This window comes from Liolophura sinensis, chromosome 6 (assembly GCF_032854445.1).
Source record: "Liolophura sinensis isolate JHLJ2023 chromosome 6, CUHK_Ljap_v2, whole genome shotgun sequence".
In the NCBI taxonomy this organism is placed as follows: Eukaryota; Metazoa; Mollusca; class Polyplacophora; order Chitonida; family Chitonidae; genus Liolophura; species Liolophura sinensis.
The window spans coordinates 33,039,138-33,163,478 of NC_088300.1; the positions used below are offsets into that span (position 1 = coordinate 33,039,138).

Genomic DNA, 124,341 nt, shown 5'->3' on the forward strand with positions numbered 1-124,341 from the left:
GTGGTGAAGAAAATAGAACAACAATATTTTGTTGTCCTGCACACTTCCTCACATATGAGGACAATTGCACCACCCGTCCCATTCACGTCACAGTTAATGTATAGAAAAGTTATAATGATGGCAATAGTTATAGCCATGATCTAGGAAAGTAGCCAAGGTTTGTGATAAGCATCAATTGACTTCTCACGAACACAAAACTTTTGTGGACAATAACTCTATATTTTACAGTGGTGGGACGCTTCGGGGTAAGACCATCACTGTGTTATGGCGACTCACCCGTGATAAAGATAAACTGTCACCCATAACAGCCTTAACTCCGATTTTCAGTATCTTGCCACGCAAACATGTCATCAAATTAGTGCTAAATCAGGTGGACAGGATGTGGTGGATCCTGTCATACTATAGCCTACTGAATGAATTCCAAGAGACTATAAAACTACTGGTGTTAATCATGCTGACAGTGATATCGCAGCTTTCGCCTCAATGGCGTATACACATCTGTACAAATACCTGACACACTTCAGACTTTTTAAAGGCCAGTATAATCTGTCCGAATAAGCAGCATCTCCACCGGCTAAGGGGGTTATACTAATATGTACTCATATGGTCAGTGGTCTCCAAATATTGGCTATGGGCACTTTTGATGTAAATGTTGAAAAGGAGCAGAAATAATATTTATGTAGAGACACTTAACAGAGGGAATATGAAAATACTTACCAGCGAACATCTTATAGGTTGATTTAACATTTGTGTATTTAATGTGAGGGATCGAGATTGTTATATTCCGTCCATTGTACATATCACAAGGAAAGGTTGTAGCTGGGACTAATATAACTGTTATATTAGTCCCAGGTTGTAGGCATACACAATGTACCATTTCGTTACATACCAAACTATGAACTGTGAACTGATATGGCTATATACTTTCATTAACGAGACGAACTGTTGTGCAGGGAGGTTTTGAGGCTCGCACATCATAATTATATATGAAAGTTTGCAGCTTTTAGAAGACTCATATCGCGTTCCAGGAATGACTATTTTCCTGAAAATGTACAATATATTTGTAACCTATTTCTTATATCATATAGAACATATAGAAGTTGAAAAGTGTGTAGGTTCTCTTCGGTATCTCTTCGCAAGTCAATCTAATGATTTCTTCATTTTTTCTTCTGTCTAAGATTTTATCTCTCTATTTGTTTTTTTTTTTTGTGTGTGTGTGTTTTTTTTTTCGATTGTGTGTGCGAGCATATGTCCTTTTCATATGACAGCATTCAAGTTTATAGGTGGAGGAAACTGAACTGAGTTCAAGAGAAGCACCACGCCTGGTCAAGTATAGCTGGAAGACCTCATTTACCTGCAGGAGCACAGCCTTTCTACATTTAGGTGGGTCTAGTCTGGGTGCTCAGGCGTTGAATTAGATCGCTAAGTCGGATATAGGAACAGTGGCAATCAGTGCGGAATTGTAACACATATTTTGATTATGGACAACCTATATCCTAGCAACCGGAATACACAACTGGAATACTGATTTCCCTCAATCGCCTAGAACATTCCTTGCCTCTTTCCAACATCTTTGAAAACTCTTTACTACTTCTCTTTGCATAATTCCGTCCTAATTTCGTACTTTATGTACTTTTCCAGTTCTTTGTGGTTTGTGTTAAACGTCGTTTTCGGAATTGACCTTGCCATTATTAACCTGGAACGTCCATATGACTTGACGGCTGGTATACGAATGTCTGTTTCGACACATAGATGTATGAATCACTTAGCCAGAAAACAGGGCAGGAAAAAAATAGCATTCTTTTTTTTTCTTTATCACTTGCTCTATGTTGACTCATGTTTGGGGTTTTGTAAGCGTATGCGTGCCCTTCCGTATATATACAAATCTGAAGTAATGTTCTTGTCGATTTAGGTAGATGTTTCTGTTATTTGGCAACATTTCAAGGGTGGTTAAAATCAATGAGACTAAAGCACTTTCGGGAATGTGTGCCTAAACCATAGTTGGCTCTGAAACAATGGGTTAATGATATCAAAATGATATGGTTTGTTGTTTCTCTTGCCACCCATCTTGCAGTTTATCACGAACATGATTATTTATCATATCTGTTTAAAAACTATATGGTGTCAAAATGTCAGTAGACAGGTTAGACACACGTGTTCACACATACGCACATACCAACAGGGAATAGTGCGTCATTATGGCCTGATCTGTCAACAGGATCGGCTCTCTGGAAGGCTTTCAGCACGAAGGGAGAAGTCAGGCAATAGTCACAATGGCCTCACGGATGAAGGGTTTTTTTCTTCAAAGAAAATACAGTACTTCTAACGAAATGTGGCAAGAGACATTTTACTTTATGAAATCCAATCCCAGCTGTAGTGTGCTTCAAAATAGCGACACTGGGCCAGAAATAAAACAATGTCCACAGGAACCAAATGGGCATATAACGTGTGAACTATATGATATTAACGTATGTGACATGTTACGAATGGTTGCCAGCTGTTCTTACACGTTATTTGTCGAATACATTCCGAATATATATGCATTCAGTACTATGGTATATGGTACTCTATAATATGTGTTCTTGAAGGAATGTAAGTTCAGGTCTATTTTGGGGAATCATACCAGCTTTTGATGACGTGTGTTTGGTGGCGGCAGTTTTATTCCGTTGACGTGTCACACCCAAAACAACCCGCACATACCATCCAGTTTGAAAACCGCCGCGCTGATGGAGTACTGCTCATGTTTCATGCCAGTTCAACTTTTAACGGGAAAATGCATACTTTTTCGATCTTTCAGTCTAATTTAACCTGACATAAAGTCATATATTAAAGCTTCAACATTCTTTGATTCAGTATGGGACCTATAGCATAGATTTCCAAGACGTGACAGTTTTGCTGGCAATCCTAGGCATATTTTTACTGCACGTACACATCATTGGTTCCCTTTCCCACGCACGATTGTTGACCAGCCAAAGCTCTCGGAGCATCCTTGATATATAACTGTGCCTGTAGCTGTGATTTCTGGAAGAAATTCTTTTCGTGCTCTGAAGTTTACACTGTTTTAAGCTCAACGTCATTTTTCAAATACTCTTCGCTTGTCGTGTATATATCATTCATTGTTGGCGCATTATTCAATTAAATGAACAATGGTTTTACAAAGCGATCGTAGCGTTAACTGTATATAGGCCTTAGCTGTTCTATAGATCGACTTTATATCATTTCATATTTCATTTAATGAGCAATGTTTCTGTAAAGTTTCTTGTTGCGTTTCCTATATGAACCTGCCATTACGACCATTATTATATAGGCATATTACTGATTCCATGGTAGTTATATGCAGATGTGGTTACCATGGATCTCGCCTTTCTTGAGAACTAACGAATCTTTAAACCTTCTATTATTGATCTTGGATTTGTTTTCTATCTTTATACTTTGAAAGAAAACTTTTTGTTGTGGCGTTAAAATGCAGCAGCCCTGTAGATTTCAAATTCTGAATAAAATCATTTTGGTTGAATGGGTGTTCAGATGTTGGTGTCCATCTTGCTTGGACATTGATAAATGCCCTTTCTATAACATGTGGAGGAAATCTCTCACCCCTGGCACGTGTGAGACCTTCAGGAATTTTGGGCGCAGGGTTTTGGAATCTGGGTTCTACATCCTGATCTTGGACCCAGAAACTTTTAGTTTTTGGGCTGATAACTTGCTGTGTGGACAGCAAATGGAAACCCTAGAGTCTCGTGTTATTGTCTTAAGTTGGACCCCGAACCTTGTAGTACAGAGCTGGTAGTGTGCGGTATGAACACCAAACCTAAATTGAACAGCCGGACAGGAAAATCTACGGTCTGGGATGCCTTCCTTGTTTGGGACACATGACCTTGTGGTTTACATAGTTTGAACAAAGGATGAAACCTAGTCGTTGAGTATTAGAGTGATCTTGATTAGTGAAATAAGCCGATGTCATCAAACCCGGCCTTGAACAGGTACTTGGTAGATTTCCCACTCTCGCTGTATATTGTCACTTTGTGACATTTAGCAGTCGACGACCCTTGGTTTCCACCAAAATGGTGTAAATCTGTACTCCACACATATGAGAAAACTCCTATGGAACATTTAAAACACTTTCAACAAACTTCGAAAGTCATATTTCGTAGTATATATGCATAATTGAAAAATTCTTGAAGGTAAGCAACAGTCAAATAAATCAATGCACAAATAAACCCAAGCAACTACAGTGGTAAATTCATGAATAGCTTGTGACAGTCGTAGTATGGTCTCTCCCTCTAAATAGTCTCACTCAAGTGTTTGTGTGATAAATAAAAAATTGCTTTCTGATAAAATTCAACGGTATATTCAAGTATCCTGTGGTCTGTATATACAGTTATACAACTCTTTACGTTAGCATACACTGTCTAACACGGACGTTGGGCCATTACAACGAAGTCGTGATATGGTTGTCTGCTGAATAGAAATACTGAGTGCCTGGCAGTAAACCTACAGATTGTAATCCACGGGACAATGTCATATACACCCTATACTTATGGCTTTATAACAATATTGTATATCTCTCATACACTAGGATAACGAGTACCACAATTCTTCCCACACGCCGAAGGCAAATATTTGTCTTGGGCGACACGTTAAATCTAAGTACTAAAGCTTTTCATGAAAAGCGAAAAGGCAATTCGGAGTAACTGTATACACATATAAATACGTACATACACACGCACATATATGTGTTGACCATTGTTCAAGCAGAATACCCGTTTCTACAATGTCGATATTTACTGGCTCATTCATATATATGTATTGTATAGACACTTAAAACTTTACATTTAAACCAACCTATTATTAATTGTATAAATAGAGAACCAAAGTATTGCTTCATAATAGCATTTAACCCTTCTGCGTGATAAATATAGTCCCTGGACTATAGGCTTTACGTGTTATGATTTATGAAGGTGTGAGCTAACCTTTCTTCAAACAGTGTTGGAACTATATAACTGTTTCTTATGAAAACAACAAAAAAAGTTTTTGGTGTCACCCAGGTTTGATACCAGACTTAAAGGCGGACGCTCTAACCATATTAGGCCACCAAAGCGGTGTATATACGGCTTACCGTGAAACTTCATATGACATTACATAGCAGACGATAACCAACATTATAAAACCACTTTATTTGGTAATACTGATTCTTTCGCGAATACGACACTGATATTTTACATGTATTTTCAATTTTTGACATATAAGACGTAAAACCCAAGCATGCATACATTTTTTGAAGTACTTTTGAAGTAACAAACCAGAAATTCCAGCCCCCACTTGTTACAATGGTGTTTGTAATAAGTCTATAAGCATTACTGCTATACTATACGCTGTTTATAGCAACAGATGTTCCGGATACTAGGATATATTTTTAGACCTTTACGTTGAATTATGAATGAATCGCGTGATAAACGTCCATCAGTTATAACGCCTTTTTCGAACACCACCGCTCTGTAATCAAAGTCTCAACACTTGTTTACGACGCCATAAATAGTCCCGGCTAACCCACTGATACCGGCGTTTCAAGAGGCGATTTCCCCGACCCCTTCCGTTCCTCCCCCGCTCCGAATGCCCGAATGAGGTATTTGGGTCCCCCCGGGGGTCACGAAAGGTCAACTGGTCCGTATCCTAGAGACAGCTTTGATCTAGACTATACCAGTTTAATCTGTTAAATGTAAAGTATACTTTAGCCATATTTGTAGTCTCAGTTATTACGTTTTAGGACAAGAATTACTGCTTTTAACGACGTGTAGTGGCACATTGCCAGCGCAACCTTCTGCTTGTGCAATATGACTTTGCAAACATTTTAGCCTGTTCAAAATATAAGATCTAACAAAATGTGCACCGTATACCGCTCTAATACAAGGTGAAATTCTGTCCCTTTGATCAGGAAAGTTAAATTTCATTTTAATTGTCAATTCGTTTTTTTATGGGACTTGTCAGTTATCAGATGATAAAGGAGTTAATTCTGAAAAATGTTTGCTTTCCGTATCTGTACAATCTTATTATACGGTTAGTTGTGTACGAGTAAGCCGTATGTTGCACCAAAAGTCATGTAACTCTGTTTAATTTTAAACAAAACTATTGGGTCTCAACTCGTATGTAATTTGAATCGTGCACATGAATTGTGTGTTGGTGTATTTACTTTTGTAGGACATATATGTTCTTGTTCTTCCCCATCACGACAAACAATCGATTAGAAATTCAGAGGCTCAATTAGTTAACAAATCAGACACGCTTGTCTACAAGCTTACAAGTTTTGTCCATGTTTCAACATTGATGATATACGCTATACGTGTAGTCTTGCGCGGAAGGCCGCGTACACTTTGCCTTCTGGATTTATGCTGGTAAAGTAAGGTAGGCACATCTAGAAGTAGCTTCTTAATCTCTAAATCACGAATTCAACTTAAGCTTTCTTTATGTGCACATATATATGCAAGTATATTCTGTACAACGCATAGACTCGAAGCAAGGAAGGAAAATTCTCCTTTAAGAGCCAGCTATAGGATTAAACAGTTAGGGTTATCTTCAGGAGCTAAGTCCTCTGACTACAGATATATGCTTGTCAAATCTTCTCAAAACCGCCACTTTGTTTGCGTAATCCCCGGGGTCAGCCGGGGTCGAGGGGCCATTCCGAGTGTTTAATGGTGAAATATGAGAACTTCTCGTTATTATGAATTACAAAGTGGTGTCAGGCTTATGTCAACCCTGGCACAGGTGAGTTTGTTCATTGGGACGTCAAACTGGCTTGTAGTCTTACAATGCCTCTATATGAACAGGCTATACGCTTCGTATTTAGGTGCGCTGAGTTACTTCAGTATTCCTTTATACTTCATAAGCAAACCATAAATACATGTTAACCTATTTTATCAAAAAAAAAAAAAATAAAAAAAATGGACAAATCGTGACTTTTTAATTCCACCTTTGATAAACACAAAAAGAACCCGTGAAACAAAATAGTACATACCAGTCGAGCATATTAGAAGTATATGTCGATTTGTGATTGAGGTATTTTAATTATAGAGCCCGCTAAAAGTGACCTAGTTCCATGACGAATGATTATTGGAACAGGTGCTTGAAAGAAGTCGTTGTTTTCAAAGAGGGCTACCAGAAAATCCTGTTTTACACAAGGAGAATTGACCCACACACCTTAACCTGGGAGTAAATATATACATATATGTATGAAGCTATGTAACATGCACACGACAAAATGTACATATTACTACATTCATCTGACTGAGGATGTTATTCTCTGTATAAAAGTGTAACTGTACCATTATTTATTTATTTATTTATTTCCTTGGTGTTTTACGCCGTCCTCAAGAATATTTCACTTAAACGACGGCGGCCAGCATTATGGTGGCAGGAAACCGGGCAGAGAACTGTACCATTTAAAAGTCTTCTAAATGAATCACATATTAAAGCTCCAAACTATAAAACCAATATCACGCTGGCTTCCTCTCCGGTCGTACATGGTAAGACCTCCCTGCTACCTGCTGATGGTCGTGGGTTTTTCATCTGTTCTCCTGGCTGTTTATGATGACTCACAAGAACTTTCTCCTAATGATAGACTCAACTTTATTAACTACTAAATGGTGCTTCTAAACTGAAACTCTTTTTAGGTAGGATAAACCAGTTTACATCCACAGTTTTATAAGTTTCATTTGCTGACCATTTAATTGTCGAGTATATTGTTTCAGGTGTCAAAAATCATGATTTTGTTAACACACACTGTCTTAGTTGTGACGAACTGGGGATGGACATGAGTTTCCCTTGGACCCTGTCCGCGCATTCCTCAAACCATAAGGGTGGTCACGGTCGGATAAATGAAATATTCTGGCGTGTGACGTAAAACACCAATCAACAGAATAAATAAATCTGAGATGTGAAGAGATATTTTGAAAGCCTAAATTCATACCCAAACTACAACTGTTTTCCAAGTATAATAATAATAATAATAATAATAATAATAATAATAATAATAATAATAATAATAATAATAATATAAGTTTGAGAATCATAGTTTTCTTCGTGACGTTTCTGTCGACGATTTGATTTCCAGGGAGAATTTTGAAAAGCCTTTTTATTAGCAAACATAGTTGACATTCTGTTTTGCACGTAGATTGTCTCAATTGTGAGGAACCACTTTGCGTGGAAGCATAACACTGCTGACTATGTGTTTTCCAGGCTCATTGTCTTAACACACATCTTTTACAGGAATTTTAAATATGAAAAGGTATTCTGAAACAATAATTCTATAAGCAAATACCGGTGACCATTTCCAGGCACATTATTTCATTTGTGAAAAAACAATATATTGGAACCATAATTTCATTAGTGAACACATGTCTTTTCCAGGTATATCAAGTATGAAGCATACTTTGTTTTCGAGGTACATTGCCTCAGTTGTAAAGACACCTTATTAGAAGAAACTTCCATTAGTCAACGCTGTTGACCATGCAAGTAGACTTATATTGTCTGAAGAGTTAGTCATCATTTTTTTAAACTGATAATTATATAAGCAAAGACTGCTGACAATTTAGTTTAGGCACACTGTCTCAAGAGGAAAGAACCATTTGTTGTCATATATTTTTACAATCACACATTATGTGAAACCCCATGCTATAATTCAGTGAAATCAGGCAGTGTCGAATTATTTTGGGTTCGAGTTCTGTGGATTGAGACATAGAAAGTATGTGTTAAAGTATCTGATTCCGTAACATCAACTGTTTGGTGGTGCTCTATGTGTGTGTGTGTGTGTGTGTGTGTGTGTGTGTGTGTGTGTGTGTGTGTGTGTGTGTGTGTGATTGGGGGAGGAGGGGGGTGTACATGGAACCGCTATCTCATGTCTCTATACAAACCCCTCAAAAACGCTTATATTCCATGTGTTCATTCCAAACATAACCTGATATATACATGTATACACTGAACGATACATCCTCAATGTTTATATAACCGGAGTAATCTTGAAAAACCGCGGAGGTTGATTAGAGTTATGACACTAATAGTGCTATTAGTGTGCCAGAAAGTTCGCCATTTTTCCTCTATTATGTGTCTATTCTAAACACGCAAATAGGTTCGATACTTTGCACTAAGCTCACGAGCTTTCCACCCATCACAGCATTTATCACGCATGCAATTTGTCGATAAAAACTTTGTACATGCTTAAAACGTGGGAATGAGCAGGAACGTGAACATCCATGGGTCTGTGAAGCTACAATATAGGACAAGCATGGATTACGCAACGTACTGTTACTGTCAGATATATACCTGCCCGTGTCCTTATATGTATATATACACCCATATAAGCCCTCTACACAATGCTTATGCATGCAAGCAGATGATTTGCACTGATTAGACCCCATACCTGTGTAACGTTCTACATTTACTTGGGCGATATTTTGCCAGAATAGATGTGGTCGGTCCATTCCAGTGAAATGCCATTGTATTTTCTTTCCAAACAACATGGTTTTTTTGTACAAAAGCCTGAACCGTTTTCTGGTAGAAAGTCGAAATCTGTTACTGAATAGGCTTTGTATAGAACATATGCGTAGACAGTAGCACCTGCCCATAATAAAAAGGTTAGCTATCCAGAAGCGAAACCAAAGAACTGACGGAATTATGTGACTGTGATGTGTATATTTACACTGTTGAATGTGTAGGTATGGAGAAGGGTCATCAGTAGTTAGGTTCTATATTTGCATCACCTCAGGTAAGAGCGGTGTACGATATCTGACAGGGAAGTCAGTGATGGTCATCAGCAAAGGTGATTCATGACCAGATGTGGACAGGTAATGACCGTGGTGCTAAGCTCTTCACGCCTTTTAATAACATCGCCTCTAATTCCGTCTGCCTCCCGGACATAACTGTTCATTGACTGTCCTCTCTCTGGTTGATGTTTTTATGCCCATGTTAATACACTAACGCGTTAATCGGGGCGGGTACGTTTCGAAGCCGTGGATACATCTCAAACGGCGTGGTGAGAAGACGTTTAATTATACACCTTTCAAGTACGATGACACGGCTTTTATTTATGTCTGGTCCTGTTTCACCGTATATCACCTCTGGTCGCTAAACCCTGGAGGATGTTCCTGGACAAATGAAAAAATTATCGCACGGCCAGAGAAAATAGCCACTGGAGACGTGTATGAAATACAGAGATGTGTGAGTGTATGTAAAGCCACGAGTAACAGCCCCTGGGGACACACCAGCGGGCTCTGACTTACGACCTTATCAATGGAATGAACCCACAAGTGTGTACAAACCCCTTAGACTGCCGTGTTTGCCCCACTCCACACGTACAACATTCCTCCCCTTAAAACACAGGTGGAATTCCACACGAGAGTCTTTAGAGTAAAGTCATTCATACACCTGTGCGGTAAGACGCAGGGAGTGGTGAGCTCTGCGGGAAGCAATGTGTGATCCGCAATAGCCCAACAGTGTCCGCCTCAGAGGCAAAGATTACTCTTTCTGAGGTGGCGTATATATAAGCAGATTTCCGCTAAAGAAACATCTATCTATTACTGACTGACAAAAAACCAACTGAAGCGCTTTTATAGAATGTATTATTTTTCATCTGGAATAACATCAAAATTAATTAGTTTGGATATTGCGATGTTTTTGACTTACCATATGCATGACTAATGTACATAAACATACACAGTCACATACAAAAGAAAAGGAACACGTATTACAGAGAGCATGCTTTGTCACGAATCCAAGGAAACGTCAACAGTTGCAAACAATTTGTTTTGAAGTCCTTAAAGTGTTTCCAGACCTAGATTCGTCGAGCATTTTCAGGAGGCCTATATTCCTTTTTAAATTATCAGTAGCTGAAGACTTATTGAACAAGAAAGACCAACAGTAAAGAATGGAGAAGATTATTGTAGATTATCGCTACAGTACAAGTCGTACTTGGAGGGATGGAGGGACCTGACAAAATCAGCGTTAGCTGGAATCGTACAACGGATATTTGATGTAACGTTTTTTTTATGCATATGCTTTTGACGTAAATCTGTTTGGCGCAAGCAGGGCAAATGTGCAGTTTTAGAATCTGTGCACAGATTTCGTTACCACGAAACGGCTTATTTAACTCATCACAGTCGCCGTAATTCTATGATGCATGCATCCCTTTCATTTCCATAAACGGGGTTATAAATAAAAAGTTACCCAGAAATTGGACACTGATCGTCCATACGAAACGGTATGAACACACCTATACGGATATTAATCACTGTATTTACCGTGATAGTTACCTCTGCTCTATAATTACCGAATGTAACTCCCCATAATTATACCATCATACAGACTTTAATATACACCCACGCCATTAACTTCACCATAAAAGCGTATATTTTTTGCTGGTTGCATCATCAGTTTAGCGTCAAATAAGATATAATTATAGAGTACATGGTACACCCAGTCTAACACATTAACAGCGATGGTGTACAATCAGCGGTTAGAAATGCGGCTGATAAGGAATAATGTGGTAGCGCACTCTGATCACAGAATACCAGTTCCTTTTGCTTAGAAGCCATGTGAATGTCGGTTGACTATACTGTTCTCGATTCAGGCACTCTCTCTCAAAGCAACTGTGAACAAAAATATACAAAATGTGTACCATAGACACACATTAATTGGAACAAATTTAGCACAGGAACATTAATGTGTACCTTGCATACAATTCCTCTCTATGTACCTTGGTACACATTTAAATGTGTACCTAACAGCAATATACATAGTAAACTATGCACAAAACTTTTTGAGAGCACATGGTGATTTAAAGTAGCAAAACATCTACCTTGTTTGAAGTGTTTTCTTTTTGTTAATTCTTTTTTAAATTGCACTAAAATTATGGTCATGCTAATACATCGCAGGGACACTGCATGGAACTGTCCACCGGCCATACATTATTGCACTCTCTGTTACATCGATGCTGACTGCTGGACTATTGAAGGTATATATACTATAATTATATAGAATTATAAATCGATAATAAGGGGTTTATAAATGCCGAAACCTTTACCGTGTGTTAAGGTTTTGAAAAGTGGATAACACAGGAATCAGTTTATATGGATGTAGAATGTAATATCTTCCGTCCTCATGGCGAATACGCCGTCATATGTCGCTTCCCTGGTAATTGCTTCTGTAAGTCTCTCGCTTTGACATTCCCCGACAAGCCGGTCGTCTGTACTTACGTCATATGCCGATGAACTACCGTATTTACCAATGGCTCGGAGTATTTACCTTATCTTGCCGGATTGACAAGAAGTGGCGACGTCATGTGTTTAACCAGAAACGACCGCAAATGAGCGATGTCTTGTATATATACAGCCATCCGCAGTTCACTCTCACCCGCCGACAAAACCTAACCATGCAGTCACCAGAAACCTTCAATATTTGCCTTGGCTTTTTTGTTGCAATGTACGCAAATGGTAAACCGTATTTAATCTATTGACTCTCATTAGAAGGCTTATTTGATCTGGCATGAAAGATAACCGATTCTTTGCGGGGTCATTCGAGTGGGTATGTTTATAGACTGTCAGATGTAAAATTCCGCCCATACATACATACATACAATTTGTCTGAATGCAACGAATGGAATATGTACGTGTGTATGAGCTGTTCAGGTCTGCACAATACAAGAAGTATAAATGTAAAAGTTCACAACAAAATGGGAGAGTGCAAGAAAGGAATTTGACCAGGATAATAAGTGGATTACACTGAAATATGAATTCCATGTTACTTAATTACAGAATTCCTAGGAATTTTGAGCCATAAAAATGTTCCGGTATAGTCAGTATGAGGTTGCTCATAGCCGTCAGAATAAATGTAAAATTGGGAATGATGACACTGACGATTTGTCTTACAGAAAGCATGTACAAAGATAAATTTGTCCTGCCAGCATTATTTCTTACAAATGGTTATTTCTTTAAATTCTTGCATGGATTTACGTCCCGATTGCTTCTGGAAATAAGCCATGGGCCTTATAATAAATAATAATCCTAAAGAAAAAAATGTTGTAAAGAATCGGAATGAATCTGAGCAAACTATAATGTACTTTACCTTGCTACAGTATATCAGAATACAGGCTCTTCTTAGTTGTGTGCTATGGGAGACTTGGTAAATGTGACATTGCACTGATTCCTCGGATGTGTTTGCAACAAAGGAACCGCAAGACTTCAACAATGTGCAATTTAAATGGCAGGATATGCAGCGAAGAACATTCTCTTTAGAGCACTGGCTCGAAATTCTACACATGCCAGCAGCGTCCCTGACATCACTCACATAAAAGCATGCACTGCCGTCTTAGAGAGAAAAAAACGCGCGCACGGGCTACGATGTGTAGAGAAGCTGGTCATGCTCCCGGCACACGAACACTGCCTCGCCATCTGAACAGACAGTCACTCCTCTCTCAGACGGATTAATTAATGTCATTTTCAGTAAACACCGAACTTGTCGAAGAGGAAATTAAATGTTTGTCGAAGAGCGAGGTGTACTTTGCCTGGTTCTTACTTCTAACCTGATCTCCAGTGACACTTACTTACAGACGGCTATTCAACCTTTCACTGGTGTCAGTGTATACCCTTCGCACCACTCCACGTACATAGGACACGACAAACACGAACTGAAGACGCGCCTAATTCGATCAGAAATGAAGCAATTCCACAGCGATTGTGCAGATGATCACCCTCCTTAACACTATAGTAGATAATTAACGGAATTCTCAGATGGGATTTCAGTACCGGAGATGTACCGCAACTGATACCTCCTTACAACTTATCAATGCAATTAAGCAAGGCGTGGACATTTTCTGTACCATGCCAGAACCTCTTTATGGTTGTATATATAAGAGATATTCTCCCTGCAGAAACACTATAGAATGATGTTGATCTAAGCACTTGTCTATAAGCATGTTTCAAGAAACACATTTGTTCGCACAACATGGGTAATTAACATATATAAGCCTGATGATGGAGAAAGAAATACGAAATTTGTTTTTACAAAGCTGGTCAGAAAAAAAAGTCACAAAAACTGGATTTTCTAAACATATTGCATGGGTGTTAATTTTCTCTTCAACATTGGTGGTTAACTTGCATGTCAGTATACTGGTAGAAAACATGGACGTGGCCTCTAACCAATGTTTGACTAGGCAAGCGGCCCTATATATGACCGCTTATTCTTTATTTATTTGATTGGTGTTTTACGCTGTACTCAAGAACATTTCAGTTATACGACGGCGGACAACATTATGGTGGGACGAAACAAGGCAGAGCCCGGGGAAATCCAACGACCATCCGCAGGTTGCTGGAACAAACCCGGGTCGTCTCATACCAAAGACTTTAAAAATGGTACTGGTTGCTGCCTCACTTGGCGCAGAGCAAGGAAACAGGAATGGTTGGTCCGGTGCTATTACAAAGTGACTGGGCGAGGTGTCCTATCTGGTGTCTTCTGGAGCGATACTTCAGTGGCGGCAGCACTTTAGTGACATGGACTCGCCCTGCAACAAGAAAACACACACCTAAAGACTCTTCGTCGTCATATGACTGAAAAATTGTTAAACCCCAAGCATACATAAATGCATACATATATAATTCTGGCGTTTGTAAATTTCAACATATACGGCAATGGAGAAAATAATGTAGGCCTAAGTACATTCGCCTGCATTGCATGGACAGTTTGCACTTCAGCGCAATAAATAAACATAGACAGATTGTTGGTATTGTCGTATTATTTATGGTGACAAAATGTTTGATGAAGAACTAAATACTCCGACAGATATGTTAGTATACACTTTAAAACCAGCCAAGGTGTCTTTTCCGAAATGACAATGGCGTCACCAAGATGTCGCGAGATAACGAGAGAACAAGTTACGAGTGTCCCGGATGTATTGTAAGATGACAGTTGTGGCAGCCTCGCTGAGGTATCAACTGTCAGGCACAGATACCCAAACACTACAGACCTGACAATGAATAATATCTGGATATGATATATGTTCATCTTTAAAACACTGTAGGGGGCTTCAAACACGTTATACCGAAGTCGGCGTTTGTTCATAATAGTTGAAATAAAGTTGAAACCAAGGGCATTTCGGATGACTAGGTCACATTTTTCACTTAAATATGTAAGCCTAAATTAGTGTTATAGTCAAATACCCAGACCCTTGTTACATCCCCTGTTTGACAACAACATAATTACCATGTCAATCAGGGTCAAGCGTCTGGATTATTATCCATTTTCGTTTTATGTATCTACATGAGGTTGGTCGAAACTGTCCATTGTATTGCATAAGGGCCAGGATTTTGCCTCTGCCTGAGGTTGGTCGAAACTGTCCATTGTATTGCATAACGGCCAGGATTTTGTCTCTGCCTGAGGTTGGTCGAAACTGTCCATTGTATTGCATAAGGGCCAGGATTTTGCCTCTGCCTGAGGTTGGTCGAAACTGTCCATTGTATTGCATAAGGGCCAGGATTTTACCTCTGCCTGAGGTTGGTCGAAACTGTCCATTGTATTGCATAAGAACCAGGATTTTGTCTCTGCCTGAGGTTGGTCGAAACTGTCCATTGTATTGCATAAGGGCCAGGATTTTGCCTCTGCCTGAGGTTGGTCGAAGTTGTCCATTGTATTGCATAAGGGCCAGGATTTTGCCTCTGCCTGAGGTTGGTCGAAACTGTCCATTGTATTGCATAACGGCCAGGATTTTGTCTGCCTGAGGTTGGTCGAAACTGTCCATTGTATTGCATAAGGGCCAGGATTTTGCCTCTGCCTGAGGTTGGTCGAAACTGTCCATTGTATTGCATAAGGGCCAGGATTTTGCCTCTGCCTGAGGTTGGTCGAAACTGTCCATTGTATTGCATAAGGGCCAGGATTTTGTCTCTGCCTGAGGTTGGTCGAAACTGTCCATTGTATTGCATAAGGGCCAGGATTTTGTCTCTGCCTGAGGTTGGTCGAAGTTGTCCATTGTATTGCATAAGGGCCAGGATTTTGCCTCTGCCTGAGGTTGGTCGAAACTGTCCTTTGTATTGCATAAGGGCCAGGATTTTGTCTCTGCCTGAGGTTGGTCGAAACTGTCCTTTGTATTGCATAAGGGCCAGGATTTTGTCTCTGCCTGAGGCTGGTCGAAACTGTCCATTGTATTGCATAAGGGCCAGGATTTTGCCTCTGCCTGAGGTTGGTCGAAACTGTCCATTGTATTGCATAAAGGTCAGGATTTTGTCTCTGCCTGAGGTTGGTCGAAACTGTCCATTGTATTGCATAAGGGCCAGGATTTTGCCTCTGCCTGAGATTGGTCGAAACTGTCCATTGTATTGCATAAGGGCCAGGATTTTGCCTCTGCCTGAGGTTGGTCGAAACTGTCCATTGTATTGCATAAGGGCCAGGATTTTGCCTCTGCCTGAGGTTGGTCGAAACTGTCCATTGTATTGCATAAGGGCCAGGATTTTGTCTCTGCCTGAGGTTGGTCGAAACTGTCCATTGTATTGCATAAGGGCCAGGATTTTGCCTCTGCCTGAGGTTGGTCGAAACTGTCCATTGTATTGCATAAGGGCCAGGATTTTGCCTCTGCCTGGGGTTGGTCGAAACTGTCCATTGTATTGCATAAGGGCCAGGATTTTGCCTCTGCCTGAGGTTGGTCGAAACTGTCCATTGTATTGCATAAGGGCCAGGATTTTGCCTCTGCCTGAGGTTGGTCGAAACTGTCCATTGTATTGCATAAGGGCCAGGATTTTGCCTCTGCCTGAGGTTGGTCGAAACTGTCCATTGTATTGCATAAGGGCCAGGATTTTGTCTCTGCCTGAGGTTGGTCGAAGTTGTCCATTGTATTGCATAAGGGCCAGGATTTTGTCACTGCCTGAGGTTGGTCGAAACTGTCCTTTGTATTGCATAAGGGCCAGGATTTTGTCACTGCTGGAGGTTGGTCGAAACTGTCCTTTGTATTGCATAAGGGCCAGGATTTTGTCTCTGCCTGAGGCTGGTCGAAACTGTCCATTGTATTGCATAAGGGCCAGGATTTTGCCTCTGCCTGAGGTTGGTCGAAACTGTCCATTGTATTGCATAAAGGTCAGGATTTTGTCTCTGCCTGAGGTTGGTCGAAACTGTCCATTGTATTGCATAAGGGTCAGGATTTTGCCTCTGCCTGAGATTGGTCGAAACTGTCCTTTGTATTGCATAAGGGCCAGGATTTTGTCTCTGCCTGAGGTTGGTCGAAACTGTCCATTGTATTACATAAGGGCCAGGATTTTGCCTCTGCCTGAGGTTGGTCGAAACTGTCCATTGTATTGTATAAGGGCCAGGATTTTGCCTCTGCCTGAGGTTGCTCGATACTGTCCATTGTATTACATAAGGGCCAGGATTTTGCCTCTGCCTGAGGTTGGTCGAAACTGTCCATTTTATTGCATAAGGGCCAGGATTTTGTCTCTGCCTGAGGTTGGTCGAAACTGTCCATTGTATTGCATAAGGGCCAGGATTTTGTCTCTGCCTGAGGTTGGTCGAAACTGTCCATTGTATTGCATAAGAACCAGGATTTTGTCTCTGCCTGAGGTTGGTCGAAGTTGTCCATTGTATTGCATAAGGGCCAGGATTTTGCCTCTGCCTGAGGTTGGTCGAAACTGTCCATTGTATTGCATAAGGGCCAGGATTTTGTCTCTGCCTGAGGTTGGTCGAAACTGTCCTTTGTATTGCATAACGGCCAGGATTTTGCCTCTGCCTGAGGTTGGTCGAAACTGTCCATTGTATTGCATAAGGGCCAGGATTTTGTCACTGCCTGAGGTTGGTCGAAACTGTCCATTGTATTGCATAAGGGCCAGGATTTTGCCTCTGCCTGAGGTTGGTCGAAACTGTCCATTGTATTGCATAAAGGTCAGGATTTTGTCTCTGTCTGAGGTTGGTCGAAACTGTCCATTGTATTGCATAAAGGCCAGGATTTTGTCTCTGCCTGAGGTTGGTCGAAGTTGTCCATTGTATTGCATAAGGGCCAGGATTTAAATTACATATGAAGGGATTAATAAAAAACATAACATTTACCCTGGGCGTTGGTCTTCAACAAACTTATACCGCTTTTCATTTGCCAACTGCCATTTTCTGAGATTCCATCAACCACGGCTTACTCTTAGAAACGCACATTTTAAACGGAAGAGTGACATCAAGGGAATTCGGTGCGGCTCTATTGAGAAGAGGTCGTATTTCAGCGGTTACGTGTGACAATTTGCCAGGTATCACACTGTCGTCGCTGCTTTGGTTTTACTATCTATACTGTACTTCAATATCACTGTATTCTTGCATAAACCAGGATTCTGCTGGTGGACCAAGCATCCCCGAGGCCTGGTCCATTTCCATTGTTTTGATGTGATATGTATTAAATGTGACGACAACAAAGCATTTTGGGTAATTTAATACCAGTGACGTCTAATAAATAGCAACTGTATCATCACAGCATTTTTTTTTTACCTATTTCTGCTATTTTATAAACGTGTACATAATGTGTTTTATAAACAGGCGGAATAAAACCCTGACTCAGGTAAATTTACAAGGGGACGGATTTCACCTTTAACATTTGTGACCATTTGCCAACTCTTTGTGTTTAAAACGACACAATATCCTTTACTGAGGATGTCTCATCTATTTCCGCGTGTTCATTTTTTCCCTGTTGCTCTTGTTTAAAGCAGTACAATCGATTTTCCCCCCACATATATACAACGACGATCGGTCTTAAGAGAGCAGCAAAGCGGAGTAAACCACCAGCGTTTGGCAAGCTATCTATGGACTTTCCAACTTTCAAGCTCAATGTGTACCATTCGTGTAAGATCACTGTAAACATACGGACGCTGTCAACCATCTTATTTAAACACATAGGCATTGCAAACACTGGCTACAGTGCTGTTTCAACGATTCCCTGCCAAGGATGGGATTGAACCCAGACTTCTTGTATATTAGCGAATGAAACATTAGTATTTTAACCACTCGGTCATGTGCGACCCGTCGACTAATTCCATAATATATAACTTCAGCAGTTCGCCAAACCGATGTATTTTATTTAATAAGAGTCAGGATTTTAAATCTTAATGGATGAAAAAAATCAAAAAGTTTATCCTCGGCTATCCAGGTAATTTTAGAAAATTAATATCTGTCTTAAAGCTTGATCTTCAGCGAGCTTATGCCGCTTTAACTGTGAAACTTGCCATCAGTTATTTTGTGAGTCACACCTAACCACCGCTTACTCCTAAAAAAGTACCTTTCAAAAAGGAGCCTGACCTCAAGGGAGGTAATTCGGTGCGGGCATATTGAAATTTACTGGACCGAATCTCGCCATGCAGGTAGGCCTACCTGATGAACCTCCTGGCTTAAAGCCACGACCAAGCAAACTGAAACGAGACTTGGATTCGAGCCTACGACCATTTTGTTTATAATGGCTAATACAGAGGCCATGATAGTACACTGTGCAGATATCGTTCTGAATGAGGATGCTGTGACGACTTAAATCTATACACTGTCAACAGCACGAAATTTCAAGCAAGCCTAGGTGAATATTGTACAGATAAATCACAATATCTCTATATTTATGCAGATAATGATCTTAAAAAAGCTGCTTTTCCCTGGGGGGAGGAGAAATTCTCCGAGGTTAACTTCAGTTGTGACTTCTTTCCTGACAAAAAGTAGACCAGAAGGCAAACGGAGGAGTGTAAAAGGTCGTCACGTGACTGGCCTACACTCGTTCCGTCGGAAACGCCGCGCATTTTTATTAGCGACTGGTGAATCGTGTTAATTCAGAAGACCGTCTCCTATATTTACATCTCTATACAAACATAATTTGTTCGTTCGCATCCGCTACCGTCTTTGTTAAAGGCATTAAATCAAAACTAGACATATGCCAAGAGACGTGTATGAGTCTCCTCGGAAGCAAAAAATAAAGAAGAGGCCATATTTCAGTCTGGGCGAGTCAGCTAAGCGGAGTCTGGAAGCGGGATAATCAGCTAATTCTTTCTGTATAATACATGAAAACAATTTGTCACCGAGGGTTGAATTTGCAAGGACCTGCAAAAACTGCTGGCTCTCCGCGTGGACGATGAATTTCGTCGGCCAGGTATATTATAGTCAGAACAGTGTATGCGACACTGTCCAGTCAGAGTGCGCGCCGAGTCCCTCAGGCACAGATAGACAGACGTTTCAGATGGACGAATAACTAACTCGGACAGACAGGCTAATCTTACCGGCATGAAATAAGCTTACATTCAAATGTTTTTGGTGTTTAATATACATGATAACCCGGTCTTAACGGCACCAAGTTATCAGGATGGTCAAGATTTGTGTATATTTTTTGTCCAGTAATTTCTGATTAAAGCGCATGCCTTTTTTTTACGTCTGCAGTCTGATTTTCCCCGATGGACGCCAACTATAACTTTAAAGAACATATGCAAGGGGACACTTTGACTGTGTGGACAGTCTTACTTATAGGCATGACATTGATCAGAAGATTGTATTTTGATACAGTTTTAAATAAAGTGCATAGCGGTTTTCAGTTCGAAGGATACACCTATGCCCACTAACAAATCACGATTTGTTTGCTTGCTTACCTTCATTTCATCGGTACTAGCGACTGGTTGGCCCGTATCAGTATAATGGCTCGGGTGGGGCGGCTTACATTCCTTCGGTAAGTCGTCTCAGTGAAGCAGCACTAGACAAAAGAGCGGTGGAAATCCGTCCTGCTACAAGGAAGCACATTACACATACATGCACCCTAAGGATTCATTCGTCGTCATATGACTGAAAAATTGTTGAATACGACGTTAAACCCCAAGCACTCACTCACTGACTCACTCGGTATTAGCTGTGCTATTTCAGCATTATGTAAATAGGCTGATCCATTTTATCTGCATTCTACTCATGATGTATAGGATACTGATCCAGTATAAATCCATATATAAGAAAAGTCTTGGAGAAAGCATCAAACATAAAAAAAAACATAGAAAAAAAGGCTAATACAAAACTAGAAAAAATAGAAATTGTCCAATTCAAAATCAGAAACTATGTCTATTATAAATTATTTAATACCAAATCAGTGAGTACTCGTCTATTACGTAATCAAAGCGAAATAGGTTAATACAAAATCTTCCTCTCACCATACTGCTGGCCGCCTTTGTATAAGTAAAACATTCTTGAGTACGGCGTAAAGCGCTAATCAAATAAATAAATAATACAAAATCAGTGTTATCAAGATGTACTAAGTAATAGAAAAAATACCCATAATTGGCTATATTACAGAAAATCGGAGAAAAATTGTCTTTTAAGAAATTCACAAAGAAATCGTATCTCTTTTAAGAAAATCAGACAGATAACTTATCTAATGTCGCGATCAGGCTATCCAATATGTTCACGTTTAATGCAATCTAGTTTCTAATCTGAGCTATGTCACATGCAGCACACCGAAGCAGATTTAGTGTCTTTATTTTCTCACTTGCTCCTATCAACGTTCGTAATCTGTCTAGCTACAATGTTTTTGATGTAGTTAAGCACTGAGGATAATGTTACGACGGCCATATACATATACCCCCTTATAAACGGATAAGGGGCTGTTAAAATGTTTTTGTAAAAGTTTTTTTTAGTTCCTTTAAAGTGAAAGACAGAAATGTAATGAATATAATACTGCCACAAAGAAACCTGTTCTGAAGTTTGAGCAAGGCTTTGAAGTTCATGGAATGCCACAAACACACGCCAAGTTCAGTCGGTGACAAGATGGCTGCCTGGGTAAATCGTAGCCAGTAAGGACGGTTTTTTGATGTATAGAAGGCTCTGATCTCTTCATCTCTCACATATTGTGACGACATGCGTGTCACTGAATTATTCCTTTGTATTTATCTCTTGTCATATCACGCATGTCTGTGATGTACAAAGGATAGTTTTTAATCTTGAAAAATAGCGTGATAATAACACAGTATGACAAACCAAATCGGCATGCTGTAACGTCTCCCCCCCTCCCTCTCCCTGCCGGATGAGCAGCTAAGCAACAGGTATACAGGCTAATATGCCATATTTGGTCTCAATATGCTTGGCCTGGTAGTGGTACTCAGGTTACGATTCCCCAGGAAAAGAAAATAAATTGCGCTTATTGAATGTTACTAGCATTCATGTCCCATATTTACTGTTCTTCCAACAACCTGCGGCTGGTCGTGGGTTTCCGCCGGGCTCTGCCCGGTTTCCTCCCACCATAATGCTGGCCAACGTCGTTTAAGTGAAATATTCTTGAGTACGGCGTAAAACACCAATCAAATAAATAAATAAATCCATACTTACTCATTTACTAGCATTCGTGTCCCATATTTACTGTTCTTCCAACAACCTGCGGCTGGTCGTGGGTTTCCGCCGGGCTCTGCCCGGTTTCCTCCCACCATAATGCTGGCCAACGTCGTTTAAGTGAAATATTCTTGAGTACGGCGTAAAACACCAATCAAATAAATAAATAAATCCATACTTACTCATTTACTATAAAATGATTTTTATAAAGCGACGACAAGTTAAGCGTCACTGCATGTCAAAGGTTCGAGTCAAGGTAGTAAAATCTTGATGCATGTCACTTCCACAGACTACTTTTGTGATGTACAAGACTGGTTTTGTATATCACATTCAAAAATTAGTGTTGAATGTAATTTAGGCTAGTTTTTGATGTTAGTCCTCCGAGTGAGTGCTAGGGGTTTAATGTCGTGCTTAACAATTTTTCAATCATGTGTCGACGAAGATATCCTTGGAGTGCATGTAATGTGCCTCCTTCTTGCAGGACGGATTTCCACCGCTCTTTTACCTAGTACAACTTCCTCTTTTAAGGTCTTAGGTGTGAATCAACCCACGATTGACCCTGAATCTACCGTTACTGAAGCGGACGCTCTACCAACTGTGCTATCGGGGCCGGTCTTAATCTTCCAAAGGTTGGATTTGGTGCTACTTTGAAAGGTGACTTTGACGCCACTTCCGAATGTTGGTTTTGACGCCACTTTCGAAGGTTGGATTTAACGCCACTTTCGTAGATTAGCTTTGACGCCAATTCCGAAGATTAGCTTTGACGCCAGTTCCGAAGATTAGCTTTGACGCCACTTTCGAAGATTAGGGGTGCGTTCCATTTGTTGGTCTGACCACCATTGGTGGCAGATTCAGGAGGACACAGTGTGACGACCCAATGTTCCACTAGCTTCGCAAGTGGCCACCAGGGAGCGAACAGAAGGGACCCAAGCTTTGACGACACTTCCGAAGATTAGCTGTGACGCCATTTCCGAAGGCTGGCTTTAACGCTACTTTCGAAGGTTGGTATTGACACCACTTCTCAGTGTTGGCTTTGACGCCACAGTCGCAGGATGGGTTTGGATGCTGCTTTCAAAGGCTGGTTGTGAATGCTGCTTTCAAAGGCTGGTTATGGATGCCTCTCCCAAGTGCTGGTTTTACTTTTACTTCTGGTTACTTTTGGATGCCACTTCCGACGGCTGGCTTTGAATATCGTTTCCGAAGGCTAGTTTTGGATGACACTTCCACAGATTGAATTTGGATAATACTCCCGACATATGTTTTTGAATACCACTGATTTCGAACGCCTTTTTCCACATGCCTGCAAAAGTTGGCTTTGATGGTCATTTCATGAAATGGGTTTGTCTTGCCATTTGAAAAGTTTACGGTGAATGTCCATTCCAAAGTCCCAGCTTATTGAATTCCTTTTGTTCTTCATCTTGATCCAAGCTTTGTTTGAAAATTGACGCCTAACGCTTTTCCTCATTGGCAATTCCCAAGGTTTGTGTTTGACTCTTTACCAATCGGATGATGCCACATCTTAAAAGATGCTTCGCATGGCTGATTTATGCGAGTGTTTTGATCTAAAGTTTCAATAACAGACTGACCATCTAAAGATTGTCGAGCGAATTTCAATAGAAATTATTATTTAATTTTTCCCACGACTCTCACGTTGGCTCATTCAAAGCTTAGTCGCCCCACAATCGACCAGTCTATGAGGTCGCTAGTTGGAATCCAACTCTTGCAGGTGTGCTTGCGTTGTAACGTCAGGAGATTTGTCAGGCACATGTACATGCATAGTTTTTAATTAATTGGCTTATTTAGACTTCATCTACTCCATAAAACTGTCAGTATTTGGAAGTAAGTGACATATGGTAGGCTATAACCATGTAACTTTCAGGGGGTTTAGGAGGCAGGCCTACTCAGGAACAGCCGAGTCAGCAATATAGCCAAGACAAAAAGAACCGTACCTCACAATGACCAACATGAGGCGGAAATCCACATTCGACAAACGGCTGGATATTGTAAAATAGTTCAAAAATGTCCATAAATACATGAAGCAAATCAGCTGGCGATGAAGCATACTCCGGGAATACTTCCGCAACTTTCTAGCAGATAGGAGATAGACTTTCCACGGCACAGAGAACTTAACTGTTTTCTGATGCATGGGAGACAACTCTGAAGCGAATATCTTGCTCCTTCCACAGCTGATACACTACTAAGAAAATTAAAAATAAATTATGGAAATCTCTTGAAACAGCTTTGACCAAAATCCCTCTCACTAACAAATTATCAGGAAATACCGATAGATCAGAAGTGTTACTTGACATCCCAAAAATAAATGCTCCTTGCTTAGATAGCTATAAAATGAAAACACAATTGTTCCACAAGCTCCATGTCGAAATATATATTCCATCAAAATTGATAGTACGAATATACATGATAATTTTCTTGTCACTGACGATTTGATATGGACTTACACTTAACTTGCAAGACTGGTGTAAATCACAATGTTCAGTCCATGCAGTTTAAACCGCTACATTGTGTTTATCAACGTAACAGTTATTTGCTTTCATTAACAGTTTTGCGATACCCTACCTGTATCTGGTGTGACCATGTAGATAATATTGAGCACAAACTTGTAACTTGCTCAGCTAGAACAGTTTTGGGATTCGATAGTGGCTGTCTGAATGCCTAGACTTCAATGTAGTGCTTTCTAAGGAACAGAAGCTCTCTGGTAATTTCAAAGAGAATTTCTGTCAAGATATCAACTTTTTCACCCTGTACGCTGAATACTATATATATGCAAACCATTTTTCACAGAAGTCAATATACTTCATCAGTTTCCTTGCATGTCACTGCCCTTTGAAAAAGTAAGACGAAATATATTTTTTCATGTTAACATTCAATCTATTTTCTTCCTTGTATATTAATAATTAAATAGATGTTTTCCAAGTGTTCATGGACATGGTTTATAAAATAACACTATTGGTTGATATCCCAATCATAATCGTGTAAAACGACCAAAGCATCAATAGTACATAGTGGAGAGGGAGGGGATGCGTTTGTGTATTTTGTACGCTGGTAAATGTAAGAAGTATCGCAGTTGATCTAAAGTGTCCATTTGGACTTGATCAAGTTTTAAAAATAGAAATTATATACCCGGGCCACATCAGTGAGCACTTTGATCACTGGCTGACTCTAAGGCTCCTGGGCAATGAAACTATACAATAAGCTGTCAGAGGATGGATGGAACCGTCATTACCTCACGATTACAAGGTGACCACCTTGACCAATCGGCAACGGTCCTCTCCCCTCTGTTTGCTGTAAAAGTGGCCTCTTTGGGAGACGGAGCCAGCGAATGCAAAGGAAGAGAGAGTGGATACATCTGGGCAACTGACAGAACGCTTGAGAACGCATTCTGTCGATAGGGCATAACTATGGCATTAAAATACGACTTCTTTGTCTTCTTTCTTATAAATTTTATTTATAAGTACATGGATAGCAATGTATTTTGTACAAGTTTGTTCCACAGTAAAGGAAAATTAGCATGATTACCTCAAAGTTGAACATATCATACACATGTTCGTATCTACACAGTAATCTACACGGCAGCTTTTTGAGCGTGATGGACAAAGTTTGTTTCTAGTATGTTACATACATGTACAAGTTACCTCCCTTTGTTAAAGTGCCAGCACTGCAGATAAACTGTTTTAGGGTGCTTAATCTTCATGAAAAGTTTTATTAGCTTACGAAACAAATGATTACAATTTAAACTTGGATGAAATATTCAAGGAAATGACTTGGTAGGGATTATGGTCAAGGTATTAGCAACATAACATCCATACAGAAGTTCAGTAAATTTACTGCAACTGGCATCTTGGTTGTTACTTCTTATAGACGTTATTTTTTCTCCCCTCGCCCTCTCCACAAATTTCACATCAGGTATGACAATTGTATCTTTTTCTTTTTTCGCTCTGGAAACAAATTTCTTTCGTTTTCTGTTCACACCAGAAATCATGGTGTCCGAAATTACACTCGTGCTTAAACAGCTCTTTTTCACAGGACTTGTATTAGACATTCAACCATCGATGCAGGATTCCTTCTATCCTAAATAAACTACTGGGTTTTTTCGATACACTTCAAGCTGTAGTTATGTTAGTCTAATTTTGCTCAGTTTCCAGCCGATCCCAGACAAAGCTTTTTCTTTTACAATTATTTGGATAAATAAATAACATGTATGTTGTGTTTTAATATATCAAAGGGGTAAAGAATTGCATAACTTTTAGAATGGAGTAAGTAAATAATCAACACATTCCCACTGGCCTATTAAATTTCTTATTGCTACTGCAATTCTTGATTTCAACAATCAAAATGGACTATTAAAATTGCTATAGGAGTTATCTTAAGAAATCTTTATCATATTTGTAATTTTACAAAAAAAAAAACAAAAGAAAAAGAAATGGATAACAGTTCTTTACAAGAGCTTGCGTAGAAACTTACATACACAAACCAGATCAGAATGAAAGGAAGTTCCTCTGTTTTACTTTTCCAGGTACGCCAAACATAAGTAATCCATACAAATGTATCCCATCCCAGGCCTGTGCCATAACTATTAGTAGCACTACAGCTCTTAGCATACAATATTAACGCACTTTAAGTCATCATGCATAAATGACACATAAATTTAAATTCTCACTTTACACATTATTTCATGGAAAAATAAATTTATACATATGCTCTATACTTTTTTTTAGTTTGGTTTTTAGTTTATTATTGTACAAGATTTGGAAGAAGCCACATATGACGTGGAGAGTGGTGATCACATATGATACTATAACGTTCCTAGAGGCTTGTGGTCCTGATGGTAAAGGGGTGTGGCCTATAGAAGAATTATGCTGGAGACACGCCCATTTTCTCCAGAACCCTCATCCCTTTCTCCTGGTATTCCTGCCTCGTCATCCAAAACGTGTCCTTATCTTTCATAATTTCGGCCAAAACAGCACCTCCCAGGAACACCATGTGCTTTCTTCGGGGTGGGTCCTCTATGCGAATTTTGAATTTCTGCAAAAAAAAGAAAAAAAAGAACCAGTAGTGATTTTAGCACATTCAACAAACTCCTGAATGAATCAATGACTATGGCTTTCTGATGCCATCATCAGCAATATTTCAGTCATATTGTGGCAGGCTAACTCCTGTAGCAAGGACATAATATATTAATACTCTGGTCAGCACTTCTTAGAGAACACTGACAACTAATCATCAGAAAGCAGTGTTCATCATTCCAGAGAATACGGATTAAGTATTTATTTCATGACAGAGAGTAAAGAGACAGGCTTAAGGGCATAAAATCAGCATTAATTACTAATTGTCACATTGCTTCAGGGAACTCACAATGTAAACCTCTTCTTCTAAAAGTGTAATATACTGTGCACTTCAAATGGTTATTTAGCTCCCTTTCCACAAAATATCCTACCCAAGTTCCTCAACCTTTTCGCATATAAAGGAGCCACTTGCACTGAGATATAAGCATCCTTTTACTTTGATTTGGGAGACAAAACTACATTAGTTTGGTCAGACAAAACATTATTTTAACAGTCTACACAGAACAATGCCCTTAGAATATACCTAATATTTATTTATTTATTTATTTGATTGGTGTTTTACGCCTTACTCAAGAATATTTCACTTATACGACGGCGGCCAGCATTATGGTGGGTGGAAACCGGGCAGGGCCCAGGGGAAACCCACGACCATCCGGAGGTTGCTGTCAGACCTTCCCATGTACGGCATACCTAAATAAACATCTTGTAAACATGTGAAAAGGTTGAAGAATTACAGTAAATGTGAACTGCATGTTCAAACAATACGACTGGAAGACGGCATGGAAGATCCAGGTGGGACCAAGTGTTTAGTCAGTGATACTTCCTGTTAACAGAAACTTTCCTAATTACTCCTTTTTTTTGGACTTAATATCAAATGGTTCCTCCACCAGTGTATTAAAGTCATACCACATCTACCTAGAGCACTGAAAATGCATATAGCCTTAGGCCAAACTGCAATACTGGTACACATACTTAACTAGTGTACAAAAACTCAAAACAGACTTCATTTCGGAAGACAACTATCCTGAGGTTGAGGATTTGGTAGCATATGTCTGAACCAAACTAACCCCACTGGGGCTGGGGTTTGTGGCATAATACCTTCTGCACAAGTGTGTACATAGTGTCTTGTCTGAACAACATCAATCCTACAGTGGCTGGGAGCTGTGTTTAAATAGAATTTACCTACATACGTTTAAGGTCTTTGGGTTAAACCAAATAAACTATTCTGTGGCTCAAGTTTTTGTCTGCAGCATCTACCCAAATGGGTTCAAGAGTTTATCTTTGAACCACATCAACTGTACCTGCTGTGACCTGTGTTTGAAAGGCATCTACCCTAATTTGGATGGACCTTTTGTCTGTTCAGCACTTCTTAGAGAAAAAGGACAACTGTTCGTCCCATTACGTCATGTCATCACTACAGACAAAGGTGGTGTTTCTGGGTCAGCTATAACATCCTTCATATGTCACTACTGAGGCTCAGTTAAATAAAGAGTGTTGGACTGTCACAACAACCAGATGTGTGTATTTTAAGCACCTACAATTGACCCCTCGACTGGGGTTTAATACTGTACTGAGGAATATTTCTATTCTAAAAGAGCACCCACGCAACTGCCATGTAAGACAGAAAAGTCAAATGTGGGCTGAGCTGGGCAGCCAAATATAGACAGTGGGAGAGAAAGCATGGGAAACAGGACACAGAATCCATGAACAATCAATTCTGATTCATTAAAATATAGTATTCCTACACATATTATCCTTTCCTTTGATGACTACAATTAACCAGCTTAGTCTTCCTCTAATGATTAATTTCTGGAAGAGAAGGTGTATGTGTGTATGTATGTATGCATGCTTGGTGTTTTACATTGTACTAAACAACTGTTCAATCATATGACGACCAGGCGTCATTAGGTGTGTGTACATACATGTTGTTGCAGGGGGTGTCCATGCCGCCAAAGTGCTGCTGTAACTTATGTGTCATGCCGAAGACACCAGACATGACACCCCACCCAGTCATATTATACTGACACCAGGCCAACCGATCTGGTTTCCTTGTTCTAAGCTCTCTGTGCTGAGCGCCTATCGAGACAGCCACAACTATCATTTTTAAAGTCTTTCTTATGACCCTACTGGCGATTTAACCTCGTCTCTCAGGAGAGCTTCATATCTAAATTATGACTTGTCTGAACCCAGTACTCACCGATAACTTTGTAGTGTCTCCCTTCAGCACTCTCTCCAGGTAAAGCTGTTTTATTTCCCTCTCCAGTCGACTGGGCAGGCCAGGGTACATGGTGGAACCACCAGACAGGACTATGTGTTTATAAAAGTCTGGTCTTGTGTCTATATCTGCTGCCTGTATTGTGTTGAACAGTAACTCTGCCACACCCACTTTTTCTACATTGATTAAATGAGGCTGGAAAAGGGCTTCTGGAGCACCAAATCTCTCTCCGCCAACTTTTATGATGCGCCCATCTGGTAACTGAAAAAATATTACAAATGTGTTCTACAAGGGAATTCTGTAAACTACGATACTGAACAATGGGAAAAATTTCTCAGCACAACGTAACTATCTTCTACAAAATGCTGGAGCAAGTCAGCTTGACTAGTTTCATTTGCTAGGAAACAAGAGCTAACCTTGAAGAGACAATCAACATTATAAAACTTGTGACATATATGACAATTCTATAAATATAATTTCTATTTTTTGGGCTTGCAGCTTTATGTCATATTTTAGACTATTTTAATGACAGTATTTCACCTAAAGTTTAGTATGTAAACCTGTGCTTTCCGAAATACATAAATGCCCTAAATGCTACTCTTGAGACCAACCCTACGTTTTTCATATAAGAAATTAATAAAACATCACAAAAGTAAGGTGGACAAAACAATCAGAATCAAGCAAATGTGTCACTTGAAAGGGCCTAAAGCTTGGGAGAAAAACAGTATATTATGCTCAGGTGGTTTGGCTTAAGAGAAACCAATGCACCTCGACAATTACCTAACAATCCTTTGCAGTTGAACCCCTGATCTTAATTCCAACATCTAACGAAGACCGGTGGACTTCTGACAGTAAGTAGACAAATCCACTCACTCAGTGAATGTCCCTCCACCAGAACAAGTAGTTCTCACACGTATATACTCACTGTGTACGATTCCACTAGAACAGTAGTTTCTAAGGCAAGTTTCTGTTCCTGGTCAACATCATAGCCTACGTAGCACAGGCTTTCCTTCATCATTCGAACTGTCTCAAAGTCTGCAGAGTGGTTGAATGCATAACCTCGTAGTAACAGTAACTGCAGAGGAACAAGAGACATGTTTTAGGAGAGCATGGAAAGTGGATGTATGTGCAGAATAGTGTCGATAGAAATATTTTCACTTTAAATTCTTCTACTTGTGGGACATTCCAATTGTGCAATTGGACAATAATATCATTTTTTTACCTGGTCCAGTTCAGGTTATATAGCCTATCTGGTTATGAAGTCTCTGAAAGAAGGAGACCAGTGAATGCTTTCTACACCAAAAAATTTCTAAAGCATGCTAGGTACTACAGTCATGATAAAAAAATGATCAAGTACTGTAATTTTGGGGACATCTGGTTGGCAGTTCTTAGCCATTGCATGTCCAACTGTAACAGAAATGGACGGTTTCTTTTTTCTCACAATGCTGGTCCATCTAATAAACAAAATATCCACACCACAAAAAACATGGGAGAGAAATGTAATTTTTAGCTTTCAGAACTACTAAGAAAAATTACAATACTGCTTTGATGACTAAATTACTTATTTTGCCTCATTCTATTTTTCAAAAAAAAGTTTTTGATTTGTTTATTTGACTGGAGTTTTACACCATGCTCAAGATTATTTCACCTGTACAACTGCTGCAAGCATTATGTTGGGAGTAAACAGAGCAGAGCCCAGTGGAAACACGACCACTTGCTGGTTGCTGAAGGACCTTCGGGTGTACAACCATGTGAGAAAAGCAACATAAGCTGGGCTTGAACCCACAACAATGAAGTCCTTGACAGGTCTATGATACTGTTAATATGGTAAATGTAGACACATCACGTACCTTTATCAAATAACGAGTGATGTCTCTGCCAGCGATGTCTAATCTCCTCGTCAAATGCGGGAGAGCAAATCCGTCATAGACAGGACATATATGCGTGACACCATCTCCAGAGTCCACCACAACACCCGTTAACAAACCTGCAATCATACCAGGGTCTTCTTCATAGAATGTTCCACTTGACAGTCAAACACCAAACTAACAAATGTACAGTAGTATCACAATTTTGTGATAGGGTGCATTTTAGTGGTAATTGTGGTATTTTATCAGATCAACATGAGCCTGTTTCATCAAATTTCAATATCAGTAGTCTACTCTCATAAGATTCACCCCCACCCCCCAACCCAAATTACTAACCAATGTTAAATAGCAATAAGTTTATAGCTGGGTGCTTTCAATAATCATTTAAATCCATCCACAACAGTTAAATGTTTTAAAGACTTAGCATAATGGCAATATAAGCATTCTCCATTCATACACAGCCAGCATACATGGAAGGACAAGACAAATGCTATAAAACTTACTTCTACCCTGACCAAACTTGATAATCAACCATTAAACAAATTGGTCTTCACATCTTTTATATAAGATCTACCAATAATATTTTACAGAACAGGTTTTGCAAAACATTGGACAGTTCACACCTCTCAATAAACATATTATTATTAATATTATTAACATTAAAGGCTGGTCGCTGTCGTATAAGTGAAATATTCTTGAGTACGGCATAAAACACCAATCAAATAAATAAATAAATGAATATTAACATTAAAGAGAAGTTTACGTTCTAAGGAAGCCAGTGTGTGGTAGCTCACGAAAGACTTACCCTGTGCATAAAGTGTGAGGACAGCCTGGATTGCAATGTACACTCCTTCAAATTGGTACTTTTCAAACATAACCTACAAAAAGAAAAATGTCTTTGAGAAAATAGGTTTTTAAAGTCTATATCACATAAAAGATTTGTATCAACATTATTACAGTTAATTTTTCACATGGAACTCTGTGTGTTATATTCACGCGAAAATGATAAATCCAATTTATGATCATGGGAAAATAAGAAAAAATAAATCAAAATCTTCTCATCTACCTCTATCATCTTTTCTCGGTTTTTCATGGGGTTCATGGGAGGTTCTGTGAGTAGAATCTTTGTGTTTTTGGGGTTAATGTTCATCTTTTCCTTCCCAAAGGTGTAGTCATACAGGTGAATCATGTCATCCCAGTTCCTAACGATCCCATTCTCCATGGGGTAGTTCACTTCCAACATCGACCTCAATTGACTGGCTTCATCTCCAACCATTAAATCCTGCATACAGCAAAATGTAGTGGTATGCATGTTAGAAACATCATTTGATTACCTCTGAAAAGTTTTCTTGAACTTTTCTTGGAATAAAAGATAATAACGGCTTTATTATTGTTTAAATTTCAAAGAGTAAAATCGTTTTTTTATGAAGAATTTAGTCCAAACAAGCAGCATCCATCTTAGTTCTTAGTTTTATACAGAAAACTGGTTAATATAATAATAAACAAAATTGTTTTAAAAATGTTTACATATAACCAGTGTTACAGCGACCGAGAATATACCAGCTCACCTTGACGACAATATCCCCTACTTTCTGTTGTGATCTAATGATAGGTCTGCCTACCAGAGATGGGAAGATATGGTCAGGGAAGTTAGATCCTGCCCGTCCACACTTCACAAACTGCAGAATAAATGTAAATGTGTTCATAACTTAGTAAGAATGCATTATAAACATGCACATATAGTACCCTAATTTCTCCTCAATCTACAGTGTGTGCTGTTGTGAACTACAAGGCCCACGTCTATGTTTAATTTCATAGGACTAGAGTTGATGATAGCTCACAGTCAATAAAAACGTCATCTTGGTACACAGTTAGCAGATCCAGACTAAATATACAGACTAATTAATTCTGGTTAGGTTTATGGGCTCTTCAAAGCGTTCAATGTATGACTGATACTGAGAAAGCAGGACGTGAGTTTTGCTTTAACAGAGGATTAACCTGTCTGCCTTGAGGTGGGTCATCACGCTTGCACCCTGGAGACCCTGGAGCAGGTTTTGCAGCCCTCACAAAAGTTCATGCAGATTCTAAAACGTTTTTTTTTTCCCGTCTGCACTAAACATTGTATGCAACAAAAGACTTATGTGATAAGTGTAAGTTTTCGTGGCTTTACCAACTGAGTGGGCTGATAAAACTTTATTTGGTGAAAAAATCCACGGCATAGCAAAGCAGGTAACACAGTTTAAGTATCTACCGACTGATGGATGTCAGATTGTTAAATGCGGAAATACAGTTGTTTTTCCTTTTCCCCCCAACAATCAAACCGAAACACATGCAACTAGACTTCTCCCCTCCATCCGATAAAACTGAGATCTGTTACAAGAGAGATATGAAATTCATCTCAACCTCAGTAATATGTCCCCGCCTTTTGCACTGACCGATATTTACACATGTACATAGCTATAACAGCATAGTCATTAACTAGAGGTCTCATTCTCGAACGAGAGGTGAAGCATCAAGATTTCAAAGGAGCAGCATTGTGGAAGTGATCTTCACAAAACCTGTTCAGGTGTAACCTGGGCTATACAAAATATACATTTGTTAAACCAAATCAAGCTTCAGCAAGGTAAATTTCTGGTTAAGCAGATTTTTCAAATTTTAAAGGCTGTTTTGACATGTGGGTTGAAAGTTTTTCAGCGCTTTCGTCACCATGCATCACTTGCCCACAGAAGCCTGTGTATTCACATCAGATAATCTTTCTGAGATACTGACTTCCACCAATAAGTGGGGTCTAACCATGTGCTTCATTTCTGGGATTCTAACCTGTCTGCACTGGAATGAATTAATACTACTGTTCCATACAGCCTATATATTTGTCGATGCCATAGTCCTATAAACAAGTTAGCACTTTACACTCAAAGTTTGCGCGCATGATTTTAAGCAAGATGACGCTAAGCATGGTGCAGGCAAGTGCTCTGCAGTGCAGTATCATATCGAACATGAAAGCCTGCATGGCCTATGTAGGTTTCATTCAGAGTGCAAGGGCACAGTGGGTATGTCTGGCCGACTCACTGGGCAAGCTGTTCCTCCTCTTAGTCTGCCTTCATGGTCTGAATGACAGATCCTATGAACAAACTCGTCATGTGTGATATGAGGGCTATAAGATCTCGCTTTCTTTGCAACAAGGCAAGTATATGCTAAACAAGGAAACATCAACTGTGTTAGAATTGCTATATTAGACTTCCTTGACGTCTCTCTATTCTAGCTGTAGAAAATTACTGCACACACCGTGCATGCAGCGATCACGTCAATGAATCATCGGTCGTATGCAATCAATTCCTCCCCCACAATGGGGAAAATCAAAACAAAGCGCATTTTGCCTTATTGCCTGAACGAAAAGCAAACGTTAACAGCACAACATATCTGGCTTTCTAATGAATTATAACATCAAATACTGTCGAGTTTCATATATGTGACAAGAAAAGTGACAATTACAGCTATACGACTTCCGGGTGATCGGGCCCCAATTAGTCACATGAAAAGATGTCGAAGATGGACAAAATTGCGGCCAACAATCCAAACAACATACCCCTGTGCCATTGTCACAGACAACCACTTTCCTCCCTTGGCTATCCATCCCGGATTGTCTTGGATTATCTCCACATATAACTCCTTTCCCTTTAGCTTCCTGCCCGATGGATCACCGGAACAGCCAACACCCCTTTGAAGCCGGCTGAATGTAACCAGTCATTTGATTGGCTTTTAGATTCTCGTCATCCAATGAAAACAGTTATCACAAATGTCAACATAGCCTGTAAAGATGTCTGCTAGCGGGATGAAGGCGATCTGGTTTTGCCTGCTCTCTTCAGTGTTATCTGTTGTAGTATGGAGTGAAACAGAGAAATACATACCCTTGAAGATAGAAATCAAACCGAATAAGGACGGAGAGCCCGTGAAGATGTTTACTGCTGAGGAAATAAGTCGCTATGATGGATCAAATGTAAGTGGGTGCGCGTAATGAGTTTATGGATCCGTAACGTGTGTGCCATGTAGAGTGCAAAAAGTTGAGAAACGTAAGTTTACAGAAATATTTCGGGCTCCGACTTCCAGAAAGGTTCAAAGCTTAACATGTGCAACATGTATCTGTCTTGTTATCTGAATCCTGATTACAATTTGAGGTATTAATTAAATACTGAAATACATGTAAATTGATTCTTTTGTAAAACAAAAAATTAAGCATATTTGTTGTACCGGTAGGGGCCTACTTTCCACATTTTGTCGTTTTTTTGATTGATTGGGAGCAAAGCATGCAATAAATAAAGTTTGATTTTTATTTCAGGAAGATGAGCCAATCTATATTGGTATTAAGGGAGTAGTATTTGATGTGTCTTCCGAGAAAAGTGAGTAAAACCCGATAACCTGTTTCAGAAGGTTTCGATACTTGTACACATGGATGGCATTAGATCTGAGATCTGTTTCATTCTTAACCAGCTTATCTTTCAGAAATACAGATATGTACTCTTACATTTACTAACCTGGAACTCGGTATTTTCGAGTAAGCTGTCCTCAACATGTCAAAGATGTACAGTGTTTTTTGTAATTCTTCTGTAATTCTTACTTCGTTTCATCTAGTTATTCATGAAATAATAAAAAGACCACAGTGTCACAATTAACACAGATGTCTGTGTTACATCGGCGGCAAAGCAAACTTCGCTAACCGCTATTAGCAAGTAGAGTTGGCTGCAGTCAGCATTGTCCGGAAAAAGATAAACTCGTGGAAAGATTTCATTGAAATCAGTGAGATGTACACCATATAAACGGTGATTGACAAATTGTTGTTTTAATTTGTGTGTTAATAATGAACTATAATCAGTTGTATTGTGAAAAAAAGGTGATTTTAATTTTGAGAGAAGCAGCGAAGTCCATCCAGCAGCCAAGTCATATGATTTGAAAATGGCAGCTTGCGAAGTTCTAATGCTGTCCGAGCGCGTGCATCGGTTACATCTGTGTTATTTGCGATGTTATGGTCTTTATTATTACCACATAATGAGATGATATGAATTCAGAATTGCTTTAAGATCACGGGACATTTCTTTTTGAGGCGTACAGCATTGGCACTTACGAGACAGCACGGGTGGCAGGGCCGAGTTGGAGGTTAATGCATGTAATGGTTCAGAGCGATTAATGTGGAAGCTAAACTGGGAACATGGCCAACTGATCTCAGAGCTAGGATAACATGTACATCTCCAATGAATCTTAAGTAACAACATAGGATTATACTCTGAAAATTGCTGATTAAGATCTAAACCAGGGACACTTTGGTTCTAAATAGCCTGTAAGATGCATGTTGAAAGTATTGATTTGTTGTGTGCACATTCAGAAACACAAACGGAATTTACACAATGTATGTATTTGATCGCAGGATTTTATGGCAAAGGTGCCCCATACAATGTGTTGGTTGGACGAGATTCCACGCGAGCCTCGGCCTTGATGTCACTGGACCTGGAAAACCTCACTCATGACATAGTAAGTCATGAGCCCTCACAAGGAGTCTGTGTAAAGTGACCACCTGAATTTATGTCAAAGCTTGAAGACTTCTTGCCTTGCAGTAGTATTGCGTGTATCTCTAGGTCACTTGTGGGAAAGTTCATCAGCAGCTTGCCAAATGCTGGTCTGATTTACCTGCATGGTCTGAATAGCATGGGTACTTTTGGTTTCTCCTCCCATGAAACTGGCTTCAATTGTATTTAGGAAAAAAGAATTTCAAGCATCAAACTTTGGCATTAAACAAGTCAGATAAAATAAATCTTATACGGGTAAAATTTTCACATTGTGTGGTCATAAAAATAAAGCATGTTAAATGAAAACCCAGTTTTGCCTTGTCAAGACTTTTAGACAGTGTTACTAGTGGTATTTCTAGGTAATTTCCACATTCCCTACTCTAGTTCTTGGAGGCTTGGTGTAGACAGTAAGCAATGATGACCACTTGTCATTAACAAATTACACCCCAAGTTGACCTCAAGTCATACAAATCAGTACATCACACTTGGATAAGTTTTTCACAAATTCGTCGAAGATTGGTGGATTACCACTGTCAGACTGTCATCATGTAAGTGAAAAATTTATGAGCATGGCATTAAACAACAATCAAATAAATAAATATTGTTTCTTTTTTCTGCTTGTCCAACTGGCAAATATACATGTATCAAGTACAGAGTTTAGTTCGAAAGTGCAGAAAGTTGACACATTCCTACTTGTACACATGGTGAGTTCACATTGCCTATGCTGTCTTTCAGACTGGGTTATCAGACAGTGACCTAAAATCTCTAGATGATGTGTACACCGGAACATACCTAGCCAAGTACCCCATTGTTGGCTATATGGACTACCTCTTGGAAGGCGAAAACTTGGAAAAGTTAAGGGTATCTGAAAAGGAGTTGTAAAGCTGTTGCTGGATTCTCGTCATACACATTATTATCAGTACATGAAATACATGTACATTCATTTTTTCTAGTACGCAATTTCTGAGTTTGGCATTTCATACCATGTAAAATACTTTGCTACATACAGAATATATCTTCTAATATATTGAAGGCCTTTAGCATTTATAAGTAAATGAATGCATTCAGTGATCATGATTTTAGGTGAATTTATCTGTTGTACATTCAGCGTTGTAAACATTTTTACTATACATGTATAAGTATATTCTTCGTTAAAGGTATGTGATAATGATATCTCTAATCTAAAGCAGACTAAGATTTACCTGTATGGTTTTAAGGTTCATTCATTGAGCTGTCCTTGGGGTTTTCATTGATTGGTATGTCTCTGTTGGACACAAAATGCCAATGAAGAACATGGGTTGATCCACGTTACCATGGTGATATCATACAATTCTTTGACTCAGAGATTCATTAGTCGTGACTTTTTTTTCCGGATTGTTCCACTCAGTCATAAGATATTGGAAGATTCAGGAAATGTAAACAGATCTAACTGTGAAATTATGAAGAATTTTAATACCAGTAACGTTTGCATTATTGAAAAGTGTTTGCTTATACAGATATGTATAATGTGACATGTACAGTGAATGTGCAGTGTTTATGTGGGTATTCAAATGAAGTTCTCCGGCACATGGAATTCTCCTGCCGCAGTTTTTAGAAGAAAAAGATATGACTAAGATGCATGTTGAATCAAATATTGTCCAACTGCTGTCTTATATATGTGGCTGTGTCTTTGAATATATGGATTGAGTTTTAGTGATAACACTATTAAGATAGTACTCTAAATCCTCCACAATTTCAACCATTAAAAAGCAAACTCACAATACACGCACTTGAAGATATAATTCAAAACTAAACTGCTTTGTTCAAGTACAGGGAAATAAGGACTGTAATCTTCACAAAAAATCATGTATATGTAATAGCTTATCTGGATCAGATAACCATTCTGCAATGATACATCATAACATGAACTGCCGTATTTCCCCAGTTTCACAGCTTTAATTTTTTTAGCTTTCTTCATTTAAAACAGTGCTTGATTCTGCTTGGTTCATAGACCTTATAGAAACTTCATACTTTTTTGTGAAGTTTTATTAATTTCCAATAAGGGTAACTTAAGGCCTCTGTCCATCTGAAAGTGTATCTGTACATGATAAACATAAGGTGAAATACAGTATGTCTGTAGTTGGATATGTGGAGGATTTAGCATGACAGTGTAAGATTTTAATACACCTGTACATGTAAGTACATGGATTTTTTTGTTGTTTTTGTATTTACACAAGTCATTGCTGGAGATGGTAATATTTTTATCACCCATTTATATATGGTTCGTATCTAAAATAGTAAGTATATGTCACACATTTTCATACAAAATTTGTACAATTGCCTTTATTTTGATTGGAAGAAATAAAAAAGAAAATCAAATGTCATAATATATGTATAGGTCTTTCTACGTTTTCTTTTGAGTTTTTCATCAGTGATCCTTGTTCAGATATTGAGTAGTCAAACAAAATATGAGCATAAACTAAAAGAAAAAAAAAGTCTGGTCCGTCTCTGATGAGCTAGGATGGTTTTAGCCTAGCTCTTTTTTTCAGTATTACCACCTGTATTTATTTGATTGGTGTTTTACGACATACTAAAAATATTTCACTCATACAACGGCAGCCAGCATTATGGAGGGGGGAAACCAGGCAGAGCTTGAGGGACACCTACGACCATCCACAGGTTTGCTAAAAAACCTTCCCAGGTATGACTGAAGATAACGCCAGCTTGAGCTGGACCTGAACTCATAGCGACCGCATTGGTGAGAGGCTCCTGGGTCACTGTCACTCTGGCACGTAAACCACTCAGCCAGTGAGTCCCGTGTTACCACCTATAAACTAGGTTCAATTTGTAATAGAAACAGATAGCGGTAGGCTTTATCAGTATGAGATAAGGGTTCAAAACAGCTAATGTTCACTCAGGTTAACTCCCCTAGATGGTTGATGGTGTGAGCCTCTGCATCACTAGTACAACAACCATATTCAGCACTGGATCACCCTTTGTTCAGACCTATGACTTCATAACTAATAACCTTGGTAATTTCTTGCTCAGCATTAGGTAAACACAGTACTTGTTGAACTGGCGTCAGTATAGTATGACTGGGTGGAGACATCAGCAATACATCACATCATGGCGAAGGATGTGTGGAGAAAGAAGGCTGCGGTGTATTATGAAGGACATAATGTTGACAGCGACAAGACCCTAGCAAAGAAGCAACCAAAAACAATCTAGGTTCATTTATATCACTTGGTATTTCATCCATCAGTATATATTTACATGCAATACTAAGAAATACAGAACTTGTTGCTTCATTCAACATTCAACCTGCAAATCACCGCTTCAACTGTCCCACACATCAATCCTTATATCGCTGATTTACTGTGGCCTGAAGTGAGGAGGTTTTACACGTACCTCGACATTTAAAGGCAGCTGATTTTTTCCGCACCCTGTTACCTCCACCCAGTAGCAAGCAGGAAAAATTGACACATTTCTACTTGTACACATGGTGATAAATGTTGTCAAAGTGAAATTTTTGAGTAGGCCTACTCTTTTTAAAACCCAAACGATTAGATTTATTATTTATTTGATTGGTGTTTTATGACATACTCAAGAATATTTCACTTATACGCTGGAGACCACCATTATAGTGGGAGGAAACTCGGCAGAGCCCGGGGAAAACCCATGACCATACGCAGGTTGCTGACAGACTTTGCCTCATAGGCCAACCGAACAGACATACATGAACAAACAAATATGTTGTTCATAAATATAACACTTCACCTACAAATCTTAACGAGAATAAAGACACACAGGATCTTACTCCTTACATACAAAATATATATTATACTTTCCCTTGTTGCTTAGAAATCAAGCTTTTGCAACAGTCTGAGCAATTGGCATACAGAAACGTTGTGTACCAGTATCCATAATTATGGAAATTCCAGTCTGCCGACCAAACGGGCACATTCGGCCATTGTCAAATGCTCTACTACATATTTCTAGTTTCATCCATCAAAGTATTTCAGACTTCCGCTTTCAGTTCTGGATGTGGATGTTTGAACAATGCTAACTCTCGTCATGGATATCTTTCACAAGTTTTGTGTACAGCTCTCCCTCCAAAGCTCCATTTTCAGAAGCAACCTCCTCCGATGTACCTCTCAAAATGTGAATTTCCTCCACTGGGATTTGAACACGAATCTCTTTCTCCAGCATCAAGTCCACCAACTCTTGAAGTTGTTCAGGAAAGAGAGACACAGCATCCTTGTATAATGTCTGAAACGAACAAAAAAGAAAAACACAAGCCTAGACTTTATTATTTCTACAATTTCGGGATTTCAGTGATAAAACTTTTGATACTTCACACCTAGATGCCATGCCATCAACAAAGAAATCCTTTGTTTAAAGAGTCCACGGTCAGCAGGATGTTGTCATACCACAGGCTTAGTTCCCATTAACGTTCCTAGGTCATGCAACAAGACCCGACGTCATACAAGACATCATGTACAGCACCACGCTATATACAAGTCCGTGAAGGGATACAGCCAAAGACATTACTTACACTTGTAAAAATACACAAAACGCGCCTCATGGGCGCCTCTCCACCTCTCACGCTAAAAATATTCATGGTATTCAACCGTAACTGTGCAGGATCGTGTTTTAATGCCGTTGCCATGGGTAACAGATAGCTAATTGTGTCATTGATCTCTACTATTACTAGTATCTCATGAAGTATCAGAACATAAATATAAAACTTGACAACTGTCCAATGTAAAGTAGTATGGAAAATGTCCTATGCTTGTATACCATAATTTTTAGGCAATTGTGACGTCATTTCTGGTCTCTATGATTCATGTTTAAACAAATGTAGAAGTTTTTGTTATGTTTCTGAAGGGCAGTCGCAACATCACGAAGCACTGCAGAACTGGGGTTTGTGGAACTAGTTTGTGGATTTCAGCATGGGCTGTTGTAGTGGACTGGCCGGTACTGTAGGTCTTCCTTACATAGAGTAGCTTGTACACATGTAATAAAACATATGATCATATTATAAATTAATAAGTGTCTCTTGGCATGCACCCATATATTATTCTTACCTTTGACCAAGGACATTTCTGAAGAGCTCTGTAGAACAATCCCTTAGCACGACTGCTTTCTCCAAACTGAACCTGTAAAGTTCAAAAATCATAATGGTTTTAAGACTAAATAGTTATCAACATAACAAAGAAGGTGCATGGTACAAAATTGACATCAATATAGCTGCTAAAACAGTGATGCCAGGGTTCAAGCCGGTACTTCCTCTGAACTTCGTATGTACACGAAATAGATGTAATGTACCAAATGCTGTGAATCGGCTTGCATGTCCTGTGCTATAAATGAATTTCTCTGCTTTAAACTCTGAATCCACAAGACACTCATAGTCTCTGGATGAACTGGTTGTTCAACAAACATTCTCATGTGCAGCATGCATAACATGAGTCAAATAGTCAAAACATTAGTAAATTTGTGAAAAAAAAAACCAACAAAAAACGAAATGGCTGAGACATTTTTTTTCAGTATGACCAGTATAATATATATATTCAACAATGTATTACATACTTACATCAGAATTTTTACAAGCTGTCAACAGAGAAAACTCAGGAAAACTGATCTTATTTCCATTTTATAGGCGACACCAATTTTATTTCGTGTTTTACGGACGTGCTAACACCAAAAAATCCAAAACGGAATAGAAACATAACTGAAAATCAACCTTTTTACTTGATGTCTTTACTATTCTTGATGTCTTTACGATTCTTGGCATCTTTACAATTCTTGGCGTCTTTACGATTCTTGACGTCTTTACGATTCTTGATGTCTTTACGATTTCCTGCTTTCCAATAAATATGTCTTCAAAAAGAAATACTGCTGAGACTGTCCAAATTTTCTACAAATTCAACAATTTTCAGGTTTCATTTTTATTTTTATACCCTCCTCTGACACTGAAAAAAGATTTATTCTACCCATAAAACAGCAAATTAAATTGGTGTTTATAATGCCTGTGTTACATGGCCTTGTTTTACCCAAGGGACATGGAACAGTTGGCAGGGGGCCTTTAACATGGTTGGTTTGTGCACAATTTGATCTGGCTTACACATGTATTAACATTGTAATTTCTAACCTCAATATGCATGTAGAGTCTCCAGAGCAGGACGCAGTTCTGTGAGTTGAGGTTGATGAGAACCCTCTCTAGTAAAGACCTCAGCCTGTGGAGGATCCCTGTCTCACCTCTCACTGGGGAGTCTGATGACTCTGGGGGTAGATAGTATGCATGTATACAACTGGATACATGAGCAATCAATACCTGAACAGGACAAAATAATAATGCTAACAGTCTGCAGATAACAGAATTAAACCAGTGTCTGCGCACTCTTTTTAGGGGGATCTTTGCCAGGTCAAAGGGATACCGAATCGATTCTGATTGAGTGATGTCCAGGCTAAGGCTTGCTTAAGCTAAATTTTGGGCGTGGTACAGTCATTCTAGAATGACCAAGGCCACAAGATTTAACCCAGAAAACCCTATTTCCATTGTCAGCCAATCAGCATTGATTCTGTTTCCCTTTAAACATGATTATGCTTGTAAAGTACATGTAACTAGGTAGTACATGATTTTTCACCTTGAAATGAATAACTCTCCTTCTATGCTGGTAACAAAAAAGGAAGGTTTTAATTTTGTTCAAACTATACCATATACATGTATACATAGGGTGGGCATAAAAAAATGGGCCATACTTTGATGCTGCATTGCTCCATTATCCTTTGTTCAAACCCTTTCAAACATTCAAATGGCAACATTTTGTTAATATACTGACCAATTTTCAAGGCTTGAAAGCTCGAGTAGTCTGTACACAGGGTTAAAATGAAAACACAAAAACGCACGTTTCCGGTGACCCACACTGCATCACCTCAGGTTTCATGAGTAGAGCGCACGCTACACCTGTGTGACACGTGTCAATCAAGTGTCGTCTGGAAAAATTGTCTGGCTCTAGTGTCAGAGAAACCCTTCTGCCAGACAGGCACAAGTTTTCCTGAATCAAGATGGTTTTCTTTGCGGCCAATGAGGAATTGATCACCTTTTCAAGTAAAACAAGGTAGAACATCATTTTGAAATGACTGGAACATGCATTTTTGACTCTATTTTGATTTTGGTCCCATGAACAGAAATCTTAAAGGATGAAATTGAAATCTGGTCTGTATACTTAGGACATAATGGCTTTTGAGTGTGTAAATTTTTAGAAGCTGACGTAAGAGGGTTTCGGAGATATTGAGTGTCAAAGTACAGCCCATTTTTTTTTGGGCCTAATAGTATGGGGGGTCTGCCCTGATGTCTGCCTCCGTTGGCGCTCACCACCGAGAGGGTAGATCAAGGAAACAGGACTGGTTGGCCTGGTGTCAGTATAATGTGACTGGTTGGGGTGTCATGTGTGGTGTCTTTGACATGATGCTTCATTGGCGACAGCACTTGACTCGCATGAACTTGCCTTGCCAAAAGGAGACACAGCATATGTACACACACCCAATGGCTCCTTGTTCTCATATGACTGAAAAATTGCTAAGTATGACGTTAAATCTCATGCCTTCATTCATTCATTCAATGTTTCCATGGTGTATGTTTTTACATCGTAACATTGTTGTCAAAATCACTTTCACTGAGAAAAGATGGAAGACGTTATCATGTACAAATGCGTGTATTTGGATAATGTTTTCCTTATTCTTTCTGGTAATGCTTACTTCATGTATCTTTTTTGGGTGTTTTTGGCCTCTCTTCCTTTTATTTAAAATGTGACAAGCTTGGTTGCTTGCAGATCTCTTGACTTACAAAGAATTCTTCAGTTATGTGTTAGATAAACTGTACATGCATGAACTCATTTTAATTTCACCCAGCTTCTCAATGGCTCTGCCCAGTTTCCACCCACCAAAATGCTGGCTGCCATTGTACAAGTGAAATATTCTTGAGTACGGCGTAAAATACCAATCAAATAAATAAATTAATAATTTCCCCAAGCTTTCACATGCACTTACCTCTTTTAGATTTTAACAAAGCCAAGTGCCTTTTGATTTCAGCCAGACAGTAGAATACCGCTGGGTATGGCGTGCTACTTTCTCTGACAGCCCGATCAAAGAATCGCCGTAGTCGCCCTGTAATGAAGGACTGGGTCTCCACAGCAACAAACAGCTGCAGAAACTGTCTATCCTCCGGGAAGTTCTTCAGGGCGGAGTCGAGCACAGCCTGCAGCCTGGACAGAGGACACACTGATGTCGTCTGGTGGAAAATTACCATTTTAAGCCAATCAATGTACAGTTTTCGCTTTACCTCCACCAATACTTTTTGCTCTTCCAATGACGATGAGGCTATTGTTCTATCACATTCACTCACGAGACCACTGTAATACTTCGTCACAGCATCAAATGTACTTGTACAGTATTCATACATGGCCATACAGGAGGTTAAAACAAGGTACTCCGTTGTCTGTTGGTCAACAGCTTCAACCCTATGATTATCCATTAAATTTTCCATTACCTTTTTCTGAAGGTCACTGAGTTTTCTTTTTGTTTTTAATACAGAAATAGGCGAAGGTTTCTTTGACACGATTTCGGGTTTGCTAAACTTGCCTCCTTCGGCCAAACACTCTACAGTATTTACTACACACTGGATGGCTTCTGGCGAGGGAGCTGGCCTTCTTTTCCCCAGTGTAAACTCCAGGCACTCTGGAATACCAAACTGAATCTGAATATAAGTCAAGTACAAGTCATAAAGACCCATTTTCTCTGAATATCCCCTGTCCTGCGAGAGTTCATTTCCTGGCTGCATAGACAGCACTGTCTCCAAAACTCTTATACTTTCATCTACTTTCCCTAAAGAGCGTTCTAGTCTAGCATACCAAGTCCACAATTGTAGGTTGTTTCTATTCTGTTCCTCCTTCAGACAACCTTTGGCTAATTTTCTTAGTTCTTTATATTTGGTTTTATCTAGTTTCTGATCACAAGTTACTTTTGCAACCTGGACCTCAAACTCCAGCTGTAAAAGGCTTAGTTTTGTCTTGTGAACACCAGAGGCAAATGCCATTGACTGCTTCACAATGTTGCGTACAAAATTTCTCAGACTGTCTACAAATAAGGAATTATTCCAACAAAAGCCAATGTTTTCTGTGGAAGACGATGATGCATCATTCACATTCTGAAGAAACAGTTGTGATTTCTCAAGGTGATCCAACAGTTTGCTGCTGTGGAAACATTTCACCTCAACACCTATAAAGTGCAGGAACACTAGAATGAGGTCAAAGTGTAACTCTTTTTGGTTGAAGGTGAATAGAGCGGGTGTGATATCATCAACCAGCACCAGCCTGTCAGGATCTTCACAGTCCTCTTCTGTTTGATTCTCACTCAAATCTGGTCTCCATGGTAACCAGTGAACACTTTCTCTGTGAGTTTCCATCTCAAGCCAGGTTTTCCACACCGGCTGTTCTTTGGCAAGGATAGCTTCTTCGGCCTCTTCACTTTCAACTATTCCCCAAAATAAAAATGATATTAGTTTCTGTTTACAGACAGAGTGACTGTGCTAAGGAGAGTATATAAAAGTTGACAGAGGGTCAAACAGGTCATTCTTCAGAACAAATTGTATAAAACTTTTTCCGTAAGCCAATGTAAACACGTTTTTTAGAATTGGCTTACGAAAGGACAAGCGCTCAAGAGATCAAACCCCTCCTACTGCATGGTAACTCTACAACTTCAGGTTTTAATAACTTAAACATTACAACAGCAACACCCTAAACTTGTGTAATTTCATATTTTTATTGTTATCTATTTGTATTTGCTGGGAATGTTTTAAACATTATCATTGAGGATACAATGTATTTTGACACACTATCATAAAATCAACGAACTCAAATACTGTATTTCACACATATGTAAAGTACTGAAGGTGGGCATCACAGAAATGCATCTTTACATGGAGGTTAACAATATTTATTTAGTTATTTATTATATGGTCTTTTACACTGAACACATGAATATTTTACTTATACAACTGTGGACAGCATTATGGTGAAAGAAAACCAGGCAGAGCCTGATGGAGGTTAACGCAACACTTCATGACTACATTGATTATCAGCCTTACCTTGACTGCTGGTCATGTCTGGGAGGGCATCTCTGTTCTGCACCCAGTGAACCCAGCCTTTGGCCCCTCCCTCTCCGAACCGTGAAACACCACTGTCCCAGAAACTCTCAAAGACCGTCACCTTTTCTGTGTGAGGAATTCCCTTCACAAGTTCCGGGCTGAAGAGGTTAAACTCGACCAGGGCTTGCAGGGAGGCCACTGCCTTCTCCGTGTGACCTGTCTGCTTCAGGAAACAGCAGTACTGGTAGAAAATAACTACAACAAACAAGTACAGATTGATAAACATCACGACACCCACTGATAAATACAGCTTCATTTCCCACTATAAGCCAACTTATCCTGATATCACATGGAGTCAATCCTGTTGTTAGAGTTTTCAAATGAATCATATGAAGCAAACCATCCAATAATATTTCGTATATGAATTTTCCCTGTCTCCTAGGCATTTCTGTCACTTAATTGGCTCTCTGATAAGAAACTGGGCAATGAAGCTGTTCTGACTGATGCTATGTTTATTAGTGGGTGATCAATTAAAGACTGACAAGACAGGCCACTGATATTATGAGAGTATCTCCAAACATGGACATGTCAACATGTAAATGTTTCAGCAATTTCCAGAGATGTAAATGTACTTACTTAGTAGATCCTCCTCCATGGGCCGGTCCTTATCTACTAAGTGTACATCCTCTGACATCACAGATGACAGCTTGGCCAGGCACCTGTGGTAACACTTGACCGTCTTAGCTACCGTGAACTGGCTCAGATTGGACTGTACAAACAAAATGTAATGTAGCCACAGAGTTATGTTTCCCGGATGTACAAAGAGTAGCTGGTCCCACTGCTTGCCGATTTCCTGAGGTTCCAATATCTCTCTACTTAACTCCAGTTCTGCCATCTTAAGCTCAATGGAGGCAGGGTTTGACTGGAGAGCTTTGTGAAGGATTGCTAATTTCTTCTCCGCAATATGGGCAGAACTGCTTCGAAGTTTATCCATTTCTGATCCCGCAATGCTGCCAGCTGTTAGTAGAGAGTTTGTCTCTTGGAATTTCACAAACTCTAGCCATAATATAATGTCATGGGGATCTTCCCTCAGGGCTTTGTTGAAAACTGCCGTCTTGTTGGCACTACTGACTTCTGAAGGAAGAACAGTGGGATTCTCAACTGCCTTAACATCTGCCATTTTCTCTGTCGATTTTCCTTGCAGATAGGAGCAAGTTGAGGAATCATACACACCTAAAGGATTAACACTTTTAGACATATCTAAGATTTTGTAAAATTCTTGGGTGTTAACATTTTCAAGAGGGTAATAATCTGAATCTTTGGTTTGCGGTACATGTACTAAACCATCACTTCCCGAGGCACTCATTACACCTGTGCACGGCACGGCCTCAGATGTTCTCAACACTTTGACATTTTCCTTGGCAAAGTAGCGCTCTTTGCGGGACCTCTGTTTTTTGCTAGTCTTGCTAGATCTCACCAGCCACGACAGAGTCTGCCCTTCTCCTAGACCCACACAGCAACTGCCTAGTCTGTGATACTTGGCGATATGCAGCTTGTACAGAGAACCATACGTCAGGTTGTTGGGATCAGCTGCCCTGTCCACACGATAGGCATCTCCAGCCGTCAGCCACGACACATCCTCCACAAATATCTTACCCTGCTCAGGTTTGAAAAATGTCTGCCTGGAAAGAAGAAATGCTTTTAAATAGCAGTCACAGCATGCAGGTTGTCCTGAGTACTTCTGCTTTTCAATCAAATCAAATGCATTATTTGCATCACAAATACAACATCTATTATAAATTTCAGTTGATTTGACCAGTATTCTTCAGCACACTATTCGTAGTATATTTCAACTGCTATGATTACGGGTGGACGGAAGTGAGCAGGAAACTAGCATACACAGATGGATTTCCTGATCTTAGGCTGTAATTACTTGTTAGGCAATTGGAATTAGACCGTAACACCCAACCACATTGTTGGTTCACCTGCAGGACACTAAATACCATAGAGCCAGTAAGAGCCTTCAGTGACTGATCTGTTCCCTACGTAGATGTATGACAGATGTATGACAGATGTATGACAGATGTATGACAGATGCTTTCTGTGGCTATTGATTTAATACTTGATGTTACAGACCCAGATAAAACTTCAGGACAGTGGAAATACTTTATCCCCAAAGCCAACAAATATTTGTTTTCCAACTACATGAAACCAAATGCATCTACAATCTGGACATGTCTTTCATGTAAAGACTGTATCCCAAGTCTTTCTACATTTCACCACTACAACAAAAACAAAAAGTTATCTCCATCCTTTGATTGCCATTAATACTATTACTGGAACAACTTACTTCTCTTTGAGAGTCTCACTTTCATCACTATCTTCTTTGTGACTTCTTTTCTTGTGCTTTTTGTGTTTTTTCTTTTTCTTCTTTTTGGACTGTCTGGCCTCATCATCTTCAGATTCAAATTTTCGCTTTTGCTCTGTTGAAAAAAAAACCCCAAAAATCAGAATTCCATTAAATACCATATACTCCCTACTGGACAAGCACGTTACCAGAATTGGAATATCTGTGGGTGAGAAGTATACAAAAAAGTAACAATTTTTGAAAAATTTAAAGGACAGCACCAGATACTCTCATGTTTCTCCACCACCTGGCCACAAGTCACCTACCCTGATCCTGCAGGATATGGGGTCCAATACTGCATACTTTTATTGCTTCATAGCTCCACAAGTGAAGCTGACACACCTGAACGTACTGAGCAGGTTAGTTTCACCTTCTCCTAAGATAAAACCACCTGTGTTGGAACCAGAAAAACTTGCTCTATGACAGAAATCTTCGGAAATGTATTACAGCCAGGGCTGACCTGGTATATTTATATTTCAACAACGAGATCAAACCTATCTGAGCATTTCTGTGTCTTCGTTTTGTAGGTTCCGGTCAATATATACAATAAATCCACATGTTTTCACTGCTGGGATGTTCATCTCCGAGAGTGGAAGCTTTTCTATTTGACATAAACATGCAATCTCCTATAACGTCATGTGACATGGAATTGCCAGGCAGAATAAAATCCCGTAAGATTTCTCCATTCAGAGACACTGTAATACCTATTCTAGGACAGTGCACCTCGCTTTCCAAGAGAGATAATCTTTTTTCAATGCACACAGCAGGGAGCTATCCACCATCACAAGAGATCAGTAAACTTAGCAACATGGGTTAATTCAGGAATATATAGCTCTTCAGATCGGTTGGCCATGTCCCTAGCTTAGCTTCCACATTAACCGCTCTGAACAGTTACATTCACTAACATGGAACTCAGTCACATCAACTGCTTTGTCCTCAAAGTCCCAACGCTGCATGCCACAAAAAGTGGTTTCCCGTGATATGAAAGTAATTCGGAATTCATATCACCTCTTCATGTGGGAATGAGAAGGTGACTTGCCCTCCTTTATCTTGACCCGCTCAAGCATCTCAACTTACTACAACTTTAAACACACATATGAAAGTAGAGTCCGAGTGCTGGACCTTACAAGCTGCAAACAGGTGCTTTTACGTTCCCTGAATCGATTTTGATCGCTTAAGACATCGAAAAGCGAAAATCAGAAAATCTACTCTACTACAATCGAGCCACAGTTAACCTTGTGCGGTCACAGTGGAACATTGCCTGCAGGCACCTGAGGCTTCTCTATGTGTACAATATAGACAACAGGAGACAATCGCTGTACTTTGACAACTAATTTCTAGATTATTCCATGCCCGTGTGAGGCTTTACGAGTGATCCAGGGTACTGTAAAGTTACGTACATGACCTAAAAATGCCATAGATCTTATAAAAAAAAAAGCCTTTGATTATAGAGGACTCGATTGTAGTCGTATGAGACTTGCTAATTTAGCCATGCCTACTAAACTAAAAGGCTGTTAGCCAAAGCTTATATCCCACCCCTCACTCCCAAAAGCCAAACAAAAAAAACAGGAAGTCCAGAGGTTCCCTCGCAGAATGCAGAAGTTTAGTTACTTTATTGTCTGAAACAGCAGGCTGTGACACAAACTGTAGGGAGCTGCTATCCTCTGCCCTACAACGGCTACAAGGCTACAGGGCAGCCCTCCAGCTCAGTTCACACCTCGCCTACAGGCACTGCACGTGTGATATCCCACAGTATGCCGTACCTTGAAGTCCGTAACGAAAACTCAAATACAATTTTAATTGGAATTTCTATATTTGATTTTTGTTTCCATTCAACATGATTCAAACTTTAATTAAATTTTTTTAGTAAACTTTTACTTTTAGCTGATACCTTTTTAAAACATAAAAGCTTAGCTAGACTGTCACTTTCACCAGTGTTGAGCAACAGACTGTTCTCATCAATGGAACTCACAATCAGCTGGCCTGACTGCATGGATCCTTGTGTCACAGCCAGTAGGCCTATCGCTGGACTATAAAAAATTATAATCTGTGGAAGGCGAAACTGCACCAAATTCTCCACAGGTATTACCATAATTCCATGGATGTCCAAGTCATGTCAGACAAACCAGACTGGAGCACATTTGTGTTATCTACAGTGGCCGGTATGTGAGCGAAAATCGGCCATCATATCACCTAGTCGCTATGCTCTACACCCTTTTCCAGGATCTAATACAATTTCGGTGTCTTCCAAAATATTTGTTGTAAAACTATTTTAGGTACATGTAGGTGTACACGTAGGGGTAATAAAGGATTTAGTCATGGCGTGGACATTTTTCTGAATTTACTACATGAATAACAATGTTTCAGAAATGGGAGAGCCTCAGTCAGGGCATCGCCTGGGATAAAAGTTTGGGCATACATGGTAGATATTTTCAAGTTTAGTTGGTTTAATAAGTTTCTGATTTCAGTTGCAGACAACTTAAGACCATACTGTTTTATAAATAGCCTCATAAAGATTTCCAAGTGAAAAATCTATACTGTAATTCTTCAACCTTTCTGCATGTTTGCGAGACGTTTATTCAAGCATATTCTGAGGTCATTCTTCTGTGACTAATAACAGTATACTTTTTGGTGAAATTGCCCAACACACGAACATACTAATGTTTCCAACAAGTTTTCCAACAAGTGTATAAATCACCCTGAAAATTGCTCTATAATACTATTATATAAAAGGTTAAGGAAGTAAGGTACATTGTTGTTTATATTTATTTGTTTATTATTTTGATATACTGAATTAAAAATATAGCTATTATCATTAGGTTTGGGTACCAAAATCAGACACCCACACCTTACAGATCAGGCCCTATCACTGGGTAAGTTTTGGTCATATTTATGAAACATTTGCTTTTCATGGAAATGGAGAATTACTAGGTTTTAGTCCTTTATGTAATACAAACCTTTATTGTCTTTGTCTGTAACATCATCAGAGGAGAGTTCATCACCAGATATTCTGTAAAAAAAAATATAACAATTTTTTACAGTCATTATTATGATGATAACTACAGTAATGCCAAAGTATGGCCTAAACTCTAAAAACAGTTAGCGAAACACATGTAACTTGAAAACACTTCACAAGCAGTATTTTGCAAACGATACTCAGCAAATATACATGTACACCTTTGAATGAACAGTCAGAGTAAACCACACAAATAAAGGGGCATAACTCAAGAAAATGCTTAATAACCAGTGATATACATGTACATACATTTATGCTCATACAGTTACAGCCTGAATGTACTTAGCCTTTAGTTTTGCCTGCTGTCTGGTCTACCACAAGAGTTGAGAGAATGATCAATATGAAATTGCTGGGAGGACTTCCTAGTATGTGTGTGTATGGTGGCCTTGAATACAGACAGATTTTCACAGGCAGATATCCTAACAAAAATTGCTGCTAAAAGCCACAATCAATCCAGAATGAGCAATATTTGAAAACTAGGTGCAAATGTTCTGCAAAAGAAAGAAACTCTGCCATAAAAACAGTGATATCTAAGATCATCTGTTTTTTAAAAGACAAAATAGCTCACAATACCTTAGCTTTGTTTTTCTGTCTTCTGCCTCTTCTTGTATTCTCTTTAGAGAAGCTGCAGTGTCCTTTCCAAAACTCTGGTTTTCTAACCAGTCCAGAGCTCCATCTAAAACACAGAGACAGCAGATTCAGTAGGGAACTAATGTTATGAATAACATACGAATTACAACTGAAGATATACATTTTTATGCCAAACATGCACAATATGATACATTCATAATACAATTTTAAGGTTTTATACATGAACTTAAAAAGGGTGGGTGGCGGTGTGGGCTGTTGCCCATGTGCTCAGTGTACCAGCTTGGCCCAATGACCCAGCAGCCTCTCACAAATGAGGTCACTATGAGTTCTAGTCCAGTTTCCTCAAAGTTCTCACACCATAATGCTGACTGCCGTTGAATAAGAGAAATATTTTTGAGTATGGCGTAAAACACCAGTCAAACAAGTAATAAATAAACTTTTTGACAAATACAAGTATGTATTATTTGGGTCCCTTATTTCAAAATTCAGGTGCAAAGATGGGGTAGTCATTAATGTCTGACACATTCTTATACCAAAAAAAATTGCCTAAATTATCAGTCATCTCACAAGGTGTCAGGTAGTACTATGCTTTCAAGGTTGCAATTTCACACACACACGCTTACTGCGCCAGAATGACACTTGTAAAATACATGAATGATTTATCTTCACATCAGGTTTAAGGTATCAATTTATTGGACCTCTACAAGACTTCAAATCTGAGTATGGAGACACTTACTCCAGTATGAGTCCACTGTTATGATCGAGCAGTATGACGTCTTTTCCTTACAAAGGCACCGATGCATCCAGATATTTAAAGGATAAAATGAAATGCTTGGCTTTTATCTCTCAATACAGAGTATATAATATGGCCTAGTATACAGAAGTACAAGAAAGCTTCAGAGATTTCCTCTTTGAGCACAGAAATGGCTGTAAACTACAGCTTTCCTAGGGCCCCAGAGGTCAGTCCAGAGAAAAAGCAGGCTAGCTGATATGGTGATATCAACAGTGATAGCTGTCAAAACAACACTGTTGGGGGCAGAGTCTGAACTGGGAGCGCTAAGCTGATCCCGGTATGTTTGTAACATCGTTTCTGAATATTTCTGACCATTGGCAGAAAATATGCATACAACATATGGGTTATAAAAGATTACAAACTATATCTCAAAACTGAATTTTTTTTTTGCATATCTTTCTTAATTTTCCTTCAAACCATACTCATCATTTTATACAATATTTTCCTATATTTTATATGAAGTGCTACTTTAGCGTGATATACACTGTCTGTGTGAATTCACACACGGTCAAACCATTTCACCCATAACGACAGTAAGGTTAACTGACGGAACACATCATAACATAAACCTGTCCAGTCATTACAACGTGTTCAGTTTTCGATACAAGATAAACATCGGCTATTACCATGGCATTTATCTTCGCTTGATTTGCCAGTAGAGTGGGCTTTATACGCTGGGAAAAGTGATGATGGTGTCTTAAGCTCGCTCCCCGATGCATAAGCAGGAAATAAGCCCCCTCGAACACCCTGAGTGCCTCCATTGTCGTCTGCAGCAGACATCTTCTCGTACAGCGAACGTAGCGGTGAACTAATTGTCCTGGAGTTATCTTCCTTCCCATGTACAAAGCCGCGTACTTTCAAATGCGACACTTGTAGTACCAGGTACTAGTTTATTTGGATTCTTCAGCACGAAAACGCATTCAAACAGGTTTACATGAAAGTAAGATGAGTTTCATTATTTCAGAGTACACTTCAAATACATGGATCAAGTACAGAATGAAAATGTAACCATTCGTCAGCTAATATTAAGACAACCTTGGTGTTTAGCAAAAATTCATGAAATTAATGCTCATTTTATTTCTCTACTTGTATTTTTTTGTTGCATGTTTGTAGCCTTTGCGGGGCAAAACAAACCTCGCATTGAAACGATAGGATAGTCTACTGAAGATACAAAGCCATTATTAGGATTAATTGTGAGTCACTTAGATAATCATTCTGTGTTAATTCTAGGCTTGCAATGATTTTAGGCTACAGTAATATTACAGTCCATAAACATATGTTTCGAATTGCTGTAATCAGAAAATCTGTCAGCCTAAATCAATACTGATGCTGTTTGTTTTTTAACACTTACAAAAATACCATTTCTAATCAGTTGCCCAGTTAACATTCACTTACACGAGTAAAGAAGGCTACTGTTGTAAATGCCAAGGGTGCAAACGTTTGGTGGCTGGTCATTTCTATTTTGAGGCCAGAGGTAAGACGTGGTGAAAGATAGGCATTTAAAAACGAATTAAATTCATAACACAGGAACGTTAGTGATAACATCACTTGTACAATAAGCCACAGATGGTAAAATTTTACATAAACGTAAATTTTTATGGTGCTTGCGTATTTAAACTTGGTTGTCTCCATTGCACGTTTTCGTTTCTACCCTGTGGAACGGCGATGGCACGTTCTCTCACGTCATTGGCCACTCTTGCCGCTTAACGTTTGTTTTGAGGGTAGCTGTCAAAGCTACGGCGTTTTGATGATGAATTAAACAGCTAAAGGTGAAAGGGGAATAGCTGAAGACAAAAATCACTGACAAATACAGATTTAAGGATGGACTCACTTCCACAACAACGGAGGCCTGGAGTTTTTATAAATTTGCAAGGTGACAGTTCGTTACGAAAGCAAACTGACATACTACCGTGTTCCAACTCCGCAACGACGTCCCAACATCTGGCAGGATGCTCACGTGGTCGAGGAAAACTTATGGAAACAGTTCTGGCATTAGTGAAACATTCCCCTGAGGGCAAGAAGTTAACATTTGCAGCCTGCAAACTTTTCTTCAATTTTCTTAATCGGTAGGGAAACATTTCCGGTGGTAAATGTTCCAAAATTATCATGACAAGTTGACGTTGTTGTTGTCACACACACAGTCGCAGCCTGACTCGCTTACTTGTTGCTTCGACAAACACAATTTCAGTTGAAAGTTATATTTCGAATGTCTTCACTCGTAGACGTGTTATCAGATATCTGAAACGCCATATGTGAAGGTTGGTTTATGGTCAATCTATTTCTTAAAGATCACTTAAAATTTGAAAGTCTAGCCAATTTCGCTAAATACCCCGGTGCTAAAACAGTGGTTTAATCAACACCTCCTTGCACAAAACTTGCAAGAACTTCGTGTACGGTGAATCGAAAAACGTAAGCCGCAAGGAACTGGTCATGTGGTTTGTTGGTTTCCGGTATCTGACGTGCACATTGTAAATTATTGTCAAGATCTGTCAGTAAAACATAGCAAAATACAAAAAAAATTAAATAGTAGTTGCTTCAGTCAAGGGGTCAAAACCTTTCACTTCACTATTTTAGGTTTGTTTGTAATCTGGACATGTACTGTATACACTGATGTTTCACGCTAGGAAGATGTCATGCCATTCCAGTACAATAGCAAGTCCACAACCTGTCAGTGTGATCGAGAAAGGAAGAATATTTTGTGTCAAGCTTGTGGTCACCGTTTTCAAGGGTCGTGTGAGAACCCGTTGCCCATGTCCATCCAGAAAGTAATACACTTGATGGACTTGGAAGCATGTCCTAATTGTCTTGCCACACATTTGAAGGAGTTCAGTACTGCCCCTAGAGGAACTTGATGTAATAAGCAGCTGTAATCATTATAACAATGTTCACACCTGGAATTCCTGAGCGCTTATTATGCTCCACCTAGAGAAAATGGTTTGTTGTATTTTGGAAGTTTTCATTTTGTATAGGGGAAAAAAATGATTAACAGCAATGACAGTCTGACCAAACATAAATTTCATTTTTCCTTTCTTTCCACTCCCTTTTTTCTTCCTTTCTTTGGACTTTTTTGATGATTTTCAGTAAATTATTATCATTCATAAATCCATTTTCTAGTTCCAGTTTCACATTTGAATGATAATCTTGTGTCAGTTGTTATTTGCTCAATTCCTTTTTTTTCAGAGTCAATATTACTTGTTACTGTTATGTTCGTAAACTGGAACATTGAAACAAAGGTTGGAATAATAGTTTGTTTGATCAACACAAGTAAAGTTTTGTCTTGGATTTTTTCATATATTTTTTGTTTAGAAATTGATATCTTGGCATATATATGCTCAGAGCAGTGACAATCACTCCCCCTCTGACACTTTTCCTTAGTGCCCTGTGTTCAGAGAGAGTATAAGGTTTCCTGCCATGCTGATGCAGTTTCGTTGGGCTGGTCACAGGATGATTACACACCTAATACCAAAGGCGATGAAGGAGTTTCACTTGGGTTGCAACTCTCTTCTGATAAGCAGATTCCTGATTCCCTAAAGGTCTGGTCAGCAGTGAAGGATGTATTTATTTCATTGTTGTTGCAACACCATACTCTATAATTTTTACTTATAGTATGTGATGGGAGTCAGTTTTATGGTTGGAGGCAACTGGAGTGCCCAGGTAAACCTCCGACCTGCAAGTTACCGACTTTCATGTACAATGTGTATGCACAAGAAATTTGGTGTCGTGGTCGTCAACTATGGGGGTGGGGTTAGCACAATCACAGGAGCATCATCAACAGTGATAAACTACACAAAAAATCCACAACTTTGCAGCCAAAGACCAGGATTGAACCAGCAACTTGTGTCCAGTCGAATAATTAAATGTAAGAATTCCTGGCTAAGTATACACAAGTTTGTTTGGACAAAACCACATAGTGGCATTCAGTGGACCCATAGAAATGGAACAGTCCAAACAGAAGGGAGTCCCCAAAAGCTACTATAATAAAAAAATAAAAACAATGGGAGAATTAGGGCACTTTGCCTGCTCATACTCACCACAGCTAATCAGTCCATGATCCTTGAGTCTCAAATTGTTGTCCTGATTCAGCTGGTTTGTCAGGTTACAGGTGACTGATGCAGTACACTGGTTTATTTTGGGCACTTCTGTTGCCTTCACTTATAAACTTAATTGACTAGCATGTGCAATTTAGCATTAGCTGCGACTTCCAGATGGTCTTGCACTCATGCCTCATGTTACGAGAATTGACTATGTCAATATATGTAAGACTTGGCTCAGGATTGGGTCATAAATTTCGTACATTCAGGACTTGATTCAAGATCTAATTTTCGGCACCCCCCCTCCCCTCCCCTGCATATCACTACCCTAATTCCTCAACCTTTTCAGGTATGAAAGAATAACTTTCAGTGCAATTTATGCACCTTTTTCATTTGATTTTAGAGACAAAACTACATTGCTTGGATTGGTCAATTTCAGCACTTCATAAAAAGTATAATTTTAGCAGTCCACACGGAATAATGCCCTAAGAATATGCGGAAATAAACACTCTGCAGAATTACGCTAACTACAAACACTTTGCAGTTGCATGTAAATACTGATTTGGAGAAAGAATGGGACAAGTCAAGATATTGGGTATAAAAGATCCCTTGTTTATTATGATATCTTATATACATCTGTACAAGAAAAGTCTCCCAGAGCCCAGTACCTATGATTGGTAAAGAAAAGTTAACCAGGTAAGGTGAAGTATACAGCCCACTAGAGCAGCCATAGTACAAATCCCAGTATTGCACAAAGCAGACTGGCATGTATAATCAACATAAAACATTCAAGGTACCGTAATAAAACAAAGATATGAACACATATGGCTCAGACTAGTTTCATCCAAAGTGTAAAATTTCGTAACATGGCCTAAGCACAAATTCATGTAAAACGGTGTTGTAATGATATACATGTAGGTCTATGAAACTTGATTGGTCTTTCAAATTTTTTGTAGTTTGCCAGTAATGGAGATTGCATAATAATACATGTTAGTTCCATGTCAACTGTATAAAACAATGTCAACAGCAATGCAACCCTATTGCACGAAAATCTGATACAGAAAGAGAATGCGTGAAGAAATTTGGCATAATGAGGTACGCTAACAAATTTGCAAAAGCGCTGACAGGTACTGAATTCAAGATTTGTAGGTGAGAAAAAATGGTTTCTTAAAAACATGGCAACAGTTGTATTAAGACAGACCATTACATGTATGGTTAGCACTGGATACTTCCGACAGAATGGCACTTAAAGAAGTACTAGGAAAAAAAATCCAAGAGATAATAAACGACTCATAGGCTTTCAATTTCAAATTTACACTTTTCCTAACGTGTATTAAAAAAAAAAAAAAAAAAAAAAAAAAAAAAAAAAAAAAAACCAATACATGGCATAGAACAGGTGTAATATAGCCACCAATTCAAATACTTTACTATGAATTAAAAGGGGACAGAAACATGTTTCCAGCATTAAAGTTACATTTTCCGGGGGAAATGCTCTGCATATGCAAACAAGGGGCATTACCCCACTACCAACAGCAGACATTGTTGCAAAGGATTATGGAGTTTCCTTGAGAATAACTGGCAAGAAAGAAACCACTGAACAGAGTGTAGTTCTCATATCGTGCCAAACTACCGGACTAAATTGAACCTTACTTTAAGGAGGCCTTATTGCAAACTTGTGTTTGACGCTTTTTTTAAACAATCGTTACCAGGAACTATGCTGTAATCAGAGAAACGGCGTGTCATCTGCATAGTTAATACAAGGAAACAATGTACATGTATATCCAAAGCTGTACGCCACACCACGCTGTGCAGTTAGTCGGCAATGTGTTACATCCTATCACATGGTCCACCACAGTAACAGTTTAAAGTTAATTTTTTTTTTTTTTTGGATATTAGATTTTAATATAAAACTAAAATGTCTACATCTTCAAAGAAAACAATCGTCCAACACGGCTTTCTGAGACAATTCACTAGTTTTAAAAAATCAACATCAATATTTGAGTTGAAATGTCAATAACAATATACCAAAGACATGTATGTTGTAATCGTCAGACCGGATCTGAAATCCCAACAATGCAGTGGAACAGAAATTTAGTCCATGTATAAACATGCCTGCATCATACATTGCACGAAAAAAAAAAATGATAAGACATCAAAACATGTTGAATTCTGAAGGAAAAAAAAAAAAAATATCCCAATGTGATACATTTACAGCATTTTGAACATCGGACCAGTCAACGGTTTGTATAAAATGGAAGCCACAGCTCTGATCAATGTCAGGATAGTAATACCAATGTGATGCGCATGTATCACAATTAACAAGGAGAAATACTAGGTATACCACATGTGGTACTGTCAGATTTCATACCACAGTACCGGTAGTCAAACACAGGTACAAGGATTCCAAAAGTAGCACGGTAACAACAGTAGTAAATACGTGGTAACATCATTTGTCATCAGGTCTTTTTTTAGAAGAAATAAAAAAATCATTCCAAAAATTCCAGAGGTTTTAGACAATTAACATCATCATATTAAAGACCTTGCTTGCAATACAAAAAAAAAACTAAAAAGGGTGGCAGGTTCCTTCAGCAAGTTTAAATACAGTGTACAACAAGCATATACGTACTTTCTTTGTTTGTTGTGTCAATACTACATGTAATTACATATAAAAGCAATATTCACTGAAATTACTGTCAACACCAATACAAAAATGTGCCTATGCATGTACGGAAAGAAGGGGCAACTTTACGCCTTCAAACTTCAAAATATCTTCCCTTGTTTCCAGCACCATTTCGTTCCAAAGAAAAGCAACACTAGACGGTAACAAAAAGGTACAGCCTTGACACTGGAAGCCTCAGATACATCACGGACGTAAGCTGTACACTACAGCATTCACACGTTTCCTTTCTCCCTTGTAAAAACAAATGCCAATGCAATACTTGGTACCAGCACTGCACAGGGAAGTCCATAAAATGTCCCCCAAACCCTACATAATATCACAATATTTTATCAAATATTTACCTGCATATCTGCACTATACAACCCTATAATAACAATAATTAGGTAATATCCAACAAAAGATTGTCCTCTGGGGAAAGCAATAGAATGTCAATAGCTCTCTCATGTTATTCTTCCTAATGATTACTTTATAAAATTGCACTCTTTCGATGTATAAAGATGAATGTTTGAGCATTAATAACAAGAACTGGTTTTACCCTTGTCAAAGACGTTATCAACATGGATGTTGAAACTAAATGCAACTGTTCCAAGCATGATTACTACATGGTTGTCGGAACCAGAAATCAGGGAGCGATCCACATGGAGAAGCACTTGGTTAGAATTGCGGCTATAACAATAAATGAAAAACAATAACTGCTGAATGGCCTAGATTTAATCCCAAAGAAGAAAACTTGTTTTCACGATCGAAATTTTGAAAAATTATTCCCAAAAATAAATTTTACCAATTACTATTTTAAAATTTCACTAAAGTCAAGCAACAGAAAGCAACACCACCACAACCACCAAAATGACATAAATTGGAAAATAAACAAAATCACTGTGTGCAGCTGCATGAGAAAAGATTTGCTCTCCCTTCAACAGAACTGGATTGTTACGTTTATGGAAGATCCTTGGATTTTTACTATTACAGTCTATACTTGCCACCAAGGCTACTTTGAACTTGGCAGCTTTTCACACAGTACAGTATTGTACTGACTATAATAGCATGGAAGACGTTAATATGGGTTAGAGTAAAATATATATATCTGTTCAGCATAAATATTTTACATCTAGTGTAGTGATAAATGACATGTCAAGGACTTGATTACATATGTAGACTTAAAAAATATGTGAAAGTCAAACAAAATAATCCATGAACAATTATAAAGAGTCACAGTAAATATTATACAGTGATGTAATTAATGATCATAGAATATACAGTAAAAGAAGATCATGTCAAGGGAAGTGCAAATGGAAACAAAATCATATCTGCTCAGTATGTACAGCCGCTATTGCATATTTTCAAGTGAACACTGGCACGACGTGTATGTACATCCAACTGCGAAATTACGCATAATCAACATTTATCTAAGTACTGAAATATGATGTACTTCATACTGCTGCAAAATGGCACAAAGCTGCCTTACGGAGAATGCAAAACACAGCCAAAAATGCAAACTGCAAATTTAGTATGACATGGACATTGGCACTAGAAAAATGGAGGACACTTCACCCAGCAGTGGTTAGATGAATAACAAAAAGCAGGTCTGGATAAATCTGTGTATGTATACTGATAGCCTGCTACAATGTTAAAGGTGTAAAAAAATTAAAACGTATTAATAACTTGTGTAATGTTAAGAAATCCTGTACAGCCAGCTGATAGGTACAAGTATGCTTGAAAGAAGTGATGTCAACAAGATTACCGAGGGTAAAACAAATGACAAGCAGGGGTTGAAACAAAGTTTACCATTCATATTGGAAATTTCCGAAATATTGATGGGGTCTAAAAGTCAGTGTATCAAAACTAGTTGTGTAGTTGCTTGACAGGAGCATGCTCCTCAGCCATGAAGACGGGTCTACAGATGGAGAAATTTTCGAAAACAAAATTACATCACTTGCGACAGGTAGAACAAATTAATATTTTAACCTCTGAATCACTGGAAAGTTCAAAAACACCCAAAATGTCAGAAATATATATTCAATGGTGAAAAACCAGATCATGCAACAAAGAATTGCAAATCAAATATGACATAGCACCTATCAAACAACCACCATGTTGAAACACACCAAACAGATGAAAGGGGGAAAAAATTGGGGGTGTCGAGAAATATTAAGAAATGTGAACATTACATGATTTGTGAAATTCTATAAGGGAATGGAAAAGGTCTGTGTATGAAATAGTCTTTCAAGATAAAACGTGAATGGTTAATTCCCAGGTCCCATGCCCTAAAATACCAGCTATCATCTAAAATATCTATCAACTAGACATTAACAAAATAAAAGCCTTAAGACTCAACAAAACAATATTTGCGTGCTGTACACATAACAAAGTACATGAATATCCAAGCCAAAAAAAAAACAAAACAAAAAAAAAACCCCATTTAAATCATGACCAAACCAGCTTGTGCACGCTGAAATGGTACACTGTAAAAAGTGTCCAAATATATGTTCTAAAATGTCACAGATCAAATCTGTTGTTTTAACAGTGTAACTGTGCTGGCTGTCACTTATAACAGGCTAGCACGAATGTGCATACACATGCCTGTGTATGTACATATATATATATATATATATATACATATATAGATATAGATATATAATCTCTGAGAAGCCATTAGAAAGGTGCATGATCAAGTCTTTCGTCCATTTTGTCAGGAAGAGGCAGCGTCATCTTTATCCTGCTGAGGACTGGAATTGACCAGTGGGCTTATAGAACGTAATGGTAGAATGCTGGTTTTGATGCCAGCTAAGTTCAGCAGAGCATTAGCACCTTCCGCTATTTTCATGTCCTCATCCTCATCGTCACGTTTTGCTGCCTTGTTTTTTCGCGGGGACTTTTGAGCTTTATGTCCCTTTGTTGAAAAAGAGTCATCGTTGTCGTCACCATCGACTTCATCGTAATCACTTGCCCAGCCGTCGTAATCACTGTCTTCATCAATGTCGTCATCCGAGCCGAAATCATACTCTTCCTCTGATGAATACGGTGACACTCGCCCGGAGCTGCTATCCGACGGGGAAGCTGTCACGCTGTAGGTGTGGTCCTCACTTGGGTTCAATGTGCAGATTATTGGGCCTAAGTTCTTCCTCTTTACATGATGACTTAACTGGGTCCTGGAACAACACCAAACATTATTATCATTATTATTATTATTATTATATTATTGTATTGTACTCCTTCCATTTTCTATGCCATTCAGATGTCATTTCTCTTCATTTGTTGTCTGTTAAAATTTATTACAACATTTTTTTTTTATTACTCAATAATAAAAATTCAATGAAAAAAGGCTATTTTATTCCTTCAAACTGCAAAGGTATTTGCAAGAAACAGTTGCAAGAAAATCAACAAATTAACAAATTATGGAGTAGTTAAAAAAGTGATAAATGACACCCACAAATCACAAACAAATTCTACAGTCAAATGCTTACATCTGCTTCCTTTTCATCCCTGTGCGCCACATTCCACCTCGACCTGAACAGACAAAATCACGTACCATAAGGAACAAAATAGGCGATACCTATTTATTACAATCTTATTGCAATATTTTCTGTACAGTAATAATGTGGACAGGATTTCTTATTTGTATGAATTGTCTTATTTTTTTTTTTTTTTTTTTTTTTTTTGATTGGTGTTTTATGCCGTACTCAAGAATATTTCACTTATACGACGGCGGCCAGCATTATGGTGGGTGGAAACCGGGCAGAGCCCGGGGGAAACCCACGACCATCCGCAGGTTGCTGACAGACCTTCTCACGTACGGCCGGAGAGGAAGCCAGCATGAGCTGGACTTGAACTCACAGCGACCGCATTGGTGAGAGACTCCTGGGTCATTACGCTGTGCTAGCGCTTTAACCGACTGAGCCACGGAGGCCCCAATTGTCTTATACCCATGTAATGAAAAGTTATACTTTAGCCTAATAGGTACAGCACAGAAAACAAATAGATGAAAGCTTGTAATACAAACATACACAAAAAGTGGGTCTTACCTATTAGCTGATGTCGAGAGTTGGAAGAGTTCAGTCCCTTGAGAGACACCAAAGCATTGGCCACATCTATGTCACTATCTGTAAACAAAAACATACTCAGTATCATTATCACTTCATAACTTCAATTCATAACATGTACATCTGGCATAAAAAATGAATGTTGCTAACACAGGCATGATTAAGTTTTATGAATGTGGAAGGCATTTAATGAAAAAAAACTGCCGTCGTATAAATGAAATATATCTGAGTACATCGTAAAACACCAATCAAATAAATCATCGGGGAAGAAGGAAAAGTGTTACCAAGAAATGCTTAAAAAGTGACACTATTTCTTTACAAATAAGTAAAGTTATATACATTTGAAGCCACTTACCCAAACTTGACTGTGCTAACCTCTTACTAAGAAATGGGAAGAGATCTGGGAAATAAGGAAAAAAAAAATAAATAAAATAATAATTATAATAAATACAAAAGATTATATCATGCTATGAGAAGAAATTATTACTGTAATTATACAAAGACCGGGATCAGCATTTTATATTATAAAATACGTACCTATGGAAACAATGACGACAAAAATGTTGATTATTGTCATGTTATAAAGATATAGGTATTTTACATCAGAAATATTATATGTTTAGCTAGGAAAAGACTGAATCCTTTTCCTTGTTTTAACATAACACATGACTCTTTATACTTACGAGGAGATATTTGGTTCACAGCATATCTGGGAGATAATGGAAGAGGTCTGGAGCTGAAAAAGCACAAGCAAACAACTTACATGTAAACCTCGCTAGGACAAATCATAAATCGTTTGTATGCAACTAGTGTCGTATAAATCATTTAATTACCTCACATAACCTCAGTAAAATGTGTAACTAGGATCAAGAAAAGACAGCTGTGTTTGTCATGCAGGAGATATCGAAGGTGAAATGTACATGTCCTGATTAAGAAACAGAAAGGTTTAACCTATGTATGGGTTATCGTGTCTATTATAGTCTATTCACATAAAAAACAAACACAAAAGTAATAAAGTTAACCTAACACAGTTCACACATTTCCCTTGTTTCTAACCACTTGTTTCACTCCCATGGATTATCTCCCTTAGCCCCATCTCTTACAGATATTTAATATCTGATGATACCTGTTTTTATGTCTCATAATAATGTACCGACTGAAGCCCATAAATCTTTATTCCTTCTTTATTCTTTACAGCACGAGCATTAATACGTTTCCCTAGCCACACAAACAGCGCAGGTGGAATATCTACTTGTGCATATTTCAGTATTTTTGGTATTTTATAATTATTACATAAGTCAGACATAAGTTTCAATAGAACTGCATCTGAGTTATTAATTACCTATTAACACAGAGCTCAACATAATATAGCCGGACAGTTTTACTGCACAGTATTTCGCCATAGTTAACAAGTATTTTATCGTAGTTGAATATACAAATATAGGGTCGTTCAAGGCATACAGGTTATAAAGACAAACATAACAGAGCTGTACATTTAGAATATAAACTAAATTTAGCCAAACGGTATTGTTCAATGAAGTATGAAGTCCTGTTTCATATTTTTTGTGAACAGAGAGAATATTTGGGTAGCTAGGTGACATATAATTACACCACACATTAGGTCATCAAACAGCCTATCTTAGCTGCTGAGGTTTTTCTTCAAAATAATGAAGCTTACCAGAATATATTATGGCTCAACTGTTAATCTCACAATCTACATGTGCGTTGCATCCAGAGTTAACGTGTATTTTGGCCTCTATTCAATTCCTGAGCTGACAGATGAGGTGGTGCCTGATTAAAATGCCATTTGCATCTTTACGCAATCTCGCTTATTGATTTCTCAGCGCTAATCTGTATCACCACAGTAGCGCTCAATTATAGTCAAGACAACGGCCAAACAAAAAGTAACGACTTGTCAGGCTATGAAAGGAATAAAATTGTCTCAACGCTTCAGCGCACAAGGTAAGGTCCTTTATAACACCTACTGAGAGAGACACTGTGGCCCAGTTGTCATGGTAACCACTGTCTATCAATAATTTAGAGATGTAATCAGTTTGCTGATGGACTAAATGTCAAATAATAGAAATAGGCAAAAAAAAAGTTAAGGATTTCTAAGCTGCTGTTGATCACTGAGAAATCTCAAAATAGACAAAGCAAGCTTAAGATAAATTTTACAAATAATTATCTGCAGCCTATGACCACATGAGCATTCAAATCTTCCCTCTATTTGTACTCACATGTATTTCTCCATTTCCATAATTTCAATATTACACAAAAAGGGCAGGTGTCAAGAAAATAGGATGGCAAATTAAAAATTAACAACAACTAATTGATAAATGTTGATTTCCTTGAAAATGATATCCTCTTGGGTAAACTTGCACAACAAATAAACATCATGGAGGTATGAGTACGAGTAGTAATGATGCGACAAGAACGTTTGGTGGAAACTTACAAAGGAAGATTAGGATTCTGTGCCGCAGATTGGGGGCTGGCGAGCATCTGAAGCTGGTGGTAGGGGTGATAAGGGGTTTTCCTCAAGGCCTGCAGTAGGTTTGGTCGATAATCCGGGTCAATACACCACAGAGAGCCTTTGCCTATTGTCTGTAAAGAGAAGAGAAATGCTCATCTTCAGCACACAAGACACTAAAGATCTTACACCTTAGAATGTACATGTAACAGTGTGTTGGTAATCAAGCATGAAAATGTAGATAATGACCTGGAAAGGGGGGGGGAGTGATTTGGCAAAGTGAACTGCCAATTTTAATGAAATTTTGTGAAAACCTGCAAATCCTATTAACAGTAAGGGCATATATATGTACATTTATAATACTGATTTCTCCACTAGGAAAGACCAAAATTATTGTGTCCTTTAATAGACCAACATCTTAAATGACCAGTGCTCCAAGAGATCAATTACCGAGCAGCACACATCATACATCAAGAATGAATTTTCACCTAGGCTACATATACATGCCCTCATATTTAGTAACCCATAGTACCAAAGAGGCCTGGAAAAATAACATGATTGCAGATTACCGTTATACACTCCTAGTGGGTCAAGTACTATAGTCACTGTAGTATTTAACCGTGTCACGATATTTTTCTACATTTTTTCATGTAACACTGAGTGCCACGTGAGATGGGGGATTCTATTCACATATGATCTTTGGAAAACACTAATAGTGTGGTTGCATTAAACCACCACAGAAACAGTGGAATCTTAACCAGACAGTCAGCTTAATAAAGGAGAACTTTAATCCACAAGTAATCTAAAGCTACTTCTGTAAAACTTGTGCATGTACACATTGTATTCTGTTAATGTATCATGTAGATGTTCTGTGTATATACCACTTACCAGGCATTTACTCATTTACATGTATTTGATTAGTGTTTTAAGCCATTCAAGAAATTTTCGATGGCAACCAGTATTACAGTTTGGGGAAACCAGGCAGGATGAGGAACCCACAAACCTCCGCAGATTGCTGGCAAACCTTCCCATGAATGATGGAGAGGAAGCCAGCGTGAGAACCTGTGCTGTGCTAGCACATTAGCCACTTGGCCACGGAGGATTCCAGGTACTACAGGTATAACTTCTATCTCATTATATCAGTAAGTAGTCAGGGTACTGTTTGACAGACAGGGATAGACAAAGGTTTATTGTAATGCACAGTTATGAGAGACGCGAGACACACCTATAACACTTCTTTACTTGACAAAGGCTGTGAGAACTGCATGAACTTAATAGCAATCAACAGGGAATTCTGATACAAGCTTCCCATTTTCTTGATGAAATTCAATTATGGCGTTATTACACAGTTGAGGTATCGAGCATAAATTGATCGCAAATTTGGGCTGTACCTAGATTAGCAGTGACCGGCTGCCCACCCCATCACATCTGTTGCCATAGTCCCCTCGTTGCACTGACTACAAGCCTGTCTAGGGCATAGCTGCTACCTATGTAAATGCCTTTAGTATCAGTCAGCCTTATACATGTACCGCTCTTCTGGGGACCTTGATCACATCTGGGCTTGATGTTACCATGGAAACCAGTAACTCTGAATGGCTGTTGGTGGTTTGCCAATTTGGTGAAAATGTTGGGAAATGATTGGAGATAAATCTGGAACGTTGTTCCCTTTCTATAGGTTGCAGTGCCTACATGTACATGTAAAATCTTCACTCCGTTTGTTAAAAGTGATCTGATCCGCTCTGTTCCAGAATAACATAACAGGGTACACACATGCACATGTATAGTATGTAAAGTATATATGTACCAAGTTGAACAGGTGGTCTGAGTGAACCTGACCGGCTGACACACAAAACTGTCAACTGAAATATGAAACCCCCCATATTTTCCACATGCGTTTCCACCATTTATAGCATAATTTTAACTGGGCACACACCAACGATATATCACAGGGTTAGACATACAACAGTTTTTATTACCTATTTTAAAATAGCCCAGGATTTTAACAATGTCATGCGACAGCTGTGACAGAGACAGGCAAATTTAAGCTACAATTCTTCCACAATGAAAACTGAGGACTTGGTTTCAGAATTTTTCAGAAGTGTTATATTGATATTGAACCATGAACCCAGTTGTGTTCAATTTCTGAATAAACTCAACTTCCTTTAATAAATGGAATGTAAAACAAAAAAACATAACCCCCCCCCCCCCCCAAAAAAAAAAACAAACAGATAAAACTGTACTGTAAAGCATGTACTGAACATCTAACCATCCTTTATCACACTGTTCTAAATAAGAAACTGGTCAAATTCAATTGCACAAATATGCAAAGGTTGATGTATGTGCAGAATTGAGGACTAGATCAATTTGTACAGGGAGGTGAAGCCAGTGTGGTCTAGCATGCTTTGTTGACTAGGGCCATGTATCCAGTAAATACAGCCACCAAATACATCCTTCGGGCCCCGCATCAGCCTTCCCGCTCTGCCTCCTCAGCCAGATGCTCACACGCAAAACAAAGACCATGTCGTTGCTATAACAACGATACACATTTGGGCTTTGATGAGGAGGGCGGTAATTTTTTTTCTTCTTTTCCTACCGGTACCCTCTACACAGGCGCTCTCTAATTGTGGGCTAGTTGTCCAAAATGCTTCAATGATTTCGTCAAAGTCCACATCATTTAATGTCCTAGTTACAATAATCAAATCAACGAGGCATAGATGTTTTTTCCCTGCTCCCGGCTTCCTCTTACAACAGATAGTCACATGATTAGGGGAAATATATAGGTCCCATATCCCCCCAGTCAGGCCACACATCATCACAGTACTGTGAGCTTTGTTACCATGGCAACTCAATATGCTTTCATTAAAACCATCTGTTAACAGTTCACCATCTAGGCATCAGAAATGCACAGTGTAATTTCACCATTTTTTTTCCAAAACATGCATTAGTATTGCATTATACAGAATTTCTACAAGTACACATACAGTAGAAAATAACATGGCTTGCTAAGGTTTATTTTAGATGCAATTAAACTTTTATCAGAAACACATGGCAAGGGAAAATCCGCAATGTTTTGCATCAAATTGGGATGGTCGGAATGAGGCGAGATGTAATCTATAGTACGTAATTTACTGTCGAAGTTAAGCTCTGCAGTATAAATGCAATCAACTGAATCCCAATAACCAACTATTTTCGCTGTTGCCTTTTTGACATAAAATCACGACAAAGGATTTTGATAGCAACTTCACATCAACCATAAAGCTATACAAGGGAGTTACATATGGGCAATCGCAATACATATAATGTTCAGGTTTTCATATATCAAGCACCATCAGCCCAGATTGAGGATCAGGAGAGGAATGAACTGTTAGGGGACAAATCCAGGACTACTCACTTGCAGGTTGTCATGGAAACACACCATTGCTATACCCTGCTATCTACCCTTTATCTGTAGTTACAAGCTTTGTGCCAGTACAGATTGCAGCCTGTATATTAATTCTAGCTGCAGCTTTCAATTGGCTGTTTACAGCCTTCAATTTAAATCGATACAACGCTAGAATATCCCATCAACAATATCAATTTCATACAGCAACAGGCAAGACTATACTTCCACATCTTCAATAAAGAATATAGCTACATGAGTGTATATAAATATAAGTACTTCCAGTGGTCTGCTTTATTGTGAAAACAAAATATCATCAAATATGGTGTTGACAACATTAAACTAAAGTGAGGCGAATATTGTCCTAAAAATATATATATAATAAATAATATATACATATAATATATATAATAATACATACATATGCGTAATAAATTTACATACCTGACCCTTGTCTTTGTCAACTTTTTTGAAGCACTTGTTGAGCGATAAGTTGTGCCGCACAGAATTTTTCCATCCTGTGGGTGCGTTCTGGAAGTAGGGGAAGTGGGTCAGTATCCAGTTGTAAATGTCTTTAACTGGCAGTCGTTTCTGAGGGGAATCTTCTACAGCCATGAAAATAAGGCAACTAAACGAATACGGGGGTTTGCTGTTGATGTGCTTCTGAGGATTATATGGTACATGGGAAGGATGACTCTGGGGAAGATTGTTTGGAAGCTTTCGAATGTCCCCATTTTCCTTCTGCGAATCTGCACTTTCCACCTCTCCAGGGTGTATGTTTTTCAATAAGTCACTGTCTTGTAACCATGCCAAACTTGTCAGCTCATCATCCTCTTCCATGTCCGCTTTTTCCAAGCGAAGTTCGGCAAAGCAGCTACTGCTTAACGGGTCCTTCATTTCGTCATCCGATTCACTCATACACTGCAAAGCTTTCGAAAGTGCACTGCCTGGGAAACTCTGACTAAGGCTGCTTACGAGTCTTTGTCGCATTGAGGCATCACTTTCATCTTCGTTTTTGACGGACGCCATGGTTACCGAATTCATCAAGTCCGCTCTGCAACAATAAAAAGAAGAAAAAAAAGAATTAGAGTCAGGTGTTGTTCGAGATTGAATGACAATATAGGGGAATATGATTAGAAGGCTAAGACTCCATGCAGCTGCCTTTACCACTAAACTAGGTCGAGGATCTCCTCAAAATCACTCAAGTGAAACTGTACCTTCTCTATACATACACACTTACCATAACACAAAATGAATATAAAAAAAAAACCACAAGCCTTAACCATGTCTGGCGTAAGCATGGTTCCTATGGCAACAACAGGACCCAAACTTTATGCATTTAACATTGAGATGACCAAGTGTGCCTGATTCAAGTGGTGTCTGCCCTTGCACTGAAGACAGTAGATGTGTTCTATGTACATTTCTAATTTAATCTTCGAAGTTTGGGAGCCTTGTGGGTACATGTAAACTCTCCAATGTTTGCATGTATTTTGCAAAACGTTTGCTTTTCAACATGCACCAGTGTGTTGGGCAAATGTACGTGTTCACTGAACTGAGACCAAGAAATGATGCTGAACAAACCCAAAACAACTGATAAAGAGTTTCTTTTTGGTTTGTGACGAGTTATGAATGACTGATTATGGCTGAAAGTCACCTCGGCGATATTAGAGCTATATCGCTGCGACACAAGTTAGGAGAGTATGGATGTCTCCTTGCTTAATAAAACATCTTTATCAACAGGGATAATTAATCTTTCATGTTGATAATCTAGCTTTCTTCTACATAAAAAAAAAGATGTTTCCAGAGCTACAGCAAAAAGAATAAAAAAAATGAGAATCATTAACTGAAGGAAATATGAAGAAACCAGAACCTCGACGTTGATTTAATTATTTAATGCGCAAAACCTACCTTAAATCCTAAAAAGAACTGAACTGTCTTAAAACTTGACATTGTGGCAAAATGCCTGTCTGATCAAAGCAACTCCATACTGTAAATGTAGTTTGGTGTGAATCATGTCTCTACAACTGATACTGGTAACACCCTTCTGTCTGCCTCCAGGATGATTCTCAAATAAACTACACTTGCGATCAATTTTTATGAGCGGCATATTTTAAGTAGGCGACACAACACCACTCTATTTCATTATCCCTTTGAATTACAGCCCAGAGTTGGATCTATTCATCTGAGCCAACAGCCAATAAAAACAAGGCGCATCCCCCCTATTTGTTACGAAGTTTCCATGGAAACCATATAAATACCCAGGTTAACGCCGTAAGAGGCTCTAGATCTGATGCTGAGGACAGAATACAAATATGAGAAATTCTGAAGGATTAGAATTGAGATCTGAGCTAGGAAGTCTGACGAGTACATAGACAGGTACGGGGCTGTTCCGATACAGGTGAAGTTTCCCAGAGCACAGCTGGGTTGTGGACACAACACCTCGCACTACCCCAATCAATGAGAGTTAAAGCCTTAACATCAATATTGACATAGTCAATATAGCCAAAGCCTAGGAAGGAGGGGAAATTATACAATAATTCTACAAACAATATCATTACAATGACGTGCATGTAAAATAAACCTGTATAAAATATAAAATAAACATTTATTTCTGATAAGTGCTTGAAGTAAGCTGGGATGATGGGATGGTGTGACGGAATGAGGAAGATTAACTGTTAAATCAATACCACCTCCAGCCAGCACTTACAACTCTTATCCCACTTTGTTGGGCAAAAATGAAAGGCAATTAGAGGCTTGTGTAGAGGTGACCGAATGGGTGTTGGCGATCACTTATAGACTACCTGACCTGGTAATTGTGGTCCGGATACTGGCACAGTACAGAGGAAGTGATTACAGGTGGTAATGACCTGACACCACTGGATCAGTTCACCTGAGGAGGCCGGACACACCAGCAGAATTTACAATCCCTGCCACTTCCGTAGGACATGTCATTTATTGCATAACCATATCATATCAAACAGCACGAGTGTCAACAAACAGAATGGCTGTTCGCAAATCAAACCCATCCCTGCTAAACCACATAAATTACATCCTCTAACCATACCACTAAATGGTAAATTCAACAACAATAAAGTTCACATGTACCTACATTTGTGCCATGCAAGTAATATTCTGACTGAAAAACTTGGACATCCAAAGCATTAAAGCTGATAAAGATGATATCATTTTTTAAATACATTCAGAAATGTGTTTTTACTGAAATACAATTTTCTATTTCTAATATAATTTGTCAGTTACATATGTGAAAGAAGCGTAGCATGTTACTGTGGGGTGTAAGTATATTCGTTAGCACTTTCATTAAAGCTTAAACAATGGGAAATAATTTTTAAGTCGGTGCTGGACATAATGACTCTAACTCTAAGCTAATCATAGTATTTAAAAAAGTTACAATGTTATTTACATGTCAGATTTATTCCCTTTTGTCCCTCCCTCAGTATTTTTCATTTCCAGGCTTGGAGCTACATGTACATGTATGTCTTGATAAAAGGACATCTTAAGTATTAACACCCCAAACCCGCCCCTCCATTATTATTTTGCTGAGCAAACTCTTTTGCAACATGAGGACAGTGTACCTCATTCCCATGGAGGGGTGTTTTGAGCAGCCTGTCACAGTCAATAACTCTGACCTATTTATATGTCTGTTGCCATAGCATTGGTCATTAGAAAGGGGAGAGTACAGTATGGATGTGAAAACATGTGCCTGTCATACAGTACACACACACACATATATATATATATATACATACATATATATACTGTTTCACTGTGGCATGGCTGGGACGGCTGGATCTATATGTAGACAAGTGGGACATCTGCTTGTGGCTGATATAAATACATATATGTATATATACCTACATATAGAGTAATAAAGACTGGCCAGGCTGGCTCACTTCACCAACATGTGTAACCTGCAGTGATCAGCTGATCCCTAAATAGGACACCTCGGTAGGTTACCATGGAAACCACCAATACTATCCCCCATCATTATGTGTATGCGGGGCCAGTACACTGTGAAATCACTTCTTAGTGGTGACAATCCAGAGGACCTCTTTACTGGGCCTGTCAGGACTTCTCATAAGTGGCAGAAACAATTCAGATTCTACTGAAGATGTTACATCCAGCACATCTCACTGTCGATGATTTATCCATCAGTATACATGTAACATCACGTTATCACTGTTTTCTACTTTCATTTTGTAAACATACCATCTTTTGGAAAAGTTTATACTATTAAACAAAAAATATCTCCACAAATTTGTTAAACCTTACTTGCGCTAAACTTATATCAAAGGGTCCAACTTCATTTTTAAAACTTCTATAACTTCAGAAGTTCAATAAATCAACCACGTCACAAAACTGATTAACACAAATATTTAGCACATGCTATTCATATTCATGCAAAACGTAAACAATTCTGATTGTCAAATGTCCATGCAATACATGTAACAGATAAGCCATAAATGTATGAGTGCAGTTTTATCCAATTGCATTAAAACCCCAAAATTACTAATACTGTCATGTTCCAAATAATAAAAGTGGTAAATATTTAATATACTGACATGTAATGTGGTATTATTTTTAAAATCTCTGGTAATGATAATATCCCTTTTAATATTTTGTTAGCATGTTTATGTTTATTTAAGTATACTGCAAAACTGCATACACTGATCCACATTAAATCTGCAATATCCAGTAAATTTCCAGTACTAGTATATCTGACAGCTCCACATAAGGCATTTGAGGGTCAACTATGTTGCAATCATGCAAGTCTAACCCTACTTTTTGTGCACAAAAGTTTCCCTGGTAATGATGTAATTATATGTTTACCTACATTTATGTACCTCTCTCCACTTACTCTATGGCTTCGCAACAACCCAGGGCATGTGTCACACATCTACCTGTTTATAGGATAATAAAAACTTCAGCAGATGCCAGGAGTACCAGCCCTCCTCTTCCCGCCCCCATTGTCATCCCTTGGGTGCTGCCATGGTTGGTCAACATGATAGCCACTGTAGTGGACACGGGTCATTTCCCTTTGCCTGTGTAAATTACAGGCATGATGGGGGTGGTATATCCTATAGTCCCTCACTGTCTCAGACCACTTGTAAAGGTCAGCCCTATCTGGTTACCCCCCTGGGGCAGTGCTAATGTAACAAAGTGAGGTCTTGCTGATGTAACAAAAACTTCACCCCTCCAGTCACAGATGTCTGTTACCCAGGGACCAGGTACTAAATGCTCTTATGAAGCCTACCAGTATATGCCTATATAATACTGTTCTATTACTCCTACCAAACCTTAGTTAAAGGCAGCCCAGCCAAATGTGCTGCAGATAAAGTGGAGATAATACAGAGATATGTAAGTTGTCATGCTGACTGACCCCTGAACATGTGACATGGTTTAGTTGAGGAGGACCTTACTGTGTTGACACATGCCCACATTAGGATACATGTGCATGTCCCCCTTAGCTGTGCGATTCTGTCCCCTGCTCTCTGATAGACACTATGTTAGGGTAGGTTCTACTTACGAATTAGGGGTACATTCCTGGAGCGATGTTCAAAAAGGAGCCAGAGCAGCTTTATCAGCAGGGTTGTATGGAAGACAAGTGAAGCTGAGCAAACAAACAAAATAACAGTATGGCGGCCTGGAAGAACTGCGTCCTGTAAAAAGGCCCCCGTTGGCCAAATATTCCAAGGTGGGGGTAGGTTGGTTAGGAGGGGAAGACTGGGCCTCTGTAAGCATCCCTGAGATTGGAGGGTTTAAACAGGAAGACTCTGACTGGCTAAAAGCTGCCTGACTCACTACCCCATGTGATCTGCCCCTAGCCTTATGCATATACACATTGTGCCGTCTTTTCCTGCTTCATATCGCCATGGTTACTAAGCTATGTAGTCATGGTAACCAAAATCAAGTGTCAATGTATTCAGTGGGAGCTGTCTGCCTGCGTGTTATGTGTACCGGTTTCAGTTGGCTATACTTGCACTGCTTTAGGCTATATCCATGTTAAAGGAAAAAGTAAGCCATTGAAGCAGATCGTGTATGGCGGTTTTATGCTCCGCTTGCTCTAATTTACAGTGGTCAGGATACAGTCCCGTCACAGTGTGAACTATGTCTGACAACAGATAAATTGGATAATCACTCGCCTGACGTTGGTGTGACCAGCATTGATCGGAGCTCTTCATGAATTCAGAACCCTGATAAAAACTGGCCCCGCTTAACAATAGCGAACATGGCTCCCCATCAGTATTGATGGCCAGTTGAAGCAAATACTGCCTGAATCAACACGTGGCAGAACAGACGGAGGCAGATTAAACAGACGCAGCTAAAATATTTACCCCAGCAGCTAAAGTTTCCCCGCCTCATCCAGACACAATCTTAGATCAGCTCCTGTTCACCTGAAACTCACCTGGTCAATCAGCATTCATTAGCACCTGTTGACAAGTTGACATATGACAGCTGGGACCAGGTCATAAGAGCCTGGTATTCACCATAAAAATATCCACTCCACTAATGGCTGTTTTTTTCCTCTCACCCTTCTTACATGTCTTACACCTATGGTCTTATTAAATCTGTACACTTAATATTTAACGTGATTACTGTGTTGGAAATCAGGATTTTAATGTCATCTGTTTAGCTTATTATTAGGAAAGACAAAAAAGAAAAAAAAAATCTGTATGACAGGGCATCATCTGAAGCTAGCACAAATGGAGCTAAATCAGCATACTGCTTAATCTTTCTGTCTATATACATGTAGCACATAACTTTAACTTTTGACAGCACTTGCACCAGTCTTTGGTCTAATGGACACACAGTGTATTAATGACATTTGTGTGTCCAAACAGATACACAGTGCCTGGTTACAGTTGTATTGAACATGTTAGGGGGAAGTGAAGGACTAGAGTGTATAACCATAGCTTCACAGAGGCAGAAATCAATACAACAACACATGTGCTGAAAACAGTTCCATCAGTTTATCTGTTGTCAAGGGAATCCGAGGACAGCTTCATATCGCCAAGGCAACCCATTACAACGACAACAGCTCTCCATGTAGGGTTCAATATGGAACTGCATGAATAAGACACAAGCCTAGCAATGTGATAGGTTAGTCATACAGCACATCATAATAGCCACAGCTACAACAATTCTATCTGGGGACACATGGATGGAACAAACTGTAAAGCTTACAAATATGTACATTTTTTTTAAAAACTTGTTTATTCTTTGTTTCAATTTCAAATACTTTCATGGTGCAAAGATTTCAAGTTAGTACAATGTAGCTTTCCAATAATTTCAACTCTTTACACAATGTTAAGAAATAAAATCAGAAATACACCAAAGATATAAACATCTTCAGATACAATCTGCTTCATAGAAATACAAAGGTATAAACATTTTCAGACACCATTTGCAACACAGAAATATGAATGTATAAACATCTTCACACACTGTTTGCAACAGAAATACAAAGGTATAAACATCAGATATAATTTGAAATATGAACTTTGTTAAATTGCCGAATACATGCACATTGGTAAACACCACACAGAACTTACTTTAGTAGATTTATGTAAAGTTGATGAAGCATCATGGTGGTTGTCAAAGAGCATAGTCAGTTTCTGTTCACAATAGACAAAAGAAGCTGGGGAGTTGAATAACTGGTGCTCTCTCATGCCATGAAAGACACAGCCCTACCCATCAGTAGCTGCATCTTCACTATCTGTTTCAGTAAATGTTGCGGCCCTTTGCCATGGTAGCAGGCAATGTGGAGGGTTAGTTGCTATGACAACTGGCAAACAGACATTACCCTGGACAACAAGCATCCAAAGCGGTAGTAGCGGATTATCTCAGGCATATCTCAATCAGACAAGCTCCTGTACCTCGAGGCCACTGACATGCATGCCCCCAAAACATAATTCAATAAAGGCCTCAATCTGTTTAGATGAGACGACAAATCCCCAATCAGCTATAGCTGATTACATGGCTGTGGTGACATGTACATGGGAAAGACTTCCTTCCACACCTGCTTGCTTAATGCTTCCTGTACAATGTATGTGCATGGGTAATCACAACATCATCATCAATAAATCACAGATCAGATTTAAAAACCGATCAAAACTGCTCAGCATACATGTACACATAAATTCTTCTCACTATTAGCCCTCAGAACAAATCTCCTGATTTTGATCGATCTCTGTTTATCTTAGTCTTGAAACTCCAATATCAGTTCATCTAATTACCACCCAAGTAAACGAATAATCATGCTTATGGGAAGGGTTTGCAAAGTATTGCATCTGTAGGGTCCTGGCCCTTGGGCTTGCACAAATACTTGGGTAACAGAATAACGGGGATACTGTTCAATTCTATAATTAATAAATGCATTGGAAAATACATGCGCAAGTTTCTGTAATGCTACATGTACATGAAATGTCCTGAGTTGAGTTTTCAGCACCCTTCAGCACCCTACAGCTCTGCATCATAAAAGTCTAACTTCCAAATGTATTTACATGGGATCTTTCAGGAAATGTTCAAAAATGCTTTAATATTACATGTACTAAACTCAACATAAAACCTTGAAGCACAACAAAGCAAGTGTGGAATAATTCAGATATGACAGACAGATAATACTGATCCCCTTACGTCCCCTCTCATGCCAGAAATAATGTAGTTTACCAATGTGTTTTTTTTAACTTGGGGGCCTCCGTGGCTCAGTTGGTTAGCGCGCTAGCGCAGCATAATGACATAGGAGTCTCTCATCAATGCGGTCGCTGTGAGTTCAAGTCCAGCTCATGCTGGCTTCTTCTCAGGCCGTACCTGGGAAGGTCTGCCAGCAACCTGCTGATGGTCGTGGGTTTCCCCCGGGCTCTACCCGGTTTCCACCCACTATAATGCTGGCCGCCATCATATAAGTGAAATATTCTTGAGTACGGCATAAAACACCAATCAAATAAATAAATAAAATTTGTTAACTTGGAGGATATCTATGATTCCTTATTCAACACTACCAATAAGCTAAGTGATACGAAAACAAATGTTTCTTGGTTTTGTTTTCTTTAGAAACAGCTTGTGAAGTTATACGACAGATTCTTAAACACTCTTGGCTTCTCTCGACATAACATTTCACATATACAGCGCCAGTATAACAAAACAGCCACCTGCTCTAAGTACACATATTTCTAAATGATTTCCTCCTGGAATCCATACATAACATTCATCCTCATCACAAATCAATCAACTTCTCTGCCACTAGCTTTCAGCTTGGACAACAGACAGATGAAAACATTTGGCCAGACAGTTCATGTATATTTGTCTAGCTAAGACTGTTTAAATTTAAGAAGTGGTATGTGTGTGTGTGTTTGCCGACTGAATTTCTTAAGAGTCCTATACATGTAATGTGTCTGAAGTGGCTGTAAGCCATACACTTCACAGTTCAGGCATATCCTATCAAAGGCAGCCCAGAAGTGTCCTGCTATTGACTCAACATGCCATCTGCTGTCTTTCACTGCATTCTATTACAGGTCAGCATGGTAACTAATGCTTCAAGCCGTTACTAAGCAACAGTGAGCAAGCTGCTGCACAGGCTGGTACAGAGCTTACAAGCCTTACACAAAAGTTGACTACTGAGGGCAGAGAGGGGAGCTAGGAAAAAATTCCATTACATACAGGCTGAGTAAACAACCACCGCTCAAGTCCATACATAGCCATCATATGTCACAAACAAAACGCAAATTTTGACTATGAAATGCTAAAATATCAAAAAGAAATGAAGCGGTTTCCTTTCATTTTTCACATTCAACGTTTAAACTTCATCTTCACAGAATTTTGTGTTCACAGCAACAAAAGGGTTAAATGTTCTCAAATTTTGTGCAGATGGAGGGGTAATTAAATATATATTCAGTTATACCAAATTATAAAAAAGTAAAGCACTTATGAAAATGTTTTGGTAACATTTAAAGTTAAAAAAAATATGATAAACTCAGATAACATTCAGATCTCCCTGATCAGGGTAATGAACAACCACATGGTAGACTAAGCACTCTCCCACAGGCCTCTCATAGATCAATCTCCCCTCCCCCCCCCCCTCCACACCCAACCCCTCTAACTCTCCGTCATCTTTCACTTACTTAAAGCCCTCCCATCAATTACATTTCCACAAGACCCCAATGAAAAAAGGCAGGGAAATCAACGCTCTATTTTTTTTATATTAGGTAACAGTTGTAATATTCCTAGGCCAGGATACAACCCGACTGCTGCACTCATTGACAAAATTCACCCACTAATCTTGTGTTACTAGGCAACCACAGACAGCCAGCCAGCACTTCTTTTTCCCCTAAGAGTATTTTCTCGCCCATGTGGTTGGGCCTTAATTCTGCACTCAGGCCACTAGCCAGGCTTCACATATCCACCAGTGTAACCGAACAATTCTCTCACTTCCCCCTCCATCTTTGCTAAGCTTGCAATTTTCAAGATGGAATCGGAAGAAAATTCTAGGGCTGTTTGTAAATAAACACCAAGTGAACTGCATGTACTTTGGGGAATATGAATATGTTCAGAACTGACCATCCTCCCTAGCTCACATCCAGATGATGGCCTAAGTCTACATACAACATCCATCAGGTAGCCATGGAAACCACAACCACTGAGATGGATAGCTCCATCAAGCCAAAATCCTACACAATACAAAATTTTGCAATTTTGCAGCATGTTGCCATGGAGGCAGTAAAACTGAACAAAACAAGCTTGTTGTGGAAGTGCTCACAATGTAGGCCTTTCCCCTCATCACTCGCAACCTGCTTGCTTCATACTTCGTTTATGTGACAGTTGTTAACTGTCATGTTCAATATGTTTACAACTCCTGACACATGTATATCAAACTATACACTTCAATTAAATGCATACTGGGTGTAAAATACCTTAACACTGCAACACTTGCAATATAGTCAATTCTGTAAGATGGATCGGAAGCTACAGACCACGTGATCTCCTTTATAACAAATGGCGTGGGTGAAGAAAACGGTCGTCTTTTGCATAGGAAAATGCCTATATCTGAATTGCTGTCAGTGATCTTTTATCCGTTGGATTTGTATAATTTTCAGCTTTCCAGATAGTCTTAGTATTCTTCTGTGCTTCTGTGACGTTATTTTGTACAACTGGGCCTTATTGGTCGCTAGCAAAGTGGCAAAATGTGACCTTTTCCCAAATGCTTTCACCAACATCTTGATGGTATTATGCAGCTCTTTCCCTCATGGGATCTCAACTATGAAAAGATCAGTTTAATTATAACTTGTTACATGTGACATTCTGCATATCTACATGTACTTTCTTGGATGTTTTTTTTTTTTGAAAAGTGAACGGTAAAGAATATCTACCTTTGCCTTGGTGGGCAGTGGTCTGGGGGTAAGAATAGCTGTCTCCTAGTGCCTGCCATTAGTCCATAAGGGTTAACAGAGTCCAGCTTCACCTCTGGGGATAAGCAGGAGTTAGTCATGATGGGAGGGTAGTAGCGGAATGTTCACCCAGGCTGCTATTGTCTCTTATATACCTGTACTACACCTGTGGCAATTAGGGCGGGTCTAACAGGGGACAGGCACACAAGGGGGTCTACCTGCGTAACCTATAAATAGGTGTATATTCTGGTAAATAAAACTACTGGCTTCACTCAGCAGGACAGTCAGTGAGATAATGCCCCAGGGGGTCAGGTTTAATTGACCCCCCCCCTCTCCTCACACCCCTGAATTAAAGCCAGACACATAGACAGCCACTGGTGGCTAATTGTTTTACCTGGCTGACAGAAGCCAATGCTAAGTGATACCCTGTCTAGGTCTAAAGGTTCACTTTAGTGCTCTCAGTTATGTTGACATCGTCACTTGCTGTTTATTTTAAGGATGGTAACACATTTTGCCTGGTAGGTTTCACAGCATGAGCTAAACTGTATACTTAGAAACATTTGTCACCAACACATTTTGTCTCCCATACAGGCTGTGCCCCAGGGCGAACATGTCATTGTATATGTGTATCCATAGCAACAGGTCTCTGTTAAAGCCACAATGGAGAAAAGCAGATGTGTCTGTGAGTTCCTTCAGCAGGTGGGTCTGTCAACTTGAGAACAATAACTCCTCAATCTTTAAACTCTGGTCGAAGTCCCTTCCTGATCCCAGCACCCACAAAGGGCCACGCATACAACAGTTTAGAGACAGGGCTGGCACCCTCACTTCAGCCTCACAGAATACCCAGTAGTCACCTTATCAGGAGCAAACAGTGTCTACTCAAATCTTAGCTTAAAATTAAATCAGACCATGAACTTTGTTCGAACACGGTTACAAATGTGTTATTACAATTTATGTCACCACAGTTCATATCCAAGCAGCTGCCCTTGCGGGCAATCAACAGAACGATTGGAGGAAGACGTTTATGGTCAATAACATCAGTTTGGTTTAAAGGCAAAAGACAGCTGGCTGTAACGAAAGTCAAAAGATTAAACACTTTCATGTTTATTTTCTTGTCAAATCTTTTCATGGAAGACCTACTTGGTAAGGACTCAAGACTGGTCGAATACATACATTTTTCATACATGTAGTTTTAAAGTATTTATTAAAGGTTGGCATTTCAAGCAATGTTAAAAATTTCAAACAACCATTAATGCAGTTATGTAGCACATAAATCTTGCTGATGAACCCCTCTGTTTTGTCTCCAAAATACCTTACTCTTCGATAAATTTTTCAAAGTCTAACCTCTGTTTCATTAAGAAATAATATTTGATTGTTTATTTATCTGATTGTTGTTTAATGCTTTACTTCAACAAATAATAAATGTATTTCTCAAAAATATCTCACTCCTGGTTACACTTTTTTTGAAAGTCTAACCTTTGATTCTTTCATAATAATATTTAATTATTCATGAATGTATTTATTTATCCGACTGTTGTTTAATGCCTTACCCTGGACAACAAATACTAAATGTAGAACAAATACATACAAAATACATTTCACGTCGGCATGCATCAGTTTAAACAGCATCGAATTGCCACTTTTGGTATTTATAATTCTATGTTGTAGGTAAGGCGATACCTAAGACATGATAACAGAGATGCAACATGTGGAACAATTCTCCATCCACAGAATGCCAACAAATTCTCCATTTCCCATCAATACTATTTCTATCCATACCACAAATGACTCTACAGTGATAATCACTTACACACATGTCTGTCATAGCTGACAGAATACAAAGATCAGTTACAGTTTAATCTGATAACCTAGGACTGGAGCACTATAGAAACTTGATATAGACTGTTGGGGCTTCAGTTTGCCCTGCTTAACCAAAGGTTACGACTCCTTCCCTATGGCAAGTGCGGGTAGATATACAAGCAGATAGCTGGAAATGATCGCATTTCCATGCATACCTACACACTTATATATGCTTTAAGATGAGCCTCCTATATCATTCAAATGACACAGGTCATTTAACGTAGTCAGGTCGCTACAGGCCAGCCACAGGCCTGCACCTGATAATAGGATAAATATTGTTTGAACACTCTACAGCACACTCCACACAGCCCCTCTATATCTCCCTGATATGGTTCAAAGTTTTGAGAACAGACTTGGAGATAAAAATGTAAAAAGACAATTACTGTAGCTTGATATCAAATTTCGCCCATAACTAAGTTAAAAATGTATGCGTTACATTTTTGCTTTTTAAAGTATTGATTGTTTGTTTGGTTGTTTGGTTTCAAATACAGTAATTCTTCAACCTTTTCACATGTTTACAAGGTGTTCATTTAACCATATTCTGAAGGTATTAGTTTGTGTACCCTTTCTGTGAAGCCCTCAAATCGGCCAACCCAACCAGTGTAGCTTTGTCTCCAAGATCAAATGAAAAAGGTGCATAAATTGCACTGAAAGTTGTTTTTTCGTACGCGAAAAGATTGACAAACTATTGTACTCGCTTTGCTCGATTCTGAGAAATGTACGGATCTCAGAAATATCTTTTTAAGGACTTTTTGTTAAGTTTCAACACTAAAAGTCTTTTTGCACTTTTTGGGCCGATTTTAAATACACTACTCCTTTTCTAGATAAGCTATCCACAGGTTTTTTTGGCGCCTTAATCTGTCTTGAGCAACATAATTCCCATCTTGAAGGCACTGCCTTTTCCATGTGTACCTGAGGCAGTATATCAATTTATTTATTTACTGTACTCATGGATATCTCACTTATACGATGGCGGCCAGCATTATGGTGGGAGGAATCCAGGCAGAGCCTGAGGGCAAACCCACGACCATCCGCAGTATAAAATATCTTCCTCTTCCATTCTGTGAGACTTACTCATCCATTTAAGTACATCATGCATCTTTATTTATTTTACTGTTTAACAGGGCAATTAATGCCTTTTCTTTCGTAAAACATCACACTGCCAGCCAAGCAAATTGTACAACATCAGGGTAATAATAAACTGGCTATTTCTAGGTAAAATCAGTGTAAATGTATGGAAATATTTAATGCTTTATAAATTTGACTGTACCATTTTTTCATAATATTGATGGAGAGAGGAATCCAATATTTGTCCAACCACAGAGTTCTTCAGATTTATGATTCTGTGAGTGTTAGCGCACCCCTTGGCCCCATACCACACCATGCATTCCTAGAACAACCAGTCTTACCCCTCCCCCATTATCTGCTATAACATTTACCACCTAACACATGACCTCCTGATTAATATATAATTAGAACCCCCACTCCACCCCACTGCTAAATGGCTTGTGTCTACATCACTCAGACAGGAAACTCTCAATCAGTCTCTTGCTAACACACTCCATTGTACTATAATTTACTAAAGATGCCCATGTTAGGAAAGCAAAACCCACAAGAACAAAAAAGTCCTAAAAACCAACCAACCAAGAATTACACACTTTTGATAATGGTCTAATCTGTTCAGATAACAGTTATGATAACAGCTACATGTGCACCTGACTTATCAGCTTCCAGTGTTTTCTTACTGTACAATGCAACAATTCCGTGTATCTTACACTATTTTTTAACCTTCTACTTTCTCTTACTGTAATTCGATAAATTATCAATTTCAATGTAATGTTTTCACACCTGATGCCTTTCTTTTTTCAGCTACTCTGACAAAATCTTGTTTTTAGATGTGACAAGCAATTCCAAGTTGCTATGTCGATCTGCCTGTTAGTAAAATTTTTGACATTCAACCTTTTACAATATGCCATTCACTTTACAAGTCGTCTTAAAGCTATATGACATGAATTTTTTGTAGGCTGTCCCAGCCAGATGGGTTCTGCACTTATTGTATGTCATGAAGATGGCCATTTAACCCACCTTTAACCCACCCTCTGTAGGTATATTCTAATACCATTAACAGTGGAGAGATTGGAAAGGTAATAGAGAAAACATTGTGTTATTTCAAAGTCAGGCTAAATGTATGCAATCAAAGCAACTTTAATTGCATTATCCAATTACTAATATTAGACATGTACTTTGCCCAACAATTTGACTAAACTTCATAAATGTCTTGGTATACTCTCAAATCAAAATCCCTGGATATCTAATTCAAATTTTTTCATTATGTGTACAAGTTCATGGAAAGTAACAGAAACAATCACCTCTCTTCTTTTGCTAAACAATAATGTGGTTTATTAGAATGACAAATGACAAAGTATTAAAATGCGTAATCGCCGTGTTATTAATATGACATGACGCAAACAGTAAAACAATGTATGCTAACACTGTTCAAACACTACTAAGCAGTCTTCCTCTGCTATGTTTAGAAAACCTGTCCACTTAATTCATGAACCTATTCTAACTTTCACCTGAAACTGACCTCTACCACCAGAAATCAGTAGATGTCATAATACAACGGTGTACTAAATGGCTCCACCGTAGCCGAGGTCACAGACGGACGCTATTATTGGTGATAATGGACACCACTTGAGACCAACAATTGGACATCCCTTTCTGTATGATCTGGCTCTGACCAATGAAGCTCTTGGTCTTGTTTCCCCACAAGAGATTTGGAATCCAGCCAATTTGGTCACAGGTCAATACCTATTAATCCATTACCCAATAGCTGGCCGAGTGACCAGCAAATGGTCATCTCAGCAATGAGTCTCTGAGTGACCCTGTCTCTGAGAGAATCGCTCCATGCCACTAAGGACAATGATAAATATGCCGCAAGTTGCTAGTAGCAACAAAACACTTGTGTATATGCCACACAATGGGCTTCCACCTATTTTTATGCCGTCTGTTCTTTGTGGTGACGCTGGAAACACCATAACAGCCTGGTATCTTGACATCATGGTTGTCAGAGTGAAAAGTAGTGAGGATGTGATGTAGAAATGACTTCTGACCTGAGAAACCATCAGCCTAAAGACCATAAATCAATTATTTATGGGGCTCATATTCTATTCTGTATTATCAAGCAAATGTCTCTAGAATCTTAAGGATATCACAGACCGCCAGTCTTGGAGAACACGGAGCCTTTCTAAGCCGATTCTGAGTTGTCTGGCATGTCATTTCTTGTGAAATGCTATAGAAATTTAGTAATGCAGGAATAAAAGATTTTTAAATTCTTTCAACACCGGAAGAATGACAAAAACCCAACAACAGAAATCAACCCTTGTATGAATTAGTGCGACTTGGTAACAAAACAGGGTGCTATAGGTATTCTTCCTGTGTGGATTTTGTCTGTCTTTGGACAGAATGAAGCTTTTTTTTCTCTTCTCATCTCAGATTTTATTCAACGTGTTTGACTTGGGTACAATGCGATGGCGGTGGTGAAATTTTAAGAATTATTTGTCCAAGGCTGTATCCTAGATAACAATGACTGACAAATATGTTAACCTCTCCGTCACTCTCCACCCACCAGAGAAATAAAAGGAAAGAACACTAAACCACTTGTATATATGCAGATATAGTGATACATTGATATATATATATATTTTAAAATGCATGCCTTTCTTTGATCACATTTCAAAGCAAGCTCAACCGCACATACTGAGAAATCGACAGCTAACTTTTAGTTATCAACTTTTAGCCCGTCAGGCATGAGTTTCTTTTATAATCACGGAACACAGCTGTTTTCCATTGATGTCTTAGGAACCCTCTTGTACCATTTAGCTAAATCCGCCTGAGGTATGAGGAACGTGATATTATGTTTCTACTTTCCATAACATGGCACACCCCCTTAAGAATTCTAGATTAAAAGTGGATTACTGCTTCCATCCCTCTTCTGAAATATACAAGTTTATATTATCTGTTGTTTTTTAATGATCCTTTTAAGATACTTAAAAGCCAAATCCCTCCACCTCACGTGAGACTCACAATTTGATAGTTCTGACGTTCTCACTTTCTTGTAGGACCTCTACATGTATTTTTGGTGAACCATTTGGATTAAGTTATCTGTCACTTGTGGATCTTGCATTCTACTTTTCCAATCTTGCAATCTTATCTGATTTCTGTGATGTACGCCATTCACAATCATATGCTCACATACTTGCAACACATTATGTATTTATTTATTTATCTGATTGGTGTTTTATGCCGTACCACAGAGCATTTCACTTACACGACGGCAGCCAGCATTATGGTCGGAAAAAGCCTGGAGGAAACCCAGGACAATGGTTGCTGTCAGACCTTCCCACGTATACAGTCAGAGAGGAAGCCAGCATGAGCTGGACTTGAACTCACAGCGACTGCATTGGTGGGGGGCTCCTGGGTCATTATATGGCGCTAGTGCGCTAACCAACTGACACACGAAGGCCCCTACAACACATTATGTAAGAAAATTATATATTACATTTGCCATTAATGACAATGGCAGAAGTATATGTTTGTTTTGCCAATGGTGAGGAAATCTCAGTGCAAATAATGAATTGCACCATATCCATTAACACAGAAATACAAAGAACCACTGGAAAATGCTAATGTACACATGTATCCATATGTTATTCAAACAACTGTAAAAGATCATTTTAGTTGAATGGGAAACAAAACCATCCAGGATAACAAGTGAAAAAGAACAAGGTGCTTTAATAAAACCTACAACCTTGTGGACCAACTAATCAATCTTGGCTACATTTTATTCAGGTGAGAATTTATTGAATACAATTATCTATATATATGCATAACACTGTATGCTCAAAGATTCAACACAATAAGGAAAAAACTACTGTGTCTATCCAGAAGGATTTCACCTGTCCTCAAAACAGCTTTAAATCACCTTTAAAAAAAATTCTTCCACGTAATATCCATTTAATGGGTAACTGATGCTGTACTGAAGTTTTCTGCAGTGAGGTCGATGGTTAGGGGAATTTTCACCATAATATAACAATAATTCAATCTCTCTAATATCATAATCGGCAAAACCATGCATTCACATACATGCATGTATGCTCATGTTTGTTGGTTACATTTCGATTGTCAATGTAGATGCACCCAGAACTTTAGTCTTGATTTTCTGATGTTCATGGTGGTCATGACATAGCTCACTTCAGAAAAAATCAGAAAAAAAAAACCCTTTCGTAAAGTCTTTAAAGATTTCAACCCTTTTGGGACCAGGAAAAAATACTTAGGAATTATTGTCCCATCCTTTCAATACCTCTGCAAGACAAGACTACAACCTTTCAAAGTGGCTACATATTTTTTTCATCATATTGATCTTACACCATAGGCTTGTTTAAAAAACATTTGTCACATGTCAAGTCACACGTCATGTAACAGTGGATGTCAGTAATAGTTCCCATCAATGGACCAAGGGGAGATAACTACATCCATATCTTGCACAGCCGTTTCATAGCACAAAAAGAAAATGAAGCCATATGAGAAATCTGCCATGACAATTTCCCTACATTGAAGACATGTACACCAACAGGCTCAAGTTATTTTATTTCTTTTCATATGCAAATGTCAATTTTTGTAAAAATTCTGATTCAAAATGGGTTTTGGTCTTTTGGAAGGACCTACTGTATTTATACCACTTGGAAATTGGGACCATATTTCAGGAACTGTTTCTTTACCTTAAACTTCAAGTTTTTTTCCTCATGGTAATTTTAACCTATTAAATTGTACATGAAACGGTACTATAAAACTAAAAGAATAGCTTCAACGAACATAAAATACATGTCGAAAAATGAGAAAAATCTATTCGCTTTTGTTTCATATTCTTAATAGCCCCTCTATTTTATGCATCTTTTTCACCAATGGTTGCAAATATTCAGCAATGAGGTCATCGATGAACATACTGGGAATGCGAGACCAGCTTAGAGCCCTACATCGGGCTCTTCACCCAACAAAGTTGTTTTGACGGTTATCATTACTGATGTCACCAAAGCAGCCTGTTTAATTACTGGAACCAGCAGGGGCCTCATGAAAAGTTTAGTTCAAAACTATTTTTATGCCCCATCAGGAAAGCTGATACACTTTTTCGTAGTTTTGTATGCTTGTTCAAGTATGTCTGGTCGAAAGAACAAATCCAGATAGTCCAACAATTTATTCATTTATTAGATGGGTGCTTTCGGCATACTTATGAGTAGTTCACTTATATGTATATGACAGTGGCCAGCATTATGATGAGCATACAGAAGGGGGAAATCCCTGAGCATTCACATGTTGCTGACAGACTATCCCATGTACGGTCGGAGAGGAAGCCCACAGGAGCTGGACCTGAACTCATGGCAACTTTATGTTTTATTAAGTATTAACCTCCATTTACAATAGATGCATGTTTGCCTGTGAGAAGGAAATTTATTTGTTTGATTGGTGTTTTACGCTATACTCAAGAATATTTCACTTATACGACAACGGCCAGCATTATGGTGGGAGGAAACCGGGCACAGCCTGGGGGGAAACGTTGTGATCAAGAATAATTCACTTATATGACCACAGCCAGGATCAAGGTGGAAGGAAACCCACGACCATCTGCAGGTGGCTGCTAGACCTTCCCATGTACCCAGTGAGGACGCCAGTAGGAGCTGAATTTCAACTCACAGCAACCTCATTGATGAGAGGCTCCTGTGTTATTGTGCTGCATTAGAGCACTAACCATTAGACCATGGAAGTCCTAGGAAAACTGATTCATTTGATTTATTTTTTGGATTGGTGTTTTACGCCGTACTCAAGAATATTTTACATACACGACCACTGCCAACATTATTGTGGGAGGAAACTGGACAGTGCCCAAAGGGAACCCACAACCATCTGCAGGTTGCTGACAGGCGTTCCCAGCCATAGTCTGAGAGGAACCCAGCATAAGCTGGACTTGAGCTCACAGCAACCACATTAGTGAGAGGCTTCTGGGTCACTGTGCCAACTCGTCAAGGTGATAGCCAACTCGTCAAGGAAAACTGAATGCTTTGGAACCCGTTATGCTTACTGTATGTAGGTCTATTTTAAAATGCTTCATCTTGCATATTAAATCTTGCATTACAATATTTCAGTTTTAACCCATGTATACCATCTTTCCAAAATGTGTTAGACAGAAATATTTACCGATTCATGAAACTTACCTATTATTCAACAACATGTTGTCCTCTATGTGTTCGCTATTCATTCAAGGTGACGCTACTGGAGGTAATGATCTAATTGAAAGTGGTCTTCTTTGACTCTTCAGACATACTCCCTGTTCAGAAGAAAACCACTTCAAAAGTTAGCAGTATCATAAATTTGTAACAGAACATGACAATAAAGGAAATAATCACAAAATGTCACAACACAAGCATTACCTTATACAAGCCGAGTTGGACATCTCCATGGAGCTCCTAGCTATTACTGTAAAATTACAGGACATTAAATAAAACATCCCAGTTTTAACTTGAGCAGTAATATGTTTTCAAATAAAGAATGTGGCAAATACTGAATTGACTTGGAGATAGCTCTGTCAAACTACATGCCCGCGCACTGAAAAATGAGACAACGAACATAACAAAAGTTATATTGTAAAACTGTAGTTCTAGCATTCCTATTTCAAATCTTGACATCATCTTTGAATAAACTTATTGTTCTTTATTCTCTGTATGGTGAATTGCTAACACTATTGTCTGTTTAGTGACAAAATGTCTAGTTTGGCAGTTAGCCAACAGTCTTGGACGTATACGTGTGACCATTGCGCCACGTGCGAATATGGCGTGTGCATGGGTTCGTTTATTTGGAGCACGATACATTCATGTTCCCAACGACATAATTCTCGCACCAAATTAACAGTTTATCATACTTGTCTGTGGTTCTAAATTTGTAAATTGTTTCAGTTCTCATCATTTCATCACGCTTCATCACACGATACCCTATGATTCTCCCGAAGAGGAAGCGACAAAGCAAAGTGTATACAAAGCAACAACAACAACAGCTATCCGAAACCGATCGTTTTCTTTTGTCAACACTACGTATCCAGCTTCCCATAAGATGCCAAAAGCCCACTTAGTTTATACAAAGTAATTCTTCTGTTAATCAGTCTTTTCTGTGTATTTTACGCCTTATTTCATTTACTTGGGAAGCCAAACAAGTCGTGTAAAATTAAAAGTGCAACACAGTAAGTGCGCGCGGGAACACTGATGGTGTCCGTGAAGTTGAACACCTTGAAGGCGCATTTTCCTATCAGCAAAATGAACTTTGCGCGCAAGTTAGCCATTTCCCATCACAGTAGTCACACTTGCATTATAAACAAGCAAAAAGAAAAATACAGTATCCTAACGCCGGATAAACTTTACCTCCCCATCTCACTGATCCTTCCTTGTTTTTTCGATCTGTCGCATCTGCGATCTATTTAGGTCACGTGATGATGCCCATCCTCGATAGAGGCTGTTCTGGAAGTTCCCCCTCGCTACATTAGAAACTTGTCTTGAAGCAACATTTATTTATGTACCTCAGGAGAACCACAATATCACTTTGCACTGTATACACTGTTTGTGTTCCAAAAGAGATATATTTCTATCTAAAATTGTCACTCAATGTTCTGTTTATTTGGTGTTAGTTCTAATGCTGGGCGAATGAGTGACATATGGCTCAACAGCCAGTTCAGCGTTATAGCAACCAATCAAATTTCGTTTCGACCATTATGGCGCCTATCCGACCACGTGTCAGTATTTATGTTACAGAACGCCTTTCTCAAAATGGTGAAATATAACTGCTTGGTATCGGGATTAGAAATAAGAACCATAGCAACAGATGAACTCCACACATTGTTGTTGTTGATTTCTTTTCTCTCTAAACAATCTTTATATATATATTATATATATATATATATATATATATATATATATATATATATATATATATATGTTAAATACAATATAATCTTGGCAACTGTTTTATACGGCTGGGTTCACTTAAAGTTGTGTGTAACAATAAAACAAGACCTGCTACTTTCCAGGCAAACAATAGAGGTATTTTATGAGGGATTTATGAGTCAACAAATTAACTAACGGCATCAAACCATGATTAATTCAATGAATGCATGTAAATTTAACACCACTAGAATTGTCCCGGGTGTAAATATCTTTATGTAGGCTCCAACCTTTCGTACCTAATGGTAAATGTTCGGTTCGTACCTCCTATGGATGTCTAATCAATGTTGATTGACCCAAATGTGTTATTTTTGTTCGCAGATTACATATTATTAACTGCAGCCGAATATTTAGAAGGATTTAACGCTTTCAGTACCTGGACCGTTGTTACTTCCCTTGATCCTTCAACGCATAATCCGTATACGAGTTGTTTCCCTTGATTCGAAAAAAGTTTTGCATAAATTTTGCTGTATCTATGGCAGGGAGTTTGAGGGAGAAACAGCTATGTTATTTTTTGTTTGTCTTCCTTCCACAAAGTTATTAAGTCACTGCAACACACGACTCACTAAGTCAGCAAACACAGTTCAGGTCTTTCATACCTCTGGCCATTCGTGAGTAAGTGAAATGAAGTGAAATATTCTTAAGTACCAATATGGAACAGTACAACAAAAAATAAAGAAAAAACCCAAATAATACAGACAGATGCTCCATGGAGCAGCCTAAAAACAGATAGCCAATGACCATTCCATTCTGTAGTACCGGTACACTAATTACACGTAGTGATGTGTTAAACTTGACCAAAAACTTAATTAGTTACTAAGACAATCCAGTGAACGACTCACAGCTTTTTGGTCCTGAAATGGTTATGTTCATCAGTAGCTCTCATAAATACAATTGAAAAGTGGGTAAAGCTATGAAGGTAGAATAGAACCAGTCAGGCTCTTCAAAAAGTTCAATATATGATACCACACAGCAGGACTTTGAGTTTTCATTCAACAAGAAATTAACTTTTATGCCTTGTGGTATGTCACAAGTACCCTTTTGACACATGGAGTGAGTCCATTCTACCTCCACGGTAAAGTTTAACAAGAGAATCCATCAATGCAGCCTTGCATTTCTTGGTTCATGTGATTTCAGGCTTGGATACCACTAAAACATATTTCCAACCAACCAATCAATATAACGTTAAAAATCTGAAATGTATCACATAAATGTTTCATACACATCAAATTCAGCCTGGAGTGTTATATGTTGAATATTTATTACAAAATTCTACACAATTTTTTAGATGTATTTGTGATCCTCCATCTTTTGCTTTAAGATAATTTTCTTCATTTCATTAATTTCGTCAAGGTAAATAATTACAGTTACAGCACTGAAAAGAACCCTTATCCATATTTAAACCACAAATATTCTTAACACTATACAGGTACATAGGCCTAACTAATCTTTTTATTAATGACAACAGATTTTTTAGTTTGCATTTCACTTTTGACAGACTCTTAAGATCGGTCATCGTAAAAAAAAAACCCATGGCATTATGACCAATATTTGGTTACTGTAACACGGCATTATGACCAATATTTAGTTACTGTAACACGGCACTGAGGAACTCTTCACTTTTGCAATGCCAGCCAGGTTTAAAGGCGGAGGAAATGGGAGCGTCTGGAGTGAACCACCCTTCAGCAGGCACCTGACAAACCTCCTGACTGAAACCATAGCCCCGCAGTGAGAGCAGGATTTGAACACCAGACCTCATTGGTCAAGTGCCTGACAGTGGCAGTGAGCATTTAACCATCTGAGCCAGAAAGGGCCCCATTATGATATCTGACACGATATATTATTTACATATAACTTAACAACAGTAAGCCAAAAGACAACCTGTATCACCACCAGAGTTATTGCCCTTGATGGCAGTACCTATTTAACAGTTGTGTGGCTTGAAAATTTTCTGACTGTTGTTTTCTTACTTTTTTTTTTTTCGTCATTCCCTCATGTGGAATTGTTGCCATTTCACGGCTCACACAGTGATTTCTTGCAACAGTTATCATGCACTGAAGGTACATGTAGTTAATTTTTTGACATAGTTCTTATCTCATATATCTGCCTGTTTTAATTTTTTGACGTAGTTCTTATATCATATATCTGCCTGTTAGGCAATTGATAAACGAGGATCCCAAACAATTAGTGGCAATGTCCAGTTAGGTCACCGATCTCCTACACCTCCAAACATATTGCCTCCAAACTTCCCAGCGGCTCCCTGTTGAAATTGTCGCATCATGCTCTGGAGACCGGACATTCCACCTGCAAACACACCATAAAATGTACAATATCATTCATGACAATTAGAAGCCAGTGGTTAATGATCTATCTTGTATTATTCATGTTTATACGCGTAGAAAACACATGAACTAGACTTTTAGCACCTCTGAAATGATGCCTATATTACTGGACAAGCATTTTACAGTCATACATGATATTTGCTCATAAAAAGTGCCCTTCTCAAAAATATTCTACTTGTATGACAGTGGCATGTTAATGGGTGGAGGAGACCAGTCCAAGCCTATGGAAAATACTGCCTTTACAGTTACCTGCAAAGTTAGCAAGAGTTGGATTTGAACTCACAATTTGGTGAAGTGAATACTGTCTGCTGAGAGGCAAACACTTTAGGACACTGAGCCATTGAAGTCAGCAGCTTGTTAGTATTGTCTACCATCGGTTTACTTACCCATTTGTTGTAGGACTCTTGGATCCATCATCTTGGCCATTTGCTGGTTCAGTTTAGCCATCTGGGCTGGGTTCACATTCTTTGTCATGTCACCTCCTGGGGAAGATTTACCAAAACACAAAACCATTCTAAATTTACAAATTTTTCATATCTCACATGAATCTGCTTGTGCACTAATCTCTATATAATTGATGTAAGTAATTGGGTCGACACTGTCAAGAAAGCAGCTTAGTAGTTGACAAGTCCGTCGTTATTGTGTTTATTTATTTCACTTATACCACCATGGCCAGCATTATGGTGGGAAGAAACCCATGTGTATGCCAATATGAGCTGGACGAGGCTGACCACTAGGCCCTTGACTGCGTTATTATAAGACAAATTACTATTCTCAAATTACTACTGAAAAAGTGTGACAACCAGGAAATCCAAGATGGTAAACAGTAGGACAACATTGTGACAATATCATCTGTCCATTTGCTGACCTCAAGCCACTGTCAGAAGATATCTTGTTCACTAGATGAGGTGTGATGATCAGGAAAGCCAAGATGGCTGACAGTAGCCACACTGGATTATGTATTTTCACAAAAACCAATCACAATGGTACCCTGAGTGACCTCAAGCCACTGTGTATGTGTGGATATGTGAACTTGATTGGTAGAAACCCTTTAAAGATATCTTGCTCATAACAACAAATGTGACAGACAGATGGACAACTCCTGTCACTTACCTTTGAAAAGACCCTTGATACCTCCCATTTTCTTCACCATTTGAGCAAACTTCTTGTACTGAGTTAGAAGTTCGCTGACCTCTCGTGACGAGACACCTGCGCCTCTTGCAACTCGCTGAATGCGCCCTGTCTGTCGTGTGAATAGACGCTCTCCGTCCAAACTGTCTAGTTCTGTCAACAGAACATTGTCTTAACAGTGTCATGAAGACTGCAACATGAAAACATGAAATAAGCTGTCTGAACTGCACAGTTGAAAACATTTCTACTTGAACTTCATGTTCTATATTCCTATAAATAATTATGTGAATTAATCTTTTAATTTATTTGTAGATGAATAAAATCAACCAGAACAAGCATGTAATACACTCAAGAAAAGAGATGACATTATTCTTCACAGGTGATTTGCATTGAATATATTCATTGATCCTTTATACCTTCTCATTTGCAATGTTCCATTTGTCTTTATAATGAGATGTATTAAACCTCACACTTAGAACAGATTTAAACAGTGCACATTGTTCTTTTAACACAAATAAAATGGAACACAGAGGACAGAAAAAAACCTAGTTTTCGTGAATTGGTGAAAATAGGTTACATTAACCGCTTGTTTTTTTTTTTTATGTTTTAATACAGATATATGATGTGGCCTAACATATGAAAGTACAAAAAAGCTTCTTAGCTTTCTTCTTTGGTTTTCTCTACAGTTTTTTTAGGACCCCAGTGGTCAGTCCGGAAATTAAGTAGCCTGCTTTTGTGAGGTCAATGGCGATAGCTGTCAACAACTTTACTGGAGAGACAACATGTACAGCATGCCTCAAAAATGTACAATATGACTTTTTTATTTCTTCATTTTCCTTTAAACCATACTCTTTGTTTTATAGTACCTTTTCATAAATCCTCTAAGGTAGCTAAAAGCAATCATAACTCTTCGCTGAGAAAGTCTTTCGAATCTTACCTTCATCGTTCATGCTGTCCATAATGGTCATGAGCTTTTTTAGCCGAGCCATGGACTCCTGCTCACTGCCCTTGGTCATGAAGTCATTACTGAAGCCTGGAATCATACCCTACAACATACAACATTACACATAAAAAGTTTCGTACAGTTTTAACATCAAGGGAGATAACTTTGCTAGCTATATTAATATCCTGTTTCATTTATTTATTTGATTGCCGCTGTACGCCAAGAATATTTGACTTATAAGACAGCGGCTAGATGTATGATGGGAGGAAAACGGGCAGAGCCCAGGGGAAACCTACAACCATCCGCAGGTTGCCAGCACACCTTCCCACAAATATCACGTTTCAACAAACATTATACTGTTTCCATTTCCAGCCATATTCTATTGGGCTTTTCACATTTATTTACTTGGTTGGCTTTTCAAACTACACTGCATAATTTTTCACCCAATTTCGCAACAAAATACTGCCATTGCTCCATGTTTCTTTTAGCATAGGAAGCTTTTTTTTTTTCAATCGGTGTTCACACCAATAGCTGTACATTTAACCTACCATTATCTGACTGAATGGCCCCATCTTCATAATATTCTGAAACTGTTCATACATGTCTCTCAAAGAAAACTGACCTGTCATAAAACAAAACGAACAATCATATATAACATGAAATACTGACTGTAGATGATGTGCTGTGAAAAATGAGGACACCAGAAAGACGTCTTCATTTACGGGAAACGATTTACTTTATACTGACTGTTACACTGTAGTCCAAGTAATGCAGATAACACTTCTATTTATGCTGCAACACTGAATATAATAAAATACACGTAAAAGAACAAATTTTGAAAATTATATCAGGCCTTTTAAATGCAGCTCTTCTTAACAAAACATGGCAAATAGAACTAAATGTTTACAGGAGTGATACATCAAAAATATAACAAAGGCTTACCATGCTTGAGTTTCTTCATCAGTTCTTCATTGTCATCCAACTTCAACTCATTCACTTTGTCAATCAGCCCCTCAATGTCGCCCATACCTAAACAAAACAAAGATAATATTAAGTCAAATACATCTATGCTCTCTACGGGAACATATTCCTTGATCAAAAATTTCCAATAAAAAAACTTCAGTTTGGGTTCATCCTTATTATTTAAAAAAATTCAGCCATAATGAACAGTTGCATGCAGGTGAAGGCAGGTCATCATAAATACAAAAAAAATTAGAGCTGCATGCAGTTTCACACCTTCAAAGCAGTCTTCAAGAATGTTTTTCAGATTATGTTTAAGTACAGAGCATTTTGCTCTAGACGCATATCGAATTTTAGAAGTATGTGTACTCTGGTTTTTGAGAAGATGTTTAAAGGTTTGCCCAAAATTTAAAATGGTCACCAAACTAAGTGACCTATGAGGATAATTTCTGCAGTTTTGCAGAAAAACGACAGAAAACACTGTTGGAGCAAAAACATTTTACACCATACTCAAGAATATTTTACTCCTATAACAGCAGCTAGCATGAAGGAGATGAAGCCAGCATGAGCTGGATTTGAGCTCTCAGTGACCTCATTGGTGGGAGGCTCCTGGGTCATTGCGGCGTGCTAGAGTGTTAACCCCACTGCCATGGAAGCCCAAATTAGGCTTTAAATATACAAATATGTATAGAAGTACATGCACCATGCAGCTGAAGTGGTGCACCAATGTAACTCTACATTTGTACCACTCACACATTATATGTAACAACAGAAAGAAAATCTGACCTAGGAGCTTGCTGACAAATGGCTGTACTTTGAATGGTTCAAAATCGTCGGTGTGTTCTCCAGTACCGATGAAGATGACGGGACTCTTAGTAGCGGCCACACTGAAAATACACAGGAACTATATTATTGTAATAAATGTAAAATACATGTACTAAATAAAAACAAATATGGTACTCAATATGTCTACATTCCTCATATATTTATGTATGTGTGCCTTGGATTTTACATTACTTTACACTTTTTCAGTCATATCACAACGAAGTGTACATGTGCTGTCGCCTTTGAAGTAACATGCCAAAGACACCAGACATAACCCCCCATATAGTCACATTATACTAACACCACACCAGGCAGGCCTGTTTCCTTGCTCTTGTGAGGCAGTAAGGCAGCAACAAGTACCATTTTTAAAGTCTTTGGTTTTGGGCTGACTCAAGCAATATATCTGCAGAATCAGAAATAACATTTCCAACTTGCAGTTGATGAAAATATATATTTCATATACATATGTCAATATAGTGTTACATATATGATACAGAAAAGAAAGATAACTCTGTATACTTACGCACTAAGAGCACCTCCTCCCTTGGCATGGCCATCTAGTTTCGTTATAATTACGGAAGCTACATCTACTTTCTCTTTAAATGCTCGAGCCTGCAAAAAGCAGAATAAACTACGTCAACAAGTATTTATATATTTATTTATTTGATTCTTGTTTAATGTAATACTCAATCATTTTTCACCTGTAAGAATCTGGAAATTCTTAGGAATTGCAAATACAGGTTCTGAACCCCAGTGCCAACTGTTGGGAGGTGTGCACCGTACTATTGAGCCAAGATCACTGAGCAAATAAACCCACATCCAGAAGTGTTTTTAAGAGCACAAGCAATTCTAAAACTTTAGTTTTAGTTATATATTACTATATTAATCTTACCTGACTTTCACAAGCCTGTCCAATAGTGGCATCCATCACAAATATAACATTATCTGGGTTCTGAAACAAGCAGGTCACATTTTACAGAAGTATGACATTGGCAAATTTCAATCTATGATGGAGAGTCATTAGGTGTGTGGACATATACTATGTTATCTTGAGGCAGGGTGAGTCAATGCCGCCAAAGTGCTGCTGTTACATTGTACTGAGACTGGGCCAACCAGTCCTGTTCCTTGCTCTAACCTCTCGATGCGGAGAATCAAGTGAGGCAGCAACAAGAACCATTTTTAAATTCTTTGGTGTGACCCAACTCAGCTTTTATTTGTTAAGTGGTGTGCAATGTTTTATTATTAGAGCTGACAGTTTTGTATTTTATAGGTGACTTGCACTTTTGGCCAAATGTTGGGTCCCACACAAAAGAATCTAACTGTTTTTTTTGAGTGTGTCTTGCACTACGTGCACTGATGTGAAGTTCTTTTGTTACAGATCCAATTATGGCACGAGTACACGATGTCCCAGACTGCTTTCATAACTATGGTAAAAAATGGAGAAATTATATATTTATTTGATTGCTGTTTTACCCTGTACGCAAGAATATTTCACTTATGAGATGGCGGTCAGCATTATGGTGGGAGGAAACCGAACAAAACCCAGAGGAAACACACCACCATCCGCAGGTTGCTGGAAATATTTCCAGTAACGGAGAAATTGTGAAAATTATGGACATAAAGCAGCAGGCGAATCAGCAAGAGGTAAACTAGAACCACTCAGCTACATGTACCTCATCCGCTGTGGAAGGACCAATTAAATAAATACAATAGACAAACTTACAACAGCATTTGACACTTGTAACATTTCCTCAAACAATGATTCTTGTTGTTTATGTCTGCCGCTTGTGTCCACGATGATGATTTCAAACCCTTCATCTTTAAACTTATCCACACCATCTGCAGCTATGACAGCAGGGTCAATTTCTGTGTAGCTAAAATATGATGGCAAAAAACAATGTTGGTTAATTATTTCACTTTGCAAAATGATGAAACAGAAAATTTCAATTGTACCGAGACACAATTTCAGAACAAATGGCAACTGCTCACCTAATATAACAAAACTACAAAATAATTACAAGGTCATTTATAAAGTCCGTGTGACTAAATGTTTAGCGAAACAAGGTAATCTTTGATAATAAAAAAAATGAACATCACAGAGAGTAAATCCAGAGCAGTGATGACAGCGTAACAATTGGCACATTGTCACACCTAATGAATGAAACATGGCCTCTTGTGAGTTTACCTAGGTCAGGGTTTTATTGTAACTGTTCATGTAAATGCTTAAATAGCAGGAAGTTACATGCTCCTCAAAGAATCATGGCCTAAGCAGAAGTAGGTAAAACAAAAAAAAAAATAAAAAGATGTTAATTGCAATTTATTTGACATCGGTTTAGAATAACTTCAGACAGTAAATTACATAGATCACTGAAACCAACAATATTACATCAGCTGATGTGCTGCACAAATAAAGAAGAAAACCTGCTATCTCATTCATTTACCTTCCATAGAAGGGTATTCTGGCCTTTGTGGCGTTCTGTTTAAGCTGGTCGAACGCCCCAGCCCTAAATGTGTCGGCACAGATCAGACAGGTCTTCCAACCTTTCTTCTGGTAGTAGTATGCCAGCTGAAAGAAATCACATAGTTGTGAAATATTCCATGCCATTATCACTGATTTACTGTAGTATATGCCAAAAGAAATTAAAGTTCTCTCACAATGTATATAATAAATCCATGAAGACTTTGGAGGCCTGTAACAAAATAATACATTTTTAAAATCAGATATGTTATTAAGGCGAGTTCATACCTTAGTACATGTGGTTGTCTTGCCACTGCCCTGAAGGCCCACAAACATGATCACATTGGGTTTGCCCTTGGTTGGCTGCCATGCTTTCACACCAGGGTCAATAAGCTATGGAAAAAGACACAAAATGTATCACACTCTTATTTAATGAATCTATTCCTAGTTTTGTTCAAAACAGAAGTTATGAAAACAGTAGTAACTGGAGAAGATAGCAGGCAGATCAAGTATGTGCTTTCTGTCCAGGATCAAGAAATATATTCCTCTTATCTTGCTACAATATGATAATTAGCAATATTGATCCTGATGAATGATAATCCTATAGGATTTTGTTTTTATTTTTTTCTTTTACATGATTTATTTTATCACTTTTAAATCGAAACAACCAACCTTGACAAGTTCCTTGAACACAGCAGACTGAATCATTCTTCTTTTATTCAGTCCACCTGCCATTTCATCAAAATCTATTACAGACCTGTGAAAGAAAACAAGCCCTACTGCTTTATATTTAATTCCTTTATGCTTTTACACAGTATGATGTATCAGAATAAATCAGCAATGGTCAAATGTAAGGGTAAAAATAATTTAGTATCGCCAAAGATCTTCATCAGTTTTGGTTAGGGCAAGAAGCAATTGTTACTTACCATAAATTCAGAAGGCTGAATGCAGTTGTTAACATTACACTAATAGTGAACACAAAATCTGTTCCTATGATTGTTTCTCAATCACTATACTTTTTAACAAACCTGACATTCTCTCGGAGTCCTTTGACCAACTTGATATTGACATCAGCTTCTAATAAGGCTGCACATATCTCCTTCAGCATGCTATTTAATACCTGAAACACACATTTTAGTATACAAGATTTACTTATTCATTGATTTTTGACCGTTTCATGCCATACTCGCCAATATTTTCACTTATATGTCAGCTACCAGCATTATGGTGAGAGGAAACCTATGGCCATCAGCAGGTTACTGACAGACCTTCCCATGTATGACTGGAGAGGAAGCCAGCATGAGCTGGACCGAGGTCACAGCTTCCACATTGGTGAGAGGCTCCTGGGTCTATGTGCTGCACTAGCATGCTAACAACTAGGCCACAGACAACCCGTATACAACATTTAAGAATTATCTAAAATTGATGATGAACATTGTTCACATTCATTGTTTATTTCTGTTATCTCTATAATGTTTGTACATTTTCTGTTAATGTGCTTGCTTGACAGAGAGTAAACTTTAGATTACCTTAGACTACAACAGCATTATTTTTCAGAAAATAACTCTCCTGACAGCAAAAAGATGACAAAACTGTCATGGTCACACCTTATGCAGCAAAGCAAAGAAATATGGGACAAATCAGGGATGAGTGTCACCTTTAACTTTCAGTTTACAGGGGATTTAGATCAACTACATGTACACTGGCTAGCTTATGGTCTAAGTCAACATGTACATGTAGTTCAATTAAATTAAATGTTCGGGTTTACTTTCAACAATGTCTGAAATTTACCTGCCTCAATGTTTAATCATTGAACTGAAAAAGTCAACCAGTCCATTCCACAAAGCATTTGCAGAAAGAAGAGGGCTTAAAAATCCACTTTATAATGGCGGCACATGTCAACTTCTTGTGTTGACTTGAAAGAAAAAGATCTTGTCAATCACACATACACGTTTAAATCAAACGTGAAGTGATGTTTATTTGGGCGCTTCCTTGGTCAAACCTAATGTCAGAGAAATCTCGGAGTATTCAATTATTAAATATTATTGCAGGTAAATATTAGAAATTGTTGAAAATAGACATTTAATTAAACTAGCTCTTAGCCAAGAGATGAACAATGGTTTTATTTAAATTGTAACTACAAGACAGGAAAAGGATTCCTCTAAAAATCACGCTAATTTAAAGGGAAGCATGCTAGTATTACATCACTTTATATCAAAATGTTGAAGGTGCACAATGATTTTAAGATCCACAATGACATGTGAATGTGGCATTATTGTCAAAGACCTGAGGGAAATAATAAAAGCACATACCTCTTCATTTATGATTGTGGCGTTGCTCAAACCCCTTAAGGCCGAGGTAATTTTTCTTCCAAGGTCTGCTAAAACCATTTTCCTTTAGTTTTCCTTCACACTCACAGTACAATACACCGTGTTGTTGTTGTTGCGCTCTCACGATGACACTTTCCAATGTCAAAACACCTCCACAATATGTCTTAGATTCAGATAAATAGGAATGAGTCCCACACTATGAACATCTAACTAATTTCTGTTTGCTAATGGATGGTGAAAAAGGAAAACTACTTAAAATTATGGCAATATGTTCTAGAACTCTTTCCCTGTGATTGCCACATCGTTTCATCCGATTCCTGTGTATAGTTATCTCCCCTTGCGGGTAATTCCACTTGTTAAATGCATGTATATATGGTCACAGCCACCAGGCTCTGTTTGCTGGTAGGACGCAATAGCAGCTTTTAAAAATTCTAATTCCAAGTTTTGCCTTGCTTGTTGATCTAGAACCAAGCGTACTAACACTATAAGTGTCATTGACCCAGTCGTTTGTCAAAATTTTCTTGTGTTCCCCCTGTTTGCCCGATGATTGGGATAGCATGCCTTTGTTAACTGGGCCAAGGAGGTATGCCTACTGCTAGGTGTGGTCTTTTACGGCGGCTTAAAATATTTTCACCGTTATTGAAATAATTGAACACCGCGGTGAAAAGAATGTTTTCCACGGTTGAAACATTTTCACCGCTATCGAAATCATTTTCACCGCGGTGGAATAAAATATTTTCACTGCGGAACTGGTAGGCCTATATAGCCTAAATACGAAATGGAAATTTATGTGAAAATGATATTCTCATTAAAATAAAGTTTTCCAGTTGTTGCCTATTTCTGAATAATATATTTAAAAAAGATAACTTTCTTTGTAAACCATGTTAATTTCTGTGTAAAAGAATATTTTCCGTGTAAAACTGATTGTATCGCTGATGCATCGCTGATTTGACAATCTGCCGTACGTGTAAGCCCCTATCACCAAGTGAGCCTATATCATGATGAAAAACATATAGAATTTGCATAATTATAGCAGAAGTGAGCAACCTGGCACCACACTTTCTAATGTGAACGAATCTAATCTGGCTATCTACATAATAGGCCTACGCCTAACCATATGAACAGTATATTCTTCGAGAATACGAAGGCCCACGCTGTATCTCATTAGGCCTATGTGGTCATGCCATAGACTGTGATCCCAAACTGGAACTACTGATGACGTGACCTGTCTGCACTGAGATTTCATCATAATCCTTCCGCGTGAGTCATCATTTCTGATGATATAGGCCATATAATGTATAGCATACTCTTACAGTGTATGCGCCACTCTCCACCGGTACACTCACTTGGCATCACTACCCTCACTAAGCAATTCAGCAAATTGACCTTTAGAGCCGGTGTGACGTACGGGTATGCTTCTTTAGACTAAGTTTCAAAACTTGTGTTCTCGCTGGGAATTATCCATTTAATATTAGTCAATAAAATTGTTTCAGATAATGGTTAAAATTAGGTGGAACTTTAGCTGAAGCAAACGCAAGTGTTAGGAGTTTTCGGGGTTTTTTTTAAAATTTTTTTTTATTTTTGTATTTTTATTGAAATCACTTTATGCCTCATCACTATGAGAAGACAGCGGCCTCGGTGTTGTTCGAGATTTCAGTACAAGATTTGCTTGTGATGGCGGTGATGTGAAGCGAACGTTTGAGAGCGGCCCAGGTCATGCTCTGTAAGGAGTATGACTGAATGGATATGTTATATCTACATTGCTACGCGCTGTGATTGCTTTGCCCAAACATTTTTAGCGGACTTTACTGAGCATATGCCAAAACTTTCATGCACGCTAGGAGCCCGTCTGTGATACCGCATGTTTGGATGAAGTGGACTTTGTTTGAACAGTTGCCGAGTTAATCTTCATGACGTGTATATATTTACCAACATCCACATATGGAGGTGATAAAAGGTGAAAATAGTAGATCCGCGAATATATTTATAAAGAATTTGACAACATTAGGCGTAAAGTTTCCGTGTGTTTTCTAAGACATAATCGGTGCATGCTCGCTGCTATGACAAAATCAGTTTCCAAGCCTTATGAGCTGTAGTGTTCTCAAGATTGGGTATCAATGTATTATCGACGGCGTCAGTTTTCAAACCTTACGAGCTAGTGTTCTCAAGATTGCCGTCTCAATGCTTCATTGACGGGGTCAGTTTCCAAACTTTATGAGCTGGTGTTCTCAAGCTATTTTTATTAACATTGACTGCGTCATTGTTCTCAAGATTGCTGTCTCCGTGTATCATCGACGGTGTCAATTTCCCAACGTTAGTTATTGCTATCTCAGTATGCCACCACTGACTTAAGTTTTCTATCGTTACATGCAGTTATTGTCCTCAAAATTGCTGTCTTCGTGTATCATCGACGGTGTCAGTTTCCCAACGTTCGTTATTGCTATCTCAGTATGCTTGAGATTTCTATCCCAGTGTACGTACCATCAACGGGGTCAGTTTTCGCACTGTACATAGGTTTTCAGGTTAGTGGTGTATACCATTGGTTCTCCTGCACTTCGGCAAAGACCACAGAATAATTTAAGTGTTTGCTTTACTAATCCTTTATTGGTTACCGAGTGAAAGCTTATAGTATATTTGTTCTGTTAACAGGACATACCAAAGCGCGGCTCTACAGCCAGTCCTAATCAGTTTTGCATGAATTGACTTCAATATGTTCAATATTTAAATAAAAGACCTCTGGATAATTCGTGACAGAACGTTGGAATATATCAACGGAAATTAGAGATTGTGACCACTATCTACTATTGATTGTGCTACTATCAGCACCTCATATCTACCAATCAGCTACAATTTACAAGCTCTAGCTAGTATTTGCATGACTATCAAATATAATGGTTTTAGTGCATGTAAACCTTCTTGACCATTAGAGGCTCTGTTACAAAACCAGCTGTATTTGCCATTGTTTAATCATATAACTTTTACCCCTTTTCAAATCTGGTCATTGCTGTCCGTCAGTGATCTCCGTGGATCATTTTTTTCTGGATTATCTGACATAACTTTACCTGGTGAGGTTTGATCTTCACGTATGCGTACTGGACAAAACCTGCTGTGTAGTTTATAACGATCGTAGTGCAGCGCTACGCATATTGGTGCAGACAATCATATACCTGGAGATTGATACTCCAAATCGGAGGGAACATTCACTGCTCCATTGCTGGATATCAATAGCAGATTACAGGGAAATATATTGACATTCACAAATTGTATCGGCGATGTCTTTTGCTGCTAACAGCACGAATTCCACAAAGTTTTCTTTGGACATGTCTACTGGGGTCTCAGTGTCCGTGTTTTACTGCGCGATAGCACTTGTCGGTGTTACCGCGAACACGTATTTAATAAGGACCATTTACAAAGAAGAATCGTTGCGACGTGCGCCCACCTATGTGGCACTTATGTGCCTGGCATTGGTAGACATAGTCCATCTGGTGTTTTGCCTGTGCGCAGGGATCTTCTCCATCTATGATGACGGCAAGACAACTATTCTTTGTCAGCTAGTGGTTTTTGGTGTCTTTTTTACCGGTGGAGCTAGCAGCTACCACATGGTGATCTTCTCAGCTTTACGTTATGTAATTCTGGTCAAACCATTCTTCGCTATGAAGTACGTGACAGTGAAGAACACACTCTGCTCTTGTCTAATGTGCTGGCTGGTGTTCTCGTGTTTTGCAGGACTGGCTTTCCTTACCACTAAATTCGGGGAAATCGAAACCTCTGACGGGAAATTATTGTACACGTGTGCTACAAAAGAGGACCTGAGATACGTGAACATCTCTGTCTTCATCCTCGAGTTTTATATTCCGCTCACACTGATATCAGGGTTTCATGTGGCAAAATGTATCCGTTTGAAGAGACGTTCTGTAGAGATTTCTAATACAAAAAAAACAAAACAGCAAGTTTCGTCAACTCTGGTGGCCACAATAATTACCCTCTATATTGTGTGTCAGTTACCTCTCAGCCTGCATATGATGTTAGCACTTGTTTTGGAGATACCCATGCACTCAAATTTGCATGTAGCGAGTCATATTATTTTAACACTTCCATCAGTCAACAGCGCTTTAAATCCTTTTGTGTATTTCCTTTTTACAAAGTGTATTTGTAAAGATAAGCGGGGAACACCTGATAAGCAACAGACAAAGGATTAGCGTCCAGATTTATTTTTTCTTCAGAATAACATAACCGCGTTTGTATTGTTAATTTAAGATTAAAAATACTAAGAAAAGGTCCACTAATTTTAAGTCAATTTAAGTTTAAATAGGTTACCTTTTTTGTAATTTGTTAAATCTGGACACAAATCCTTTAATCCCCACGAGACACACCCATGCAAACAGTTGCTCTATACATCATGTCACTTATAGCACGCCAGATTGATTTTGAAGAAGGTGGTGCACGATTACAGTGTAAGGTGGATATGATGACTTAAGCCAGCGGACAGAGATCTTGCCACTGTCGGACATAGTTTTTATCTCCTCCCACACAGAAACACGTCAATTATAAATATTATGTCTGTTGATCTGTGAGTATTTATGGATATTGTCTTAGTAGAATGTGACAGAATTCCGTTGTCTTATTTGTAAATTGATTTGCTAATCAAAACTTGATGGACGAAATAAATTCAAGATTCACTTGTGAATTTGAGTAAAAAAGCATCATGCAACTCATACTACATTAAATAGGTAATGGCAGTATGTCCTGTCTTCATAAGACACACTTCTACACGTTGTACTCATGAAGTATGTAAGTTTACTTGTTTATATATAAGTGTTTGTAAGTTGTTTGATGTGTTTTATCATTTTCAAAAAAAATAAGTGGGCTGTATATATGTTGAGCCTAGAAAGGCTGGCGTGGTGTCAAGTGAGACAGGGCTCTGGATCCTGTCAGTATTAGGACTTTCCATAGCGACTACAATGAGACACTGCCGTGTCATAACCGGCACGATGTTGAATAGCACGATGAACACGCAGCAAATAGCCATGCTTTCTTGTTTGTAATTGTATTCAGACTCAATATACATACCTGGAGATATATACATACCTGGAGATATATACATTCTTGGAGATATATACATACTTGGAGATATACAGTTAGTGTTTATCATCTGGACTCAGATAGTATTTATGTATGTATGCTTGGGATTTAACATCGTACTTAACAATTTTTCACCCAGGAGCCTCTCACCAATGCGGTCGCTGTGAGTTCAAGTCCAGCTTATGCCCCAGCTGAACTACCCCAGTACCCGCATATTTTTAGTGCTGCATCACTGGAATGCCATGCTGTAGCCACCATGCATAACTCCTCACACAATTACTGTATTCTGACACCGCAGCCGGCCAGGAATAAAAATTGCTTTAAACTACAGTTTTCCTATGGCCCCAGGAGCCAGTCCGAAAATAGGAAACCTGCTGTGGTGACGTCAACGAAGAAAGTTGTCAAAACAGCTTTATTTTGTGGAGAGCCAGAATTGTGGGCATTACAGGTATTACAGCTGGTCAGGAAGTCATATCTGGCGAAAAACTTTATATAAGTTTTAACGGTACGTTGAAAGTTAATTGCCAGTTTTTAAAATCTTTCATGCCAAAAACAGTCTATCAAACATCTGAATTATGTCTGTTTGTTTCGACATCAATGAAATGTGGATAATTTCTTTGGAAAATGTTATGTTGCATTTTTCTCGTAAGAGTTCAAATTCTCACAATGGTGAATTTTCACACTGCATTCGCGACTGAATCCCGTGCAACTGATCATCAGTGTATCACGTGACGTACATAAGCGTACTGATCAGACTCCCATCAGCGAATGCTGGACCAAGATAAGTGTTCTTGGGCTCTCTATCGGTACGCTTCCTGATATGCTCCCCCCGCTCTCCCCGGCCCACTGATCACGAAGCGATCTTAGACTTAAGTTTTGTGTTCGTTTAAAAATAAATTTGCAGTTTCGTTTTGTCCGACGTTTCACTGATGTTTCACACTGTCAATATATCTCCTCGCCGATATTTCACTCGTGTTCCATTTATTTCCGATATTTAGGTAACGTTTCACTTTGCCTATATTCCACTGACGCTTCACGTTACCCGTGTTTTCCCCGCGTTGTTGTCTGTGGGTAAAACTGTAGTAAGCGTCGTAATGTTTGCTTCCACTACTTGGTGCTGTCTCCAACGAACGCACTTTGTAAAGAAGAAATATGCAAATTGATTTAAAGCACTATTTATAGATATAGGCGCTTATAAAAAGTAACCGAGAGCATACAGGTAGGACGCAATCGGTGTCTTTACAAAACGTGTAACCATTACCAGAGTGCTGACAGGAACGTAGCAGACGACATGTGATGATTATTGTTGTCACAATAGCTGAAGAGACTTGCTGTTTCTTTGTTGGTATATTGGCAGATTCTATATTAAGCCTCTTTAAGTGCACACACTTTGCCACATGAAACCCTGAAATTGATGTAAGCGGAATATAAAACTCAAGGATTAAAACAAATACGTCGATATATTCCGATTCTTGCTTGGTAGCACATGTGTATGTTATTTTCCCCTCGTACATTTCGATTTCCCCCAAATCCGCGGTATGGAAAGCAAGGTCTGCATAACACGAGAAGAACAGCCAGCACATTAGACAAGAGCAGAGTGTGTGCTTCAATGTGACGTACTTCAGAGTGAAAAATGGTTTGGCCACAATCACGTATCGCAATAAGAAGATCACCAAGTGGCACCCGCTAACTCCAGTCGTACAATACGTATCGAAAAGCATAATATGACATAAAGTTCGCGTCTTTACGTCGTCAAAATTGTACAGCATCCATGTACACCCAAGAGCCAGAAGGTGGATAGCGTCTACCAGGGCTAGGCACACAGGTACCACATAGGTGGGCGAACTTCGCAGCTTTTGTCGTCGGTAAATGGTAATGATTAAGTATACATTGGGAAAAAAAAAAACAAAAACAAAAAAAAAAAAAAACATACGAACATCCAAATAATTAGTGTTGATATGTCCAAATAAGGAATACTGTTGTATTCGCATTATTTCCATCAGAAGGCATGGTTGGTACAGTCCGTGTAAATTAGAATCTTCACCTGTTAACGGCATCAGTGTTCAGCAACGAACGCGAGAAATTAGTTTAGCGTGCAGAAGCCTGTATATACATCAAATTTAAACCGAAAATGTCAAGCTCCATCCAGAAGACATCTCCACCGTAGATTCTTGGGGGACTTGAATGATAGGGTGAAAATATCATAAGTGCTTCCGGTTATAGAAACATTACATTTCGACCGTGTAGTTAGCCTTCCTGATAAATTTATTTCCTTATTTGATTGGTGTTTAACGCCGTACTCAAGAATATATCACTTATACGACGTCGGCCAGCATCATGGTAGAAGGAATCCAGGCAGAGCCCCAGGGGGCCTCTCTGCTAAAGCATCTTGTCAGCTCATGGTAGTGATGTAGTCATGCACTCACCAGAGACATGTCTAAATACGCTAAAGCCATTATAATACCTGCATGGCGTAAAATCTTTGCTAACATACCTGAATTGGTGTAAATCGATTAACAGAAATAGAATAGCCTGACTTGTTTTTTTTTTTCAAGGTATTATCAGATGTAATAAGTGCAATTGCTGGAAAGGTTAGTGGTATTTAAGACCTATAAACCCAAAGCTGACAGGCAGAAAGTCAGCTTACATCAGCATTTGACATTTACAGAAGAGATAAAGCAACATTCCCTGCAAAAGCTAGAACCTGTTGTTTCTATCATATCCAAAGACAAAAGCTATCTGTGAGTCAGCACCACTATAATATAAAATTCCTTCCCTGCTTTTGAGACATGGTTACAAAATGTCTACCACGCAAAATCGTGCAAATATTTTGGTGTGAAAGTGATACAATAAAGTCCCATATGTTCGTTATCACATCATCTTTAATAGACTGCCCTGTCTATTACAGCCGCTCCACGGTGGAGATTCCAAATGGCAGCTCCTTAGGGAATATATGTAAATAACATTTTCCTTAAAAATGTCCAAGTTGTTCTATTCTTGATGTATAAACCATTGATGAGCCCATTGTTTTAGTATATCTACAGTTTTTTTGTGGTAAGCAATTTTACCATAAATCTTTTAACCAAAATGATAAACCACATTTTTGAATAATTTCTTCGCAACTTTCTCCCTTTTTGTCCTGACAGCAAGACGAAGACTTTTATCAACATGCACTCTTAACAAATGTATGGATTTAAGGTGGTTTAAGGTGGTTAGCTTTTACCTTCAGCCGCGTAAAAAGTTCACATCATTTGGGACGATTCCGGCGAACTTCTCGTCTATTTGAACCAGACTGTGGACTTCAGACGTGAATCATTGTATTATGAGTTGATCAGTACAACACAGTATTGGCGGGACCGAATGGTTAGGGCGACCGCGAAGAAGTCGGGAGATCTTGGATCAAACTAGTGATGGATCATAAAAAAGACTTTAAAAATGATACCTGTTGTTGCCTAGCTTGGTGCTTGGCACTCATAGATTAGTGCAAGGAAACGGGACTGGTGGACCCGGTGTCAGTATAATGTGACTGGGTGGAGTGTCATGTCTGGTGTCTTTGGCATGATACTTCAGTAGTGGTAGTACTTTAACCGCATGGACTCGCCCTGCCACAAGAAGACACAATATATATACAAACACCCAATGATTCCTCCTCGTTATGTAACTGAAAAAAAAGTACGAAATAAAACCCCAAGCACACACACCCACACACACCCACACACACACCCATACACCCACACACACCCACACACACATAGTACGGCGGTATGGCGAGATCAGCTTGCAAACAAAGATCATATAGTCTGAAGAGTATAGTGCCACCGACCATCACACGATAAAACAACATATATTGCGAATAAATATTTGACCCGAAGAGTTGAAAAGGTTTGTTGATTTCTTTCAATTCTGTAATAAAATAAACTGCATTGGTGTGGAGTTAAAATGATAAAAGTGTTACCATAGTACCACATACAAATCAGTCTCGGTAAGCTGAAATATATCAGCAAACATAAGTCACACAGTTTTATTTATCCACCTAGCCGATGTTTGTTTGCCATGCTTTTACACAGTATACAGGTAACGACCTAAGTGTATTTACACCTATCTGCCATAAACCCATTAAGCCAGATAGCTGTTTCGATAAGGTGTTGCCTCAGTACGCATGTGCGTAACGTCTCACTGGCGGAGTGAACAATAGCACATGTACCGTTATACCTCTGACAGGCCTACAACATTACAGTCCTCGGCGAAGATTCAAAAGCTATCCGGCTTATTCTTACACGCTGGTGGAAGCAGGATCCACTTTAAGCTGTCATCAAAAATAAACTGTAATGTTCTAATTCGTCACTCAAATCCACTACGGATCCACGGTGGAGAGACCTTCTCGGCTTTGATGAATCATAACCACCTCTGTTTATATGCGATGTATAGACAGACTTCTGTAGGCTAAACTGGACAGATTCGATCAAGGACACTTATAAAACTACTGTTGAAAAGAGAAGATTCTGGTTCACATTATTCACAAAGCTTGTACTAACCATGTCTTCTGATGGAAATCATACCAATTCTACATTACATCATCTGGACATGTCAAACATTTGGGTATTTGTACCTACTTGTACAATGGCAATTGCTGGAATTTTGGCCAATGTATACTTAATCTTTACCATTTACCGACAGCAATCTTTGCGACGTGCGCCCACCTATGTGGTACTTATGTGCCTGGCATTGGTAGACGCAATCCACCTTGTGTTTCTTACGTGTGCAGGGATTTACTACATATATGTCCCTGCAAAGACAAGCCCTTTGTGTCAGATCATGATTTTCAGTATGTATTGTATGACTGGAGTTAGCGGCTACCACGTGGTGATCTTCTCGGTATTGCGATACGTGATTCTTGTCAAACCATTCTTCGCTATGAAGTACGTGACAGTGAAGAACACACTCTGCTCTTGTATAATGTGCTGGCTGGTTTTCTCGTGTTTAGCCGGATTGGCTTTCCTTACCACAGAAGCGGGGAACATCGAAACCTCCGACGGGAAACAAATTAACATGTGTGTTAAAACAGAGAACGGTAAATTCGTCGAGATGATTATCTGTATTCTTGAATATCATATTCCGCTCTCATTAATTTCAGGGTTTCATGTGGCAAAGTGTGTGCACGTGAACAGACGCTCTATGGAGGCTGCCCATACACCGACAGTGAAACTGCAAGTATCTACAGCTGTTGTCGTGACAATAATCACGATATATACCATCTGCTACTTTCCTATGACCACTTACATTCTAATTACACTGATTTCAGAGATACCGGTTACGTCCAAAGTGCATTTTCTCGGCTATTGTTTCGCAGCACTTATACCTGCGAATAGTGCTTTAAACCCCTTTGTGTATTTCTTCTTTACAAAGTGTTTTAATAAGGGAAAGCGCAGGGAAGCGGGTAAAAATGCGCAGACCATTTCACCGCAACGACCAAATACCTCCCCGTTACCAAGACTATGATATTAATTAAGCTCTGTGCAATTTTAACAAGAAAAAACGACGTGGCGTAAAACACCGGTAAGGTGAAACATAGATGAAATGTCGGCAAACGTAAAGATCTGACGTCACCTGGAAAGAGACACTTGAGGGAAACATTAAGTGAATCATAAGGTTAATCATCTATGAAACATTGGTCAAGTGAATCATCTGTGAAACATTGGTCAAGTGAATCATCTGTGAAACATTGGTCAAGTGAATCATCTGTGAAACATTGGTAAAGTGAATCATCAGTGAAACATTGGTAAAGTGAATCATCTGTGAAACATTGGTAAAGTGAATCATCTGTGAAACACTGGTAAAGTGAATCATCTGTGAAACACTGGTAAAGTGAATCATCTGTGAAACACTGATAAAGTGAATCATCTGTGAAATATTGGTAAAGTGAATCATCTGTGAAACACTGGTAAAGTGAATCATCTGTGAAACACTGGTAAAGTGAATCATCTATGTAACATTGGTAAAGTGAATCATTTATGAAACATTGATATAGTGAATCTTCTATGTAAAATTGATAAAGTGAACCATTTTCGAAACATTGGTAAAGTGAATCATCTGTGAAACATTGGTAAAGTGAATCATTTACGAAACATTGGTAAAGTGAATCATGTATAAAATATTGGTAAAGTGAATCATCAGTGTAACACTGCTAAAGTGAATCATCTGTGATGCATTGATAAAGTGAACCATTTACGAAACAATGGTACAGAAAATCAACTCTGAAACATTGGTATAGTCAATCATCTATGTAACATTGGCTAGACACAAATATATACACGCACTACAAACTGATGACGATGAGACGGCATTGCAACCCAGAATAGTTGTCTCTGAACAAGTCATATTGGTAAACTACAGCACTGCCTTTAAGCTGAAGATGACTGCTAATAACCATACATTGTGACATCATTTGAAAGGAAGGTTAAATAATACGGTGTAACATCATGGGTAAGTGGGACACAATCAGAACACTAAACTCTCAGCTTGATCTTTCGTGATCTTCTTGCAGTCTGTTCGGTACACTTATGTATTGTACGTGATACATTAACATTCATCAGAATGGCCAACACTTTGTCTAACGTTGTTCGACTACTGGGATTGCCTCATTACAAAGTTACATGCTGTGACACCTCTTGAAGGGAAGCGTAAATATGGAACAATGCATGGTCTTCACTGTTTATTGTTAAATGCATAATGTTTGTAGGCCATCAGATTAGAGAATATGTATCGTCACAGAGAGGGTGAAGTAAGCGTTCTGACGAAGACCACTGGGCACAGCTTGGTCCAGCATTCACTTCCGGGACTACGATGACACTCCCGGGGTCATCAGAACGGGCGTCACTTTGTATAACGTTGTGGAACAAGAAGACAGCTGAGAGAACGTTCACCTTGACCCAGATGACCTCTGTCTGTTATAAACGTTTTCCTGTGGAGATTCCAGGAGACCATTGTTTGGAGAAGTTTTAGGAAACAAAGAATGAAACTTACATTTCTCATATATTTTGTATTACTTTAGTCATAAAAACAATCTGTGTCATATAAATAAAAATATTTAACCAATTTATGGTATATATAGGCTCATTTAAAAAGTAATTTTAACAAAACTGCACAGACAGTTAACCCACGACCTTTTGCTGGATATTTTCACCTCAACTTTCTTTTTGTCTTTCCAGCTGGACGAAGATAACCTTTAAAGGATAAGAAAACATCTGGCTAATTGTCATTTTATATGAATAACTATCCCTCAAAGTACCTTAAGACGGCAATGATTTCTTTTCAAGCAAATAAAAGTGATGTGAAACTTGACTTTGACACAGCTTTGCCATTTTTGAGAGAAGTGTGACGTCCCGGTTACTCATGCTCTGTAGAGACGGAGTTACTTTGCGTTGAGCGAGGGTCGATTCGGTAAAATCACCGCAGGAAAAGATATGATACTTTATATAAAGTTTAATCACCCTTGTTTTAATCACATGAAGTCTCATCCCTTAACATGTGCCAGTAAAGTTATAAAATAAGTGATAGAATGACGGATTCAAGGCTTTACAGTTCACAATAATTATTTTCGTACCGTTAACCTTAGACCACGCCGAAAGTGCTCACCTTCTCACCAAAATGTAAACATATTTTTACAAGCAGGGAAGATCGTTTTATATTACAGTCATAATGTCTCACACACAGCACTTTTGTCTTCGAAAATTAGAAACAAGAGTTCTAGCTCCGAACAATTTAAACCTTTGATGCTCCAAACAAAGGTAAGCCCCTCATCAATGCGGTCGCTCTGAGTTTAAATCCAGCTCGTGCTGGCTTCCTCTCTGGTCATAGGTGAGACGGTCTGCCAGAAAGCTGCATATGGATGTGAGTTTCCCGTGTGATCTGTCCGGTTTTCTCCCACAATAATGCTGGTCGCCATTATATAAGTGAAATCTTCTTCGGTACGGCGTAAAACAACAGTCAAATAAATAAATAATATTAAATTAAAGCCGCATTTTGCTAATACAGTATATGGAATACTTACCACCATCCTGTAAGGGGAAATTGTTAAGTATGGCGATAAACATCAATCAAACTAAACAAATTTTTTCCTAGAAATTAAAGGGAATATAAACATGTTTGAACTGTGTTGGCTCTTCTGTGAATGGAAAAGGGATGCCCTGATGAAACGTAACTTAATGGCTTTTTCTCGTTGGTTTTTAACACCTTTAAATTACGGAAACTTTTCCCTTACTTACATTTTTATGACCTCGGGTAACATTGATGGAAACCTATGGACAAACAATTTTGTCAAACTATGTTATTTACCTGCCATCTGTTAATCGACTTCATTATGCACAAACCTAGGTGAGTTGGCAAAGCTTATTAAAAATACAGGTATAATAATGGCATTATTAGTGACATGGTTACTCAGTGACAGGACACGCAAATACATGGTGTCAGTATTCCTCAGTATGAAGGTTACTGACACCATATATTTCCGTATCCTATCACTGAGTATCCATGTAACGAATTTATCCTCCGAAGACCCATCAATTCGGTGCAGAATACCTATGTTTAGGTGAATCAGAGTTTAACAAAGTGGGATAACCTACTCAGCAGACACATTTGACGTCGTTTGGAAGCAGTACCCTATTCAAACGACGTAATGTACGAATGTAACTCTGTGTCCTATAGGGTGTAAAGTATTTGGTGTACAGGTGCATCTTCGGTATCAGAATGGTGGAAATTGTCTAAGATTTTGGCAGGTATGAGTTTTAATGATGAAAGTTTGAAATTCTGGGCGAGAGAACGCAAGGAGGATACGAGCGACATCCCCTTATCGGTGCTCGGCACCCCTCCCAGCTGCCGGCATGGAAAGGTCCAGATTTTGACGGTCAGCCTAAGTCAAGATTTTTATGGCTTTTTTCTCACGGGCTTGGCCAGGTATGCACCAAAGCGTATTGGCCACGGAATGTTTGGGACCAAGCTAGAGCGGCAAACGTTAACATTGTGGCTTATGGAAAATTAATGGAGGTTTGTGGTCGTCTGCAGTATTCTTGAATATGTCTGTACCCCACGTGACCCTTGTTGTCTAATGGAAAAGCGGAGTATTTTGTTGCGAGATAAGTATATTTACGCGTTTGTTAATAGTTCCCGACTCTATTTACACCATGCGCATCATATCTTCAGCATCTCATTTCAGATGTTCTTCATATACATATCTCTAGGATTCGCTTTACAAAAGCTGTCGCAACATCAAGCGCATTTTCTATGATGATGCATCTCTTCACAATATGATGTCATGGAAGTTACACCAGGCGCAATTTGCTACTTCTCTCATAAATCAGGCTGAACAGGTGATCTTAGTCTTCACTCGTGAACACTGATATTGTTGGAAAAAGAAAATTCTGATTTACACATGAGTTAAGATGGTGATCTTTTCAGATTTGCGATATGTAATTCTAGTCAAATCATTCATCTCTGTGAAATGAGTGACAGTGAAGAACACACTATTCTATGTGCTGGTTTATGTTTTCGTGTTTTGGAGGGCTGGCTCCACACTCGTTGAACATCACTTCTCTCGACCTGAAAAATCTTGATATCCCATCCGGCAGCATGCGCTTCCATAATAATCATCCATGGACAACAATATTATAGAGATTACCCATTGTTCTAAATCTTAACCTATAATTTGTGTGACAACACCAGGATGTTTCCTTGCAGCAGACCGATAGTAATGAGTGCAGTTTTACAGTGTTGCCTCACTAGAGTACCATTCTGAAGACATCAGGCATAACGGCGCATCTAGTCACAGTATAATTGGATGCACCAGACCTAACAGTGTGTAGTTCCGAAAAGTTTTAACTTTTAAAAGACAATCTGTTGTCTGAGTGATGTTCAAATGCATTCTGTTATTATAGCACAATATGATGTCATTTAAAACACAATTTCCTTTTAGTCTAATAGAATCTTTATGTCGAATTAATAAAATATGGTTGTGATACTTAACAGAACAATCTGCTGCAAAAACAGAATACATTCTAGCATTACTCAGAGGACATGCTTTTTCTGTTAAATTTAACAGACTATACTTTTGAGAGTAAAGCAAAAAACCTCAGCATTAAACTAACGTTTCCAGATTACACGGCAGAAGTCTTTATTATAAATACTGAACATATCTTCATGAGCGTAGAAATTAATATCATAGAGAAAGTTGACCTGTTTTTGCACCGTTCTTTGATGTCTGGTGTTATTCTTAAAAGAAAGTGTTGAGGGAAGCTACATGTGTCTTAAGAACTTTTCCACCAGCAAGCTTTTTATGTTGAAAATAGTAGAAACCTTTCAACAAATGACATGTTTATAGCCTCACATAAATATGTTGCATGTGCTGTGTATCTACATGTTGCTGCCGGTCGACGCATTATAGAACACTTTTGAAAATAACCTTAGTATTTTATTAGTGACAAGTACATTGTTGACGTGCATTGCTATGGGTCGGCAAGTGCGCCCGTAACTCCGTTGTAATACAGTGAAACATATCGGAAGCTTGAGGCGGTATTCCTCACCTCCTCGTCGAATGCTGAAGCTTAACCTAGGCGGATTGACCAATCAGAAACCTAGAACTTTCACTAAATTGTGATAAAAGTGTGACATACGTGAATAAACAGTATACAGTCAGACTATTTTCCACTAATCAGTTTCGTATTGCACATACCGCGAGGTGTGTTTACAATGCTTTTACATCTCCTGGATCTATATGCATTTACACGTCGTTGTAATTAGTGCATGGTTCGATTCACAACGGTTTATCAACAACGCATCCACGTCGGACTGTCATGTTATTACATTATGGAACACTCCACGACTGGACACCGATTCTGTTGAAAGGAGAAGATTTATACACGTTGTTCCTGTCATAAAAGACAGCAACATAGAGAGAAAAATTCGGACACCCGTAGACGATAGTTGACAAATGGTAATACTTTACTGGTGGAGAACGAGGCCTCCAGTCATGTCTGGAAATCATACCAATTCAACAATGCTTTCGCTGGCCATGTTAACCGCTGACTGGGTGTTCGCGCCTTTCTGTGTTATGATATTTGTTGGAATTTTGGCCAATGTATCTTTAATCATTACCATTTGTAGACGACATACACTGAGACGTGTGCCCACATATGTTGCACTTATGGACCTGGCATTGGTAGACGTTGCACATCTTTTGTTTCTCATTGGTGCAGGGACGATCTATGCATATGACATGTTGAAGTCAAGCACTTTGTGTCAGATTTTGATTTTCGGTATGTATTCTACGACCGGAGCTAGCAGCTACCACTTGGTGATCTTCTCAGCTTTGAGATATGTAATTCTGGTCAAACCCTTCTTCGCTTTGAAGTACGTGACAGTGAAGAACACACTCTGTTGTTGTCTAATGTGCTGGTTGGTGTTCCCGTGTTTTGCAGGGCTGGCTTTCCTTTCTACGAATTTGAGAGAAATCGAAACCTCCGACGGAAAAATGTTCTACACGTGTGTTTCTGCCGAGGAATGGAAATACCTGGACATCGCTATGTTCACCATCGAGTTTTATATTCCCCTTACCTTAATATCAGGGTTTCATGTGGCAAAGTGCGTACACTTGAAGAGACGTTCTATCGAAACAGCCAATACTCTGACAACGAAACAGCAAGTTTCTTCAGGCATTGTGGTCACCATAATAATTCTGTATGCCTTCTGTTACTTTCCTGTGAGCCTTCATGTGATGACTACACTTGTTTTGAAGATACCGGTTACGTCCGACATGTTTTCTCTTGGTTATATTTTCTTAGTGCTCATACCTTTAAATAGTACCTTAAATCCCTTTGTGTATTTCTTCTTTACAAAGTGTGTTCGTAAGAGAGATCGCCGAGAAACTGGCACGAGTATGCAAACGAATTCACCTCAACCAGCAAATGCCTCCCAGTTACCCAGCCCTTAGCGCCAAAATTAACACTCTTAGTACATTTTACCAAGAGACAGCATTGTGGCGTAAACCACGGGCAACGTGAAATGGCAGTGAAGTATTGGCAAAATGGCAACATCTGTGAAATTTTGTCAAAGTCAAAAACACGGTTGAAACATTCAAACGTCGGTAAGGGGAATTTTTGGATATGAATCACAGGGAATGTAAAATTATTTTGATGACTTCAAACAACATTAGGGGAAATATACGAATGCAAAATAATCGGACAATGTTTTTTTTATCTACCTTCTAGCGTGGTAGCAAACATTTTGCAAACATACAGGTATGATAGCAGTGTAAATGTATTTACACCTGTGTGTAATTAGTGCATGGCTCCGTTCACACAGTGCTTCATCAGTCAAATCTGGGATTAAGATTTTAATCTATCTTGACTTAGTTATATATCAAGCAATAACTTTGACTTTCCAATCATGTCTCTGAACTATCGAGAAAATACTGTTGGGATACTTGTACCTTCTGGATTTTGATGAAACTTAACCATCTCAGTTTGGGTGTGATTTACATATGGACTTCTGTACGCTAAACTGGAAAGATTCTATTCTTCATTAGTGGACACTGGCATTTTTTACAATTTACATTAATTTACAAAAGTTTGTAGCAGCATGTCTTCTGATGGAAATCATAGAAATTCAATGGTACATTCTCTGGAGATGTTAGCACCGCGTTGTACCATGGCTGTTGCAGGGATTTTTGCCAGTGTATATTTAATCATTAACATTTATCGACCAAACACTGCGAGGTGTGCTCACATATGTTGCACTTATGTGCCTGGCACTGGTAGATTCTCCACATTGGGTTTCTTATGTGTGCACGGGTTTTTCACACACGAGACGATGCAAAAACAAGCTTTTGGCGTCAGATTCTGATCATTAGTATGAAATGTACGACTGGAACTAGCAGCTACCATATGGTGATCTCAGTATGATGATAAGTGATGCTGGTCAAACCATTCTTGGCTATGAAGTGTATGACAGTGAAGAACACTCGCTGCCTTACGTCTTACTCGTTGTCTTACGTACTGGAATGCGTTCTAGTGTTTTGCGGGGCTGGCTTCCCTTACTGCGGGTTTCGGGAATGTCCTCATCTGCGACGGGGATAGCAATGTACAAACAATGTATGTTGTACTACAAACGAAGGCAAATACGTTGGGATGGTTGTCTTCATTATTGATGTCGTAAATTGTTTGCGCTTAAAGAGACGTTCTGTGGAAACTGTCAATACACGCGACAATAAAACAGCTATTGTGGTCACAGTAATTATCCCTTATGTCATCTGTTACTTTCCTATTTTTTTGTATCATGATTACACTTATTTTAGAAACATCGGTTATATCATATGTGTATTTTTTTTGGCTAGTGTTTGCACTTAGACCTGTGAATAATGCTCTAAAACCATTTGTGTATTTCTTCTTCACAAAGTGCGTTTCCCCCCCCCCCCTCAACTTGAATTTCAAACATACTGAACAGAGAATTCTGTTCTCAACGTCATTTTCTCGGCAAGGTGAAAAGATGATGGATTAGAGGTTTGATAGCACCAATAACTACTTTTTAACTTTGGCCTTCAACCAGGTAAGAAGCACCAGCTCATTTTAGATTCTGCAGGCGAACATCTCGTCGAGCTGAGTCACACTGTGAACGTGCAAACGTGAAAACAGTTTCTTTTTTATCGGCAGAAGGCCTAGAACCAGGTCGTCTTTTTACCAAGCTGCACATGCTCAATGTTACAATGCTCCACCTGCCCATCTCTCAGCACAAGTTCAAACAACGGTGCTGATAAATGTTCAGTTCTTTCAAATCTACAATGTAATGAGTAACCGTCATGTGTGCCATTATTGCGCCGCATCCAAACGAGTCTCAGCAAGCTTTTTCGGGCTGCAAGCAAGAGAGGTCATGCATTCTAGTCGTAACGACTCACAAACAGCACGTTTATCTTCAAATATTCGAAACTACAGAATCGGCTTGTAGATATATTCAATGTAATCCTCCGATGTTCCCAACGAAAGTAAACTGTGTACACAATGCCGCATTTTTCCATTAGAGAAGGAATTTCCAGTGACTAAAAACTTCTGATTCACGAACTAGCAACGTTCCTCTTCTTGGAATAAGAGTATCTACTCCCTACTGTGTATTACAATGACTTCAGAGTGTCTACTCCCTACTGTGTATTACAATGACTTCAGAGTGTCTACCCCCTACTGTGTATTACAATGATTTCAGAGTGTCTCTGCTCTGAGTTGAGAGCATTACACGACTTCGGAATAGCTGTATGCATAAACAAAACACATAGTTTCAAAGCAGATTATTTTTTAAAAAATTTTCGATCTCTATCTCTTTGTTTTCGTATTTGACTTGGCCGATGTCGGTACAGTTTATGTAACGTCACGACGATATCTCCTGTTAGAAGGTCGGTTTTATCAATTTCAATTTCGCAATGCTGCCTTACTGGAACATCATGCTGAAGACTCCACGTGACCTCTCATCCGCTTACAATATGCTGACATCGGACTAAACAACCTGTGAGGTGGCATAAGCTACCAGTCAATAATGACCACCTTCACATATAGACATGACAAATCTTAATTAAACTCCAGCTCACGGAGCGGAGATCTCTATTCTAAGTGTTGAAACATATGTCACCTTATGTTTGGTATACCTCTGCGGTGAGTGGGAGACGAAAATGGTTTTGAAAGCTTTTTCACGATCAGCGCAGAGTCGATTAGTTTACACTTTTGTTGACTTTTGTAAACTGTGTAAACAAACGACAACCCGTCTGTTTTATTTACATACCTTCTGCATATCGCTTTACATTTACACCGATCGTGATCTGTTGGCAATATTTTTTACACCATGCTTTTAAACGAGGTATTACAATGGAGTGAGTGTATTCACAATGTACACAATGCTTGTTTCTTGCTCGAACCATAACTGCAAAGGATGGGTATGAATACACAGAGTGTCCACTTGAGAATGATTTGTGTTTACATGTGCATCAAACAATACTTATACACCAATTCCAATACAGTCACCGTATGTAGTCCTTCTAGGATAAATTGAGTTCATACTCTACATTTTGAAGTTCCTCCCAGTTAGTGTTTACACGTGTTTAGTATAAGGCCTACAGACGTTTACACGCAAATCTTGGCAGGGTTTTTGCTTTCATTCCAGGACACTGTTTAAAAGTGTTATATACATTCTACTAACCATGTTTCCTGATGAAAATGCTTCAAATTCAACAGTGTATAAATTCGCTGAACACTCTAATCCCTAATTGTGTGGGCGTCCGTACTTTTCTGCACCATGGCTGTTTTAGGTATTTTTACGATTGTATATTTAAATTCTTATTTTTATCAACGACAATATGT

The 124,341-nt window shown here is 38.7% G+C and overlaps 5 protein-coding genes across 6 annotated transcripts; 1 reads left to right on the top strand and 4 right to left on the bottom strand.

Annotated features, from left to right (window-relative positions):
* Positions 1 to 25,769: 25,769 nt before the first annotated feature.
* Positions 25,770 to 35,214, bottom strand: LOC135466539 (actin-related protein 2-A). The gene is made up of 8 exons (XM_064744079.1): positions 35,080 to 35,214; positions 33,062 to 33,172; positions 32,560 to 32,775; positions 32,299 to 32,371; positions 31,476 to 31,612; positions 30,551 to 30,700; positions 29,608 to 29,886; positions 25,770 to 27,369 (listed from the first exon to the last, which is right to left on the bottom strand). Exons 1-8 carry the CDS (start codon positions 35,125 to 35,127, stop codon positions 27,199 to 27,201), a joined length of 1,185 nt encoding a protein of 394 aa, XP_064600149.1. The 5' UTR covers positions 35,128 to 35,214; the 3' UTR covers positions 25,770 to 27,198.
* Positions 35,215 to 35,315: 101 nt separating this feature from the next.
* On the top strand, positions 35,316 to 39,424 carry LOC135468267 (neudesin-like). Its single transcript, XM_064746421.1, has 4 exons — positions 35,316 to 35,490; positions 35,830 to 35,890; positions 36,913 to 37,016; positions 37,787 to 39,424. Exons 1-4 carry the CDS (start codon positions 35,326 to 35,328, stop codon positions 37,931 to 37,933), a joined length of 477 nt encoding a protein of 158 aa, XP_064602491.1. The 5' UTR covers positions 35,316 to 35,325; the 3' UTR covers positions 37,934 to 39,424.
* A 1,427-nt stretch (positions 39,425 to 40,851) lies between these two features.
* LOC135467981 (nuclear exosome regulator NRDE2-like) lies at positions 40,852 to 54,764 on the bottom strand. Its single transcript, XM_064745955.1, has 10 exons — positions 54,611 to 54,764; positions 53,174 to 53,276; positions 52,542 to 52,594; positions 49,528 to 49,660; positions 47,814 to 48,859; positions 47,178 to 47,432; positions 45,083 to 46,564; positions 43,182 to 43,312; positions 42,118 to 42,189; positions 40,852 to 41,299 (listed from the first exon to the last, which is right to left on the bottom strand). The coding sequence occupies exons 1-10, from the start codon at positions 54,762 to 54,764 to the stop codon at positions 41,093 to 41,095; spliced, it is 3,636 nt and encodes a 1,211-aa protein (XP_064602025.1). The 3' UTR covers positions 40,852 to 41,092.
* Positions 54,765 to 63,349: 8,585 nt separating this feature from the next.
* Positions 63,350 to 92,365, bottom strand: LOC135468736 (forkhead box protein N3-like). Of its 2 annotated transcripts, XM_064747136.1 has the most exons (9): positions 92,309 to 92,365; positions 91,112 to 91,224; positions 71,026 to 71,635; positions 67,188 to 67,336; positions 65,419 to 65,471; positions 65,091 to 65,135; positions 64,718 to 64,795; positions 64,160 to 64,202; positions 63,350 to 63,844 (listed from the first exon to the last, which is right to left on the bottom strand). In XM_064747136.1, exons 2-9 carry the CDS (start codon positions 91,153 to 91,155, stop codon positions 63,385 to 63,387), a joined length of 1,482 nt encoding a protein of 493 aa, XP_064603206.1. In that variant the 5' UTR covers positions 91,156 to 91,224; positions 92,309 to 92,365; the 3' UTR covers positions 63,350 to 63,384. The 2 variants fall into 2 exon arrangements, with proteins under 2 accessions (XP_064603206.1, XP_064603207.1); XM_064747137.1 differs by lacking the exons at positions 91,112 to 91,224; positions 92,309 to 92,365 and adding an exon at positions 76,127 to 76,254.
* A 1,763-nt stretch (positions 92,366 to 94,128) lies between these two features.
* On the bottom strand, positions 94,129 to 104,175 carry LOC135467832 (signal recognition particle subunit SRP54). Its single transcript, XM_064745717.1, has 15 exons — positions 103,856 to 104,175; positions 102,572 to 102,663; positions 102,216 to 102,300; positions 101,832 to 101,936; positions 101,527 to 101,651; positions 100,809 to 100,959; positions 99,978 to 100,037; positions 99,609 to 99,697; positions 99,047 to 99,147; positions 98,243 to 98,329; positions 97,849 to 97,922; positions 97,295 to 97,403; positions 96,340 to 96,510; positions 95,613 to 95,708; positions 94,129 to 95,188 (listed from the first exon to the last, which is right to left on the bottom strand). Exons 1-15 carry the CDS (start codon positions 103,931 to 103,933, stop codon positions 95,091 to 95,093), a joined length of 1,521 nt encoding a protein of 506 aa, XP_064601787.1. The 5' UTR covers positions 103,934 to 104,175; the 3' UTR covers positions 94,129 to 95,090.
* Between the last annotated feature and the right edge of the window lie 20,166 nt (positions 104,176 to 124,341).

What these genes read in the sequence shown, in the direction of transcription:
- LOC135467832 (XM_064745717.1), bottom strand. Translation starts at nt 103,933, where the DNA reads ATGGTTTTAGCAGACCTTGGAAGAAAAATTACCTCGGCCTTAAGGGGT. An exon ending in CCACAATCATAAATGAAGAG is followed by an intron (nt 102,664 to 103,855) that starts GTATGTGCTTTT and finishes TGTGTGTTTCAG; the next exon opens with GTATTAAATAGCATGCTGAA. An exon ending in GGAGGAGGTGCTCTTAGTGC is followed by an intron (nt 99,148 to 99,608) that starts GTAAGTATACAG and finishes GTGTATTTTCAG; the next exon opens with TGTGGCCGCTACTAAGAGTC.
- LOC135468267 (XM_064746421.1), top strand. Translation starts at nt 35,326, where the DNA reads ATGAAGGCGATCTGGTTTTGCCTGCTCTCTTCAGTGTTATCTGTTGTA. An exon ending in GTCGCTATGATGGATCAAAT is followed by an intron (nt 35,491 to 35,829) that starts GTAAGTGGGTGC and finishes TTTTTATTTCAG; the next exon opens with GAAGATGAGCCAATCTATAT. An exon ending in AAAACCTCACTCATGACATA is followed by an intron (nt 37,017 to 37,786) that starts GTAAGTCATGAG and finishes GCTGTCTTTCAG; the next exon opens with ACTGGGTTATCAGACAGTGA.
- LOC135467981 (XM_064745955.1), bottom strand. Translation starts at nt 54,764, where the DNA reads ATGTCTGCTGCAGACGACAATGGAGGCACTCAGGGTGTTCGAGGGGGC. An exon ending in CATGGAGGAGGATCTACTAA is followed by an intron (nt 47,433 to 47,813) that starts GTAAGTACATTT and finishes TGTTTGTTGTAG; the next exon opens with TTATTTTCTACCAGTACTGC. An exon ending in AGACATGACCAGCAGTCAAG is followed by an intron (nt 46,565 to 47,177) that starts GTAAGGCTGATA and finishes TTTGGGGAATAG; the next exon opens with TTGAAAGTGAAGAGGCCGAA.
- LOC135468736 (XM_064747136.1), bottom strand. Translation starts at nt 91,155, where the DNA reads ATGAATAGCGAACACATAGAGGACAACATGTTGTTGAATAATAG. An exon ending in AACATGTTGTTGAATAATAG is followed by an intron (nt 71,636 to 91,111) that starts GTAAGTTTCATG and finishes TTATTGTTGCAG; the next exon opens with AGCGGACTTGATGAATTCGG. An exon ending in TTGACAAAGACAAGGGTCAG is followed by an intron (nt 67,337 to 71,025) that starts GTATGTAAATTT and finishes TTCTCTTTACAG; the next exon opens with ACAATAGGCAAAGGCTCTCT.
- LOC135466539 (XM_064744079.1), bottom strand. Translation starts at nt 35,127, where the DNA reads ATGGATAGCCAAGGGAGGAAAGTGGTTGTCTGTGACAATGGCACAGGG. An exon ending in TCTGTGACAATGGCACAGGG is followed by an intron (nt 33,173 to 35,079) that starts GTATGTTGTTTG and finishes TTTATTCTGCAG; the next exon opens with TTTGTGAAGTGTGGACGGGC. An exon ending in TTCTAGTGGAATCGTACACA is followed by an intron (nt 29,887 to 30,550) that starts GTGAGTATATAC and finishes ATATTTTTTCAG; the next exon opens with TTACCAGATGGGCGCATCAT.